Below are 144,179 nucleotides of genomic sequence, written 5' to 3' on the forward strand. Positions count from 1 at the left end.
TGAATGAGGCTTGTGTGTATTTTATTTTTAGGATTTTTCTCATCTAGTAACTCTGCTTTACCTCTTCATTTGCTTTAGGCTGGTTACAGAGCTTGTCACCCGATGATGAAGTTCAGGAAGTGTAGTGTTAACATCAAGAGAAGCCTGCCTGACTTGCATGCTGATGTTAATGAAGCTGTGAATTGTGTCATATTAGCCTCATTTGCTTCCCATATGCTTACTCTCATTTTCCCCTCAGAAGCTGCAACTCCACTTTTCATCTTCATTTGTATGCTCAAAATGCAGCCGGCTTAATTACCAATTATAACCTTACTCATTTAAAAGCTAAATCAACTGGAAACAACACTAAGAAGTGTCTCCCTTGAGGAGAACTAAAGACTTTGTGTTAATTTTCTTCACATATTTTGATTAGTATAAACCACTGTGTAACTTACAAGTTAATCTCCCCGAATGATGTTAATTTTAAATCGGGATGACACGTACATAATTATGGGATGACAGTCAGAGCAACCTGCCTTCTCTTCCTCCTTCAACTCTGACCTGTCACACTGAAATATTTCTCCCTGGGAAACTGTTAATGAAGCACAATAGAACATGGCTCTGCCAGCAGCTTTTTATTTATGTCCACCTTTTCTTGCTTTATTTCTTAACTGCCTGACCTGTGCTATTTTCTCAGGTTTGGAAGTCCCTTGTGGGTTTCTTCTAGATGCAGTTTCTTCCATCTCCATGGAAATGAGAAGTCCATAAACTTCCAGGTAGGTTTCACGGGACCCTGTTAAGCAATATGAGGCATAATAGCTGTTGGGCTTGATATACGAGTGATCACCACAAAACATCCCTCAAATCAATACTGTAAAACTCTCTGACACTCTTTAGCTCCTGAGTGAATTTACAGTTCCTAGTGACATTCTCCGTTACTGCAATAAAGGCCAGAGTAACTATATGAAAAGAAAACTAGATTTGGAGAGCTGCCATGATTATTTATGGAATATTTGCATGTTACAATTTATCAACTCTTTATTTGGAACATGCCACCCTGTCTTTATGGAAGATGCAAGATGTTTTCCAGATGTTCTGTTTTACAGATCAAGAAGTCTAAGGTGCTGAAAGTATACTTTGTATATACTTGAAAATATAATTGAAAGTTATTTTTTCTAAAAACAACCCAGTGTGACTAACAACAGAAAATACAAGAAATCTATGGAAGTGAGTGAAATGCACACACAGTGTTGAACTTGTTGCATTTACATTGCCCGTAGCTCAAGTGTGAGAAGAACGTAACACTGAATGTGGTTGTTGTGTGCCCCACACATGTGTGGCAGCCCAGTCTCCATACAGACCCACCTGTACCCACCTCTTGCTTTCTTTTGAGAATGAAAGGCTCCAACCCTGCTTTCATCTTGGGGAAAAACTGACAGTATGCACAGCTCCCTTGTCTCATATGGCTCATAAAGGTTGTAGCCTCTGACTTACCAGAGAAGTCCTAGTTACATTTTCCCTTTCATACAGCTAGAAATTACTAAACACAACCTTATAATAAGATGAATATGTTGCTCCACATTTAATGGTCTCCCTGGTTTACCCCTTTTTGATTATTTGATCTATGAGTGTTTCATGGATCGCCTGTGAACGTTCTGATCCTAGTAAAATAGTTTTGCTGTTGTTCCAGGCAGAGTTAGGATTTTGCCTTATATATCTCTCTTCCTATTACTTATACCATTTTTTCTTAAAAAGTATGAAGGTAAGCTTTTGCTCTGTTCAGCTTGCAGTAGGAAGGCCTGAAGGGATATGATTGGTTCTTTTTAATACAGTGAACAGATGAATGCAATGGAAGATATTGAAAAACTGAAAAATAGTGGTTATATGAAAACAAATGTATATAAAATGGCACAGTACATTTTGGCTTGAAACCTAGCAGAATGTTTCTCATAATCAGAAAAATAAGTTACTTAAAGCAATGTGATGAGAAACCTAGACAGTTTTCAGATGGGAGTTTCACAATTTTATGTGAGAGCAGGGTGTTGGATTCAGTGAGTGAAGTTTTCCATTCTTGTCTTATTTCTGTGGTCCTTTGTCCTTAACATCATCATGTCATACACATAAACAAACACAAAAAAAGGAGATGAGCTATGGTGAAGGCAATATGTTTCCCTTTCACCAATTTATCTTTTTCACATTTCAGCCTCCTTTTTTCTCACACCACCTGATCTTTTTATTTAATTATCAATTTTTGGAATATATGTGATTTTTTTTTTTCTTTAAGCTAAAGGGCAGGCTCACAAATCCTAAAGAAGAGCATGAGTGCACTGTACTGGTTGAAAAACTGACAGGCAAGAAAAGAAAGTTTTTAACTTCTGAAGGTACCAAGGTAGGGGTTTTTCTCTGAAGATCTACACAGTGGCTTTAAATACTGGATTTGAGGGAAGTTCTGCTCTAGCAGTTACCAAGGGAGCTTACTTTTGGGAAGTGCTGGTGCTTTTGGTAGCACTGTGGGAGAAATTAATGTACATGCCCCACTTACATTGCTCTGGAGACAATGGTGTGGTTCACCAGCTGTCTTCTGGTTGTCTTCTATTTTTAGCATGGAGGAGATAACACTGTGAGCTGTGGCATGAAGTTCAGTACACAGTGTTTCAGTATGCTTCAAAACAACACATTTCAAGGGTTTTGCAGTAACATTGGCATTGCCCTCACCTGTGCCCAACTCTGCAATATAGGCACGGACCATCTTAGTGCCTACTGATTTCTGTGAGCTTTCTACTTCATGCTACTCAGTGCCTTGTGGAAGGATTAAATTCTGAAACACAGGAGCAGGTATGTCCCTGAGTTTAGCTGCTCTATTTATAGTGTTTTCCTGTAAGCGTAACACTGTAATTATCATTCACGCTGTCTTCCCCCAATTCAGTGTGGCATAAGGCTGGGGATGTTGTAAACATCCTTTTATGAACATGGCTTCTTAGAGAAATAAAAATTAATTGCCTAAACAACATCACATGTAATTAACAAAAAAACTTATGAAAGAACTTTAACATTTACAACATCAGGAAATTCTGAGCTGAATTTTAATATAGCAATACATTATATTTATTTTTATTTTAAAGTGATTAATTTACATCAGATTGCCTGTGAAAATGATGTACAAATTCAGCAAGACAGATTTTCTGCATAATATAGTGAATAAAAATAAGAATACAGGAGTAGTGATTATTGCATTTCAAAATTGGTCATTAACTAACAGTTAACTATCAGCCACTATTAGGGTAAGTTACAGGAACAGATAGACCAGTGCTATCATTTTTTTTTCTGAAGTTGGTGAAGTGCAGACTGTAGTAAATTATTTAGAGGCAAAGAACTGGACAAGAGACAAGAAACCCCAAATCTTATTTTAATTCATGTTTTGTGTACAAGAGACCATAACAATGATATGTCTCATGATACCTATTTGCAAAAGAAAGGCTTGTGGACCCCTGGAAGGAGTCTTGGTCATTATGCATTGTACATTAGTTCTGTATCAGACACAGATGACTGAAGGAAAGCCAGCAGAAAACAGTTAGCTGAGCTCAAAACAGGAAATTTTTTGTGCACGGGCCATGTCCTTGCTCTCTGAGGAGCCTTACAACACCTCAGCAATGTAAAAAAAAAAAAAAAAAAAAAAGTAAAACCGAAAATCGTGTCAGTTTTTTCAAACCATCTTTGCTGCTTAACGAGAATGATATTTTATGGGTTTATACTAAGGTGACATGGAAAACTTAATGGCATACACTTAATCTGTTGTTTGAGATAAAAGCTTAGATTGTGGAGCACAACTTTATAAGCAGGAATAAAGACTGCAGCTAATTTTACTGCAGCTAATTACAGAAAACATGACGCTCTGCCTTTTAAAACAGAGGTTCACTCCATTTTTTCTCTGTAGCGCTGACATAACATTTACATTTCCACAGATAATGAACTAGATCTTGCTAGCAGACCAGCCTCACAGGAGACTCGTTCCCAAAGCTTAAGTATTATTTTTCCTTCCATCTGCTCCACATGGAACTTGAGGTAAACTATTCTTAATGTCTTATGAGGATCACCATTTTCTGAAAGCAAATGCACTTTTCATTTTCTTCTTTAAACAAGAAAGATCTCATTACTACCTGTCATGTATTCTTTGCTGCAGTCACCATTAGAGCTTTTAATTAGTAATTCACTAGTTTTGGAGATGAGGTTTTAGAGCCCATAAAACCACAGGGAGTTAGCTCTCAGTCTAAATGGACCTTCTGAGGATATGGGAAGTCTCAACAATGTTACTCACATCTCAAAGTCCATGAAAAGCGGTGTCTATTAATTTTAAATACTGCTCCTTCCTATAACTATGTTTATTTCCTATTAGTCCTTAAGGACATTCCAGGTAGGAAATGAAACAAATTCCAAGGAAATACGCAGCTTCTTTCTGCCAGGGATCCCTCCCAGACCAGTTCCTTTGCCCTCATCTACCTAAAGTGTTTATACAGCTGCCTTAGTCTCTGTGAAGTATTAGCATAAAAATCCGTATTAAGGGCCAACAGATCTGTTTTCCAATTATGGAAATGGGATCAGTGGGAAATTAATAGCATACAGTTGCAACGCCCTCCTGATTCAAAGGTCTCTTCAAGGGCTGAGCCTCCAGGGACCTTTTTGCCTGTGGCTCTTCCCCAGGAGGCTGATGCTTGGTCATGTCTCCATTTTTAATACCCACCTGGCATAACCAGAGGTGCTGTACTGTGACCTGTGTCAAAGGAAAGAACCCGATGCCTGATGTGGAGCAGCAATCAGTGAGTGCAGTGGGTCAGCAGCAGAAAGGCTAGAAGCAGCTCAGGCGATGGCAGCTCCAGCTGGCAGCCAGTTATACCTTACATGTCTGGGTGTGAAAAAAAGCCAGGCTCGCCACTCAGCCTGGTGGCAGGGGAGTTTATGGATACCAGCGCACTGGGAGAGGAAGGTCAGTTACTGTTTCTGCTGACTCCCTGCACCCAAGACAAGTTTTTCAGCATGATCATCTGCTACACAAGCTTTTATGTACTAGAGTATTTCCCTGTGTTTCAAAACACCTCTAGGCACACCTGAGCCCCTGCAGCCTTTTCTGGGCTGCAGTACTCTGACTACAGCCGTAAAGCAAGCCAGGGACATCTCATGGCTTTTCTTGCTGTCTCTTCCCTGGGCATCCTGCATCTCTATGTACTGCGGGCCCTTTGCCAGACTCAGGCATGACCCATGTGGTCTGGGCTATACCTGAATGTGTGAAAAAATTGCATCACTTGCCTGAGTGGGGCAAGTGAAGGCAGTTTAGTTCCCCAGGGAACCTGCAGGTGAAACCATAGGAGAAGCTGCAAACGCTGTATGTAAGGAAAGGTGAGGAGAAGAGCTGCACTGACTTTTCTTGCTGTTCTACATCTCATTGCAGCGCCTCTGAGACTTTGTTAGACATTGCTTTTTGTTTTGTACTCAGGCTAGTTTCCTACCTGTGCCAGCCTTTTAAATTTTTTTTATTTTTTTTTTTTTCTCCAAATGAAAGTCAATCACAAATGAAAGATATATGCAACTATGGTAAAGAAAACAGGCAATTCACAAAGGAAATGAACTGCTTCCCTTTCTGCACGTTACCTAGGTTTTCTAAAGAAAACAGGTTTCAGTCACTGTACTGCAGCTTGGTATAAACACTGTTGCTAGTAACTAGCCATAGGATTTGTACTGATTTTGCAAGACCTCAGGACGAAGGCTTGTCAGATTTGCTTTGTTTAAACTTGTCTTGACCTTCCTGGAGCTTTGTTTTCATGTGTTTTAGATGTAACAGCAATCTTTTTAATTAATGATCAGGTGGCTATGCCCATGGATTTTGTCTTTGTTTATCTTTGTATGGTTCAGCTGGGATAGAGTTAATTTTCAGAAGAAGTTGGGAGGGGGCACAGCCAGGACAGCTAACCCAAATTAGCCAAGGGGATATTTGACACCGTATGATGTCATGGTCAGTATGTAACTGGGGGAGCTGGCCAGGGGGAGGTGAGATCATGGCTCAGGAACAGGTTGAGCACTGGGTTGCGAGCAATTGCGTTGTGCATCACTCGCTTTATGTGTTCTTTTATTAGTATTATTGTTGCTATTATTATTATTACTTCTCTCCTTGTGTTGTGCTATTAAACTGTCCTTATCTTAACTCACGAAGTTTTACCTTTTGCTTCCAATTCTTCTCGCCACCATTGGTGGGTTGGGGAGGAGTGAGCAAGTGGCCACGTGGTGCTTCGTTGCCAGCTGGGCTTAAACTATGACAGTATGGCATGACTGTAATTTTACGTAGATAGTAGTGACAAGCAGTTATTCTGCACAGAACAATGTTTCTGATTAACACAAAGACACAGTGTAGTGAAACAGTGCTGGTACAACAGCAGAGGCCTTGAGAAGTGGAGCACAGGATGCTGTGCAGAAGTGCACAGGCGTGGGATGGTCAGAGATAGAACACAGACTGACCCTGGGGGCCTCACAGCTGTACACATCTCACCCACAGTCCATTACAGAAATACAAACCTGGAGCTAAACAAAAATGGTTTTAGGGTAACAAAAAGCACAAAGAAAAACATGTCTAAATAATATAAACCACACCATATATAGCAAATTGAAATGCAACAGGAACTGCAGACCAATGAAGAAAAGAGCAAGGTCTGAAAGCATTTGCAAACATGTAAAAATGTTCCTAAGCAGATCCTAAGGAGAGGAAGAAGATGCCATCAACATCAAACTCCTCCTGGCAAAGGAGTCAGGATGCTGATGACTCACTATACCCTTCCACCCAAACTGAAACCACTGACCTTGGGCATCAGAGGGGCAGTGACAGGGTAGCATAACACCAGGGAAAAAAAAAGAAAAAAAAAGGGTAGATATTAAGAGTGTGTGCATAGCATTTTTAACTGTATTACATTATTGTTGGTATTATCATCATCATCACCAAGTAACTTCTGAACCTACTGAGACCAAAATTAAGTCTCAAAGTCTCAAATATACCATGCCCCTAACTAGTGAAACTTGGTGAAAACCAGTGCTCAGAGGAGAGACCCTAATTCTCCCACTGAAGAAAATGCAAGAGAACAGTGTCGTTGTCTTTTTTCTTTGGCAGCAATCAGTGCACTGCTGCAGCACACGTTACCCCTGCCCAGTGCACTGGCACAGGGAACTGGAAAGAAATGGGGAGGCACTGGGGTTGTAATAGCCAGAAGAGATTTTTTAAAGGAAAAGGACATACTTCTGTAGGAAACCTGGCTTAGTGGTTCCATTGCTCACAGAAACACTATTCTCATGATACTTTTGGAGGTTATATTAGATTACATTGTCATTTAACTTAAGGAAAAAATTTCCTCTAATTTCAGTAACATTTCAGTTCAGGCCCTGGTTTTGCAGGAGCTCAAAGATACTTTTCTTTATGACATCAACTATATGAATTTAATGTTATGTAACCCCCTGCTGTTTTTTGCATAAGATCAAGGACCACTGAATAGTCATTGACTTGTACCCTTTGATTTCAGTGACTTCATACTCATGCCATAATAATTTTTTAAGAAGACTAATATTGGGGCGGGGAGGGGGGGGGGGGATTTAGTTAGGAAATCTGAAACTACATTTCAGCAAGTATGCTAAAGGAAAGAGTATCCTTTGAAGTGCAGCTGAATGCCCCAATTACTATGATCTTTGTAATTACTTTCTTCTCTTTTGAAATTGAAGCAGATTAATCACAATTTCCTCTCACTGAAACAGTGGGAAGAGAAAAAAAGCATATTGAGGATAGATTCTCTTCACACAGCCACAGCATGATCCCATAGCCCAAAAGTCTGAGGGCAGGATGTTGCTCTGGCATCGGAAACAGCATTAAAACTGTTTGTAATATTATGCCTGTGGAGAAATGAAAGTCACTTATCAGAGCATTTAGGTCTTAATGCTGGTAAGACACCTTCTGCAGGACTGTAGAAGTAGTCCATAATCTCCTACAAGGACAGGATAATGAGCCCTATGAGTTCAACAGCAGCAGACATAGGCCCAAAGTCCCTCGGCAGAGAGAGATACTAAATTGATTTCTATACTTATATCAAATAGCCTCATTTGATTCCAGTGGGGATAATTTTTCATTCAAGCAAAGATCTTGGGTTGAATGCAAGTGTTCCTTCATAGGCATTCAATGAATGAAAGCACAACAATGGGCTTCATTAGTTTATTACTAATCATCTAGCATAAGTGAATCTGTTTTCACTTGTTCTGATGCAAGGATGTCACCATCACAAAAATGATGCAAATGCAAGCAGATCTTGATCCAAACTATCCGTAGAATTACTTTGTACTGCACAGTATGTTTGCAACATTACAGTGCTTGAGGTTGAACATTGCTCACTTGCTGTTGACATAACTAAATTGCATTTCAGCCATCCCGATACGTTATTTCTGCACTGTGAGTTACCTTCCGGTAAAATACTGCAGCTAATGGTAATTTCTCTGGAGATAAATGCAAGACCTCTGTAAAAAGGATTAACTATTGTATACCTAACAGCAAAAGCAAAGTGCTTTTTCTCCAACATCAGATCTTGTCAGGAGGCATATGTTACACCTTTCAGGAATGGCCAAGGGCTTTGACAAACCTAGGTGCTAAGGGAGAACCTGTCTGTGCCATATTTACTTAAAAAATAATGATAAATCTTTTTTTAGGCCCAGTCCAAATCTCCTAGTGAGACTGCACTATTGCCAAGAATATAGTCCGCAAGGGTTATAAGGAGAAGGAATACATTAGACTGGGAGAGCTTATGTGACTGGGATTTTGGTGTTTTTTCCCCTAGCCATATCAATCCATCAAATAAAGCACAGCTTCTTCTTTGCATTATTATTCCTATTGTTTATTACTCTTATTATTGTTATTATTACTGCTACTACTACTTCAAGCAAGTTAAAAGTTAGAAACATAAAAGTGCAACTGACTTACAATATATAGTAGTGCAACATGTAACCTTGAGGGCACCTGGTCTCTCCCAGAATAATCAAAGTCCTGAGCTGGGACCCTAGGCTTCCTATGTGATTCATGAGAAGAATGAGATACCCAAGATGATACCAATGTGTGCAAAGCAGGAAACAGCCACAGGCAACACTGAAAAACAAGTGGGTCTGCCCTTGTCTTTGCATTAAACAATTTATTCTCTGTTTCTCAAGTCTGATTCTTTCTCTTCAAGCTCTCTCCAAGTCTCTACTTTATGAAGAAGAGACTATTAAATAAAGTGCATATAAGGAGACAGATACAGGAACTTTTATCTAATAGCTCAATATTTAAAATTGTCACCAAGGTAACAAAAAAACTAGAACAATTTTCTTCCTCTGCCTTAAACGTTGTAAATCCCTATCTCTCACTTCTTGCAAAGAGTCTAACAATTGGACCAATTCAGAAAGGAGGACCTTTACTGCTTGTGGGAGATGACCCCAGACCCACAGCCGCTGAAGATGGGCAAATATTTTTTCGCTAGACTGTAGGATGGAGCTGGGAGGAGAGGCCCGATGGTCAGCCTATGGTTGATAGTGATAAAGCCCCAGCAATGTGGAAGAAATACCTCTGTTGCTCCACTTGCCTTATCTACCAGAAAGCGCTCATGGCCTCGCATTCATGTCAAGAGCCTGAGCGGCCACTGGGAGAACCCATAAAGGGGAAGTTAAAACAACCAGAGAATGAAGTAAAACCAACATTAGTGGGTAAGATATCCAAACAAGGTACCAGAAAGGGCCCCAGTATGTACAGGGGAAAAATCTCAAAAATCTCTGGAGGGACAATGGCAGTCTTGCTTCCTTTTTTTTTTTTTTTTGTAGAGTCATGCTTGTTGGGTTGAGAACAGTTGAGGCTAACCCTCCCCCACATATCACAAAACACCACATGTAAAACAGGTATATAGTCAGGAAAACTGAAGGTCCTCCTTGGACCTCTCTCAGCTGGCTTGAGACTCTCCCACTATGCTGGACATCTTCCCTGATGTGTTGTGACATGAACCTGTGGAGAAAAAGAAATGTCGACAGGTGGTTGTATACCTTCCCTATGCGTGCATTAGTTATTATTTATGAGATTGTTTTAACTATTTCGCAAAATAGTTAAAAAAAGCTTGTGTATGGGATTTTGCCTATTTAATAAACTGCCACTGATAAACATCCACCTAGGTCTGACTCCAGTGCAGTGGTTGCAACCGGTGCATGACACTGCCTCTCCTTGAAAAGGCTTTGATTTGCAGGAAATAATAAAAATGTATTTGTCCTAATAGAAGGGGACAGTTTGGTATCAGAACACTTCCCTGTGTGGGAAAAAAGACCTGCAATTTCTATCCTGCAATATTCCATGTGATACCTGTTTGATATAAACTATATAAAACATAATTGAAACTGTGCCAGAAACTGATGTGGTAAGTATTCTGTGAGGTTGCCACTTTACATTTGGCTGTGCAGCTAGGCAAAGGAATGAAAAGTAAGGTCACTGGTTTACTTTTAGACTGGGATGCTTATTTGCACAGCACTGTGAAACCTTAGGCAGCTGCAGGCACAGGTGTGATTTAGGTGCCTTTGGAACTAGGTATCTTGGTGCTTCAAAAGGCTATTGAGCAGAGAAGGACAATTTTTTTTTAGATGCAATATTTTGCTTAGCTGCCAGTATACCTATTGCATCATCTCTTGTTCCAGTTTCTTCAGCATCTTCTCCTGAAGTGTGCAATCCTGGCTCTGCTGAATTGCAAAATTCCCTTGGTTTTAACACGTCTGAGAATATACCTCTGAAGCAGAAAGAATAAAGGACTAGAGAGTAAGAAAGAATGACCATCAATTTGAGGAACAAGAATAACAGCATCAGCGCAGACAGAGTAGGCCATTCCTTTTCTTCTTTCAGATGAACTGAATTATGAAATTTATCTCCGCCTGTAAGTTAGCTCTATGTATACATGGGCTTCATAAGTTCTGCTTAAGCCATCTCAAGTGTTCTGCTGAGTTACAGTCACATTATCAAAATCCAAATAAAAATGGCACATAAATTATTCAAAATAAAACAATATTGAGAAATGCAGCAAACTTGATCAAGACATTTAATTACTTAATAACTTAATTCTTACAGGGAGAGAATGAGTAGGTCAGAATGCTTTACATTGTACAGCAAACATGAGAAGACTGAACAAAGGCATACTGTACAATAAAGGATAGCATTTAGGATATACAAAGGATATAGATATTTCCCCTCCCCTAAAATGAAACATGGTAGTTCAAAATGAGCAAGCTGATTACACACACACACACACACACACAGTTTTTATGTGGAAATCTTTGCCAAAAGATACAGTAAAGTTCAGGCACTTACACAACTTGTTTAAAAACTAGAGAACAAAACAAAAGATTTCTATTCTAAGAGCAATGAAGAGATCCACAAGTTGCATTTAAGGAGATTCAAAGGACAAACAAACCTCAAACTCCTTCTGTGTGTGTGACGTACGGACTCATACACAGGGACCAATGCAGACTAATAGTCACTAAATGCCTGAATGTCAGAAGCAGCCCTTGCTGGAGAGGTTGCTGGTAAATGTCCACTGCAGAGACTCCTCTGAGGCCTCCGGTGCCACGTAGTGCCAGGAACAGGACCAGAGGGACCTTGTATTTCATGTGTTATGGCATCTCCTGTATACTTGGAGGTAAGCACTGACACTGTGATATGAAAGGCCCATGGGGACTTTAGTCTGTTTTGACAAAAGTACCTGCTTTTAAATATATCAGAGTGTGCACTTGAGAACTGGACAATGTTTGGTAGCCTTGGGGGCTCATTAAAAGGGCTCGGTACTTTTCGAGTTAAGATTTTTGTGTTTTCTAGTGACAATGCAGCTTCAAATGCCGCTGTCTAAACTGACAACTATCAGTCCAAGCATAGCAAATATGTGTTCTCTTATCACTTGGCAGTGATTTGGGGACCCAGGCTAAATCATTACCAGTCAGAAAAAAAACAAACAAACAGATTAACATGTCTATTGCTGCTTTTCTAGTGCACAGGCAAACTTCTTAAAGATCACATTATGTATTTGTTTGGGTGTAGGATACTAGAAAAAAGAAATCTATTACTACAAAGTAACTGAACTCAGGGGTGAATAAGGAAGATATTTAGATGTAGAATGTCCAGCAGTGATTGCCAGAGTGAAATTTCTGCGTTGACATCTATAAAATTAATCATGAGCAATGTTCATGTTCCTAAGAAATAAATTGTGTCACTTCAGTGCCTCTATGTCAATTTAGTATAAATAGCAAGGGAAACTGAGATGATGATGCTGCATACCACAGCTTTTTTTTCTGACAGGTTCCCAAAGCCAAATCCTATTGTTGTGTTATTTAACAAAATTGATCCTGAATGCTGGAAGGACAAGAAAATGTTTTGCCATCAAAGGGAGATTTGCAATGAGGCAGAGTGAGGGTCTGGCATTTTACTTGAGTGAAAACAAAGCATACAGCCACTGTATTGTCCTGTAGGCTGGCTTCAAGCACCACTTGTTCAGCCAATCTGCAGTGAGAAGTTAACTACTGAAAAATGGTATTTTGTTTCAGAACCCTTCTGTCAAGCCTGCACTGTCAGCCCAAGCTGAAGGCCAAATCATAGCTTTCTAGTGTGAACAGAGAAGCTTGTGAATAGATGGAAATGTTTTCCATATATGAGTGTGCAGGTGATGAGGAGGTGGTTCAAAGTGTAGCCAAAATATTAAGGGACTAGATTTATATGAACACACTTGGACACATAATATTTTGGAACACATGCTGAGGCCTCAACTGTGCTGACCACACTTCTCAATAGAGATGGAAAGGGCTTTAAAACACAGTATATGAAAGAAAGACCTGCCAGAAAAAGAAAAGTTCCTCCTGTTCAAGTAGATGAATCAATACGGCTTGCGACTTTTCTGAAACTCAGCAATCAAACAGAAGCTCAGATTTTTACAGCAGTACAGTGCAACTTGGTTTCCATAGGTCTTCTTTGTGGGGTGGTCTTACTTCCATTGCAATTCACATAATATCTGTTTGGGTAATATGGAAAAATATATAAACCATAGCCCTTTCTAACTTGTGTACTTATTGATTGAATACATGATTTTATAGCATTCTGAAATATTTATAATGTGGATTTTGGTTCTGAAAAGCCATCAGTGTTTCTTTAAGTATATCATAGGTTACTTTGCCTCAACTCACTGACAAAAATGAGAGGCACCAATGGTAAGAAGCTGAGCTAGACTGAGCCATAGATTGACTGAGCTGTAGCACAATATATCATTTCTGATTTATCAGCCTCAGTAAAGCAAATATTCTTTAATTAATACTACATAAACCCAAAGTAATTAGATGCAAATAAAAATTGTAGTCTAAGCTATTTGAACAATCCCCTGACAGTCTAATTTTCCTTAAAGAGCATATATGTATAACTGAGGATGTTTTATAATCCCGAGTGAATTAAACCTTTTATCTCAGCGTGCCATAATGTCTCAATTTCTTCTTTTATATTAGTATAACAGTATGAATAGGAATTTTTAATGCACATTTATTAAACTTAAACATTGATGGTCACAGGATCTCACAGCCTTTGCAAAGCATTTTGGATTCTTAGACAGTTTCCAATGATCCTTTTTGTGTGACCTGATGAAATGCCTCACAAGAGGCAGGCCTGGGTTCCTGTGCTTCTGTTGACCTTTATTGTCTAGGTGTGATACGGTCTTAGCTGAGTTGGTTGCATCTCTTTTCTTGTTAAAACAACATGGATGAAAAACTCAGAATAACTATTCATGTGGAAGGCTATGACTTCAAGCATTTAAACTGTGACATGCTCAAGAGGAGAAACTGTTGAACCAAGATGGAATGAAACATTTCAACATTTTAAAATTCAATTTTCTCAAAAAAATTCAGTTCAGGAAAAAAGAACAAGCTTTGACTCCTCATGCTGATTTGGGATGAAAAGATTTTTGAATGAAAAGATTTTAAAATTTTCCTCATAGTGTAAACTGGAAATTTTAATATCTCCCTGCAACATCACAAATATGTATCGTAATGGCATTTTAAACTTCTTGCTGTCCTCTTGTGGATGAAATGAACAATTACTTAGTAACAACGTGGGGAAAAACCTAAACAACAGAGAAATAACTGTCTTAGAAGAAGGTAAATTCCAGATACATGAATAAGATTGTTTGTCTTGGGACATGAATGCCGATTCCACTCTTCAAGAAAACTGTTGAAATCAGACAAATCAGATTTAATCTCTCACACTTTTCTGCGTAATGTAGACAAAAGTTGGCTGTGAAGATTAAATTAATAAAGTGAAAAAATGTTTCTTAGAAGAAAGCCAGACAGAAGTGCAAAACATTTTTAAGGAGCACATCGATGCTAGACCAAGCCTGTGATCAACCAGCAAGTTCTAAGATGACAGAAAACATGTGACTTGATCTGAATAGTCCCTAAAACTGCCACCATACAGAGCTGGGCTTCCATACAGGATGTTGAATAATTTTCAGTTTTTCTTTTCTGTCACCATAGTGGAGGACAGATGGGTCGAATAGAAAGTCATCTTGAACCTTAGATCCAGGGGATTCCTGGATTTACAGCTCCTGTCAAATTGCTTTGTCACAAGAAGATGAGGAGAAGTATCACAAAAAGTTATACCTGAAATATACAACCAAGAAAAAAAAAGGGAGACGGTCTACCACAGGCAACTAACCTGCCTGTGAAAAATAACACCTGGTTTCTCTTTCTATCTGTTAACCACTTAAGCCCCCTTTCCTAAGACAACCTCAGTTCTACATTTGTTCTTTCCAGTCCAAAAAATTTTGAGAGGCAGCGTCACTTGTAACGCTGCTGGTATTATGCAAAAAGACAGGACTTTCACACTGTGGCATGATTTGCCAGAATATCTCATGTCATAATTCAAAACAGCACCTATGGAATCTATAAAGTTCTTCATGTAAATTTTTGTCTGAAATAGTACAGTATTTTTTTAAATCAGATTGTGGAGTAGAACCCAAATCCTGAGCGCAAGCCTGTAGGTCTTGTGTTCCCAATCTCTTTGCTCAGAGTCTTATACAGACATGCTGCCATTTGGTTGGGTTGTGCTAAAACACAAATGGAACTACATCAGTTTTCTGTGGCTGAAGACTAGGCCTCAGGCAGTAAGAGTCCTCTTATTAGGAATTATGGGCATGTTCATCAAATACTTGACTTGGATCTGGATATGTATCTGTATCCAAAGCCCCACATGCTCACCTCTCATTCTTTGGGGCTAGGATTTAGCCTGACTTTCATGGAAGGTCCAACCTAACACTCAGTTGTGTGGGTTACTGATTTCCTTTTGTATTGGGCTTCATCAAAACTTCAAATAACTCTGGAGTACCAGGACTGAAGTCTATCGCTTGGATATACAACTTTGATACATATTTTTTGTGTTGTGCCATTAATGTTTTGTACAGGACATGTACAAAATGTACAAATCTAAACATGTAATGTTTAGAGCTGAGGTGCAGTACCTTTTTTGTTTGATTTAGATCCCTTAAAAAATAGTTATTTTCTATACCCTGATCTATGATGCCATTTGCCCCAAAGAACAGCAGTGTCAAAGTGTGGTTGTGGTCCCAGAGCCTGCAAGATGACAGACAATTTGTCTGCAACCGATTCCTCTGTCTCAGTTATGGGGTCCTTCTCTGAAAGAAGGCAGGACCAAGCTGACTCTGAGGGGCTCTGAAACCAATTTTCTGGCTCAGTCACCTGGGCTCAAAGCAGTTGCATAGCGTCTTGGTATTCCCTTTTTCCTTCTGTCTGAGCACGTCGCAAAAATTTGTCTTCCTTTTCTTTCCTTTGCAGCACTGACTTTGTCTCCTTGCCTTCTTTCTCCAGCTATTGCCTTCTTTCTGCCACTTCTCTTGTGGCTTTCACTTTGCACTTGGCTTTTACCAGTTGCTTTTGAAGACAGCTGATCGCTTGGGTGGCAGAATTTTGCTTATTTGCCACTCATATTAGTTGCCCCTTCAGGTCAGCATTTTCAGCTTGAACCTTTTCTGCCCAGTGCATCTGCCCACAGAAGTGAGAGTTTTCTTTCACCAGTCTGGTGTTTTCACCCATCATCTCCATAAGCTGCAGCTCTAACTCCTCACACCTTTGTCTCAATGGTCTCCCACAGATGCCTGCATCTTTCTTTCAGCTGCTGGGTGAGGACAGCTAGCTTAGCACTTTTCTGCCTCCTTGAACCCTTCCGGAGAGCTTCCCTTTCTCAGGAGGTGGTGCTCCATCTCTAGGGCACCATGTTGCCTTCCAGGGCACACTGCAGGCGGGTCTTCTGCTCCAGCAGCCAGCTGCATGTGCTGTCAGGAAGCACCAATTCTTCCCCCGCAGGCTCTGGCACCTGGAGCAGAGCATCTGCCACAGCCTGGCATGTTGTCTGCTGCCCAGCGCTGTGGCTTTTGGGGGTCTCTCCTGTAGTGCCAGCCAAAAAAAACGAGGCTCGATCTGACAGCTGGCCACTGCCAGGGCCCAGGACCTGTTTCCATCAGGGGAGCAGGAGCTCTGCATCTCCTGATGGCCCTGGTGCCCAGGAGGGCCCTGATGGCCGAGTGGCCCAGCTTGTGGGAGCTCAGCCCGCAGCTTCTCCAGCTCCCTCCGGCGCTCCTCCTCCTGCACAGGGCAGCCGGGGGCCTGCGCTGGGCCCCAGCGGGGCGAGAGGCAGCTCCGCACTGCAGGCCCCCAGCCCGCACCATCCTGCCTCATGGCTGAAGGCATGGGGAGTGGGCCGTCAGCCACCAAACGCTGCTGCCAACAGTCATCAATGGTCGTCTTCACTGGGTCTGCAAGGGGCAGCAGTCCCCTGACCCCATGTCAGCTGCTGCCTGCCTTCTCCGTGCAGGAGCAGAGACAGCATCTGTCACAGGTCAGGGGTGGGTGAGTGAAAGCTTATATGTGTGGCCTGGGCCTCCTGCACACAATGAGGGATGGGGCAGTATGGCCTTATATGAGATGCCCTGGCCCCCCTGCAAACAATGGAAAGGGGGGGCAGTATGGCTGTTGTGGTGGGTTGAGCTTGACTGGCTGACAGGTGCCCACCCAGCCGCTCTATTTCTCCCCTCCTCAGCAAGACACAGGGGAAGAAAACAAGATGAAAAAGAAATCATGGGATGAGATAAAGGCAGTTTAGTAAAGCAAAAGCAAAGGCCATATGCAGAAGCAAAGGAAACACAGAGGATTTATTCTCTACTTCCCATCAGCAGGTGATGCTCAGCCACTGCCTGGGAAGCAGGGCCTCAGTATGCATAGCAGTTGCTCTGGAAGACAAACACCTCAGTAACAAATGTGCCCCTGCCTCTTCTTTCCCTTAGCTGGGCAGACATCATATGGCATTGAATATACCTTTGGTCAGCTTATGTCCCCTCCCAACCTCTTGCTCACCCCCCAGACTACTGGCCTTTGAGGGGGTGAGGGGGGGATGTTGGAGAGACAGCCTTGATACTGTGGGAGCTCTGCTCAGCAGCAGCCCAAACACTGGTGTGTCATCGACACCTTTCTAGCTACAAGTACAAAGCACAGCACTATGAGGGCTGCTATGGGGTAAGTGAACTCCATCCCGTCACACCCAAAACAACCTCCACCTCTGTTGTGGTTTGAGCCCAGAAGGCAACTGATTACCAGGCAACCACTCACTCACCCTTTCCCCCTCAGGAATGGGAAGAAAATACAGCAAACGGCTAAGAACAGAGAGGGATGATTTACCCATTATGGTCATGAGCAAAAGACAGACTTGTTAGGGGAAGAAAACATCAGTTTAATTCAAGCACTAACAACAATAATTAACAAATAGAGTAGGACAGTGAGAAGTATTACCACATCTCAAAAAATCCTTCCCCACACCTCTCCCTTTTTCCTGGGCTCAGCTTTCCTCCAGTTTTCTCTACCTCCTCCCCCTAGAGGCACAGGGGGCAGGGAATGGGGGTGTGTGGTCAGTCTCGCCACTCCTTCCTCCTCAGGGGAGGACTCCTCACATTTTCCCCCTGCTTCAGCATGCGGTGGTGTTCCTCTCACAGGAGACAGTCCTGCACAAACTTTCTCTGACATGAATCCTTCCCATGGGCTGCAAAGTCTTTCCAAGTTGCTCCAGTGTGGGTCCCTCCTGTGTGTTGTAGTCCTCCCACTGCCAAACTACAACAGCGGGGACTTCCCTCAGAGTCCCGACCTTCTTCAGGTGCAACCTCCTGCTCCAGTGTGGTGTCCTCCACGGGCTGCAGGGGAGACTCTGCTCTGGCACATCTCTCTCCTTCCTCCTCCTCCTTTCTTTCACTGATCTTGGTGTTTGCGTAGGTGCTTCCATCACAACTCCTCCTCACAAGTCCCCATGCTCCTCCCAGGTTGCCCTTCTTAAATACACTGTCACAGAGGTGTGGTCACCATTGTTAATTGGCTTGGCCTTAGCCAGCGGCGGGTCCAACTTGGAGCTAGGGGAGCTTCAGAAGCTTTGTACAGAGGGCTGCAGCTGTAGCCCCCTCCTCCGCTACCAAAAATCCTCACCACACACACAAACCCAATACAACTCCTTATTCCATACCACTCTGGTCATGCTCAGGTCCCACATAATTTAAGACATTTTTGTATTTTCTCACCATCCCATTGTATTTAATTCTCATTAATGAAATAACTTCCTACCAACACATATAACTTATATAGCATATGTAAAGCATCTTTATACCCAACATAGAGATTCATACGTTATCATTAACTACTATCCCCTGTCCCTTAATAGATAGATATTATTATCCCATTCCATGGGCTTCCTCCAAATGTTTATAAGAAGAAGCTATGCCTTGGGCCCCATATGTCAAGATGGGTGCTCAGGACAGAAGCAGCAGTATATTCAATTGTTGCAGGCCAACACCCAACAAAAAACCCCTTCTGAAACCTCTCAAACCCTCTTCATATGCTGCTAGTATCTCTTCTTCAGTCGGGGTGTAGTGGGATTCTGCTTCTCAGAACCCCCAGCTCCAAATCCCTAGTGGTTTTGCTCAGGTTTCTCCTGATGTTTTCTGCCATCCATGCTCCCTGGCTGCAGTGTGGTGTACGTTTTGCACATCTGGTCCTGTCCAGACATGCCCAAGAGCTACCACATGAGCTATCTCCTGTCTGATCTGCTCAAAGGCTTGTTGTGGCTCAAGGTCCCACTCAAACCAGTTTTTCTTTCAGTTTACTTTAGATAGAGAGGACTCTGAAGCTGACTATAACCTGGAATATGCATTCTCCAGGATCCCACAAGGCCTAGGAAAGCTTGTGTTTCTTGCTTGTTAACCAGTGGAGACAGTTGCTATCTTGTTGATCACATGCATAGGGACATGACTGTTATATTCCCAAGAACTGAATCTCTGGTGCAGGTCTCTAGACCTTGCATCTTTTTATAGTCAAACCAGCTTTCAGAAGAATCTGAATTACTCTTTTTCCCTTCTGAAACACTTCTGCCTTGTTGCCCCACACAATGACATTGTCAAGGTATTGTAGATGTTCAGGGGCATCACCCTGTTCCAGTGCAGTTTAGATTAGTCCACGTCAAATGGTAGGACTGTGGTTTAACTGCTGGGGCAGCTGATTCCAGGTATATTGGGCACCCCTCCATGTAAAAGCAAACTATGGCGTACATTCTGCTACCAAAGGAATTGAAAAAAAATGCATTGGCAATGTCAGTTGTAGCATACCACTTGGCTTCCTTTGACTCCAATTTGTACTGGAGCTCTAACACGTCTGGTAAAGCAGCACTCTGGTGGCATGACTTCCTTCAGGCCACAATAATCTACTGTTAACCTCCACGCTCTGTCAGACTGAATTTGCCATATGGGACTATGAAAGGATGAGTGAGTCTTGCTGATCACTCCTTGGCTCTCCAGTTGATGAATCAGCTCATGGATGGGAGCCAGGGAGCCTTGGTTCATGCAATATTGCTGCTGGTGCACCATCCTTGTAGCAACTGGCACCTGCTATTTAACTTGCAGCAATCCCCCAGTGAAGGGATCTTCCAAGAGGCCAGGCAGAGTAGATGGCTATTTGATTCCTCTGTGTTCACAGCGGCTACACCAAAATCCCACTGGTACTCCTTTGGGTCCTTGAAGTACCCTCTCCTGAGGTGGTCTATGCCAAGGATAGAAGGGGCCTCTGGGCCGGTCACAGTGGAGTGTTTTTGCTACTTGTCCCCTGTTGAGCTCATCTCAGCCTCCAGTACAAACAATTGTTGGCCTCCCCCTGTCTCTTCAGAGATTGAGATGGGTTCTGCACCCCTATACCCTAATGGCACCAGTGTTCACTCTGCACCAGTGTCTACCAAAGCCTTCTACTTCTGTGAGCCTGCTGTGCCTGACCACTGAATCCACACAGACCAGTATACCCAGACATCCCTTTCCTCCTCCTGGCCAAAGGCAGGGACCTCCTATTCCTGTTCCTGGCTGGCATATTCACTGTCTGAGCCTTTCAGTGCCAGGCCAGAATTCCCCTCACTAGAACTGAAGGAGGTGATCTCAGTACTTCTGTCTGGTAGATCACTGATTGCCTTCTTGTGTCTCAACAGCAACTAAGCTGACAGCCTTCTTGGGTGGCTCCTTCTCAACAGCTGTCTTCCCTCTCAGTTTGTGTACAAACACAGAACCTGGACACTTAACAACAGGTATAACTATAACACACTTAATACAAAACTGCCATTGTCTTGTGCCCTATGTTGAGTGCCAAAAAAGACTGTGGTGGGTTGATCTTGGCTGGCCCCCAGGTGCCCACCCAGCTGCTCTTATCACTTCCCCTCCTCAGCAGGACAGGGGAGAGAAAATATAATGAAAGGCTCATGGACTGAGATAAGGACAGGGAGAGATCACTCACCAATTACTGTCATAGGTAAAACAGCATCAACTTGGGGAAATTAATTTAATTTATTGCCAAATCCAAGGTCAGAGTAAGGTAATGAGAAATAAAACCAAATATTAAAACTCCTTCCCCCCATCCCTTCCTTCTTCTCAGGCTCAGCTTTGCTCCCAATTTCTCTACCTCCTCCACTGCCAGTGGCACAGGAGGATGGGGAATGGAGGTTGTGGTAAATTAATAATATTTTGTCCTTACCACTCCTTCCATCCCCTGCTCCAGTGTGGGATCCCACCCACAGGAGACAATCCTCTAAAACTTCTGCAGCGTAGGTCCTTCCCACGGGGTGCAGTCCTTCAGGAACACACTGCTCCAGTGTGGGTCCCCCATGGGGTCACAAGTCCTGTCAGCAAATCTGCTTCAGTGTGAGCTCCTCTCCATGGGCTCACAGGTCCTGCCAGGAGCCTGCTCCAGCACAGGCTCTTCACAGGGTCACAGCCTCCTTTGGGCTCAGCCACCTGCTCTGGTGTGGGGTCCTGCACAGGCTGCAGGTGGAGATCTGCTCCACCGTTACCCTCCACGAGAGCAGGGCACAGCTGCCTCACCATGGGCTGCACCACGGGCTGCAGGGGAATCTCTGATCCTGGAGCACCTCCTCCCCTCCTTCCTCACTGACCTTGGGGTCTACAGAGTTGTTTCTCTCACGTATTCTTACTCCTCTCTCCAGTTGTTGCGCAGCAGTTTTGACCTTCTTAAATATGTTATCACATAGGCGGTACCACCTGAATGGGTCCATCCTGGAGCTGGCTGGCATTGGGTCTGCTGGACATGGGGGAAGCTTCTGACATCTTCTCACAGAGTAAAACCCTGTAGCCCCTCTGCTACCAAAACCTTGCCATGCAAACCCAATACAGGTAGTCTGTTAGTCTGAAATAATTGTTTCAGTCTTCCTATGCCTTTGGGGAGGATTATTTCTTTCTGTTTAGTTATATACTGATTTGGTTTTCTTTAAAAAATATTTGGTGCACATTTAGTTGTATAGATTTCAGTTTAAATATTTTCTGAATATTATAATTCAGCACAACCATAAATTAGTTCCAGTTGATCATGAAAAAAACGAAATCAAAATTAACTCAGTAATTAAATACAGTCACTTGAGCTTAATTAATTAATTGTTTAAATATAATCTGATCAATACTTTAACCAAATCATTGGTACTAACAATAGCAAGGTTTGAGCATTTAATGAATTTTGATCCTTTTAAGCACACACACGATGTGTTTATTCAGTACTGGATCATCATAAGATTGTGCCTTTATTCATAAAAAGATAATATTGAAAGTCAAAAGAAAAAAATAGAACTTAAAATCCACAATAATGACTCCTGAATCTGCAATATTCAAGCAACTGTGTTGACTCTATTAGTCCTCTTCTGTGCTTTGCAAGACATGCTCTGCCCTCTGCTGATTATATGGATAAGAAGACTTATTTCACTCCAGTAAGAGAATATATTTAATTTAAGTAGTTCTCTGGCACTATAGCAACTCTCTTCTGCTAATTTAAGTTAATGTAAAGGGATTCAGTTTACTCAGTCAGCAGAATAATTTCAGAAATACTTTAATATTATATATTAATGACCAATGAAAATTAATACTACTTACTATCTCTTCCTCAGTAGTACTCAGTAGCAATGTGTGCTAAGCAGCACATATTCCCTCTTCTAGCTTTAACAGTTTGCACAGAAGGAATGTGTTTCTTGCAAATTCACACTGTCAGTATCTGTGTGTGACCCTAATTATGCTGACAATTTCACAGTCTTTAATAGCCTTTGTATTGCAACATCCCTGTGAGCTAAGGAAACCCAGTTGTTTCACACACCGAAAAAAAAGATATGGAATGGATTGATTTTGTCAGACACCTGCCTACTAAGAGCGAGGTGGTAAACTAATCCACTAACCCCTGCGCAGCTTTACTTTAAGTCCAGTATGGACTGTTTAAAAAGCTTTGCTTCCAAAAGTGGGATCTTAAACCAACAGTGGCTTCTTGACCAGTTGTCACGTCCCGCTCCGATGAGGGGGACAAGTGACTCAGATTCGCAAATCCCCAATTGGAGCGGACAACAAGTCTCCAAGTTCAAGCATTTATTAACTACCTACAATGCACTAATTGAACACATGATAATTGGCCAAGTACAGAGCAAGTTGTGGTGAGCAATATAATATGCTTTGCATTTCTTAATAGAAAAAGGAAAAGAGGGAGATAGAGGGAATGGGGGAATACAGATCACCGGTCTGGGTTCCTGCGCTGATCCCGCCGGCGAGGGTTCCAGGAGGCGGCCGTCTTCTCCACTGGCATTCGTCTTCTTCGCTTCACTGCTTTCTCCAGACGGTCGGGGGGGCAGGGAGAGGGGGAGAGAGAGAGCGAGCCCTTTCTTCCCCCCTTTGATTTATACCCATTTTCCTTGGGTCCGTCCCCTAGGTCGACCCACATAGCTACGTATCCCATGTACAGGGAGGGGTAAGGTGTTTCATGGGATGATGTCATTAGCATGATCATGACAGCCCTCGTTAGCATATTGAGGGGTGTCAACTTTAATATGCATTTTGTGGATAATGAAGCAAAGTTCATTCACCGGACACATGGCCCTTGAAATTTGCCCAGGTGCCCCAGGGCAGAGCCGTCCTGTCTCCACAGGGCTCTCTCCCCCAGCTACATGGGGCAGCGTTATCAGCTTGGGCCTCCACAGAATGCACCCTGTGACTCATAGTTTTGTCTTGCGAGTGTTTGAGGCATTTCTTCAATCAGTCTCAACTTTTGCTTTCCCAGGTTGTTTGTCTTAGTTTCTCACAGGCCTGGTTTCTCGTCTCTCACACAAGTAAAGAAGAGGATTAAAATCAGGTATGCACTTCAATACTGTTTAATAGCAATGATAAACCAAGCACTGACTAACTCTGGTCTTTCAACTTTATCAATTGGTTCACTTCTTCAAGACATCCCAGCTGTAAAATTCCAGGAGTGCTCTCAAAAAGGTGTGCAGTTCCTGTATCTGGTTCATCAGCAGTACTACAGTGGTTTATTAAGTTTAAAATCAAAGTAATCTTGGAATAAACTGGTTGCTTATCTAGACACCTTTGGCATAGAAATAGCTCAAGAACAGTATTTTGTAGCTGTTTCCAGTGAAACTGTGTTGGCCAGGACAGGGAAAGCTTCCCACACTATTTCAGATAGTGTATTCCTCCAGAAACAGGAAATGCAAACATGTAAGAAGACTGAAAGAAAACAAAAGTAAACATTTTAAAGTTTCCACAAATGTTGTATTTTGATTCTTACCTTAGTTGAAGTAGTTAAAATATTAGAGGTATTGAGGGGTAGAGGTTTCCAGAGTTAAAATCAGATTAAATATTTTGGGATGAGATGTCTGCACTATGATCGGTTTCTAGCCTTATAGGTCAGGTGCCTATGAAAAACCTGGGCGGTTTTGATCCCTTGAACAAAACTTGCATAAAGACACAATATCAGGCTGGATCGATGGGCCAAGGCCAATTATATGAGGTTCAACAAGGCCAAATGCCGGGGGCTGCCCTTGGGCCACAACAACCCCCAGCAGCGCTACAGGCTTGGGGAGGAGTGGCTGGAGAGCTGCCAGTCAGAGAGGGACCTGGGGGTGTTGATTGACAGTGGCTGAACAGGAGCCAGCAGTGTGCCCAGGTGGCCAAGAAGGCCAATGGCATCCTGGCTTGTGTCAGCACTAGCGTGGCCAGCAGGGACAGGGAAGGGATCTGACCCCTGGACTCGGCACTGGTGAGGCCGCCCCTCGATTCCTGTGTTCAGTTTTGGGCCCCTCACTCCAAAAAAGACATTGAATGACTCGAGCGTGTCCAGAGAAGGGCAACGAAGCTGGTGCAGGGTCTGGAGCACAGGTCGTACGGGGAGCGGCTGAGGGACCTGGGGGTGTTTAGTCTGGAGAAGAGGAGGCTGAGGGGAGACCTCATCGCCCTCTACAGCTACCTGAAAGGAGGTTGTATCAAGGTGGGTGTCAGTCCCTTCTACCAAGTATCATAACAAGTGATAGAATGAGGGGAAATGGCTTTAAGTTGCAGCAGAGGAAGTTTAGATTGTATATTAGGAAGAATTTCTTCACTGAAAGGATTGTCAAGGACTGGAACAGGCTGCCCAGCGAAGTGTTTGAGCCACCATCCCTGGAGGGATTTAAAAGACATGAGGGTGTGGCGTGTAGACCTCCCTCCCTCCCTCCCTCCCTCTGCCTTGCCTCTCCTGTCTTTCATGTAAAAGGTGAGAGACGTGATCGTCTGAAGTTCATTGTACTTTGAAGAAGTTCATACTTCTGTAGATTTGTCACATAGGGACATGCTTCAGTGGTGGACTTGGCAGGCGTGTGGTTCACGGTTGGACTCCGTGATTTTAAGGGTCTTTTCCAACGTAAATGATTCTAGGATTCCATCACTTGAAGGATGCTGTTCGGTTAATGTTTAGTTAATCAGAGGTGTGAAAGCAAAAACAATAATAAAAAAGGTTTGTTTTTTATCAGTTACATGAAAAGATCTCGAATGTTTCTGAGATAGGAACACTGCTAAAAACAGTTTTGTGTTTGGTTTTCTTTATTTTTTAATATAAACGATCTCACTCACTGTATGAATGTGTTGTTGTTACGCATATAGCAGAGCCGAGAGCAGTCCCCGAGATGACACTGTGTGCACGGAGCGCTTCCGCACGAAAACCCGCCCTGGCGCGCCGCTGCGGAGCGGGGCGGGGGCGCGGGGCCGGCCCGCCCAGGCGCCGCGGTGAGGGGCGGCGGCGGCGCCCGCCTCGCCCGCAGGAGGGCAGCAGGGCCGCGCCGCCGGCCCCGGCGCCCGCAGCCGCCAGCCGCGGCGGAAGGCGCCTTGCCGCTCCGCGGCCTTTGGGAAAGCGGAGCCGGGCCCCTTTTCTAAATCCTGCTGGGTGATGCAGAGAAATGATTACTTCTTTTGAGACTTATCTACTTATGGCAAACTGCTTAGCAACTTATTTACTTACTTTTAGCCACTTACAGTACTTTTTAATATTGCTAAGAATCCTGCTTGCCCAGACTGTTCTGTGGAATTTTACCAAGGACTACTGTGTTCATCAAAACAAAGCAGTTCACTCTGAAAATCTACCAAGAACTGCAGTGTTCAGCAAAATACCATGTTTTTGTCCTTGGGAACGGATGTGCTCTAACTAGTTGGGTCTTGGTAATGAGTAAAGATAGCTATATACGGATGGTAGAAGTTCCACTGGCTCTCTTAGATAAGATAGAATCAATAAACCAGCCGAAAAACACTCTTGTTATTCAAGAAATTGGCCAATAGAATCTGCCCATGCTCCGGGGCAAAGTACAAGGTGAGAAAGACTACGGGCCTTCCTCCCAAAGACCCCTGAAGACGCCACCAGGAGGCAATGCGCAGGTGCAGAGAGAACATAAACTGCTGACACCAGCCTTTCGAACTAACCCAGCCTTACTCATGCATATGTATGTTTGTGTTATGTAATCCAGTGAATATGGATATCCACACTCTTTGAGTTTTGGTAAAATGTGTGGTGGGTGTGCAAGCTTTGTGGTGAAATCCCCTTGCACCCTGGCACTGGAGTAAACATACCTGCTTTATAACTCTATTCGAGTTGTAGAGTCTGTTTTCAAGTCATGGGCATGTGTGGATGGGCAGGACAGGGAGTGGGTATTCCAGCCCTGGCTCGTGATGGACTCAGAGAATGCGGTCGATTTAGGTTGGTTTGCACTCATAAATCTGGTACGTTTGGGTGTGGGGTTTCTCACACATAAAGCTGGCACATTTCTGCAAAACCTGCTGTCTAGGTGGTTTTAAAAGGATACTTTCTGGGGACACTCTTCCCATGGGTCTAATATTGTTACAATTAAAAAGAATATCAAATTTGAAAGCATACTAAACCTCCGGAACAAGCCGAAGCCATGGTGATACACATGTAAGGTGATGATATGTATATAAGATCACAAGTATCGACCTACTCTGTGATTCTTGCTTTCCTTCAAAATGCCTGGTATAGATGACTGTCAGGAATTGGATTCTTGATCAGACAGGTGTGAGGCCTGGTCCATTGGGGCAAATTCAGCATTCCTGGTCCCAGGCCCATTTTATAAACTGATTTGCTGTAGCTTACAGAAGTGAAACAGTCCATAGGAATCAGCCTGAGACAGTCTGGAGTTTCTAGACCTTGTTATACCTGTGCCAGTTAAAGGAAGGACTTCCTAGAGTATGGGTCATATTCCAGGGTGCTGAGATTGTTTTGCCTGGACAGGAGTGACCAGATGGAGAGTGGCTGTGGGCTTTTCTTTCCTTTGTTTGCATTCATTTATTCCCCTTGGAACTACCAGGTCATCTTTGCTAGACCTTTAGTCATTTCCAGCATTAAAATGCAAGGCTTTGGGATAAAAATCATATTCGAAAAATGACCCACAGTTCATCCCTCCTCCTCCTTTATGTTTACCAGGAAGAAAATCCTGAGCTTTTCCAGCAAATACATTTGACATGCTTTCGTTTATCAAACAGTGTTCTCGGCTGCTCCCCCACTCAGTCTCTGATGCTGGAAATCAGCTACAGATACTCTAGCCCTTTAGGTGAACTTCTCAGTAGCATTAACATATCTAACTAAAAAAAAAATTAGATGCTTCACTTGCACAACGTTACCAAATAGGAATTAATACCCAAATGCCTTTGAGGATCTAGCTTTTAAGGTGTATCTGTGTGAAATTTAAGACTCATGCACAGATCATCAAACTGGTAATGATCAAGCTAATCTTGAAACAGGAAACAGTCTAGCTGAGTTCATTAGACTTATTACTTGCCCTAACAGATGCAATTAAATAGCTTGCAAGCCAGCCTGATACATCTGGCTGGCTTTCTGGGGGGCACGCCCTATGAAAGTACCATTGCAGGGAGATGTCATCTCAGAGACCTTGTATCTGTTCTCCATTGCATTATGTAGATGGATTCTTGATTCCAGGTTTAAAGATCCTGATTTTAACTTTGTTGATTTACAGTTCAATTCCCACTTATGATAAGAACTCCAATCATTACAGTGTTGTTCTCTTTCTTTCATCATGACACAGTATTTCTAGGTAGGTGACTGGAAATCATCTAACGGAATCAGTCAGGTGAGACTTGGCTGAAAGGGAGAAAAGCTGCTTCCTCATCCCATGTCCCTGTTCTCTTCCAGTTTTTGTGCTTCTTACTTTTGTCAGACATCTTCCTACAGTGTGTGAAGAGTGGGTTATAGGGAAGGTAGAGCCAGTGTCATCTCAGAAGTGTGCACTGAAAGGAGAAGAGGCGATGGCCACAAGCTGCAACAGGAGAAATTCTAAAGCATGTAAGGGGTGCAGCAGACAGGAGGAGGTAACAGGTTGTGTACAATAGATATGGGAGGACAAATGATACCTGGTTTGGTCTAAATTTATTGAGTAACGGGCAGGCAATACCCTGACTCACATGAAGCCTCACGGTACACTAAATTTACATGAGTATTTTGAATAAATTTGAATCATGAGAGTGAGTTTATAATGGATCAGAGTTTCACATCATGTCATTGAGGTGTTTTTAATACAAAATAAAGAATTTGTAAGTGGGAGATACTGTATTGTTGCACTACAGCCTGAACATAGCCTTTCTCCTGTCTGCTGCATTATTGACTGCAAACCCACGTAGGGCAGTTTATCATGACTGAAGAATCTACAAAAGTCTTGGTTAGAGAATGATAACACGTTGTAGCAGACACCTGTGATTGTCTATGCTCCTAATTAAAGCAGGAACAGGTAAAGTTTTGTTCTTGTACAAAGAACTTATGTTTTACTAAGTTTCTACATGGGCATTGTGTGTATTATTTGATTATTAAGTGGACAGGCCCCCTGATTCTGAGCTTTCCAAACCACATTTATTCATGTTTATGCATATTAATATTTCATCCTTAAACTGGTCTTCTAAAATTAGTATTTTTGGTGGTTTGTTGAGTAGACAACATGAAAAAGAATGAAAATGGGAGGAAACATACATAAGGAAGAGACATTTCATAGATGGTGCTGGGGCAAAGCTAACATTACAATGAACTGTGATTAGGGGTCTTGTTATGTGACATAGTATTTGAGAGAGACAGGCATAGAAAATAAATGTTATTGAACTGCCATACAGTCTTCAGGTTTTTTCACCCTTTCTTTGTTTTGTTTTGTTTTTTAATACCAAAGCCTGATTTTCTGTACTTGTTGCTTAATTCTTATTCCCTTATGATCAAAAAAGTAGTATCTTAAAAGCCAATTCATGTCTGAGTTAATGCAAGTTTAAAGAACTGCATATAGAGCTATATAAACCTGTTTGTGTTTTATATAAACCTGTTTGTGTTTTATAAAATGGATAGCACTCCTAAAATGAATAGTAGGTGGGTCCTTGAAAATCACTGTCTGTCAATTAACAGTGTAAAGGATACAGGGGAAGGAAAGGCCAAAAAATATTCTGCTAGGCCTGTACTTGTCAGCTTCTGAGGTGCAACTCGGCAGCCAGACAAAAGGAACTGCAAATGAAGCATGAAGCACCTCTCTACCCATCCACCTGCCAGGGGCTGGGTACTGTGCTGAGGTGCTAATTAACTGTGAGTCACCTGCCTGACATGTAGGCACTAGAAAGAGGGAGATGTACTATACAGATGTATTTTTGGTTTCATTCAGCCAGCTTATTATTTTATGGGTTATGAGGTAGCATCATCATTTATAATCTAAGGGAAAAATCCTCTCACATCTGCTAGGCATTTGTCATATGAATGAGAAAAGACAAATCTTTTCTTAGCAATAGCATGAAATTGCTTCTCCAGATTCCCTCTAGCTTTAAAAATAGCTTTGTGCTACAAACACCATCACATCAGACTTGGCATCAGCAAAATTCTTTAAGAAAGGAAGGAAGATTTGGTCAAAAAAGGGTCACTTTTACCCCAAAGCACAGCTTTCTTTGGATTCCTTCTACTTTTAGTTAGTAGAAAATAGGGAGAGGATAATCTTTTTCTATGAGATAAAGGTAAATAAAGAGACCTAAGCCTACTCAGAATTGTAAATAGAAGAGTAGGATATTTTAAAAATGAAAATATTTTTAATATTTAATATTCATCAAGTGAACACTATGTGATACCTTTAATTATGTTCATATTGCTCCTACTAGATTACAGAAAACCGTTGTCCTTCAGAACAGTGCACAGATATTTCAAGAGATTCAGTTGTCAGCTATTTAAATGATTCTTCATAAACATACATCCCCCCAAAAATTGCCACTGTGAGACATGATGAGTAACCTGCTGCATGTTATTTTTTGTTCAGGACCAGTATACCTATATGCAATTCATGTTTTCACTTCAAATTTACTATTGTTTTTGGCAAATATTGTTGAGTACTATATTTTTATTGCAGCAGGATTATTTTTATCATTGCATTGCAATATGATTTTCACAGTGTAATTCAGAGATATGATTTATCAGGAAACATTTTGAGTTTTTTGGTTTAGACCTTCAAATAAGGATCGTAGAACAACCCAGGTTGGAAGGGACCTTGAAAGACCCTCTGGTACAACCTTTCATGAAAAGGGAGCCTAGATGAGATTATCTAGCTCCCTGTCCTCTCATATCTTGAAAACCTCCAGTGATGGGGACTCTTCCACGTCCCTGGGAAGATTGTTCCACGGAATGACTGTTCTCACCGTAAAAATATTTCTTTCTTATATCCAGATGAAACCTCTCCTAGTGCAATTTGTACCTGTTGCCCTTTGTTTTCTCCATGTGGCTCCTTGTGAAGGAGAGCAACCATTTTCTTTGTAGCCATCCTTTAAGTATTGGAATTCTGTGATGAGGACCCTCCGAAACTTCTCTTCTCTGGGGTGAAAAGACTTAACACCTTCAGTCTTTCCTCATGGGGCAGCCCTTTGATCAACTTCATGGCCCTCCTTTGGACCCTCTCCAGTCTGTCCTTGAATTGTGCTTTTGAATTATGCTTTTGAATTGTAGGGACCAGAACTAGACACCATGCTCTAGGTGTGACCTGATAAGCACTGAGTGGGATGATCACGTCTCTATCTCTGCTAGTAATACCCTTGCAGATGCGGCCCAGGATCTGATTTGCCTTCGTTGCTGCAGTAGCACACTGCTGACTTACGTTCAGCTTCCTGTCCACCAGGACCCCCAAGTCCCTTTCAGCAAGGCTGCTCCCCAACGAGACATGTCCTAGCATAATGTGGAGTCCATTCATACCAGTGGAGCTACACTAATTCTCAGAGACAGAGTACCAGCCCCACAGAAATTAATTTTCCTGTCACTTTCATTTTTATAGTAGAGGCACATTGATAAATAGTAATCATTCATCCAACCCTTGCCAACTAATGTTAATTACATTTAAGATTAAGTATCATGAACCATTCCTTTATTTTAATTATAACTTTAATGGAAAAATTGCGCTGCTGATTTTATAGCCTTTATTATTTACTTTAAGTCACTCACTTTGATATACATTACAGCCGTCTGTTTCATTTATTAATTTCCCCATACTCCCTTCTATTATGCTTTTTTTTTTTTTTTTACAGTATTTGGTTATCAATTTTACTCACTGTTAATATAATCAAAGAGAATAAGTATCACAAAAAGACTTTGGGGTTGTGATGCTCACAGTTATATCATCTGACTTGTTCTGACATTCTCAAAAAAATCCATGGCTCTTGGACAATATTTGACTGATCTTTAAAAGGCCTGGGTAGAATAAGCTGCCTTGGATGGGGATGCCCAGATAAGCGAGCCTTTTTCTTTTCCTCAAGCTAGCTGTCTAACTCAGGATAAACAGGCAGGCATGCCCCCTGTTGCAATCCACAGTCCTGAACCCTTGGTTTAGGCAGGTCTCTTTTTCTATCCCCTCAAAATAAAGCAAGAAGGTCCTTTCTTTTAAATATGCCTTGGTAGCTGTCATCCTCTTTTATACAGTATCCTCCTGTGTACAGCACTGACACAGACTGGATTCAATTTTCAACATCATTCCACTTCCCTAGGCCCCTATCCACCTGATGTCTGGTGGCTTGGCTCAGACTCCAGTGCACCTTGGAGATCACATAAATGCCACAGGTTTTGATGGCCTCATTACCTCCAAAGGGCTCAGTGAGAATTTGTTTGAAGTGTAGGTCATGACTGGCATATTGGGGAAAATCTCAGCTGACCAGTTAGAAAAGCTAAAAACTACTGTGTATCACCAGCATGGCACACAAAAATCAAACTATAAACTTGGGATTTGGTTTGATGCCTGCTTAGAAGACAGGTGTCTCTGAACTTCCACAAAGACTACAAATCTCTTTTGCATAGAACTGATCTCGTAACTTCCTGCACTGCTTTTGCTCATTTTCTTCCTTCGGAATGTACTCTGAAATTTTTAATAATTTGATTTAAGTCTTCCTTTGGGAGGGTCAGAAATTTCTTTAAGTTTTGACCTCCTATTGAGATCTTTGTGTTTTGTTTTTATTTTTATTTTTTTAAACTAAAGATTAGAAAAGGCAGAATTAAGATAATTAATCCAAACCTGTGTCAATCTTTACTAATTGTATATACTATGAATTTTAAATTGCAGGCAAATTGACTGCATTGGGTTTCTATGAGAGAGGTTTGCAAGTTATAAATTGTAAGACTCTTGAGAAGTACCGTCCACAATGCTCCAAATATTCTACAAGAATAATGATGATCTTTTATTTACTATTACACTAAAAAGGGCAGTTTCTCAGCCCATTTTAAGTCTTAGTTCAACAATGATGTATATAAATAGCTCTTTAACCTAAAAATATTTAAATCAGAGTGTCTGTCAGAAAAGGAGGTGTTTTCTTGCTGACAAGTAAGAATTATCTAACGGTTTCGTATCAGCACATGTGCCTGGAGATATGCACATTATTTTCATATTCTTTTCAATTATATTGAATAAATAAGAATTATAACGAGGTAGGAATTACTGTCCTGCTCCCATCTGGAAAGCATAAGATGTGATTTAGTTTAAGAAACTCACTGATATTACTTTTATTCTTTACTTCCTTCCTGCCATTTTTGTTATGGTGACTATTACAATACAATATTTTATTGAGCCTGGATTTGAAATTATAGTCGTAGCTTACCAATTCCCTACAATAAAAATTAAGATCTGAGATAATGCTTAGGAACCTATTAAGAGTGTGCCATTTATATGGCACAAAATGAGCAGCAATGTTCTTGGTTTCCAGGTTTTCCATTAATAGTTTCATGGAAGTGCAGTGACAGGTAATGTGATGTCTTTTGGTTTTCAGCTGAAGCACATGCTGAATAAAGCCATTTAGTTGTCTTTATAGCTTTACCTGACCAGTGAAAGAAAAGATCCTTAAAAAGATATCTTAAAGATATTTCCATGCAATACAAATGGTGTGGTGAGCTGGAACACTCTCCTCTGTTGAGCTGCAGGCACAGCCTTGCTAGGACTCTGTTTCAGAGGTGGCAGAGAGCCACAATCTTCACTTTCACACACATGACATTAAAAATGTTGATGGCTGCTAGATGCTTTTCTATAAGCAGATTCTTACATTGCTTGTGTAAATATTTAAGTGAGCACTCCATTCTTTATTTGGATCTCACACTCTTCAATTAGGTTAACAGTGAGGGAGCAAATAACAGTATAAATATTAAAGGTGGGAATGCCAACTTGGTATTTACATAAATTTAAGATGAAACTAAGGGGATTGAACTCAGAGGTGTTATGTTGAAGTCACTGTATAACTTCTTAATGAATGGGGTTGAGGAGGTAAGAGTTATGCTAAAGCAGACCTCTCGACTACATCCAGAACGCTACTCTAGAAACCACTGATATTAATACTTATGCAATATACTGATCGTGCATCCCTAATATTTAAGTCTTGTTCACAGGTATGTGCTCTGAACTTGCAAAGTAGCTGATCAAAAGTAGGTGTAGCAATATGCTTTGCAACAACTAAATTTTTGCTATGCGGCTCCTTCATGCTTTCTTCAGCTACGAGGTCAGGGCCTGGAACTCTCAAACACCACAGGGCAAAATCTTGGTTCTGAACGTATGCTCACAAACCAGCTGAGCAAGAAGCCAGCACTACTTGTAATAGACTGAAATACACAGTAAACTGCATTAACCTCTACATATTGTTAAACAAAGCAGGCCAGAAACCATTGCCCCTTAGGCAAGTGGCATGGCCTGGCTTCATCCACACTTTAGCTCCACATTGTCCTCTGTGGTCCTAAGACAAAAGAATAATAGTGTTATTCAGTTGGAAGTATCTGAAATAATGCCAGGGCTGTGTTGTCACATGATGCTAATAAAATTTATTGCCTGCTCTGGGATAAAACATCAGGGCAAGTAAAAGGTGCAAAGCCAAATGGGATAATGTTGGGGGAGATTGTAGTGGATGGAGGGACCCAAATCAGGCAAACCGTCACTATACTTTGTATTGGAAATAGCCCTTGGAGTGCGTATTTCCTCAAACATACACTCCACTGTCTGGGAGTGTATTAGCTGATGCCAGCAAAAACTGGGCTTGGGAGCACACAAACAGCAAGGAGTCTGGATAATCGCAGGCCAGAGCTTCAACCTTAGCCTGTGCCTTTATTTGCTAGCACAGACATAGCCTCAGGGCCTGATTAGCTCAAAATAAGTCTCTCTGGTGTGTCGCATTTGCTCCATGAAGGAGACCAGATGACTATAAGAAATGCTGTGCTATCACAGAAATGTTAAGTGATGTCTCAGGTGTCTTCAGATCTCCTCCTGTGTATTCAATTGTTCATAAATTTTGCTGTTCTATTGTGTTTTAGTTTACATCATCAAGGAGGCTGCAAAATATGATTTGAGGTATGCATGCAGTAGGTGTTCTCGTGGCTTGAATGTCTGTTGCATTGTGATTGAGAGGGGATTTGTTAATGCAAATGGCTCTTCTAGTCTTGAGTCTCTAGAACGTCACACTGTCTGATCCAGAGCAGTCCCTGAACCCCCATCCTAACTTACTTTTCTTGACATTTGGCTATTGGGCAAATTCATATGTGCATGACAGGAACCGTCGCTTTTATATTCAGTCTGATCTCTGACAAATTTATTAGAAACCTGAAAACTCTGATGCTGCTACTTCTCTTCAAAGATGGGGTGAGGGAGCAATTTGAGAAATCCTTATGAAAGAGATATGTTTGAAACAAAATAATTATGGGTAAAAAAAGATTGGAGAGAACAATCTGGATGATTTTCAGGCTGATGATTACATGAAACTGCTCTGGCTCAGCCATCTCACTTCAGTTTTATTAGAACAGGAGTGACAATAAAAAGTGTGCAGATTGCAAGAACCAATTTTTCTCAATACTTTTGAGAGCAAACAGAAATGTCTGCAATAATTCTCATTGCAGAGACTAAGGGAGAAGAAGCCTAAAAAGGGGTGTTCATAAAGTGTGGAAGAAATGGTCCACTTAGGTGTGCATGCAACCAAATTGTTGTCACAATTTAATTTTCACTCTTTTGAAAGTAATTAGCCTATTAACTCATTGTGGTTATACAGACGAGAGGAGCTAAGACTTTTAAATACATGCCATTCTTAATTCCTTTTTTTTTTTTTTTTATCCTCATCTTTTGATTTTATCTTCAAAGCTTTTAAGAGCTTCTATTCTGAAGTCTTAAGTGGCCTTTCACCGGCTCTACACTGAGAGTGAATTCATTTGCTGTTGACACTAGGGCCAAATATGTACCAAACGTTTTGACGCCAAGAAAAATTACTGCCCACAAGATAAAGTCAAAATGATAAACCCTTCCTCTTCCAACATTCATAGTAAGAGAAGCTTTTACCTGTAAGAAAACATAGTATCTTGCTATCTAAGAACCATTCAATATTTTTAGCAAGTTTGCCTCTGCAATGATTTGAGGCAATCCGCCTACAGAACTTATGAACTCCATGTGAAAGTATGAACTCTGTATATAACTCGACCAAACTGCCAACTGCATTTTCGATACACAGCCTTTTACTTTCTCTGTTGTCTTACCATCTCACATCAACTGAAATCCCAAAGGGGCATTAAATAGACAAACTTGGTAATTCGGGTGCAAGCATCCTTAATAATAAGATAGCCTATCTGGAAAAGAACCAGTTGTCTGCAAGACAAATCTGTCACTGAGAGAGACCTGTGACTCCCTGGGGAGGTGTGCGAGGCTGCCTGACTGAGGGACTGGAGGCTATTACAGCCTGAGCACTCAGCCACTTCTCAGCTTTACCCTGGGGAAAGGGTATGCCAAAAACTCCAAAAAGGAGGATGGGCTAGGGCAGCCTTAATTTTCTGAGCATGATCTTTCATTTACATGTACTTTAACACAGCTCATGACATACGGAAGTGTTTGGAACTTGCAGAAGCTGGACCTGGGAGGCACTGCCTGGTGTTCAACACCTCTGCAAGCAATGAGTAGATGGAAGAAATGCTTGATCATGAACAACACTGTGTGTTTATACTCTGACAGTAATGCTGAAAAGGATAAATCCTATTTGCTATAATCGGTGACTCTGACTCTGCTCTTGTACCTCTGCTAATTTTTTAATTTTATTGGAAAAGTAAAAATAGATTTAGTCAGACAACTGTAGAGATTATAGACAAGATAGTCTTGTTCTTCATCATTTCATGAAAATAATCTCTCCAAGCAGCTATCACAATGCCTAACTCACTAGGATTCAATTTTATTTCATAACAGTGTTTCTCAGTTATAATTGTGATAGTTTAGGCCCTGCCGGGACCAGAGACCATGTTGCCGTTGTCCCTCCCCACTCCTGGGTTGAGTAAGGCTGGAAGTGAGGCACAAACCCTGGGGTTGAAATAAGGAAAAATTTAATACAACAGTGTAACAAATAATAAACTGAACAACAACAATAGCAATAACAACAACGATAAACATTAATAACAGTAAACAAGACAAAAGATATACAGAGAAATACCGCAAGGGACACATCCAGCCCACTGCGTGTGCTTCCTGCGTGTGCTTCCTGCGACAAAAGCCCACAGGAAACTGTTCTCGCGCTTGGGCGCCCGGACCTGACGTCAGCATAGTATTGAATAACCCGGCTGGAGCTCCCTCCACACTGCTGGGGAAACTTAACCCTGTCCTAGCTGAACCAGAACATAATGAAAGTGGTTTATTTCTGTTAGTTTTCTTGTTCTAAGAGACTGAGAGCTGCAGTTTTCAAACAAGACCAACTAGGCTGGGTCTCTGAAAGTTTCTGACTTTTGAAAGGATTTAGTCGCTGAATGCAATTGAACATAAGGCCACTAAAACCAAAAGTAGTATAATATGGATTTCAGGCACACTAGAAACACACTGGAAACATACTGTTGTACCGTTCAAATAATGGGAATTTTCTACTTGGTTCAGTAAGAATTTTGCCATGAACCCTCTACAGTGGTTATGGTTTTTTGCATTTCTTTTATAAGTGAAAATGTTTGTATTTGTGTTTGCATGTTTAATAAATTAAATGTGAAGTCTTGAGTCTCATGTTCAACTCTCATGTTCCTTTATCAACATATCCTTTCGATAAGAGGCCCTTGTTTTTGTATGTCCCTCAAGTGCTTGCTTGCTCTGTGTTTTACTTGATGTCCATCCATATTAATTTAAGACCAAAAAAAAAAGGGGGAATTACTGCTACATAGATTAATCAAGTTTTATTGTCTGTAGAATTTGTTCCTTGTCTCTTGGGTATAATGGAATTATATGTACCTTTTTGCTGATGCCTGCTATTACTATACACATCTAATATATCTACCAAATTTTTTATATTTATGTATAAGAAAATTCTATGGTCTGATGTTATAAGACAGTGAAACTGAGATCAAAACTGTGAAATATGGCAAAAGAAAACAAACCAGTTTTAAGCTAATTTGGCTATCGTAATATATTTCAGCTCCATTTATAGGATCATATGGCATACAACATTCAGCTGAATGGGACTACCATCAGAGGAAATAAGAGGCCGTGTATCAGATCACTTTCAGTATAAAGTATGATATATAGTTCCTCTGGGCCACAGATTCATCTTCCTTGTACTAGTGCCATTCATATAAGTGGGCAAATATATAGCATGCACATCAGATGAAGTCACAAGGGACAATGGCCAAGCTAGGTCTCACCAGATAAACTATTTTTCTCTTGTAACTTCAAATACAGCAAAATAAACAGCAAAGACTAGTTGGGGCTTTCAGATGGGATTCATCAAACTTACTTTAGCTTGTTCAAAAGTTAAACATCTGGTTGAAGATAGTTTTTCAGCCTATTCAGGGCTAAAATGAATCATTGTCAGGAGGTACATGCACCTCCAGCAGGTGATTCATCCTTTGCCAAGGTAAGTATGTGATACAGATGTGATGAAGTGCTGCTGAGAGGTCCTGGACTTTCCACAGGCTCTCAAGGGAACCTAGACAACTAGTGTGCTCTCATTTTAAGTGCACCTTTAGATGTCTAAAGTTAGTGAGATGAATCCCTGCCAAACTGATTTAACAAAAGCACAGTAATGACATTAAATCACAGAGACTACTTCTTTGCGTATGAAAATGTGAAGTTCACCAAAGTTTGTCTTTTGTAAGGACACTGGGCTCTGCAGGAAGCTCGTAAGCATCGCCAGTCTCAGGGTTTCCAGGATCAAACCATGATGAGCCAGAAATAAACACAGACTCAAGAATCAAAATGAGTAATCTATGCAATGTTCATAATTCAGAGTGGGGTTAATGTTATGAAATCTTCCTGATCATTGAAATGAGAAGAAAAATATCTGTCTGTGTATTCCAGCCCCATTCATTCACCACTCACAATCCTTTAAAGCACTTTTATTCTGCTATTCAATGTTCAACTGCTAAGCAGAATGTAAAGGTATATTCCTGTGCTCAAAATGTGCTGAAAATTATGTTAGGGGTATGATGGTTCATCACAGTCAGGAAACATGGAATTAAGGCTGAAACCACATGCCTGACCTACTCTTTTCTGGTCAGGTACTGAGAATCTCTTGAGGATGATTTGCTGATTGACCACAATGGCTGTAAAGAGAGGCGTAACAGAGACAAGGTAAGAGAGAGAAATAGTGAAAATGAACAACCAGTACTGTATGTAGTCTTCATGGACCTTCAGATATCTGTTTTCTGTCCCACACCTTTACAATTATTTTAGCATGCTGCAAGTTTTAGTACCTTTCTTTTAAATAAATAAATAAAAATAATCCCTCTACCTTTCCAGAGAATAGAGAATTCCTGAGCCCAGACTACATGGAAGCTCAGATAATATTGAACAAATATTATTTATGCAACAAACCAAGATTTACTAAACCTGTAAAGTTGGAAAGACCTGCTGTGTTCTCCTGTGGTATCAAGCGTGATTTGGGAGAGGTTAGATTTGTACAGCATTCTGCTGTCAAAGATGTACTCCAGCAGCATGATACAGAACGTGAAGGTTTTGTCACTGAAAAGAATCAAACCCTCTGTTTATTCATCAGTACAGAGAGGATTGTGATTGAATTTCTGTGAAAGACATTAGTTGCTGACTTGTGATACTTGGGTGAAAGAGCCAGTTGACATTTTTTGAAACAATACTTGCATTTTGGAAAAGGTGTTTTTGTCAAGATCTGTTAATCATCCTTTGGAAATTTTTTTTTTTGTCTTTTGAGGGGAAACCCCTCTAGCTCTTTGACTTACCATATTTTCTCTGAGTATTTTAATTTAATTTGGAATTGTTTTACAAAATTTAAGAAATGGTTTATTATTAGCATCTGTAACAGTGCTATCATACCAGCTTGAATGGCTGCTGACACATTCCTTCTTCACTGTGTGGTGTAGTCATTCTTTTCACTCCAGTCTCTGGATTTCACGTCATCAGTTCTTACATGGACAGGTTCCTTCACTTCTACACTGGTTGGGACGAAGTGACCTATTCTTCTAGTGAGTGAATCTTCTCCTGAGCAGCTGACACCAGTTTACAGCCCCCCTTGTGTTGGCAGCAAACATAATCTAAGATGCATCATCCTATAGTCCACACCAGAGCAAGCTTCTTTGAAGCTGCAGTATCTTATGACCTTAATAGTTTAATCATATATTTGAAGCTCAAGTGTATCTGGAGTTGCTAAATTGGAAAGAACCAACTACTCCAATGTTTGTGGAAAGACAACAGGGCATGAGTGTGAGGCAAACCTAAGCAAATCAGCGTGTAGATTCACCTGCATGTTGACAGACCAAGCCACACTTAGATCATTTGCTAACACCTGGAGAAGGAGATTTAAGTGCCTGCACCCCCATCCTCAGGCCTTTTCTTCTGTGTGGTCTTCAGTGATCTTACTGCATTTCATCCCTGACTGCTGTGGCTGGAGCGGAGAAGAGAGAAGCATCCAGCCGGTTCCCTGCTGAGTGGTACTCACCTTCATCCCCCTCCGCATCAGTTTGTTGCACCCCTGGCATACCTTAATAACATAGCTACTTACAATTCAAACCATAAAATAATTCAAAACACAAAAATGTGCTGAATGCTTGCTTTTTAAGTGTAAAATCCTCTCATTCTTGTGTATGTTTTTAAACCAAAGATCATGGGGAGAAATGTCCTTGACAAACCCACCTTGCATTTCCCTGTAAAGATTACTTACCATTATGATCTATTTACAACCTATCTATCTATCCAACCTATCCTATCTATTTACACATGCTGGTTCTTGTCAACTGACAGTTGTCTGAAGAGGTTTTATGTGCTCTTATTTGAAATAACAGTGACATCATGAAACAACCCTGGTCTGACCAACTGACTGCTACAGGATGCAGGTTCACAGCCCTAGCTGTTTCCATTTGACCTCGCCCCAACACTGATCTGTATTTTACTAACCACAGTAGCTGTTGGCAGAAAATCCTGTTACCCAAGTGCTCTGGGAGAAGTGCAGCCTGTGGCTTCCCATCCTCCTTCACTCCCTGGGTGATGCACACATGGCCTTGGTCAGGTATACAGACACTGCAACTGCACCCTGTCTGCAGTGGATTTTCTCTTAAACACCTCAATCTTTCTAAAAATGACAAAAATGCTAAGGTTGGTCAACTCTTGGAAATCATTACTATTTTAACTGTTGTCTAATTGTACATTAAGTGAGGTGAAATGGTGTCTATTGATGTATATTATTGCTCACTGGTTATTGATGTATGTTAATTTTCTCATCTTTGTTGGTCTACCCAGAAGTCTTTTAGACAGCAAGAGTGGGAAATGTTAAGGAAAAAAGCACCCAGAAAGACACAGCCACTGTTTATGTAAATAAAGAAGTAATGTGAAGGTTGCTTTCATAGCATACTTGTATTTCACTGGAGTTCAGAAGACTTATCTGTTTATTCAAACATTCACCATCTATGGGTACCCTTTCAAGTTTTTGTATTTTATTTCCAGTCTAATCTTAAGAGTTGGGTCATAAAAATTACATAAAATGTAGAAATGACAAAGTTGATTAATGTCAAAGTACATTTATAAGAGGATGTACTTCCATGAGAGGAACAAGACACCCATTATTTTGTGGTTTTCTCCAGTTTATTTGATTTGGATATCTGATATCAATAAATTCATTTTTGCTACTTTTTTTTTTTTTTTCCCCCCCTACAAGTGAACCAGCAATGCTACAATAATCTTTTCTCAAGTAAATATATCAAGGCTTCTCAAGATATACTGAAAGTGGGATTTCAGAGACTGGAACAATATAAGATACATACCATGAAACCATTGTTGAAGGATTTTTCCCAAGTCTAATTACAATTAATTTTATTCTTACAGCAGAGATTCTGAAGTCATGTGACTAGAAAGAGTTTTCTATTTTCTTTTTTTCTTTTTCTAATGTAACCTTCTAACCTTAGTGATCATTGAAGACAGCTTGACTGAAGTGAACCTCAAAAATTTAAGTAACAGTAGATAAATAAAGACATTCCACAGTGAACCTTTCAAAAAAATAATGTTTTTTTAAAAGCTAATCTTATGTTTTTGTGACTGGTTTCTGATTTTTGATTGCCAAGGATGAGCAAGAAGGGAAGTTAACCGAAGGCCAACTATAACATCATCTATCAAAACTAATCTCCTAGACCTGGCACATTCTGGATTTGGGCCAGGACACAAAAACAAAAAATGCTTTACTGGCAGTGATAGATGACCTCAGCTGTCAGTGGACAAAGGGCAGACATTTCCTCTCATCATTCTTGATTTCTTGAAACATTTCTTCCTGATGGCCATTAGATAATGCCATTTCACCTGAAAGAAGTGGCAGGGCCTCTCACTACACCACAAAATGGATGAAAAGCTATTGAAAATGTAACATTTAAGAAGCAGTGAAAGGAAACTTAAGTCCACACTAAGCTTTTACTAGCTGAGTCTCAGAAAGAGCTTTTTTTTTTTTTCAGTGTTTGACTAAGATCTGTCAATGGATGAACTTCAGTCTATGAATGATTGAGGTGATGATGGCTTGGTCAAGAGAAGGACTCAGAAGGGTTTTAAACAATGCTGAAATTTCCTTTTGATGAAATCTACTCTATTTTCACAGTTGGTGCTAAGGTCTCTATCTATGAGAAGTGCTTTCTCTAGTCTTTAATGGTTTCAGAATTTCAGTCCCATTCTGAAAGAGTTTATCTAGACTTTTTTTTTTTTTTTTTTTTTTTTCTTCCTGGTCTAGAGCTACAAAAGTTATATACACAAGAAGTCTTCTATACTGCATGAAACTATGACCAGTCTGGGATGTTTTAGTGTTTCTTTTCAACACCTTCTGTTGCTTCCTGCAAATGCAACATGCAAAACCTGCCAAAATTCAAGGATCAGTCTGTGATTTGACAGGTTCCTGTCACAAGAGCATGTCCTATAAAAAGAGTAAGAATCCACTGTTGCAGGCTGCAAAAGTCTTCTGGAGGGCCAGCTCAGGCCTGTGGACTGAACAACTTCAGGACCATAAGCACCCTCATTATCTTCAGCAATGGGCAGTTCCTTGACTTCTGTTTTATGCAGCTTCCTTCCTTTGAGAATAAGAGACACTGACAAAGATGTGACAAGAAACAATTCCATCATTGAATTCCCTAATGAAAATGCATGCAGACATAAGGAAGAGTGTTGTGTTTTTGATAGTTCACCAATTTTTAATTTCCCAGCAGATATTTAACCAAGCTTCTAGATAGACATTCACTTCTATCACATTGTCCTATTCCTTCCTTTTAAAATAGGTGCTAGCAAGATGAGGAACAGATTTTTTTCATCCAAGAGTTAAAATAACTGCAGAGTATTTGAAATGAAGTACAAAATGTTGGCTGAACTAGAAAAGCTATTAATTTATTTGGCACACTGGCTAAATGAACCCTTGATGAAGCCTATGAACTGACATCTGAGGTGAATTTGGCTCGTTTCTTTTTAGGAAAGCATTTTTTTGTGCAAAATAATGGGTGCCTTCAAATCCGACGAGGAGTTAATAGCAGATACTTAAGGTCTTGGCAGTGGATTGATATTGTTTTCATACTAAGAGGTTTTGTGAAATGGTTGAACTCATTCAGGAGGGCATTTCCCAGCTCTGAGCAACAATTGCAATCCATGAACCTATATAGAATAAAAATGATCATTACTGTATTAAGGATGTGTTAAAGTACAGGGCCAATTAAAAATGCTTGAATAGGGGCAGTATGGTATTTAGAGGGTGAATATTTATATATTTAAATTGGGGTGGGTTTAATATTCATTTGTGTAACTGTAACCTCAGAGCTTTGCCATTTATATTAAAAAATGTAAAGATTTTTTTTTTTTTTTGTGATGTAAGCAACTGTTTAAATAGATCTCATTTAGGAGAGGCACATGATTCATGAAATCAAAATGCCAAATTTTGTAACTTCTGAATCATAGTTGGAAAAAGGAAAATTGCCTGAAATTAGTTGCAAATATAAATTCTTTTATTAGACCTCATTGCCAAGGTTTGCTATCCAAGGATATTTGCCTTGGGTGTACCTTCGTTGTTGAAGTCCAGTTTAGTACGAGCTCTTTGCTATACCCTGCCAATTACAACTTGAACTATGGGAAACAGTCTTCAAATATTTCTTAAAATCACTACAAAATTTCAATTCAGGAAAAATTTCCATTTGGTTTAAAACAGGAATTGATGTTTCTTACAATATTGAAGTTTATTTTTCTTTCTTTAAAAAAAAAATAAAATCTTAACTGTACTGCATCAGTGCAATCTGAGAAGTTGCCCTATTAATTTTCTGGAGATGTTTTAATGACAATGCAAAGATGAACTTAGGGTGGTGTGAAAAAATATTAGTTAATTCAGTAACATATTCTGAACATAAGAATATCATATATGGAAAACTGCGCTTTGATACAAAGACCATGTTCTTAAGTAATGACAATTGTTAACTTCTACATTTTTGTAAAGAATTTTAAAAAATCTTCTTTGAAAAATCTTGCTTTCTGCAGTAATTTCTAAGAAAAAGATAATTTCTAGATAATTATGCTTCGTTATAATTCCTTATAATATACAAAGTATTTAGAAGTTTCAAGTTCCGGAAACTTTTGTAAGGAGTGACTGAATTCACTGCCTAGCTTTATAACTCTGCATCAGAAACAGAACTGAAATGATAGAATAATTAATTGCTTTATTATTCGTAGTATCACATAATGCACTTGAGAAAGCAATTGCCATTCAGAAGGATTCTTGATCAGTCCTAGTACATTTTTGTAGTTCTCTCCAATGTATTGAAAGGAAATATTTAATAGGAAAAATTACAGTGTAAGAATTTTTTTGAGAATTGAAATGAGAAACATTGTAATTTTATCAGAGCTATAACAAGAAGTAAGGGTGCCCCACAGCCAGTAGGATGGGTAAGGCAAGATGTGTGATCAGGACTGAAGTGTATTTAATCTCTGTTGCTGATCACTGCACAGCTTTAGCCTGTTTTCATCAAACTAATTGATGGCAAATGGAGCAGATGCATGATGAGATTATATCCCCAATTTATGGCACAGTTATAAGAAAATATGTCTTTTTTTTTTTTTTTTTTTTTTTTCCATTACATGTATTGGAAATTTAGAAAATGCACTGGACTGGAATTGAAGCAATCTCTCCTGCTTGTCTAATGCACTGCAGATTTTTTTCTTACTATTTTTCTAAGCATTTAATTTATCATAATCCATTTCAGAAAAAAATTAAAATCGTTATATATTTTATAACTAAATCTTTGGCATTGACACTTCTTATGTTTGATTCTAGGCTATGATTATACATTTAGTATGTCTGAGTTACTAAAACTACAACAGAAACAACAGTTCCAGAATATTACACGCACCGGTAAAGGCAAGTTATGCAAAGAAGAACCATATAGAGCTGTTATTCACTATATTTAATCTTTCATTATAATACTAATTTTTACACATCCTTGTTTTGACATCTGACAATACCTTTTACATTTTTGTACGTCTCATGAAAACAAATTATTTTCAGGCAACATCCCTTCAGCTTTTCTGAGCCAAGAAAAATAAAAGCATTTGTAGCGTGTCCATGGAAACCAGCTCCTAACAAAACACTTAAAGAGAGCAAAATTTTACTTCTGTTCTGGATTTGTGAACAACTATAGCCTGAAGTACAGTTTCTTCTGCATGGCATCCCAGGGGAGATGGCAAATGTTACAACAGGACTGCCTGATGTGAACACTTGTGAAGGATCAGGACTGCCTGCTTGCAGAGGGAGGTACCTGAGGGGGAACAGACAAAACAATCCCAGCAAAATAAGCTCCCATCAAGAATGATTTAGCCTGAGGAAGAAGGAGACATGACCAAGGATAAGAAACTGGCCAGAAAGTGAGGTTTTTGGGTAGTGATGAGTGAGAAAGGGGAATAGGATCAGTTCTGCTGGGAGCTTGGCTACAGCAAGAGGATTCAGGGGGAGCACTGCATGAGGAACTAAGAGAACCAAGTGGGAAAAGCAAGAATATGCTGAGACATAGTTGGGAAAGGAGCATAGGCTGAACTAGCTGAGCTGAACCTGCCTGAGATTAGGGTTTGAACCATGATCTGGCAGTGAGCAAAATGAGTATTAAGGATTGCAAAGGAAGGCCAAATATCTTTGAAACACATAATTAGCGAAGGACAGAATTAGGAGAGTGGTGAACTGGAAAGAAAAATGAAGAAAGTGATCAAGTCCAGGCAGGCAGGAACATGGAAAAGTAGTTCTGTTCACTGCAGATACACGTTTACCAGAAAACTAAATATGTGTTCCTCTTTCATATGACAAAATTGTGGCTATGCATATATCCTTCACTTTCTAGTTCTTGTAACCCAACTGCATTTTAGCACTTTCTACAGCTGATAACGGGTGGAAATACATAATTCCCATTTCTCAGCAGCTTTCTGATACTGGGCAGGATCAGTAAAACCTATTGCTGAAATGCATGTTTACTCACAGGATAGAGTAACCAGTGTACTGGTGTCTCTTACTCTACTATGTAAGAGGCATAAATCTGTGCATGAAAAGGTTCCAGTGCTGCTTAATACCTGGACATTGAAGTGATGCTCAACAGTAGAATTTGGTTTTAATTTACCATTAATAACAGGCTGTCACTCACACACAGGCACATACGGTACACTGTAGAAAAATTATCATCTAGGAATTCAGCTCTGCAAAAGTAAGTAAACTTCAGCATTGAGATTGCCCGTGACTGAATCTAAGCGGCATGATCTGTGTTTGAACTACAGGACTAATTGATTTTTTTTTTTTCCATGAGACTCTTGCCTCTTTCTGTGTTACTGAGATGGTACCTCACTGAGAACAGTGCTGAACAATGCAGAAGCTAATCATTGAAATGGACTTTGTTTTTCTACACCTCCTGAAGTGTGGAGGGACAAACAATAACCAAAGAAACTGAATCAGACTGCAGTATGTTACTTTTCAGGTGTACAGAAAAGCCCCTAGAAGGTGACTATACTGAGGCAAAAGTATTTGGCATATCTCTATTCAGGATCACTAAAATGACTAGAACTATTAATCTAAAGTATCCTCCATAGCTTATTGATTGAGGTGTATTAATAGGCACTTGCCTGAAAGACAGACATAATCCCGATTGAAAATATAGGATATTGCAGTTTTAATAAGGTTACGTTCCCTAATGATTTCACATTTTCCCCCTTCTTCATGGAACCTGTCAGCTCCTGGTCTCAAAGCCCTTATCCTTTCACACATTGTTATCTTTATAAAGGGGATAAAACAATATATGAAATCCACTTAAGTAAAGGTCTCCCTTCATTCAGCATTACTGCTGAGATCCTTATACTGGCAGCAGTTTACCAAAGCACAGGCAAAAATCAATTTTAATTAGTATTTTTGGCTTTAATGAAAAGTGATTACAGAACTGGCATTTTAGTTAATACTGTTGAGATTTATGGTGGGGTGATGCTAATTAATTTTCTGTTGAATTGCTGTGGGCAATGAATAACTGCAATAAAATGGCAGATTTGCTGATACTAGGACTATATCAGCACTTCAGAACTTCTTAACAAAAGGGAGCTTAATGGGTTGCAGGTATAATTTACATTACTTCTCATAAACTGCACATTATAACTTCTTTGTAAAAGTGTTATGAAGAGCCAGCTTTTTGTATTTTATAATAAGAGCAATGTCTTTCCCACAATTTAGTGTCACCATATGCAAGCCTTCCGTAGAATGTGATAATATTTTAAGAACCTCTAGGTAGGGAAGATTTTATTGGGTCAGAAAATTAATCTTCACTTAAATCCATTTCTGTATATGTAATTGTTATTCCATCATTAATTTTACTGTTTTTCTTACGGAAAGATACAATTGAACAAGGCATTTGCATTTAGACTTCAAGCAGTGAGTGTCAGGAGGACTGTATTTTATTGTGTGCGTGAACAGTGCCTAGCTCTGTAGGGATCTGATTCCAGTTCAGGACTCCAGGTGCTATCCTTGAGCATACTGGCTTTGGGAATGTTGGGCTTCCACTAATTTTCTTTAAACCACAGTAGAACCGGCACAGCCTTACTGGCTTCAGAGCAGTCATTATTTATGAAACATATAGCAACCGCATTTGATTTAGAAGAAAGCACTTCATACACCCTGCATCAGATTACTCCTGCGCTGTGTTGTGATTTGTGGAGCTCATGTGAAAACACAGAAATCCTGTTTTATCCCTAGAGCTACAGTGTGGGAGGCAATGCTGGAGGACTAGCGAATATTTACTGAGCATTTGTATTACTGACCTCCAGAAGAGGTTGACCCACCATAGGTGGTTTGACATTGTGAGCAACGGAAGATGCATCTCCTCATAAGTGCAGGACAACATAATTGCTCACAAGGAGTGACATCTACTCCAGGATTTATGGAGATACTATGACAGCAGCATCTGCTCCTGATGAATGAAGTATTGCCAAAAAATATTAAGAAAGTGATGAGTAACAGTTCCTCAAAGAGTAAAAGCAACAGAAAAATCAAGGGTTCTGTTTTTGGTGTTTTTTTTTTTTTCTTTTCGTTTTTTTTTCTTCTTGTTTTTCTTAAGTAAATGGTCAAAAGCAGAGGCAAATTCCTCTTTGTCCTGGTTTCAGCTGGGACAGAGTTAATTTTATTCCTAGTAGCTGGTGCAGTGCTGTGTTTTGGATTTAGTGTGAGAGTAATGCTGATAACACACCGATGCTTTAGTTGTTGCTAAGTAGCGCTTATCCTAAGTCAAGGATTTTTCAGTTTCCCATGCTCTGCCAGCGAGCAGGTGCACAAGAAGCTGGGAGGGAGCATGGCCAGGGCAGCTGACCTGAACTTGCCAAAGGGATATTCCATACCATAGGACATCATGCTCAATATATAAACTGGGGAGTGTTGGCTGGGAGAGGCTAATCGCTGCTCAGGGACTGGCTGGGCATCAGTGGGTCGTGAGCCATTGCATTGTGCATCACTTGTCTTTTTTGAGGTTTATTTCTATCTCTTTTTGTTATCTTCCTTTTCATTACTATTACTACTATTATTATATTATATTTTATTTTATTTTATTTTATTTCAATTATTAAACTGTTCTTAACCCGAAGTTTTACTTTTTTTCTTTCCAATTCTCCTGCCCATCCCACTGAGGTGGAGGGAGGAGTGAGTGAGCAGCTGTGTTGTGCTTAGTTGCCAGTTGGAGTTAAACCACAACACTTTTAGGTTCGTACTAGCTTTAAGCTTTTTTGGTAGGTATGAGGAATGGAAACTTGCATAATTTCAAACAAAAATTAAAATTCTGCTTTGAGCTTTTCAGGTCTAGTGTTTGAGACCTTAAACAAACATACTGAAAAAGAAAAAATTCAGAGGGAAATCATGAGCATTGCCACCTCTTAGAATTAACATCCCATCTCCAAAGGTAGGTCCAGCTGCAGATGCCTATCCCAGACACCATTTAACCCTTCTAACACATTTGAAAGAATATGATGAAATTACTTCATATACTGCCTATGAAAAATTGTTTCAGACAGAAACACTGAACGCTTTTCATGTTTAATATAATTAGCAAAAATAGTTGCACCTTGTCCAGGGTAAGTAGTTATTTGGTAATGGTAGTTAAAGTTTTAATTAAAATAATTAAAATAATATGTGATACAATTACGATAGTTTGGACATAATTATAAGGATATCTTAAACACATTTTCTCATGCTTTGTTTTAAGTCTCATAAAATATATGCCAGAGGCAAAAATTTCTACTAAAGCTATAAGTGCTATAGGTATTGAAATATGTGTGATCATAAATTCTTGGAGAGCATAGGATCCTAAAAGTTGAAATCAAGCAGAGTTAGAAAGGTACCTAAACATATTGGAAAATCTTTCTGCAAGTCCTAGATTTGAAGCAGAAGCATATGAGATACATCTTACATGCACAGTCTTTTACAATGATGACTGGTTTTATTCTGGTTTAATAAGGAAATGACATTTATGTGATTACTCTATGTATGCAGGCATATGTGTGCCTATTGCTACTCTCCTTTTAAATATCTTTAGAATCTCCTGTCCAATTTTGATCAAATCTGACAGAGGAGAAGAAATTAAGTTACTAAGTTCCTATGAGTGGCTGAATAGAGACAAGAGATGCTACTTGTCTACAATCAGTAACCCTACAGAGGAAAAGGCGCAAGCATGAGCTCACCCTTCAACAGGCATCAGAGAGTCACAGCAGAGACACTTTGAGATAAAAACCTATCAGGCATTGTTAGTTTTAATGCTCACAGGCTGACTTGGTTCTCCCTGCCCAAATCCATGAAAACTGACTGTAGGCTGTTTTCTGCTTTGTTTAAATAATATCCATTTGCAAGACAAATGACACATTAGGCGCTACATTAGTCTCCATGACTGCCACTATAATCTTGAGGGCCAGATATGTTGATAGCCCTGGATGGATGCACAAATAGAGAACGGTTGTGTGTGCCATTCTTCCAGTATTTGGCTTGCTATAAAGAGGCAGCAAAACAGCTCTTACACTAGCTGGTTGTGCAAAGCTGCTCACTGCAGGAAGAGGCTGGGTTTCAGCTTCGCAGCCATACTGCCTTGTATTCAAGACTGCATGTTATTGAGCTGGTCTGAAATTAAATAGCTTTAGCTTTTGTCTAAACAATGGCACCAAGACGTTTGTATTTAGTAGTAGAGAACTCTGCAGTAGCACATAATACAAACAATCTAAAGGTTGTGATGGTACTTGCGATATAGGGATGATCAGTCATCTTTTTTTGCAGGAAAATAGTTTCACTAACATATTAGTGGGTTTTCGTAAGAGGTATAGACTCTAGAAAGGGTGTAAAAACTAGAGTATTCCTTAGTGACTGAGTAATAAGCAACTCAGAGTATTCAAATTGTCACAGAAGGTCTTTACTAAGCCCACAGTAACATTGTCACCTAAAGCTGAATGTTAAATTTGATTACACTAACATTCACTACACCACTAACAAGCTTCCCAAGTACTTAAGCTACATTAGGATGCTAGGAGATAATACAAAGCTGCTGTGCCTAATGATTTAGACTGACATCCATTATCTCATCTAGAGCTCCAGACATGTGGCACTCAGGAAACTATTTAGTTTACCTCAAATGTTAGTCTCTGGTGGGTATTGGTCCTTTAGGAAACACACAGAAATAGTCAGGATGTATTGTGGTCATCAGGCGGCACAAGGATGTTATCAAAAAATGAAAGGCGTTTGACATTTTTGGGTTGCTTCTCCACTTTACCAGCGAACAGTTTAGTGTGCCTACCTTATCCCAAAAACTTGGACTCCATGGAGCAGCTCTCCATCCAACCAAAAGTAGCTCAATCACAAGGATGCAATTCACAGCAGGCTCAAAACAACCCTCCACACCCCTGTGAAAGAGGCTGGATAAGAAAATAAATGCTGAGTGCTTATCTCACATGAAGCTGCTGAGGTTGCCAACTGTTTTACAGCACACCTCACCTGAAGGGACTTTAAACTTCACTCCCAATAGATGTTGCTTTTAAGAATGGCGTTGTGTTTGGCCCCATACAAGAAGTGGTTCCCACTGCAACAAGCTCACGATTTGAAAAAGGCAACTCTGACCACCCATGCCTCACCGTGCTTTTATAATTGCTCTTTAGCCAGCCTCCTCCTGTGTCGGCATTTTCCTGGCTCTGAAAAACAACATTAAGTTCCAATATATTTTCAGCATGAGAAAATGCCACCCCGCTTGCCAGTTTTGCTCCCCTCCAGCTGGCCACGTTTCTCCATGCCTGTCACAGTCTACTGTTATAAAGGAACTGCCAGATTTGAAGAGCAGGGAAAACCATTTGGCATTAGCTCCCACCTCAGCTCCCCTGTTGTCTCATGAGCCGGTCTGTGAGAGTGCCCTTTTGCTCCCCTCCACTGTGCAGCACGTAAAAGACCATGAGACTTAGAAGACAGAGATAGAAAAGAGCCTTAGCAATGAAACTCCATTAAGCATGTGTTTAAATTGAAGCCAATAAGAATTGGAGGATTTAGGCACCTTGTTACAGGCTTTTGTGAGCTAGAGCCTTGGCCTGGTGAGTTCCTTCTCACTTTTTCGTAGTTCTACAGCCCTTAATTTAGTACTTGTGGTGGTTTAGGCCCTGCCAGGACCTGAGACCATGTTGCCATTGTCTCTCCCCCACCCTCAGACCTGACAGGGCAGGGAGTGAGATACAGACCCCGGGGTTGGGATAAGGGAAAATTTAATACAACAGTGTAACAAATAATAAACCAAAAAACAACAATAGTAATAACAACAATAAACAGTAATAACAATGAACAGGACAAGAGATATATAGAGATATACCACAAGGATACAGCAGAGAGGGGGAGTGACGACGAACAAAAGCTGAGACTGCTCTTCCCGTGCTTGAGCACCCAGACCTAATGTCAGTGTGGTATTGAATAACTCGGCTGGAGCTCCCTCCCCATTGATGGGGAAACTTAACCCTATCCTAGCTGAACCAGGACAGTACCCTTCCTGAAGTCCATTAATTAGCAGTTTCCTAGAAATTAAATAATGGCTCTGGAGTTGAACCCTGGAGTTGTACAAGGAGGAAAAGCCCTTCACTATCTACTTTGCATCCAGCACAATGGTTTCTCATATACACTCCTTTGTTTATAGCCCTTCAGTGATTCTCTTCATGTCTAAACCAATTAAAATAATTCTGAGAACAGGATTTCCTGACACACCGATTAAATGCTTCTCTTCAGCCTAAAAAGCCACAGTCTTTGCCTTCCCTACTAATTTCATAACTCTGGTGAAGAAAGCAATAAAGATTTTCTGGCAAGATTATATGCAATCCTAATATATGGGGATGATCTGAGGCAATGTAAATGTTTTGCATGGATAACATGTAGCCAGTGTAAAACACACTGGAGTGTCTTAGGAGAGGAAACAATCATTAAAGAGACAAAGTTAAACTTAATTGGCCTAGTGTCCTACCTCTAGGGTGGAAATGTTCACTTTTAGTAATAGCGTATGGTTGTTTTCATTATGTGCCATCTGCACTCACAGATCACACAGAATCACAGAATCGTCTAGGTTGGAAAAGACCTTGAAGATCATCCAGTCCAACCATCAACCCAACATTAACAGTTCCCAACTACACGATATCCCTCAGTGCTTTGTCAACCCAACTCTTTAAACACCTCCAGGGATGGGGACTCCACCACCTCCCTGGGCATCCCATTCCAACACCTAACAACCCCTTCTGGAAAGAAATGCTTCCTAATATCCAGTATAAACCTTCCCTGGTGCAACTTGAGGCCATTCCCTCTTGTCCTATTGCGTGTTACTTCATTAAGGAGGCTCATGCCCAGCTCTCTGCAACCTCCTTTCAGGGAGCTGTAGAGGGCAATGAGGGTTCCCCACGGCCTCTTCTTCTCCAGACTAAACACCCCCAGTTCCCTCAGCCGCTCCTCGTACGACCTGTGCTCCAGACCCTGCACCAGCTCCGTTTCCCTTCTCTGGACATGCTCGAGTCATTCAATGTCCTTTTTGTAGTGAGGGGCCCAAAACTGAACGCAGGAATCGAGGTGCGGCCTCACCAGTGCCGAGTCCAGGGGTCAGATCCCTTCCCTGTCCCTGCTGGCCACGCTATTGCTGACACAAGCCAGGATGCCATTGGCCTTCTTGGCCACCTGGGCACACTGCTGGCTCCTCTTCAGCCGGCTGTCAATCAACACCCCCAGGTCCCTCTCTGACTGGCAGCTCTGCAGCCACTCCTCCCCAAGCCTGTAGCGCTGCTGGGGGTTGTTGTGGCCCAAGGGCAGCCCCCGGCATTTGCCCTTAGTGAAACTCCTCCAGGTGGCCTCAGCCCATGGCTCCAGCCTGTCCAGGTCTCTCTGCAGAGCCTCCCTACCCTCGAGCAGATCAACACTCCCACCCAACTGGATGTCATCTGCAAACTGACTGAGGGTGCACTCTATCCCCTTGTCTAGATCATCAATAAAGATGTTAAACAGGAGTGGCCCCAAAACCGAGCCCTGGGGGACACCACTCGTGACCGGCAACCAACTGGATTTAACTCCGTTCACCACAACTCCTTGGGCCCGGCCATCCAGACAGTTTTTTACCCAACTGTCCTGGATCAGCTAGGATAGGGTTAAGTTTCCCCAGCAGAGAGAGAGGGGGAAGGGTTCTCCAGCCGGATTATTCATACCATGCTGACGTCAGGTCCCAGGTCCGAGCACGGGAACATTTTCCTTTGTGGTTTTGGTCGTGGTGAGCTCACGGCAGGCTTGTTCCGTAACCATTTGCGGTATTTCTCTGTATATATTTTGTCTTGCTTGCTGTTATTGCTGTCTATTGTTGTTATCATTGCTACTGTTGTTCAGATTGTTTATCACACTGTTGTATTAAATTTCTTCTTATTTTAACCCAGGGTTTGTGCCTCACTTCCAGCCTGACCAGCTGAGCGTCGGGGAGGGGCAACGGCAACGTGCTCTCCGGTCCCGGCAGGGCTTAAACCAGCACAGCCTTTTTGGCGCACTAACGTGGGGCACGAATTGGGTTGAAATAAGAATTAAAAAAGGGACAGACCCTGGCCAGAGTGTGTTAGAGCAATCTGTTGGGTGTAATTTTTCTGTTTGTATTTGTACTGTGTAATAAGAAAATGTTTGCAATGCTGGCCCACTTGTTTGCGTGGTGGGGCTGGATAATTCCTTATATCCACTGTGTGTTCCCAGTGCTGGTGTTTGTTATCAGTGGAAAATGTATAAAGGGGATTGTTTTGTTATACGGGCTACAGACTGCTTATAATGCCTTTGTATCGCTGTTGGTGGGGGCGGACTGGTACCTGTTTGCTGCCTGGGTTTTTGTTAGGGGTCTCACCCCCTCTATGGGTGAGCCAGGGGAAGAGATCCTCCCAGTTTTGGAGAGTTTCGATTATTCTTGTAGCATGCAGGCCAGTGTGATTGTGGCACAATGTCTTCAGAATGTCTGCCTGATTTTGGTTTTGGCCATGCGGCACTTCTCTAACAATAGCAGTGCCCGGAAACCTGCCCCGAGGTCAGATAATAGTGAGTGGCAAGGGGTGTGGGAAAAGATGGGCAAAGGCCTGAGTCGGTGGGCACCTCCAATGCTTTGGAGTTTCACTCCCGAACAAATGCAGAGCCCCGATAAGCTGATGGAGTGCTTGGAAAGGGTGTGTTACCAAGCTGGCAAAACCCAGGAGACACAAATCGCCGCAATGTGTTGGGGACTTGCCCATGCCTACCGTGTCCTCTTTAACACCACCCATTGCCCTCAAGGGGGAGAAAAGGCTGCAGGATCTGAGACTGAAGTTACTGGTACAGTATCTGGGCCGGGGCAACAGGCAGAACCAGTTTCAGTCATCTCCACCAGCACAGCGACTGAGCCAGAGAGCCAGCCAGTGCTGGTGTCAGCCGCCCCGATACAGAAAACAAAATATACCAGAAAGTCAGTTTGCAAGGTGGGGGATGGGGATGATGCAGGCCCATCACGGGAACAGGAGGAAGGGCCAGTGGTGATTGTCTGATCTCTATCCCCAGCTGAGCTGCGAGATATGCGGAGAGATTTCGGCCGCCTGGGAGGCGAGCAGATTTGCACCTGGCTGCTCCGATGCTGGGACAATGGAGCCAGTGCTTTTGGAATGGAGGGGAGAGAGGCCAAGCAGCTGGGATCTTTGGCCAAGGATGCTGGCATTGATAGGGAAATAGGGAAACAGACTCAAACCCTCAGCCTTTGGAAGCGACTCCTGCTCAGTGTAAGGGAGAGGCACCCCTACAAGGATGATATCCTATGTCAGCTAAGCAAATGGACCAACATTGGGAAAGGCATCCAGAACCTCAGGGAACTGGCTGTGTTTGAGATGATCTATGGTGATCTGAATAATGAGCAGTCACCCATGGACCCAGATCAGGACCCTTGCACACAACTGATGTGGCGAAAGTTCCCGAAGAGTGCACCAGAAGCACACTCGAAAGCATTGGCAATAGTGTCCTGGTGGACAGACACCCACACTCTAACGGTGGATGGAGTGGTTGGCAAGCTCCAGCAATATGAGGGAAATCTCCCTTCATTTCAACGTTCCCTGGTTTCAGCTGTGGAGGAACTGTCTCAGAGGGTCCAGAAAGTGGAAGAGGACATGTCCTACATTCCACCTGCACAGGCTGATGTCTCAGCCATTAGAAGTAAACTTTTCCCCACCCAAGAGAAAGGCAGCAGAAGGCACACACCACGAGGCACCCCGTGGTTTTTCCTCCGCGACCATGGAGAAAACATGAGGAGGTGGGATGGACAGCCCACTGCCGCCCTAGCTGCACGAGTAGAGCAGCTGAAAGGGAAGACCATCACAAAAGGGGAGTCCTCCAAGAAAAGCGCAGCTCCAGTGTCCAGTCAGAAATCCCCCAGGCAGAATAGAATGGTGAATGTTATATCTGACCCTCTTGAGGGGACCAGTGAATCATTCTTACAGGAAGTGAGTGATGACGAGCAGGATTAGAGGGGCCCTGCCTCCAGCCAGGTGGAGGAAAGGGATAATCAGATTTACTGGACAGTGTGGATCCGATGGCCTGGCACGTCAGACCCACAAGAGTATAAGGCTTTGGTGGACACTGGCGCACAGTGCACCCTGATGCCATCGAGCTACAGTGGGGTTGAATCCATCTGCATCTCCGGAGTGACAGGGGGATCCCAACAGCTGACCCTACTGGAAGCTGAAGTGAGCCTGACTGGGAAGGACTGGCATCAGCACCCCATTGTGACTGGCCCAGATGCCCCGTGCATCCTGGGCATAGACTATCTCAGGAGAGGGGACTTCCAAGACCCAAAAGGGTACCGGTGGGCTTTTGGTGTAGCTGCCCTGGAGGAGGTTGAACAGTTGTCCACCTTACCCGGCCTCTCAGAGGATCCCTCAGTGGTGGGGCGGCTTAAGGTTGAGGAGCAGCGAGTGCCGATTGCTACCAGGACGGTGCACCGGCGGCAGTACCGCACCAACCGAGATTCCCTGGTCCCCATCCATCAGCTGATCCGTCAACTAGAAAGCCAGAAGGTGATCAGCAAAACTCACTCACCCTTCAACAGCCCTGTATGGCCAGTGAGAAAGCCTAATGGCGAATGGAGGCTAACTGTGGACTACCGTGGCCTGAATGAAGTTACGCCAGCAATGAGTGCTGCAGTGCCGGACATGCTCGAGCTCCAGTATGAACTGGAGTCGAAGGCAGCCAAGTGGTAAGCCACGATTGACATTGCTAACGCGTTCTTCTCCATTCCGATAGCGCCAGAGTGCAGGCCACAGTTTACGTTCACTTGGAGAGGCATCCAGTACGCCTGGAATCGATTGCCCCAGGGGTGGAACCACAGCTCCACCATTTGCCATGGACTGGTCCATACTGCACTGGAGAAAGGTGGGGCCCCAGAACACCTGCAGTACATTGATGACATCATTGTATGGGGGAACACAGCCGAGGAGGTCTTTGAGAAAGGGAAGAAGATAATTGAAATCCTCCTGGAGGCCGGCTTTGCCATTAAGCAAAAGAAAGTCAAGGGGCCTGCAAGGGAAATTCAATTCCTAGAAGTAAAATGGCAAGATGGGCGTCACCACATCCCAATGGAGGTGATAAACAAGATAACAGCCATGGCCCCACCAACCTCTAAAAAGGAGACTCAGTCTTTCCTGGGCGCTGTGGGGTTTTGGAGGATGCCCATCCTGAACTACAGCCTGATTGTGAGCCCTCTCTACCACGTAACCCGTAAGAAGAACGATTTTGAATGGGGCCCTGTGCAACAACAATCCTTTGAACAAATTCAGCGGGAGATTGCCCAGGCAGTAGCCCTCAGGCCAGTCCGGGAAGGGCAGGAGGTTAAGAACACGCTCTACACCGCAGCCGGGGAGAATGGCCCTACCTGGAGCCTCTGGCAGAGAGCACCTGGGGAAACCCGAGGCCGACCTCTAGGCTTTTGGAGCCGGGGATACAAAGGCTCTGCAGCTAATTGTACACCAACTGAGAAGGAGATACTGGCAGCGTACGAAGGAGTTCGGGCTGCCTCAGAAGTGGTCGGCACTGAAACACAGCTCCTCCTGGCACCCCGACTGCCGGTGCTGGGGTGGATGTTCAAAGGAAAGGCCTCCTCCATGCATCATGCAACTGATGCCATGTGGAGTAAATGGGCTGCGTTGATAACACAAGGGGTTGGAATAGGGAACCCCAGCCGCCCAGGGATACTAGAGGTGATCACGAACTGGCCAGAGAGCAAAGATTCCAGGATGTCACCAGAACAGGAGGTGACACGTGCTAAGGAGGCCCCACCATATAACGAGCTGCTGGATGAGGAGAAGCGATATGCCCTGTTCACTCACTGATGGGTCTTGTCGTATTGTGGGAAAACATCGACGGTGGAAGGCTGCTGTGTGGAGTCCCACACGACGGGTCACTGAAGCTGCTGAGGGACAGGGTGAATCCAGCCAGTTTGCAGAGTTGAAAGCTATCCAGCTTGCTTTGGATATTGCTGAGCGGGAAAAGTGGCCAAGGCTCTACCTCTACACCGACTTGTGGGCAGTGGCGAATACCCTGTGGAAATGGCTGCAGCAATAGAAGCAGAACAACTGGCAACGTAAGGGTAAAACCGTCTGGGCTGCTGAAGTATGGCAGGACATTGCAGCCCGTGTGGAAAACCTCGTTGTGAAGGTGCGCCATGTGGATGCCCATGTACCCAAGAGTCGGGCCACTGATGAACATCGACACAACCAGCAGGCAGACCAAGCTGCTAAGATCAGAGTGGCTCAGGTGGACTTGGACTGGCAGCGCAAAGGTGAACTGTTCATAGCCCGGTGGGCCCATGAGACCTCGGGCCACCAAGGTAGGGATGCAACATACAGGTGGGCTCGAGATCGAGGGGTGGACCTTACTATTGACACCATTGCAGAGATCATCCACGGATGTGAGACGTGTGCTGCAATCAAACATGCCAAGTGGGTGAAACCCCAGCGAAATGGAGAGCGATGGCTGAAATACAGATATGGAGAGGCCTGGCAGATCGACTACATCACTGCCACAGACCCACCACAGGAAGCGCCACGTGCTCACAATGGTGGAAGTAACCACTGGGTGGCTGGAAACTTACCCAGCGCCCCACGCCACCGCCCGAAACACCATCCTGGGCCTTGAGACCCAAGTCCTATGGCGACACGGCACCCCAGAGAGAATTGAGTCAGACAATGGGACCCACTTCCGAAACAACCTCATAAGTGCCTGGGCAGAAGAACACGGCATCGAGTGGGTCTACCATATCCCCTACCACGCACCAGCCTCTGGGAAGATCGAGCGCTACAATGGACTGTTAAAAACCACACTGAAAGCACTGGGAGGTGGGACCTTCAAAGACTGGGACATGCACCTAGCAAAGGCCACCTGGCTAGTCAACACAAGAGGATCTGCCAGTCGAGCTGGCCCGGCTCCGTCAAAACCTCCACGTGCTGTAGATGGGGATAAAGTCCCTGTGGTGCGCATGAGGAATATATTGGGAAAAACGATCTGGTGTAGTCCTGCGCCAGGCAAACGTAAAGGCAAACCCATCCACGGGATTGCTTTTGCCCAAGGACTTGGGTGTACCTGGTGGGTGATGCAGGACAATGGAGAGGTCCGATGTGTACCACAGGGGGACTTGATTCTGGGTGAGAACATGCCGTGAATTGTGCTGTGCCTTTGTTAATTGTTATTTTGTTATTGCTAACTGTTAAATGGCAGCTGGACATGACGCAGATGGTATTGAATAAAGGGGTGGATTATGTCCTGGTTCAGCTAGGATAGGGTTAAGTTTCCCCAGCAGAGAGAGAGGGGGAAGGGATCTCCAGCCGGGTTGTTCATACCATGCTGACGTCAGGTCCGAGCGCAGGAACTTTTTCCTTTGTGGCTTTGGTGTGGTGAGCTCACGGCGGGCTTGTTCTGTAGCCATTTGCGGTATTTCTCTGTATATCTTTTGTCTTGATTACTGTTATTGCGTTTGTTGCTGTTATCATTGCTACTGTTGTTGTTCAGAATGTTTATCACACTGTTGTATTAAACGTCTTCTTATTTTAACCCGGAGTTTGTGCCTCACTGCCAGCCTGACCGGCTGAGGGTGGGGGAGGGGCAACGGCAACGTGGTCTCCGGCCCCGGCAGGGCCTAAACCAACACACCAGCAAAGCTTTTGATTTTGATGAGCACATGGAAGATAAAGAAGTTGAAACTAATCCCCCATCCATACTTTCTCTCTTGCTAGCCTTTCTCAGAGAGATGATCAGCAGTGCCCATGACTCTTGCAAGTGTAGAAACTGCTGTTCAGAGTGGCAACATCACCACTTGCAAAGGGTAAAAGCCACAACCAGTTTACTAGGTACAGGGGAAAAGAAAATATACCCTCTCTTGAGAAAGTAGACAGGAATCAAAGACCATTAATGAATCACATAAAAATATCACTGCACTCCAGAAATCTCTTTTGCACCACTCCTTGGCCCACAGCAGATGGCCAGAAACTGCATGCTTGAAGCAGTGGCCAGGCTGATGCTACTCCCAAATGTGGACAGCTTCTTTGTCTGGCACCATGAAACTGATCTCAGGTGCCAGCAGCATGTAGAAACACATAGCTTGGTGCAGTCTAACCCGTCAGAGTATTTGGCCTCCATGATGGACTTATGCAATATGCATTGAGCTCCATGCTGCTGCTGAATGTACATGCTGCCAACAAAGCTACTTCACTATTCATTTCTGAGGCTAAATTTATGCAAACGTTTTATGTATTTCTTACAATCCCTCCCCATATACCACAGTTCTGTCCCCCAAATTCCAGTTCAGTGACCTCTGGTTGCATCAGTTCTATATTTTTATTGATCTACTAAGCCCATCAGGTCATGGACGTGATTTCCATTAAAAATCAAACCACAACCAGCATGTTCCAACATGCTGTGTGCAAGCTGGGTAAAGTATGTAATAGTGCAGACACTTTCTAGGTTTGTACATTCATGGGTCTTCAGGTCTTTATCTGACTCTGTAGCATCTGGAAGCAAAGGTTATTTACATCAACGACTTAACCTAGTTTTAAATATATCACTAAGTTATGGTAAGACAACAGTAGATCAATAACTGGTATCAAATAATTTGAAAACTTAGAAAAATGAGAGTAAATTAAGCATATAGATTATCTAATGAAAAACATGCAGTTCTTAATTTTTAGTTTGTGCCTTGATATTTCAGCAAGACTGGGGCAGATAGCACATGAATTTATGTGAAAAATATTTAATAAGGGACTTAATGAGTTCTGATTTTACCTGTGGTATTTGCAGACCTGCTATCTGTAATTTTTGGAAGACACTGGAACAGTTAAGAAGTAATAGATACACCTACATGGCAGGATTTAGTGAGTCATGATAAAACTTGAATTAACCCCAAATTGGTTTTCTCAGGTGCAGAAAGAAGTTCAGCACTTGTCCTGGTCTAGCTACCCTTGCTGAGAGCATTGCACTGCTTCAAAATCCCCAACACCTTCACATGGCATCATGCAATATTATATGCTTATAACCAGAAAACAAATTTTTATGAAGTGATTCTCTGACTACTATTTCTCTGTTGAAGTCCATGAGTACTACCAGAACTCAGCACCTACTGTGGATTAGGTCATGAAGGAAGAAATGTTGACTTCTTTGGCCAGATTTTTAGTATTACTGTAACACAGCTGTTCTGTGTGTTGAAATGCAAAATAAGAGTGGACTGCATAGGTCCTACATGCAGGTCTGAAATTGCTCATGCTCCTCTCAGCTGGGAAGATCATTTGGGGTAATATGTTTCTGAGTCATCCAAAGCAAAGCAGTTGTTTATAACGCTTCCAAATTTTGTATTTGCATTTTAATACTGTAGCAAATTTGACTCAGATTTGATCTACACAAAAAACCTAATGAGAGCTCCTTTAAATTTTTATTTATTAATTTAAAAGGGGTGAAAACCAAATTCTTAGCTCTGAAAATCTTCGAGGTTTGTTGCATTTCCAATGGAGATTTAAATTTTGCAGCAGGATACCAAATTAAATGAGAAAGTAGCCAGCTAGTGACCTGCTTTGTTTCATCTATTTAACTTTTTATCAACCTCAGAAAGAAAGTTAAATTATTTCATATATATATATATATATATATAACAGTGGTGAAGATGGCAGAATCCCTTGTATTTCCATGACTTATGAAAGTAAGTTATTTAAAATTAATATAATTTTTTAAAGTGCATTCCTTCCCTCAGCAAAGAATAGATGGACGTTGTTCAATTTTTGGTAGTAAAACTGGCTTCATAGAGGAAATTAGGTTTTTCACTGCAAATAACCTTTTCTGCTCACAACAGTGCTATGAAACTGCCTAAATACAATTATTCATGGATTTTTGGCAGCAGAAAATTTTCTGGACATAAGAGTGAGGGGAATTTATGATTTTAATCTCAAGCCCAACATTTTAAACTGATACCAGAAAGCACTGACTGTTAAGCAGTATCAGGCAAATGTTAGATAGTGAATATCAAATTAGCTCACTGACACAGCACAGATCCTAGTGGACCAGTGTCACATCACAAAACAATGCAGCACTCTGACTTCTCAGCATCAAAGCTAAAAATCTAATGGGCCTATCCATCACCCATGGATACGTGTGGACTGGCACTCTGATGCTGTGCTGCTTCGCTCCTGCCCAGCACAGAAACATGGCTCCCAGGTGCTGCCTGCCTCTAGACTGCTGCTTTTCCCAAGCAAGTCCACAAAGCTGGCCATTTCCCGCTGCATAACTGCTGCTTTATGCACACTTTAAACCTGAAGATCTGTAGCTTCCTTGTGGGAGATTTTTCTGGCCCTTCCCAAGAAAATCTTTCAAGTCTTCTCTATTTGTTGGTCCCATGTGGTCTGTATTCCTGCTTTATCATCTACTGACCCTCTGAAGCTATGAGATAAATGGATCTGGCAGATACTTTTCCGCAGAGCTTTTCTTTCCTCACTCCCTTCCCCTTCCCTCTCCTGTCTTCCATGTAAAGAGTGAGAGACTGGATCTGCTGATGTTCATTGTACTTTGAAGTTCATTGAACTTTGAAGTTTATACTCATGGAAATCAACATGGGCAAGGTGTTTTACTGGTGTAAGCTGCCCATCTACTGTTATTATCTCTTTCTGACAAATATGCCTTTTAATTATTATTACAAAATCCCTACACAATGGGAACACGACCTACATAAAATTGGACAAGCTTAAAATACAAGTTTAGCTTCAAGGATACCATCACTATCATGTCAACACCATCATTAAAGCCTTTGGTAAAGCCATCATTTAAGTTGCAAATGTAGTCTATTGGTAAAACTAAATTTTCCTTGTACTTTCTTTGTCATGATTTAAAAATTATTCTGCATGGACCAAGATTGTTTGAGTCTTTTTCTAAGCCTCTCACTAAAATGTGGAGGAAAAGTATCCAGTACTAGCTAAACAGTACATATTATACAGTAAATGAGCATGCTTGACAAACGGAAAGGGCCATCTGTGATAAGGACAAGATAAGTTTCAGTCAGAAGATGACTGAGTGGGAGTAAATCTTTCTTCAACATCTGTTTGGCTTGTTTGGATTAATCCTCTCCAATTATTCTGTACTGTCTCTCCAGGGAGGATGGATGGGTGGAGAAGTGTGTTCCAAAATCAAAGTGATTGATCTCATGCATGCAGGAGTTTGAAAGGTCAGCTCAGTGAAAGGGAGACTCATGAGAATATGACTAACTGAGCTAGATTTTGTGTATACTGATTTTGGAGGAAAAACTACATGCTGGGTCCTTCGTCTTTCCTTTGTGGCAGTAGGTGACACAGTCACGGTAGGTGATAAAGTGATGGAATATTCCCTCCCATATTCTCATCACTATCTCTAGGGCAGTTGCCTTGGATGGGCACGTGGCAGCCAAACAGATCTCACAGCAGTTGGCTGCCCACCAGTGTTTTGAATAGGTGATTTTCTGTACATTCACACACTGTCCTAGAGGTTATTGCTATTACTTCACATCTTTATTACGCTAGTTCTTAAAGGGTCTGCGTTGCTACATCTCAACAACGTAAACAAGAGAATTTACAAATACAAAGGACATTCTCTGCTTGTGTTTATTGATGGTATTCTCTTTCTCCCAGTAAATCCACCTAACCGTGCACTCTGAAAATCTCACAGAGTAGCCAGCTTAATGAACCTCTAATTTAAATTAACTGATAAATGAATAAAAATTATGTTGTTCACCTATAGTTTCTTAAGGAATACAGAAGAAGTAATCCATCTTCTATAGTACAAACATATTTTTATATAAAGACCTAGTCCAAAATCTTGTAATTTAATCAGATGTGTACTTCCACCTGTGTCATAAGCTTCTCTCAACAGAGTACTTCAGCAGTAAGTGAAGTGCCTTGTGGGATCTCCAAACCATCAACTTTCCTAGCACACCCTTAAAATGGAAGACTGCTTGTATGCATCACCTCCAGGGTCACATATTTGGAAATATGCACAAGCCAAGAAGGTAAAGAAGCCATTTGTGAACTCTGTCTCCCTTGAGTGTTCTGTGGAGAGCCTCTCACTACCTATGGCAAATGCCTACCACTGATGTGAATGTGAATCAATGTATCTAAAATGCCAGACCTCTCTGCATACAAGAGCTTGGACCCCCAGACAACTGTTCAGTAAAATCCAGGATAACACTGCAATAATTAATGAGCCAAAACCTCTTTTAGTCTCCAAGTTCTTTGCTTTGAACTCTCAGCAAAATGCTGAGGGTCTGATTTTGCATGTATAAATCTGACAAGATTTGTAACAAGTTCTTGATGACTTTGTATTTACAGATTCAGCCACTTGATTTATGTTTTTGAAAACTGTCTAAATCCTTGGAGTGGTAATGAATTGTGATGAGAAATTATTTCTTTAAAATGCAGGAAATAACTATGTTTAAATGTATGAATGCCTGCAGGGTAAATTTTTTTGCTTGGTTTCTGAGGTTTAGAGATTTTTTTCCTGAAAAAAAGTCACAGTCAGTACAAGAGACTAGAAGTTTTATGGCCATAACAAAATCTTAAACTCTGGCAGCAATTCCATTTATTGAGCAAAACATAAAGAAGTGTTCAATTGTCTATTGCCATAGTTCTCAGAGAACTAGGAAACAGCAGTAATAGATAATCTTTTGGGCTGCAGTTTAAAGTAGCCTATGCAATTTAGTTTTTATTTTGCTTGTTTGTTTTTCCTCTTTTTTTCTTTAAAGTGTAGAAAGTGGTGCATTACCTAAACAGATGTAAAGCCTGTGTACAAGTGAGTTTTATCAGCTGGTGGGGTTATTGATATTTCACTATTGCAGGTCTTAGAACCTGCAACATGTTTTATCATTCTCTTCCAGTAAATCAAGCCAAGGTATTTCTGGAAACATTACTTTGTGGAGCAGAGGAGGAAAGTACCTCTCTGTTTTCACCTTTCTATTTTCCATCCTGATCTTCTGACAGGTGAGGTTTGCTCTCGGAGGAGCCCATCAGTGCTAACTCAGGTGAACAGATGGCTGCAGATCTATGTGAAATGTTCCTTTATTTCCAGTTCTTGCTGGCTGAAAAAGTGAGGAAGCAGTGACAGTTAAGATGACCATGCCAAGTGATTTGGAGCTTACGCATATACAGCTAAGCCTGATTGCCAACAAACCCATATAAAATAAGTTCAGCTAGAGAATGAACAGTTCTGTTATATAGTGCTGTGACAGCTATGCAGAATTATGCTTGAAGAAAAAAGGACTTACTGGGCGTTAAATGGCACAATGGACGAGATGAACTGTACTTACCTAATTGTATCCCCTGCACATTTGGAGATAAATCCCACAGATTGCAGTTGAAAGCTGCTTTTCAGAATTTAGCATTTTCATGTTGGGAACAAGATTAAATCAATGTGTAATTGCATTACTCTTTTCTTATTTTACAGTTTTGCAACAACTTTATTGGGGGCTGGATAAAATCTAAGTCAATACCTTCTATGATAAAGCAAAGAGATCACTCAGATGAAGATATATATTTGAAAATAATATATGAGCAAAGAGCATAAGGAATGTATTAATATACACTACTGATACTCTATCCTATCTCTATTGCCTGTCCTCTTAATCGATAGCACCGTATTTTTATTGATTTTATAGCAGAGGTAATCGGTTCTGTAATAAATATCAACAGTATCAGCTCTTGCTGCCAAACATTGCCAGCAAAAAGCTGAGTAGCAACCCAGTTGGACCTCTCGGCATCAAACCAGCCAAAGCTGCCTGGGAAAGGTCAGAAGAGCACCAAATACCACCCCAAGCTGCACAGAATCTGACACGAAGAACAGCACAGGATTGTGATTCAGGGCTGAAAAGGTACTGTAGGTGAAGGAGAATGTGAATATGTGGAAAACGTATAGTCTAGAGCAAAACCAGCAAAGAGAATGTGTGCAGGAGGAGTTCACTCTGCAGAGCAGAATGAGTATTTGATGCTGGTAAGCATGTATGCACATGTGTGTGTGTATGTGTGTTCATGATTCTGTGTAAGGACAGAGGAAGGGAACAAAAGCCAATACAGGCTATGGATTATAGAGGAAGGACAGGTTTTAGCGTTTTATGTGCTTTTTTAAAATAAAACATGTATTTCCAGCTGCAGCAGTTGTAATCATTTGGTCCTTCTTTGTGCCTATACAAGTCACTGTCTCCTACCAGAAACGCTGATCCAAGAGAGTGATATAACGTAGAAATAACACAACTGGGATGAAGAGGGAGGGGAAGCTTAGGTGCACTTAATGCCTCTCAACTTTCATCTCTCTTCAGCTGAATACAACATCAGTAGGATGCAACAGTGGCCAAATGCTAGTCAGTGATGCAGTGATTGCAAAGCTAAATAGATCATACAAGCAAATACCAGTATATTTATGAGAACTATCTTACACATGGATTTTACAGTGACTTAATTATTGCTCCAGCTTTAGGGACAAGTCACTCAAAAGGGAACATTGCTGTTGTGGAATGAAGTCGTTTCTGTAACAGGCTATCATCTGTCCTTTTAATGCTGTCTGAGAAACTCATCTTTAGTCCACATTTGAGTAGGAAAACAGCTGTGGCAGCAGTGTCGTTTATATTGGCAAGCAGTTACTTCTTAATGTTGATGAGGGTAGAGGTTAAAATCGAAACATCTATTCAAATTCCAGCCATCTATTACAAGGCAGAATTTATTGCTCCTATATACTGTGAAATTTGGGTTGGCAGAAATCACACAAAAAAATCAAACACTACTATAAAGAAGTGCCAGCTCTCCTATAAGGAGAGAAGTATCGTTTGTGGAAGACAGATCTACCAGAAGGCATAGTAAAATTGGTGGAAAAGTTACTTAAGCTGCCAGTTATAAAACAGCTACCTTCTGTCTGGAACTGCCTATGCCAGAAATGGCATACCAGGAAAGACATCCCTAGAAAAGGAAACTTTTTTAGAAAGGACCAAAAAAATTGCAGAGGAAGTGCTCATGAGGAAAGGACTGCTTCAGTTGTGCTTCTCATATGCCTCTGCTGTAAAAAAAAAAAAAAGAAAAAAAATTCATAATTGCCCAGTCAGAGCAGAGAGAGGCCTACCTTTAGGAAGAAGGGGGAGTAGCACCCTGCATTCACAGGGTACCAGTGGGTTATGTGCTGATGGCACCCATGGAGGGGGAACAGTCCAGAATCTGCTCCATGGTTTTATCTTCCCCAGAAGTGGATCTGCACCTGAAAAAGCCTTAAAAGAACAAAAAGCCTCAGGTTAGGAACAGGCTAACAGAGCCATTTCAACACCCATTCTCACAGCGTCCTACCTGCAAACACTATTGTTTTCTTTAATTCATTATACACCTTGTTTTCCACAGGATCCCTGCATCAATCTTCTTCTCTGGGCAATGTGTGCTCCTAAATGCAAGTCAGGCAGGAACACTGAAAATAAAAAGATCCTTCTCATCACTAATTTTATTTTCTGATCTGAACGTCATAATTTTTTTCTTCTTTTTTGTTTTAAAAAAAATATCTGGTGAGTATTAGAGTGTTTCACTGCCATTAATAAACTTTAGTTCTACTCATATGAGATAAGAGACTCCTTTTTTTCCAGATAAGACAATTGAGACTGAGAAGGAAATTGATTATCTATTAATTTTTGTGCCCGGTCTGAGACACACAACCTGACTTTTCAAGGAACTTAGCATTATTAAGCCCTTAGTGTATATGTCCATACAGTATCATGAGGTAGGACCTCTCAGAAGGTTAATTGGTCCACGGTTAAAAATGAAGCTACACACTGTTGTCATAATGGCATTGTACATTAATATTTAAGGTATGCATCCCACTTATTTCAGTGCACATCGATATTTAAAGTATGTACCCAACAAACTCCAGTTGCAACAGTGAGTGCTCAGCACTTCTGCAAAGCTAATATCCAAATTGCAAGCCAACCAACTGGAAAATGAGAAGAACTCAACTGGTGAATGCTTGTAAAATGCACCTTTGAGTGACGTACCTAACATCATGCAGAAACACTTGTGGTGGATATTGTCCTTTTCCTTCCTCAAGTCTGCTCTGTTTGTGATATACTTTTCAACAGATGCAGAAAGAAAGTCTGGCACTTTGTAGACATAACTGCATATCACTTCTTTACTCAGAGGAGATCCATCCTGCACAATTTAAAGGGCAAACTGTCTATGGAAAATGGTTCTGATTGAGTAATTTAAGACTGCAGTGAAACATATGGACAATGAGTGAATAAAAGTCGCACACACAAACTTAATTTTAACATTCTCACACTTGATTCTCCAGCTGTTTTCAAACATTGGCAGAGGTAATTTGGTTTTCCTACTTCCTTTAAGCCCTTCACCCCTCATCCCCCTGAGACATTCAATAAGGGAAGATTATGCTGACACCCAACCATGTCTTCCTATAAGCTTACATATCATCAGCAACAAGCCACCTCTAATGACACCCTTACCTCCTAGTGCCACACCAGCAAAACACTTTGCTGGTGGGGACTCTGCTAGGTGTTGGATCATGGATGAGGACATCTTGACTGTCACAGTAGTCATTGCTATCTCCTTTTAATACCTGTTCATTCTGCATATCAACTAATTGGGAAAAGGTTGGTGCCAAGAGCTCAATTTGTTTACATCCTGTGTGGAATATCTAATGACGTTGGAAGTCCTGCCCTTTTGAGGACAGCAAACAGCAGACAGTGGTGGCTTGTTATGATGCAAAAGATTTTACTGTGAAATTTCTTCCTCAGCATCCAGAGTAAGGCACAAACTAGTTCATAGTTGGGAGAAGCTTTTTGCTCCAAGCATCTCACAGACGTATTTACCACATGACCAGTAATTTCAGAGGAAAACAGTGAGAACAAAACCTGGGGTATGCTAAAAAAAATACACACATAGAACTCTGATTTTGTGAATAATAGTAGAATAGGTCCCATACAATGAATTGCTAGAGATCCTAGCCTCAGATTTCGCATTATGTAAAGAGATGTACCTCTGTTGAAATAAATATGGCTTGTTAGAAGAAGAGAGATGAATACTAGAATTTCAGCAGAGCTGAAAGTCACATCACAGAAGCTCACCTAATGTAGAAGAGAATTAAGCAACACCTGTAGATTAATTTAATCAGATGCAGGAGGTAATAACACTTTGAGATCTTTGGCTTGAAAATCAGGGTAAGCATTGGTAAGTTTTCTGAAAGGAATCTCATTTTTTACTGGAGTTCAGTGGTAGCATTAAGTAGCTTAAGAAGACACACTGTTATTTCATATTTATCAGATTCTGTGGCTTTGGTTAATCCGAGGGAGATGTATTCAAGAAAACCGCTGTAAACTTCATTACATGATGAAGCAAGTAGTATTTGATCTGTGAAGAAACTAGTGAAGCCCTAAGAAGGCTCTACTGACCACTAAACACAAAATCTTTAAATGAAGACTTTTGTTTTTGAGTTTTAGTTTTGAGGCTTTTGTTGTTAAAGAAAGATATGACAACAAGCTGTGATAGGGAAAACAAGACCAAGGTTAATTAGCAGTATTCAGAAGGTTTCATGGTAGTGTAAAAAAATCCCTCAAAATCTAATCAGGTTTTTCTTTTTCATAAATCACAGCTGATCTCACTCTGTGAAAATGTTACAAATCTTGCACATGGAGAAGTATCATGGCCAGAGGATTTCCAGATGTTTTTCTGGTCTTCATCAGTTAATTCCAAAATACAGAAACGACTTGTTTACTAGGTTGCAAAACCGTTTTTATCTGTACTGTGCACATCTTTAGCAATGACCAACACAAAACCAGCAGACATTAAACAAAATTGTACTCAAGAAATTGCAATAGGACCAAGAGATCACAGCTTTCTGGGGATCTTCAGCATTTATTTTCCGAGCAGATGACTGTCAGGTGACTTCTGGCCCCTGGACTATCTTCATCAAGCCAAAAAGCATGGGCACTGCTGATGTCCACAGATTTGAGCTCTGTGGAGCTCACACAGCTCTACAGTTTTATATATTACTTCTTGCTATTAGTGGAGTGATTCCCATCAAATTTATTGGTCACTGGCTCAAGCCCCAGGGGCTGATAACTCTAGCCTCAGGAAGATTTCTCTTGGGCTTGCTTTTCTCTTCACTGACACTGTAACTGTGACTGTAACTGTAGTTGGTTTCTGGAGGAGTGCAAGGAGTTGCCACATGTAAAGATCTAAGAGAGCTGTTTAATGTAGACCTGAAAAAGCCTGCTGAGGGGTGGACGACAGCATCTATGTCAAGCCAGAGAGCACTACTGAAATGTGGCTAATTTGTGTGTTGTTAGAACTAGAAGATTTTTTGTGAAAAAGAACTGTATTACAGTATTTTCCCAATACAGTACAGTGTATTAGAAAAAGGGAATGGGATTGCAACCAGGAAGCAAATTCCAAACCAATCTGTTCTAATGCTGTGGGATCTTTAATGGACAGGGTAATTAGTACTTTAAGCTGATATTCAGTCAAAAGATATATTTTTGGCTCAGTGGCCCCTAGAAAGAGGAACTGGAACTCAGAATAATCAGTGCTTTCCACTAAATCACTACTTCTTGTGGCACTTCAGGAGGTCATAGGTGAGCCAGAATTTTCCCTGCTCTGTATTTGAGATCTGGTAGTACGTTTTGGAAGGGTTGAAGACTACCAACAGGTTGAACTATTTCTACTGTAGTGTTTTTTCCAAATGGTCAAAGCAGAAACTTTGGACATAAAAGTCTAGATAAAAGGAAATGATGAATCATGCACAAAAGATAAGGAAAAATAAGTCATTGTTGCATTGACTTTAAAAAGCGAAGAAGGTAGAGATTTGCCTGCACTAGGAATCAGATTACCAAGGTAGTAAAATGAGGAATTAGGAACAGAATAGATAACAGTTGAAGAGGTTATTGAAAGATTACAGAGTCTAGAAACTGATATAATAAAACAATGCGTACACAACCTATATTTCAGACCTCTAAAGCAAACTAGGAAAATGTGCAAGAAACCTTTTGTGAATGAACAGAATATTGAATTATTTGACAAAATAAAATTCTGAAAAATTATGAATCTGACTGAAAAAACCTTTGCATTCCAGGAATAAAAGTTCTAAATATAATCTTTAGACCATGAATGAGAGAATTTTGGTTACTTCAGGAGGCATACTCACAATGCTCAATAGACATAGGCAAACATTAATTGTTCATATATGGACACATGCACATGTACACATATAACTGTGTGCTATTATTTATAGCCTTCAAGAAAATTGCTTTCTATGAAGCCTTAATTAAAAAAAATCATTCTCTCAGATTTATTATGAGCCCTGATACACACAACATTTTTCTTAAAGCCCAGGTTCTAGAGTAAAAATATTGCATGAAGTAACAGCAGAAATAGAAAAAAAAAAAAACCAAACAAACCCCAAAGTTTTTAACCCTCTTGGCTATAAGCAAAAAGTTGAAAGCATGAAAGAAATGCAGAGTAAATGCTCAGAATGACAAAATGATCCTCTTTAAATAAAAATCTCATCAGTTCTAATATGATTATTTTTGCAGGGCTTGCCCTACTTTTCTTTTTTTTTTTTTTTTAAAAAAAAAGACTTTTAAGATTAGTTAGAGTGCAATCTATTCACCCCTAGAGCCATTTTGATGACATAAAATGCAAACAAGATTAAAGTGCTTTTGTGTGTGTGACCCTCTGAGGGCTTGACAGAGTGGCAACTGTTTTGTTCCTGCTCTAGACACGACCTGGCTTACAAGTACTTTTTTCTCCTAAAGAGGAGGGAACACAAAATGATGATGGTCTAGCCAAAGCAGGTTGAGTAGTCTTTCTGCCTAGAAGGCTTTTGAAAACATCAGTGTCTACAGGCAGATTTGTTCTATTGCTACACTGGCAGGAACCACAGACAATCTATATCCACCTTTAGTACATTCTCTCTAGATACTGACTAAAATATAGACATTAAAGTAAAATCTTTGTATTTTAGCCTTTTAGTATATGGAATTTATTTGCCTTTTAAATGTTCTGCCTGACGGAGTTGAGTAAAAATGAATTATTTGGCTGTCTGATGAATCTAAAATTCTTGAAAAAAATGGTTTTATTGAATATTTTTTCTATTTCTAAAATTTCAGCATGTAAAAGGATTTTGAATATAATAAGCCTGAATACTTCTTTAGAAAACACTAAAATTAATAACTTTTCAGAGATCCCCCTTCCCGTCCTGTGAACAGTTTGACAAATGGACCCAAACTTCAGAAAAAAATTGTCACCAGGTTTGTCTTTTTAATTCAGAAATATTCCTTCAGATTTTTCATCCTGCTGTAGTGTCTATTGAAAAAAAAGTCTATTCTTGATCATTAGATTGTGTGCAATGTTTCCCTAACATGAAATGTATATGTGAAGTTCACCCTTATTTACAGGGCACACAAAGTTCATGAATTATGATAGAATATGTCTTGTGGAAATGGTGCACAGTTCATGTTTTTCTGTGCAATGCAAAAAAACCCTACCAGGATTGGAAAATTTCCAAACACTACTAACAATAATAATAAAGTCTTAACTATAAAATGTAGAAGAAAGACATGAATAATTAAAGACTTTAAGAAAGAAGAGGGGGAAATCTTAAAATCAATTGTAATGTAAAGGAATCCTGCAAATATGAAATTCAATTAACTCCATGGAGCTGGGAATTGGGCTTATTTCATTTGATACACTATTAAGGTGACATGCACACTACTTACAGAAAGCCCTGTTACTTTCCTTCCTACTGCACTGGGGAGGGGGCAAGGAGTGGGTGCAGAGAGCTCTTAAATAGAGTGTCTTAATGGATCAAGGTCTAATTGCTAAGACCCTGGGCTAAAACATCATTTTTGAAGCTGACACGTCCAGATGCTGAATAAGCAAAGCTTTCTAGCAGGCCCACACAGACCACTGCAGTGCATAGCCTGGAAAAGGATATTTAAAATCTCTGCAACGTTTCTGTGAGACACTCTTCTGAGAATATATAGATCATGGATCTTGAACCCTCTCCCCAAAGTCTCTTCATTACAGGCTGTACCAGTAACACACATGTTAGATGTTGGAAATTGTCAGATTACCCTCCCTGCCTCTGTGGTGAATCACTGCCTAAGTTATAGGCATGTACTTTCTGTCCAGTGGTGTATTTAATTCTTAACCTCTTTTCCTTAGCTCAGGAAATTATTTTAGCCTTGTTATTCAAGAAAACAGTTTAGTGCTTCCTTTGATGCATCATTTTTAATAAGAGTCTGCATATCAATTGCATGTTAAAAGGAGAGCTAGGCTTCAAAATGTACTTAAGGTTAGTTATGTTTGCCACCCTGACTGGAGCTCATCGAATAGAAAGGATATGCTTTGATCTGTTGGAGCAGATGTAGAGCTGTGGTGTCATATCACTTCTGGAGCTGACCTAGTAAACCACCATGACAAAGTTGTGTGGGTTTATGGGCTTACATCCCAACTTGTCATAAAATTACCTGTTCTACAGGGACAAGAGCACTGAAACTGTGTCAGACACAATTCACTTGAGTGTGGTAAAATCCCAATTACGGCCCATTCCCCAAGCATGGTTAATGTTATTTTCCATAGCCTCCTTCTCCCGCTCTCTGCTCTCCCCTCCTCCTTGCCTTCTCATCTCAGCCCTGGACTTGCAGAGATAGTGCCAAGATGAGAGAGAGACACTCACCTGAATTATACAGGAGACAATGCATACGTATGTGCATACGTATGTATATGCATATGCTTTTTCAGATACGGGCTTGAAAATCCCCAGTTCTGAAGGGAGGAAGGTCTGGCTGACAACTGTGTTCCCACATCTAATACTCTAAAAATCTCACTGTACCTAATCTGGTCAAAAGAGGGCTTTAGGGGATAGGACTGTTCACCATACATAGGTTAGGGACTAAAGGCAAAGCATGGAAGATCAAGGACAACGGCAGAACCAAGAGAAGGATGGAGATGAGCCGTTTCTCTGGTAGTGTATGGAGGAGGTAAAGCAAGCCCTGGGTGGCAGGAGGGGAGAAAAAGGGCTAAGAGATTTTGAAATGGCTTGATCCTTTACTGGGAGAAGCTGTACAGCTTAGCAGCCACAGTATGAGGGGGTGTCTTAAAACCTTTTTTAAAGGAAGAAGCACCACCACCTCCCCATGACTGTCATATACATTTTAGTACAATAAATACACTGGAAAGCAGCCCTGGACAAGGTAGCTATAGTATAGCAGTTCCACCTCTCAGAACACATTATGATGCTTGTTTTAATTACTGATTAATTTTATTAGACTTTACAGCCTTATCAAAATGGAAACTGTAAAGAATGAAGCCAGATGTTACTGTTTCTCCAGTGAATTCTTACTGTAATTAATTTCTTCATCAATAATTAATTTTCAGTAACATTTCTTTGGCATCATGACACTACTAATGAAACAATATGCAAATATTATTGCTGGCAAGTTATTCTGTACTGTCTAAATATTAAGACAGATTTTTTTATTTGAAAACACTACAGCACTAAACACTATATGGATGCTGTAATGATAAACTTAAAAGATAGACAAGAAACAGATCTGCTTTCTCCATATTCATGTTAAAACCTCACAGTAAATCTTAAAAAGTAAAGCAAAGCTCCTGTGTATGTAATACACGTATTTTGCAAAGTGATTTAATTTGGAATAAATCCTGCACCACTGTAGAGCACTACTGAATCCTTGTTCCTGAAAAGAGAATCAGTAAGGGCAAAGGAAGGAACTGGCACAGTTCCTCTGAAACACACATCAGGCAAGAATGACGAGCAAGGGCTTCAAGCCACTGGCAGGGGTATCACAAGTAATAATTTCTTATGCTCATCTTAGAAAAAAACCACAACACTTCAACATCCCACCAACCACCTAGGGTATTTTCAAAGTACGCTGGGTTTACCCAGAGTGTCTTAACTGCTCTTTTCATGCTCATTTTCTTTTCTCTTTTGCTAGATAAAAGAAAAAAAAACCAAACCTCTTCCAGGAAGAAGGTAAGACTCCTGCCAGCACTGACACTTATCTCTTTTGAATTTTGACAAACTCAACGTAAGTGGGCCCCATATATTACAAAGTTATCTGACATCATTCCTTCAAAGACCTATTAAGGTGATCTAGCTCAAAGTAATTATACATTTTAGGAATATGCTGAATCTAACTTTGCCAACCATCACAATTAAATAGAGAAATGTAACAGACTCTTAAATAAGGCATTAAACCCAATTCCCAGTAAGAGCCATCCAGAAATTCTTTTCTTCTTTCAATCTTAATAAGCGAGACAAAAGTCTGTATCTGTTTTTCCTGTTGATGGTCATCATTATGTGCTTTGCAAAAATCCCATCTTTTTCTACACAGGGAAACTATCTCTCAGAATGGTTACTTTAATAACAGAGACTCATGTTATAGAAAAGGCTGAGAGTCACTGCCCTAGGTTTGGATTCAGAAGACCAGGAATAGAGAAATTAAAATGAGAAACCTCCATCTGTAATAAGTAACTGTGGGTTTTGTGAATACCAGATGCTATGGTCTATAAAATATTGTGCCTTCATTGATGTAATAACTCATTTGGGTACCTGAGCTGCAAGGTCCTATTCCTTGCTCTCACACTGGTGTGCCAGATGAGCTTAAAGAGATAACTTCATCCTTAAAGAGGTTGTATGTCACTATGATGTACCCTTATTTTTACATCTGTGTCATAGGAAAACTACGACTGCTGTCTTTGTAAAACATTTTGATATCTAATGATACAGAAAGAGGTGACTTATCTAGGTTCACCAGTTTTAAGGTTGTTTTGTACCCTCAAGATGCTATGGACTGAAAACTCAAGTGTGGACCACAGGAATAATAGAGAAAGTTTCTGGTCATTTTGGGTAAGATTGGAGAAATGCAGTCCACAGCAGCTGCTTTCTATAACAGAATTAAAGACTAAAGCACAGTGTGTTTATCTTGTTCCTATTACTATCAATATGGCAGCATATGGAAAGAATACTTGTATTTTTATCTACAGATAAAGCCTTGACCATTTGCTCCAGACTTTCATTGGAGGCAGTATACATGAGGGACTTCATATCCAGTGCTGTTTTTTCTTAAGAAGCATTAAGGGGAAGGTGATGAGGAGCAGAGAGGTTTCTGATGGGCCACTGGGGAAAGGAGTTACTGAGTGAAAATGTCAAGGTAGAAATTCTTGGCACAGTAATCAAGACAGACTCTCAGGACTTTTTAAAATATGCCTTTAAATCTACTTATGGTCTGGCTGAAACCAGATTTACAGTCTATTTTTGCAGCTGCCAGTCTCCACTTAGGAAAGCTTTAGCATTGGATACGGATAGTATACTTCAAAAGGTAGACAGAAACCTTTGAAGTGCACATAGGCTGATGTGGAGGGTTACTTGAAAGTATAGGTTTCCTCTGACAATAAGGGTATTTAGAAATGTTAAGATCCCAGAATTGTTCAGGATTTCATCTGTCTAGGTGGACAAAGCCTTAGATCTTACAACCAAATATATTTATGTAATTAAAAAGCCCATTTTCTGTAGTTGCCTTGTTCGTGTATGTGCATAGGTGAGGAGCAGAAGTCACCTATTTATATTGTGATATTTTTTTCATTTAAGAATTTGTTAACAATATCTTTGAACCTATGGGAATACACTTGGAAAATATCTTTAAAGGGCCAACTCCTGAATCAGCATAAATCAGTATCAGTAGTGGCTAATAAAGTACATCTTTTAACTTTCAAATTTTAAAAATGTGCAAAATCTGGCATTCCAGTACCTTGTTTTGAATAGCTTTTTAGAATGTTTATAGTATTTATCAAAGTCTGCATATTGAAAAAAATAATACCTAAAGTTTTCAGTGGATTACTTTGGAAAATGTGTTATCTGTCTGAAAAGGGGGAAAATATCCTATACAGACTGTTCATTGACCAAAAAAATACTTCCATTATACATAGAGAGGTGTTTTTTTCAGTTAATTCAAATAGCTATCACAAAAATAAATTCAGGCACAAGCAAATCCCCTTGCTATAACCATTACAGGTAAAATTTTATTCCAGGGGAGTTTACCTAGAGATGTGTGGATGGTTAGAAGGTAGCTAAATTAATACATACGAGCACTGTTGAGATTGTGTAACAATTGTGTACTGTTGACTATTGCCTTTCTACTAAAAATGAGAATTTGAAATAAAAAGTGAATAGCTACAGTTTAGCTAGAACTACAAAGCAAGCATTTTAAAAACCACATCTTCACTTTGCCTTTTTGCTATGCTCTAGCAGCATGCTTACAAGTTTGTAAAAGAAAGTGGAAAAAAGAGGGTTTTCTTTAAATAAATAAATAAATAAATAATACTGAAACCTAACAGATTTTTTCTGGAGGATGGCTGGCAGTTGATTATGTCAACATGCACAAAATAAATGCAAGAAAAAAAGAACTCTAGAGAATGAATTATCCACATATACCTCAACTGTTGCTTTTGTTTGGAGTACCACTGGTGGACTGCCTGGCCATGGAAGCAATGAGTTGAGGGTTATCAATGAGGTTCAGAGGTATTATTTGAAGTCTGCTTAAAACTCCCACATCTCAGATTAATGCCTTAGGTGCTGGGCTGTAGCATATTCTGGAGTCTTTCTTTCCATTTATCCTAGGCCTGCATAAGGTTTATTGCAAAAAAAGGTTTTTACGCACTTTAGCTACAATAGTGTATTTTATCAGGTGATTTATTAAGAAACTACTTATGTAAACAGAACTGCCTGTTTAAATTTTGTTTTGGTGTAAGACTGCTGTTAATTGTTGTACCGACCTATATCTACGTTCTAACACCTTTTAATTTGAAAATGCCACTTTCGCTATTAACTGGTAGTTCATAGTAAAAAGTAATTGGGTATGTGTGTCTATAGTACTATAGTACTAGAAAAGAAGCTTCTTATTTTTACCCCAAAGTGTGGCATTGAAAAAGAAAAACACAATTTTGTGTTTTGTGTAATGAATTTTAAAATAATCTCAAATATTGTTAAGGAAGCACTACAAGTACCCTTCTACTGGCTTTATTCCCTGGCATAAGAAATGATAGATCTGCAGGTTAAGTATATATGTAGAAAATATACCTGTGGATTCTATATTATTTGTTAGATCTATGATAAATAAACTTTGAATAGCACTGGCCTGTGTGGAGCCTGTACTATGGTTTTGGACACACCATACTGCCTCTCTGAGAGCCAGCAAGCCTTCAGGATGCCCTCCTGTACCACACTGATGTCCTGGCTTAGGTAACTGCAAGCTGAAGAGGTTTCTGTAACCAGGGTCCACCGTACTTTGATAAATACCACCACTAGCTCTGCACTCTTCCCAATTAACACCGCTGAATGTACTCTGTTTCCAAGGTCCTGTCTTCTCTAACCTCTCGACAGATTATTGGAGATGTTAAAATGTGTATAAATCTTGCTTTAAGTAAGGATCTAAAAGAAACTTTTTCGTTTCTTGTCTTGTATGTTGACCATCTACAGTTCAATGATACACAAATTTTAAATTAACTAATGTAGCTCATCTGATTTTAGAAAATAAGCAAACATACAACTTATTTTTATACTACCAACCACTTTTTGCTTGCAATATAACAAGATAAGAGAAAAAATGTGTAAGAAGGTGTACATGTGTGGAGCTAGATCCACCAGACCAGGAGGACAGTTTTGCATCAATTCATGGGGTCAAAGCTGACCTAAAAACTAGAGTAGCTGGAAGCTGCTCGGTTTCTGCCCAAATTCAGGAATCTTCAAGCAGTTGCTGCAGTAGTTTATGAGCCTCCTTCCCTTGCTATCAGCAGAGGGGATGGTGGCCAGGGCCACTTTACTCCTGGCTGGTCTCCAGCTGCTAGAGCAGCTGGCCTCTTGAGGCTGCTGGCAATCAGTGAAAATCAAATCAGCCCTGTGCTGTGAACTGGTGCTGGAGTGAACTGATGCTGGGAAGCTTGCAGGATTAGGAAAGTACAGAGTTGGTATACTGCTCCTTCTTGGCCAGAAATGTGGATCAGCGTTTTCAGATAGCTACTTTCTGTCTCAAGAAGTGTTTCAGTCTGCTCTAGTGATTTAGAAATTCAATTTAGAAACAAACATTGGTCTTATTATAATGAAACTGTAGAGGGTAAAAATTTGTAAGAGAAATCAGATCAAAGTTCTAGGTAACGATTCCAGTAAAATTATTTTAAATCAAAATTTAATCTAAGGATATATGAAGACAACAATGTTTACATGGGAAGGTGAAACACATTCTGAACAAGTTTTGTAGAGGGAGGCAAACATCAATGAATCTGTGCATACATATGTCTCCTTGTTCTAGCGCTGGTCAGTTTAGTTTCTCTTTTACATGGACAATAATAGAGTAGATATGCGGTCCTAGTGTCAGACCACATATACAGGACCTTGTCTCATAAAGCCAGGTCTGCTTTGACTTTCACTTACCTGGAGAGCCTGTCAGAGATCCAGCACAGTAGCAGAGCTGATCACAACGTGGTTAATGGGCAGAAGCACCAGACCTGCCTCCCTGTATCCCAGGGCCAGCACTTGACAGATGGGAGAGTACTTGATTCCCTTTTCCTAGTGTGTGGCTTTGTTTCCCTGCCACTCTTAAAGGATAGGGAAAGAGAAAGTGTTTTGTAGCAGTCTTCTAACTTCGTCCATTCCTCTTTTACAGATCCCCTCTGCTCACTCCACTCTGTGGCATATTTTGTCAGTTCCCTGCTCTATCTATGTAAATCTAAGTCCGCATTTCCAGAGAAAATGCTGCTTAATAATTTCAAAGAGTTATTATTTCTGGCTTCATCAGTGCACAGTACAGCAGAGTAAAGAATAAAGAACAAGCAAAGAATGACCTGACCCCCATATTGTATTGAAGACTATAAAGTGATACTTGTCCAAGAAAATGCAGTTTCTCTGTCAAGTATGCTGATGCCAGGAATATGTATGAATATTAAAATCCCCAGAAAGACAAGGCACTTTCTAAGGAGCAGTTTTCCATACCAGGTTTCAGGTGGTGAGAATCTGGTGCTTTGCCTCATTAATGAGCTGGAAGTACAAATTCACTGTCAATTGATTTGGTGGGTCAGCAGCAAATGTAACTAGAGCAGCATGAGTTTCACTGCAACACCACAATTTGTTTTACTTCCTTCCATCTTTTGAGCTTCCTGTGTATTGCTTTCCTGGTCCTCCCTGTTATAAAGTTTATCTTAAACATCCCTAATTCTTCCTCTCCAGTTGAAGGTTTGCCAGTTGAGGTAAGCAGTTATTCCACACATGGTGCTGTATTTTTTAGGATTGATTGGTGTGACAAAGTATTGTAATTTAAAACAATTATTTCTTTTTAACTGGTGAAGTTCAAATTGATTTGCAGTTATTTCCCACCTGCTTGCATTCCTCTAGACACAAGCTGTCTCTGTGAGATTTGATTAGATTCCTATGGAAAGGAAAAAAATAAAGGCGCCAGAACCAAGATACCATGCACAGTAGTAGTAGCATATGCCGCTGGATCCAAACGGGGAATTCTTGTTAATATAATAAGAAAGCAGTCCTCTGCAGCTTTCCTAGGCAGAACAAATGCCTGGAGATGATGACTTCTGCTGAGTGCCTCAGTCATCATCATAGAGGGTTACTGTGGTATCTATGGTTGTGCACAGGCTCTACTTTCTCAATTGTATCCTGAGTTTGAAAAAAAGGGCTTGATTCTGTCATCTATAAGCTCCCATTATACACTTGATAGCTCAGTGACCTTCCAGAAGGTTTCCCCAGTTTCTTCGCTATCCGCCAATAACTAATAAATTCCCAAACCTATTCATCTGCCATCCTCCAATATTTCCCATGCTTTCATAGCAGCCAGTGCCACCTTTTCTGGTCTGAGCCACAAGACTCTCATTCTAACCTTTTGCTGCTGATTTAGGCCTCTTTGCAAGCATTGATGGTAGCCTTGTCACTTGTGTCATGCTTTATATCAAGTACAACTGCCATGATTTACCTCATTGCCATGAAGCAAATACCATTGTCACAGACTTCAACATTGTTTTTCCCTGTAAGAAACTGTTGCTCCTGTTAACATGCTTATAACTACTGGAATTAAAACCTTTGGAGATGAAACTGGGCCTTGGTAGCTCTGCAAAAGTGGGGAAATGCTCCCCCTTTCAGGACTTAGACATAGGCCAAAGTCATGTATTCAGATGGGAATCCTAATCAGTTGCTTGCACAATGCAATAACTTTAATACCTTTCTGCCTCTAAGCATCACATCTACCTTATCAAGAGATGCATCACATTGAGAGTATTCCAACAGTTAAATTAGAGACAAGAAAAAGAGAGAGAAAGAACCCTCAACCTCATGTTACCTCTGCCTCCCACAGGAAATTCAATACAAACATTACATTTGGACAGGCTTGCATTGACTGCGGATTGATTGTTAAATTCACTACTGGTATTTCTACCTAAATAAATGCAGAGGAGACTCTGGGCCTCTATTTTGAATGCCCACCCAACTGTGCACACATATTGGATCTGCAGTAGTAATCTAGTTTCCTCTGGTTATTTCGTAGTTTTTGTAGACCCCAACTGCCTCTTAGAGAGATTTGCTGCTGCTATTTTTTTTTTTTTTTAACAAACCATCTGTCTCATTTTGTATTCTAGAGCATTATTCCCCATTTCTTGTCATGTTTCCAGTAAAGAAGTTCGCTGGACTGCTTATGCTCTAGATAGTTAGCATATTGCTGTTCTGTTGCTGGTGCAGCAGAAAAAAGAAAGGGTAACCCTTTTTACATTCCCTTTCTCCGGGCAGGAAGCCCTTCAGTCCACTCAGCAGGGAAGGATCTCGGCACCTTCACAGCTCCCCCAACAAATTCACTTACACTGAAGTAATTTTAAATTCGGGGTGACACCTCCTGTAAAGCGTTAGGATCAGACTGGCAATAGTACAGGTAGACAAAGGGGGCTGGAGACTTTTTTTCTCCAGAGATAGTATAGTTCTTACTGTTGTCATGCCCAGTTAGTTGGGCCACATCAAAAACAACATATTTGCTGCAGATCTCTTAGGCACCAGTTGATCACAGAACACCAGGCATAATAGGGATACCACAAAAGTACTTTCTAAAGTCTGAAGCACAGCTGAAGAGAATTTAGACAGCACTCTATGCTGCACCTTCAAGACACAGGTGTCATCAAAACTGAAGGTAGGCGGAAAATTTTATTTCTGTATGTACCTGGTCCTGACACTCATATGTTTACATGTCTCCAGCTAAAGCAGACCAGGAAGGTACTTATAATACAAAACCTGTGGATTCTCCATTCTATACCAAAAAATTGAAACTTACAAGATTTGAGAGAAGTGAAAACATAGAAGAACTGATATAGGGCTAAACAGTAGATTTTCCTGAGTCCTTAACAAAAATCAGGGAAGATTTAAAGTCTGGTGATAATCCTCATTTGTCTTCACATACTTAGGGTGTTGCTGTTTCCCTGAACAATTTGTACAGACTCCTCTATAGCCATTGGAGAGAAGTATGATCTTCTGGAACATGATTAATCTATTTTAGAAATCCACTTTAAGGTAAGTTGAAGTACTCCCTAGAAGTACCTATTTTCTGTAATTGATTACACAGTCTAAATGACTAACACTGTGGTAGATATCTTTCTGTAGAGTTCTCATTTGACCAGACAAGACCCCCACAAAGAAACTACTGGAAGATTCAGAAAGAATCACTTAGGAAGCCATTAAAATTTGGCAAGAAAAGGAAGGCAGACTGCTGCTAATGGGAGTGATTACTGCTCTAATTCTAGTGGTCTAACAGTGCACGCATCAGGATTATCACATCTGTGATATGGAGCTACCTGTGAGACAGAGCTCCATCACCAGGTCACCACCCCACCCCTGGCACTGGCCCTGATTTTTGAACTCCAACCTCACATCCTTGCTGAGGAGATTCTGAGCCAACCTGACCTACCCAGAGCCTCATGAAACTTTGGAAGACCAAAATAAACAGAACACAAGACAACTACAAATAATGTAGGTGTGTGGCAGCAAGGCTGAAAACAACCCCCACAGAGGACTGTAGAAAACCATATACACAGCATATGCCAAGCCTGCATGCATCATATGGAGAAAAAAAAAAAAAAAAAGGTAAAACAAGAACTATACTTCAATGCTTTGCATGTGTTTATAAACAGAGTGTAGGATGCACAGACAACAACAGAGGGATTCTTCACGGGAGCAATAGAAAGTGTTTCTGCAGGGCATGATATGAATATTAGTATAGAAGCAAGTGAAACATTCACTAATGTATGCTGAGCATAAATATAAAGCCTGTCTATGGTGCCAAAAATGGCACTGTAAGTAGAAGATAAAATTTTTAGATAATTTATTGTTATTGCAGGGTGACAAGATAAGATTGTACTGTAGTTTCTCTGCAATATAGTCAGAGGCAAAAGACCTAGAAAGACATAAAATTTGTAGCATTATTAGAGAAACTAAACCTTACCAGGTTCAAGTGTGTCTGCCTGTTCTTTCTGTTAAGAAGATGCACTTCTGTAAGGGCAGTTCATATTTTTCAGAAGGTAGGTCAATTTTCAAACGACTGAATAGCAAAGGAACTATAGTCCTACCACAGATTCATACTTTTATGTTTTTATAAAATTTCCCCTGCTGCTTTTTGTTTCTTCTAAGAAAGATAACATAAAAAAGGGAACACTTCCTAATGCTGGGATTGTGCCATATAACCTCCAAAACCAAATAACCTTGCAACCTGTTTTATCCTATACTTCTACAATACTTACAGGAGAAAAATTACTGGAGAGTTAGCTGATGCCATTTATGCTGCTTAAACTTATTGCCAAGGCTCTGATTGATTGGTTACCTTAAGAAACCAGAGCACAAGTTGAGCTATTTTTTTTAACCTTTTTGGAAAGCACCATTTGCTGACACACCAAGCTGTGTGTGCAGCTGATACGCTGGAGGGAAGGGATGACATCCAGAGGGACCTTGACAGGCTCGAGATGTGGGCATGTGCAAACCTCATGAAGCCCAAGTGCAAGATCCTGCACGTGGGTCAGGGCAATCCCAAGCACAAATACAGGTTGGGTGATGAGTGGATTGACAGCAACCCTGCAGAGAAGGACTTGGGGGTATTAGTGAATGGAAAACTCACTATGAGCCAGCAATGTGCACTCGCAGCCTAGAAAGCCAACCGTGTCCTGGGCTGTATCAAGAGAAGTGTAGCCAGCAGGTTGAGAGAGGGGATTCTCCCCCTCTGCTCTGCTCTTGTGAGTACTGTATTCAACTCTGGGGCCCCCAACATAAGGAGGACATAGACCCGCTTGAGCAGGTCCAGAGGAGGCCATGAAGATGATCGGGGGCTGGAGCACCTCCCTTATGAGGACAGGCTGAGAGAGTTGGGGTTGTTCAGTCTGGTGAAGGGTCTGGGGAGACCTTATAGTGGTCTTAAAGGGGGCTATAGGAAAGATGGGGAGGGACTCTGTATCAGGGAGTGTAGTGACAGGTTGAGGGGTAACAGTTTCAAACTGAAAGAGGGTAGATTTAGATTAGACATAAGGAAGAAATTCTTTCCTGTGAGGGTGGTGAGACACTGGCACAGGTTGCCCAGAGCAGCTGTGGCTGCCCCCTCCCTGGCAGTGTTCAAGGCCAGGTTGGACGGGGCTTTGAGCAACCCGGTCTAGTGGAAGGTGTCCCTGCCCATTGCAGGGGGGGTGGAACGAGATGATCTTTAAGGTCCCTTTCAACCTAAACTGTTGAAAAGGTGAGATGCTGAGATGTCAGTTCTAAAACTGTCAGACCCACAACTGAATAAACACATTTATATACTGTGTATCAGAAATTAAATGCCACAGGAGAGAAATGAAGTCAGCAAGTTATTTGTCTGTGATGTAGTTAACCATGGTACCTTAAAAGCATTGGTGTGTAAAACTGTTCAGTGTTCATGGGTTATAAGTCTTAATAGAGAGCTTGGGGTTTTAACACTGCTGAGGTACTGTAGCAGAAAACACAGAATTAAAGTGGCTGTAAACAATTCAAGGGGCAGTTTGGAGTCAATGTCTTAACAAAATAGAGAAAACATTGCAGATAGGTGGCTTGTATATTAGTGGGTGTGAGCAAAAACAAAATGCCACTTGCCCAAAGAAAGAAGGTGGTTTTGGCCTTCATCCATTTATATGAAAAATGTATCACTTTATCTATGAGAGGTCAGCCTTAGCTGAAACTTTCCATAAACTGATTAGTTCCATGGTCAAAAGGCACCTGGCAGACTTATCATATACTGAAAATACAGAGATAATTTTTTCTTCAGCTACAAATGGATGCAAATTGAATGTTAAACTGGAATAGTCACTGGGGATCTGCAGAGTGAAACAATAGATAAGAGAAACTAAAATAAAAGTGCCTGACAGGATTTTTCATTTCTGAGAGCCAACAGTACTCCATGATGGGTAACAAAGATTGCAAAAGAACGGTTGTGTTATAATAGGTTGCTTCATGGTTGCAAGACATTAATTTCTAGGCTGGACACACTAGATATGAGCTGGCAACATCTCTTGCAAAGTCAAGAAAGAAGAGTCAAAAGCATATCTGAATCAATGTGGGCAAGAGCTGGGACAGCCAGAGGCAATGAACTGGTCACCATGGCTCATGATCTGCTCCAGGAACTAGCAGATCCATTGAACACAAACCCCATAGACTGTATGAACACCACAGGGGAGCTTACTGATAGTGCGTATTACACGGAAAGGTGTTACATCAAAGCGTGACTAACTTTGGGCTTGGAAAAATGGGGCAAGGACTAAGCTTCTCCTGCAGGAAAGTGGGCAACAAACAGTAAGGCCACAATTTTTTGCTGAGTACTGGACTTTGGGCACAAAGCTGAGCTCAGATAGATCCATATCGTCGTAGCCTGGGACAGCTTGGGATAGTGTAAATCCAGTCACTTTTGCTTGCAGCTGCAGGCTACTGAGTGACTGCCTATGGACCTGCTCACACACGTTCACAGGTCTTTTTTTGACATGAATAAATTATAATTAAAGTAACAACACTAAAATGCATTTAGGAAAGAGTAAAAGGTAGAGGTAAACCCCACTTGTAATAGTAAATGATATTTATTTCCATAGGTATATTATTTTCTTTCAAGTTAAATGTGGCCATGGGGAAATGATTACTGATATACAGATACATGTTTTATTAAAGTGTTAATAGTTTAAATTTGCCAGCTTTTTATCAAATTTATAACCACGCAGATACAGTTTGTATTTTATTTACAGAAACATATCGATTTTGCTGGTTCCTAAAAGGCACTTGGAAGACACGGTAATGGAACGGGGAGCTGCTTTTCCTTGCAGATCAATTAGTGTGAATTTCATGGACTGTATAAAATGGACACATTTACAAAGCTCAGCATATTCTTATGGCTTCTCATGCAGCAGCAGCAGCAGCAGCAGCCCCCAAGCCACTTAGCACTAGCGACATACTTGCTGGAAATGCTAGCAAAGAAGTGAACCATCAAGCACAGTTTTTTGGCAGCCTCTTACACAGTCTAACTGAATTAATTCTGCTGATTATACCACCTGCAGTATTTATTTGATGAAATACAAGCGACGAAAGCTGCTGCATGTATCACTCTTCTGAATGCCGCGCTCATCAAAACGGATGCCCAGGTTTAGCAATTGGCATAGGTCAGCCAGCACTGCAGAGGTGGGGATTCATTTGTTCAATTGTTCTTCCTCATTTTCTCCAGCCTTATGTATATCTTATGCATAAACTGGCTAAATTATTCTTGTGAAATACTATCTGAGAAGTTTATGTCTTTTTTTTTTTTTTTTTTTTTTTGTTTACCAGATTGTTTGACCAGATTGGTTCACGCAAATGAATTACGTCTTTGGTTTGTTCAGTGAATGTTAATTTCAATGATCTTTCTGATGACTTTGTGTTACCATTTTATGACTGATCATTAAATTTGCATGGTAACATTTTGGATGCTTGGCTAGATGACAGCCTTTGGTAACTTTGTGACCAAAATTATTAAAAAATGATGTTTTACAATTGAATTATTCAGCTTCAGAGCAGCTGAACATTTTAAACATTGATCACAGCAAAACTTTTGTCAATGCCATTAGATTTTTTACCGAATAGGATATTTTCAGAAGTTTTAAATTTTCTCAGATTTTTGAATGCAATTAACAATACAAGACATTTTTTCTCTTTGATTTTTTAAAAAAATAAATAAAAGGAAGAAATCCCCAATTCTCAAAATTCCAATTCATGAGTGAAACCATGCTGCTTCATGCAGATTGTGGTTCGTTTGCCTGCTGACTCTCTTCTCTTCTCTGAAGTGATCACCTCAAACTGCATCTCCCTTCAAGCACTATGAACAGGACTTGAGTGTCAGCTCAGCAAATAGGAAGACTGCAATATTTGATAAGAAATAAGAGATAGACAGGGAGTCCAGCGCAAAAAGGAAAATGACAAAGACTGAAAACAAACGCAAACTGTTAAAAAATAATTTTCTAAAATAAATTCAGTATTTAGATTTTAACATTTCCTAAAACATCAACATTTTTATAATATTCTATATTATTTGAGCACCCCTGACAGTGATATTAGTTGCATATTTTGCTTTCACAGTCCTGTGACTAGTATTTGGCAAACGAGGTTGTTTAATTCTAATAGTATTTATTGATTATACCTCAGACATGAGAACAAAATAAGAGGTGTTATTCTGCTTGGATACTTATACATTTCCTGAAACACAGGCTAAGAGACATATGCTGTGCTGCCACACCTGCATATTTTCTATGTATTCTTTCAGATTAACAGTCTTCAGGTGTTTACAGCTTGGACATTTAAACCACATCCATGTTCTTCTCAGGGTAACACAGACTTTCACATGCTGCCTGTCTACTGCTTCAGTTTATATTGTAAAAACACAGTTATGTACATGCCCACTGCAGTCTGATGGACACTTGTATCTATTCTTGTATCTATGAGTAAACATGAACTCAAATGTTCACCCTGCAGGTGCTCATGGGATAGCTCAAAAACCTACACAAGTGTGAATCTTTGTTCAATCACTTGGCATGTGATTTGAATTTGGATCCTAGCATAGTATAAAACAAACAATTTAAACGTAGATATTGCTCCAGTCTTTGGCCCGGTGTTTGCTTCTAATTATGTCAGCCACTGAATACCTCTTCTCCAAGGTGTGAGAAGTCTTTGACAGAAATTTTGGATGAAGTTGATTTGCCAGAGAGCACCAAGCCATTATGTTACCCTATGCAATCCCTGTGAGGTTCACATCATATTTAAATAATATTTATGACATAGAGATTAAATACTTACTAGTGATTTCCCAGTTTTAATTTATCTTTTATGAGAAAAAACACAGTAAAATTATTTGATAATCTATTTTCCTTACATTTTTATGTTTACGAAAGACAATCATAGATTGCTTGTATGTCAGTGATGCTGAATTCAGGGTTATTTTAAAACATTTTAAAATTGCTGTTATTATATGTAGGCCTATTTGGTTTCGATTTCATCAGGTCAAGAGGATGAGTGCTTTTGAAGAGAAGATGGCCTTAAAACGCCCATGTTTGTCCCAGTTTTATTTACTTACAAGTGGCTTTTGAAATTGCATGATACACACAGAATTGTTGCTATCTTACTTCAAACAAATTTCATAGAAGTAAAAAATAATTACTTGTCATTCTGAGGTATGAAAAAGCTCTGACATATGTCTTTTTAAGACCTATTTACCACAGGATATATCCACCAAAATTCTGGTGAGCCTAACTATGATTTTTGAGACTGTGAATTTGGCAAATAATATTTAAAATAAAAATTTTATTTTACCTTATTTAACTGAAGTTGTTCTCCTTTCCTTCCTCCTCTTCTTCATCTCAATTATATAATCTTCACAGTTCATTTTTTCAAAACTTTCTCAAGACACAACATATATAAACTATGCATTTGAGTAATGGTGTGATGGAGATTATTAAATTAGCAAATTAAGAGGGTTGAGTTAATTATTTTTCCTTAGAATTTACCACACCTTAACATTCCTAAAGCCAAGAGAGTGATTATACTTACTTTTTGTGAAATCCATGATATTGGTCTTTCCCCTTGCTTTGTCTGATCAGTGCAGCATGCCTGCTAATTTTGTCACAGAAATAGCTAGCAAATAAATATTTCTCTTCCGAAATTCTCTTGATCAATTTGGTATTTAGACCAAAAATAGTTTTTAATGTGAAGATATACTCAGAAGATTTTTTTCTGAGACAACCTAAACAATTATTGGCTTCCTTTTTTGCTACTTGACTGGTAAGGCAAATGCTTCAGTATTAAGTAGGAATGATCTTTGTGTCTGGTGTCCCTTTAAAAGTCTTAGTGAAATTGATGAGTATCTATTTTAATTTCATTGATTTATAAATCAACATCTTAAAAGGACTGGTGATTCGTTTAGTTTTTTAAATCAGCTCTGATACTTTAGAAGGCACCAAATGTGTCTGATCAAAGACATTTTTATGAAGGGTTGCATTAAAAACTCCGTAAGGTTAGTTTCCTTTATGTTCTTGTATTTCTTCAGAGTGAGCAATATTATGGGTTTTTACACTGATTTTTTTTCGAGACAGGAAAAGAAAACTTTTTAAAAGCCCTTGTTCTTTTTGTCTTATGGACTTAAAACCAAGATAGCAGGCATGTAACAAAAAGCCAAAGTAAAATGCTGGAAGTGCAACAGGGCAACATACTATACACAATAACAACTTTATATATTTATTATATCAGAGGACAATCAATGGGTTTCATATACTAATTTTATTCCTGCCCAAAGCAATAGCTTCCTTGATAATAAATTAGCACAAACTCACTAAAGTTAAAAAGTATTAGGCTCCGGTTTTTCTCCTATTCTACTCTCTTTCATTATTTGAGTTTGTACAGCATGAGATTAGCAGCAGAATTCCTAAGAAAACAAATGCTTATGCTTTCTCTATCTACCTAAAGTTTCACGATGCTGCATTTTTTAGGAGATTATTTCAGATTAGTGGGATAAATTTTATTCAAATTTATATTCTAATGAAAATACTTAGTTTCCACACATGGGGGAAATACCTAATCTTAAAATTGGTTCTTTTGATGGCAGTGGAGCAGAGAGATGGAGGTAAAACTTCTGCTTCCGTAGTGTTAAAGAAAACTTCTCAGATGTTTAGATGTTCCTTGTCCTGGCCCTGGCTGTATGATTGTCAAGTTCCTCAGAAGTCGTTCTGCTTTGGAAGAACGTTTAAAATGGAGATAATTGACATAGTAAAAGCTATGTGATGCCTTGCACCTGATTTTTTTCTTTTAAATTCTATTCAAATTTGAATTCTATTCAAATCCAAAACATGTGGGTGAAATAATTATAGCTAAAAAAGAAAGTAGTTCAGTGTGAAAAGCAAATCTGAATAATTATTTGCTCTTGAAATTCAGAATAGGGATGCATCACACTACTTATTGACTTCCTCTACTGTATTTCTTCTTACAATGATTGTACAGTTACCTAATTTTGTAGGTAGATCATTAATGGAATGTTCTTAATTTATAACCCCTCATCTCCTCTCCCATTTTGCACCACAAGGTTGTTTAGGAGAATGCTAACATTAAGATTGTTTTGAGGTGCTGAATTAACCCATGCAGAGCAGTTTATGGATCCCATTATTCAACTTTGGATAGCACAGCACAGCTGTCAATCTTAGGTTGGCAGCTTAATCTGCTGGTTTAAGATCAACTGCTTCTTAATCTGCAGAAAAAAAACCCTCAAGAATTTTTCTTATCTCATTCCATTTATATTGTATTGTTCAGTCTTAGCCTACTTGACACAGTTCAGGCTAAGTCCTGCTCAGCGACTACAGAATAGTCCCTACTGATAGAAATTTTTGCTTGGTGAAATGTTTTCTTTGCTTTTTATGTATTTGGGAAAAACAATTTCATCCCTTCTTTGTACGTACTGCTCTCCCCTCAGTGCTTTCATTTGGTTAGAAAGTGTTGGGACATAAACATGTATAGCTTTATCCCTACCTAGCCATTCCCACACTGCAGCTGACAACATTTGTAGATGTATCTTGCTGAAAGCCACAGAAGTCAACCAGTGTGTTTCCTGATGATCCAGGAAGCAAAGCAGAATATGCACACTTTTCGCTGCCTGCTGTGCCTGATGAATTACTTTATCCCAGGAGAGACCATGTACATACTCCTTTGGTTTTGTGGCCTTGCTTTCAATCCTTTGTGTGCTCCAACTTGTGACTTGAAGCAGGCACTGGCTAGAAAATAGAACTCTTTCTCTTCTATGCATCTATCTATAATTCTATCCAAAAGAAAAAATTTGAAAAATTCAAAATACTCTGTCATTCTGTTTTCCACCCAAAACACCTGTGGCCTCAAACTGAACTTCAAATTACTTCCAGAGTCTAAAGAAGAATATATCATGGATTTTATTTTTATCTAGAGAAATGAAACCTGTGTCAATTCATCCCCACTCCTAAACAGAGAAGGAAACATGAGCATGGGAAGGTGGAAAGAGACATCTGAAGAGAAACTCTCTCCCCCAAAGGGCTCTGGCACTGCAAACCCTCAGTGGCATTGGAGCAAAACTGCACCTGGATTTTCACTGTCAGACCCTGAACTCGAAGACCTAGACCCAGATTTTCAAATGCAATATTTCTGAAAGTGCTAGAAAGGACTTGGATTTCTACAAAGTGCTGAGTGCCATTCCTCTGAAAATCAATTGCCTCTACAGTGTTTCAAGCCAGGCATATAAAACATAAGAACTCCAAATCACTAGTTGGTCTTAAAAAGTCTTGGCTCTGAAGCCTGCCAAGTCAGCACCTTCTTTGCCTACTTGTAAAAGCAGCCAAAGAAAGGAAATAGATGAGCCATCAGCTCTGAGCATAATTTCTACTGATTCAGTTCTTAGTTCATGAGCTAGCTGGAAGCAAAAAAGGGAAGCATATGAAGTGAATGTTTTAGTTCTCATAAAACTATTTCCAAATGCCTTTAAAACAATAAATAAAGCATTTGTTGGAGGTGTAGTTACTCCTTCTGTACAGTCATAAGGCAGAGGAATTCATTAAAATTTAATTACTAAACACATAAACCCAGTATATTAATTAAGTGGTTTCCAGTTGCAGTAAATGATGCATCAGCAATTTTTTTTGATATCTTATTTCACTGATGACAGCCCGTAATGGGTTTCAGGATCAGTGCAGGCTCCAAACTCTGGGAACAACGGGTTGGGAAAAGCAGCCAAGAAATCTTTTGACATTAAAAAGTAAAGCTCTGTCACTAATTATGTTAAAAGTCAAGTTTGCAATTGCAAGTAGATAATCTGGACAGCAAAGTGAATGTGGTAAAAACTATAACCCAGGGCACTGGGGACTGAGACTCTACCATAAACCAGGAATACAATCCCAGTCTTCCCTGGACTAAAGTAGGTGCTCCAAATTGAAATAGTGTCTAGCTGAGAGGGGTTTGCTGGAGGACTAACTTGCTCAAGCTCACAATGAACAAGGAAGTGATAGAAGCTAGATACAAAAAACTTGCTGCTTTGCGTGTTAGAGTGTACCAGCCTCACTGCATAGGCTAAGATTCCTTGGCAGCTTTACTTAGGCCTGCCAGAGGATGGTGGATTTCTCCAGTTATAATGTACCTCACAAAAAGGACATGTCTCTCACTCTAACCTGTGGTGCAAACACTTTTTAAAGTGTCCATATACATACCTGTCAGAGAATTTTTACTTCGGCAAGGAATCTTACTTTTGGGTTTTTTTGACATACTTTTTTCTTTTTTTTTAAGCTGCAGCCAAAGCAAAGCCTTAAAAGATATTCCTCAACAAATTCAGTAGCTGACATTGAACCCAGAAATAAAGTGGAAGACTTGTCCAACTGCTTTCCACAAGGATTTGGAGTTATGCTACTGGGGAATTCCAGCCTGAGAGTGACCAACTTTTTCTCACTTTTCCAAAAGTAGAGTCCAGCTGCCTTATGCAGGCATATGGGTCTGCTAGACAATACATCCCTGTTCAGACACTTGTGGATGAAATCCACAGCAGCAGGATGACTGAGTAAGGAGATAATTAATTAAATCAAAAAGTAATATTTGGATGGAGAAGTATTTGAAGTCCCAATTCCATTTTAGGAACATGTGACTTGGAGCTCCTGGGTCATAAATACATCTACAGCTGGTGACAGCACTTACAGTAACTACTTTTTACAAAATATCTTAGTCATTGGCATATTTGTTCCTTTGCCAGAGATAATTCAAACCTACAGATTTCAGGAGAGTAATCTGGACAATACCAAGCTCTATCGTGTCACTCTGTCAGTTGTCACTGTTTATTGATCTGCCATATATTTTTTCAGTTAGCTTTTTGTCATTGCACAGTCAAAGAGCCGATTCCAAATTTTCTGGAAACAGAAGGAAATAAAAGGAATCATAACTGCAGCTCCATGGTTCAAACTGCTCCTAGGAGGTGGCATGCACATGAGTTCTGTCCATCACTACTGTGATTGGGCGAGATGTTTTTACCAAAACAATCAGATTTTGAATATTACCCAGGGATGTCTGTAAGACTACAGTAAAATGTAAATTCTGTAATTCTCCTTGTTCCTTTAACAGTTTATCTAACAATGGTCCCAGTAAGTTTTTCTTCTTTCTGCTGAGTGATGGCTTTTAAAATAATTCAGACTGTGGAAATCTAGATTTACTGACCTAATAGCTTTCTCTCTCTCTGCTTTCTGTAATCTGACATGTGCCAGAAACCCTCGATTAAATATAAAAGCTGAGCCATTGTTGAAACAATAAAACAGGTTTTACGTGTGTAGGAAGATCAGTTTGTTTCAATGGTAAACAGAAATTTTATTTTTAACTCACAGTCTTGATTTCATAAAGCATAATTTTGGAAAGAAAGGGCAACATTTTCTGAGATTTCTAAAAAACATCCAAAAGTTTCAAAGCTTATTCTCTCCCTAAAAGAACAAATGACTCCACATTGGTAACTTGCATCTAATGGGGTAAAAAAGAATAAATCTATGAAGTAGACCAGTTCTGTCCTCTCAATATGGATAAAATACATAAGAAAAGGTTTGTAATCAGCTTTCTCAGGATGGGGAAATATAAATACTAAGTCAATGACTTGCAGAAACGTATGAAAGCAGGAGCATGATACAATCCAAACTCAAGTGCACCTGATAATCACTTTGCCAGGACAGACTGGGGTCTGCCACAATATATCCCGTGGGCGATCAACTGCTCTGTATGGCAACAGCCAGTCTGTGCTTGTCAGCTTGCACTTGGCTCAGTGCCTGTGCCCAGCATCACGCCCTGGGGCATGTGGCTGCGTATGGGGTTTTAGAACAGGTGTCACAAAGCTGAACATTGGTCACATTCCCAATTTACTTCCAGTCATGCAACACCTGCAACAATAGGTGAGGAAGCTGTGGCTGTCCTGAGCAAAGAACCTGAGTACTTGTGCACTGCTGTGGTTTATCTGTCACTGCAAAAAGTCCACAAGGCAACAGGCTTTAAAGTAGCCAGTGCCACTGCCACAGCGACTTTGGAGCTCTCACCCTACACTCGGCATGGCTTTCTGAAGAGCTATAGCAGCCTGTTCAGTGTATCACATCAGACAGAGTTTTACCTAGCTTTCAACATGTAGTTGAAACTTTTGCTGAATAAGAGACTGGCCAGGATATGCTGTTATACTAACCTCCTGCTTTCCCCTACACCTTACAGGAAGATGAGAAATACGCATGTGTTCCTGAAAAAAAAACATCATCAAGTAGTGGATATGAATCTAACCTTTTTATACAAACTTGTGGTAATTTAGCCGTAAATGTCTTAAAGGGTTCAACCTGATGGTAGAAATGAAAGTACGACAGCTGGGGCAATTGATACACCTGCTGCCATGGGAATACTTGATGATCAGCCACACTTTTCTGCATATTTTTCTGTCATATGATGGGGGAACAATAAGGCAGAGATTCTGCTAACATCACAACTCATTAGAAACAGACTACAATTAACGTGGGAGTCCTCATCCTCTGAGGGGAAACGGCTCTGAAAGGAAATTTGGGAATAAGCCAAAGATATGTTAAGGTAATGTATCATGTGAGATGAAAGTGGATGTCTTTCCAGTACATTCATTACCCTATTCTGTCTTATTCAGAAAAGGTAAAGAGACCTGTCCATCTCTAATCAATACCATACCTCTCACTGGCTTGAATTATATTTACAATTTCTGTATGGAGCCCACACTATCTTCACACTGTCCTAAACACCATCCCCTATATCAACAAGCAACAGGTCAATTGAAAGAACAGGGGATGTGATAAACCTCTTTGTCTAGCGTGCCTGGCAGGGCTCCAAGTGAATCATACGCTAAATATGATACTGCTTTGTTCTCAGGAGTCTGTGACCACAAAGCTCCTCGAGGGAGGAAGAATATTATCAGCTTAACAAGGGATGCTTATCTGATGAGACTGCTAGAATTTTTAGGTCACATTTTCAAGTGCTTTTCCTTTCAAATGAAGCACACAATATTAAAACACATATCAAAGAGCTGACTTGTTTCCATCCCTCACTTTAAGCAATATGCAAATCCTGCTTCTTTTTTCCTGTGTTTATAACCTGGTCCATACCTGGTTCTTACTTGCTTTTATTGACTTGCTTTGTCTTCTCATTGGGACTCAATGGAGGAATCATATTGAACTGACCACTAACCCCCTCTGAGGGGTTGTTAGTGGTATGAAGTGAAATGGTTTTCCAGAAGAGAGAGCTTCTTAAAGAAAAGGTACAGGATATGACCATCACTGCTGGGCAAAATGAGCTAGAATCAGGGACAGTTGTCTTAATGCTGTAAAAACAGGGCATCAGCTGCTTTCAGTCCTTCTTTCACTGACAAAGGTATGCCAAGTTGTTCACAGAGAAATAGAGATGTGATTTCTCCAACAGGGTATTGATTGACACTGCTTAACTGGTGTGGATTTGTAGAGCAGAAGGGGAAGTTACATCTTGCAGAGGTGTACATTGGTAGATGCTTCATTCTCTATTCTTCCTGTTCCAAGAAGCACAGCAGCTCCCATGCTTTCTGCGGTGGGCTCAGGGGAACTATCAATGAAAACCCAGTGCCTTGGAATTTATTGTAACTGCATTCAATTTCTTTCCTCTCTTGGGAAACCTATGTCACTGGCACAGGCGAGTGTCCTTCAGGAGGACCCTCAAAGTGTCTTAACTCCTCCTGCAGGCAATATTTTCCACCCAGTTATCTACTTCCCTCCTTCTTCAGAACTGGAAATCATTGGCAGTATATGCAGCTTTGGCCAGTCTGATAGTTTCTGAGAAGTCACTCACTAAATATTCCCCTGTACCCACAGTATTATTTCACGTAATATACAACACAGCACAGTTCAATGGTGGCTTACCCTCAGCATGACTCTGTGGTGGGCATTTTTGTGGCATGAAACTACAGCTTTATTTCTAGCCTGTGCAAGGAGTTAGGGCTTTGTGGCTAGCAGAGGAGAAGATAAATGTGATCTGTCAAAACAGTAGTGAAAAAAACTGTTGACAACTTACAGGAGTCTTCGTATATGATTGGTCCGAATTAGTAAATAAATTGACTTAAAACAATTTAGATAACAATATCCACCTGCTCCCATGAATATGATCTATGTCATTATGGCAGGTCAGGCTGAAGGTTATGTTAAGCTTCACCATAACCAAAATACATTGTCTTCATTACATTGAAGTTATAAATACACTGCTGTTTTTAATAAGTTTCCATGAATCACCAGAACACCACACTGTACACAGAATGACCTCTTATCTTCCTTTCTCAGAGACTGGACCTAATATTAACTTCATTTGTTTCAAATTAATTGCCTGGGTTGTATCAATTCCAGCATTTCCCATGTTTGTTATCCATAGTAAGATTCAAACTTTGGCACCAACTAAAATAGAAGTTGGAATCTGAAATATGAAACGTCCTAATCTAGCACTGATTAATAACATCTCCATACGTATAGCCTAGAAAATGACAGTCATGTTTTTGCTCTTTGCTTTGAAAGAGCTGAGCCTAGTGCATAACTGCAGGTCACAGGAGGTTTCCAAAAGCACTGCCTCAGGTAAAGGAATGCAAAACCAGCAAGGACCAAAGAGCTTGAGTACAGCTAGGATATAGCACACCTTTGAAATTAATATGGGATTGCCAGCCCCTAAGGTTAATTTTATATTGAAGATGTGATTATAACTTTTCAACAAGACCAAAAGTCTTGCCGAGTCTAAGATTCTGGATTTACAATTTAATGGGTCTGAATAAAGGTCTGTGTTGCTCAGTGTCCTATTAGAGAACATTAACCTTAAGTATATGCCCAGAGAAGACAAAAGCCCAGATATGTATGATACAATCCTAATATTTCTAGAGCATCTTTAGCCAGCTCAGGAAATCCCGGTATTTCTATGTACTTTTCACAGTTTCTATGTGTTTTTATCGGATTTCTTTTCTGTGATTTGCCCATCTTCCTCCTGAACCCATCTACAGTTTTAAAAAACATTCTTCTATGACAAAGGCATCCACAACCATACCACTCGCTGCACAAAATTTATCTCCTTTCATTTTGAACCACATTCCTTTTAGCTTCATACTGAAACTAAAAATGGCTTAATAGCAACGCTCCTATACCCGATGAGGCTTTCTAAATATGGCTTGGTCCATTTATAATCTTAAATTTTGTTCTTCCAATGTTATAAGGATTGTCAATGCTACGGGTTTATTTAAAATATATTTTAAAAGTATCTCCCTCACTAGATATTTTTCACAGTCTCAGTTCCTATATTTCTTAGACTTTAAGTGGAAACACCTGAAAGGACAGAGCTTTGATCCTTAGAGTCTCAAACATTAAACATAGTTCATGTCATTGCAACCACAAGAATGATACTTCAGTCACCTGTGTGACTCATACTGTTTTTTCTAAAGACATGAATGATTTGAATATACTGTTGGCTGAGCTTTAAACAGATCAGCTTGTGGGGTATGCATGTATACAGGAGAAAAATTATCTGTTGGATATGACTGAAAGGGAAGGAGTGAAACTGTACCAATTTACATATGATGAATACCTGATTTATGCACAGTACTTGGATCAAAACCTGCTTTGATTTTCAGCCCAGACAGGAAATTGATTTGCATCAGTTTAACATAAGTTGGAATTTGACTGCGTTTGTTTTCTGCTGGAAATTTTCAACACTTATTCACCACGATGCTGCACTAGGTATACTTACTAATGATGTTGCAAAATGTTTATTAATGCTACAAATACAAAAGCTAATGTTTTACTCTCATTTTACAGTCATGTAGGAGATTCCATAATGTGAAGTACACTTCTGAATCTAGCCCTTTCAGCTAATGGTTTTTTTTTTTTTTTTTTTTTACTTGTACTGCATTATTCCTTTAATAAAAACCAGAATTTTAGCAAAGGCAATATGCTGTGAGAATGTTTTCAAATTCTAATTTGGTAGCAGATGTTAAAATGGATACTTTAAAAATCCATAAAATGGTATTAAACAGAACCTTCTTTCTATTTACATTTCTAAGATGATGCAACATTTGTTTTCATAGCTGAAACTGTAACCATTAGTATTCTGGACTTAGAATCCTATAGTCTGAATTCACTGTCCAGTAGTGATCAGTAAACCCTATGTTGTCTTGTTTGAGGCAATGATGGCTTTTTAAACCCATAGGTGTATGTTCAGTGTAGACCTTTTTTTGTTAAAATGTCTAGATTCAGGTGAATAACTATTAGGATAACAGATCCTCATCTTGGATTCTGCATTATGGATGTAGTAGGGCTACAACTCTCTCTCTTAGTTGTAAACTAAAAGAAAACTAAGAAATTCGGCCTCATCAGTTTTCCATGACACCATCTCTGCTTTTCTCCATTTAATTAGTCTCTACAAAGTAACTAAAAATGACCATTGGAAATTAACAGGCACAGTACTGCCAGATGCAAATCATAAGACAGATGTTATGTTAGTTGTAAAAAAAGGGGGAAAAAAAGATGATTTTGTGCCTATTTGCTGAGCACATAGGGAGGTGGTGTGGGTCATGTTTTCAAGCTTTCCTTTGCAAGTCATATTCACTAGAAACTTAACAAAAGAAGTCTAATCAGATGAGTTAGATTCTTTAAGCTCTTGACCTTCCAGCAAATGATCAATGTTATAAAGCTAAAGATAAAACAATGAAGTCAACCACATTGCCAATATTAAGCATTATAACTCAGCAGACAATCAAAGCAGCACTCTCCACATAAGAAGACTATAACCTGCTCTCTCTACAGCAGTATATTTGAGTCTGGGAACTCTAGCATATATCTATGTTCCTTAAGTTCCTTTAATTAGAAAAGCAATCTTCTGGCTTTAGATGGGACCTTTCCTAGGATACCGTCACTTCCTTTCTGCAAAGACTGATTTTCATTCATATCTATTTGACCTCACTACTGGCCCAGATATTAGATGATGCTTTGGGGAAAGATCATTCTGGTCCTCAGAACTGCCTTACATGAGACCTGGGATGAGATGAATATTGGCAGTCCTATGTTCCTAAAACGCAGTGATGGGACTAGGACTCTGAGCCAGAGCCTTGGCCACTTCTTTATAACGATCACTACATAACTGCCTAAAATTTGTATTCATATTTTCTGGGATTCCACAGTCTTTCTTTGTACTCTCTCCTTTTCTGTATTTCCCCTTTGGTCTCTCTGCCTGCCTCACTCTGCACTGTAGTAGCTTCTCTCCCCAAAACATTACTCACTCTTCACAGAGCAGGAACAATCATGAGCTTCCACTGAGAAGTATCATCTCAGGCAGTGCACAAGGAAGGGACTAGGGGAAAGAGGCAGAGTTACCCCTGTTCCAAATCAGTCTCATTCATATAACACACAGCAAGCAAAGCAACAACACAGGCTCTGTCCAGCACAGATGTGTAGCTCTGCAGTTCCAAATTATATTCCTTGCCTGCCCTCTCTGCCGAGACCTCTGCACAAAGAGTTGTTCTTTCAAATACAGATTCATCAATATTTATCATCTAGGCTACTGCCAAAGCAAACCTTGAAAAAAGTTTAGCCAGATGCTCCAATTGCCTTATGTTAGCAATGAGCTCAAACACACAGCTGTTCAAAAACTAAAAGGTATTTTCAGTGAGGCTATGATTTAGGCAGCACTATCTTAAGGGATTTCTAAGCTCATGAGAAACATGATTTGTGTACAAAATACAAGGGATTTGCATAGATAACACATAAATCTATTGGGAAGTAACGATAACTTCAGCACGTACAGCCAATAATGCAATGCTGTAAAAACTGGGTACTGGGGATCACAGTATAAGCATTTTGACTGGGGAGGACTGACTTTGTGGAGAGAGGGAGAAAGTATAAATCAGTCAGCAGTTATTCTGTGATCTGATTGAAGACATGCATGTACCAAAAAGTGATAATGTTTCTTTTCTTCATTTTCAACTAGCAAGGTTTTATTTCAATCTCATTCAACATTGTGTGGTAATTAAGTTGAAGTACAGACTAGCAGAAACAGATTATTTGTTTGGAAGATGCCTTCACAAAATCAATATGAAACCATTTGGGAAAATGGAGTAATTTAGAGAAATATCCTCTATCCTCATTTCAGTTTCGTCTATTTACTGAAAACACAGTGTGGAAAGAATTGGAAAGGTAAAGGATGCAAAAAACATTTAAGAACATGCCAGACAAAAGATTGTGCAGTTATTATCAATAATTTTTTTGCCTGGGTTCAATAACTTCCTTCCCTTATACCAAGAAAGACTTCCAAGCGGTTTAAACAAAAATACTTCAGAATCCTGTCATAAATCCTTTGATGAGTTAAAGTTTATTCTTTAAACTTAGATAATATTCCTCCAACTTTAATTCTCTATTGGGGAACATCTGACTTCAAGTCTGATATCTAGTTGATCCTAGAAGTTTTCAGAACAGTGACTTATATAAAAAAGACCTTTGTAAGAGCCACACACTTACAAATAAAAATTAGCATTGAGTAAAGCTTCAGTTAGTCTATGTAAATATGCTCTTTCACTAGGCATGTTGCTTGACATTAGACTGAGGTCCAACCTCATATTCTGTAGGGCACATGAGGATAAAGGCACAGCTTTACTATCATAAACAACAAATTTGTGTTTTGGCAAGCCTGTCACCAGGAAAAATTTGGCTCAGAAGACATGGACACACAGTTGAACTTGTGTGAAGTCAGCCTGATCAGACAAAACATGGAGCTTTCAGTTGGCTTTACAACAGCTGCAGGAGAACTGGCACTTGGTCTGCTATAATAGAGCCTGCTAACCTATCAGTTAACTTACTAGATTTTTAAGAATAAAAATCAACAGAATGAGCTCAAATTAAGTCAAGTGCTTTACAGCATGTGGTCACAGTGTTTTGATCCTGGCTGGAAGCCCTCAGATAGGATCTACTGCATGTAAAGCTATGGCTTAATTCTGGTATTTTGCAGTAACCTGTCTTCAGCTGTGAAGTCATCTTAGATAAGTCCCCATTTTGACAGGTCTACCCTTTGCCTCTTATCTCTCTGTCTTCTCTGGTGGTGCACCCAGACAACAGCATTGAGCAGCCATCGTGTAAATGCAACTAGTGAACTGACCTGACCAGTGATTGAAAAGTAACATGTCCTACTAAGTCAGTTATTTTTCACAGAGATCTATCTGTGAGCCAGTTCACTCTGTAGACCTTAACAGCTATAGTGAGACAACCCACACCACAGAAGGGCAGTTAGAGCAAACGGTCAAAGAGAGCATTTCTCGCTTTGTACACAGAAGCCTTTTAATCCTTTGACAGCCGGTCCCCATTTGCTAGCACAACACAGCAAAAAAAGCAGCCACAGTCATAAAGCAAGCTTCCAGCATGAGGTTTCTGTGACTACTGAAGAGCTCTTCTCTTCATAGTCTTAAAAGTCACCTACCTGATTGTACTGTTGTCTAGTTTTTGGTATTTCGAGGAATTCTTCAACCTATCATGTGTTTGGCTTTATGGGAAGATTATCCCATTAAAGGTTTAGTTGGGATGACAGGAATCCGCCAGGGATGATGTCAAGGCTCAGAAACTCCCTAGTACACAAGCATGCATCTTACCTTTTTCCTTTTAGCAGCATAATCATATTGATCTGTTTTTTAACTACATACCTCCTATGTATTGGCATACGTTCCCTAAGCGAGATGCTGGAGCTGTGACTTTCTTTTAGCCGGTTGCTACCACCCCTGTGTCAGGGGGTACCACCGACTGCAAAGTTGGCTGGAGGAACCATGCTAGGAGGTTTCAGATTTTTTTTTAATTTTATTTTATTTTTATTTTTTTCTGGACAGCTTAAACTAGGCAAGTGGAGCATGTAGTGGTGAAAGAGCATAGGGAAAGAGTTAATGTTCATTCACACATTTTGCATGAACTCACATAAATGACTGCATCAGGAAAGGAAACAGCTTTTTTCTTTTAGGTTCAGAAACCTAGAGTTTGAAAGTTTCAGACTACTCTGATTCACACTACCTCTGCTCAACTGAGCGTGGAGATTCGAAAGCAAGCATCTATGGGAAAGACAAATCCCCTTGGTTCTCTCCTTCAGCTACATACACTTTGTGTGGCATTTCAGCTCTCAGGACAACCTGGCCCTAAGCACTGATCTGAAGACAGAAGTTTTCCTTCATTGCTTCTAAAACTGCATGCATCAGATGTACAGTGAAGCAACGGTAATGAGCTGTACATTGGTTCAGGTCCTCATCCCATATGGGCAGTAAATGAAACAATTATTTCAGTCCCTTCAGTAAGAGAGAAATGATGTGAGGAGTAACTTTATGTACTCTTCAAGAGTTGTTTGAGCTGTGACTTACTATCTTGCTATTCTATCTTGCAACTTGCAAATAAACCAAATCCTTCCTAAGCAATTAATATTGCAGTGTACTCTGTGTATTCTCCTTAACTTATTCTGTACTGTCTGTGGATCAAGTGCTTAAAATGGTATGTTCAACATGGTGGAATCTCAGAGTGAACCTGAACCTCTCTGCTCTGAAATAGTGTTTTTACTTTCCTATTTGTTGTGGTTGTGGTGGATCTTGTGAAACTTCATTTCATCTGAACAGTGTTTTGCTTTAGTTCTATTAATATTAAATTGACATCCTGAGTTTCTTCCATTGTCAATTCACTCTGGTTCTTTATCTGACAATGCATAGTCAATATGATTTTGAAAATTTCATTTGATCTAGTTTTAGTATTTTTGAAGAAGTAATGCAGCTGATCAGAAATTGTTCAGCTGCTGAACATAGTTAACTGCATGACAGTTAAAAGGACCTGCCATGGGATTTAAGCTTATGTTCTCAGCTTACATGTACCTGACTTTTCCATCAGATAGTCCTTTGATTATTCTAGTAATTGAAATACATGCTATTGTCCTAAAGCAAAACAAACAACACCTTTCCCCAAGGTTAAGAACTGAAGTTGTCTTTGTCCTTTGGCAAAAAATATCTAGCAGTATCAAATGGATTCAGCAACAGCATATGAATTTAGAGAAAACTAAACTGCAGAGTAATTTTGACAAGGTAAAGACAGTGGAATCAAATCCAGGATGGTTTTGACCTGATATATCATTTACATATTCTTTAGTTCTTTCAAAGCTCCAGTCAGTAGCAGCCAAGATCAGTGGAGTAGATACTCAATAGAGCCCAGGATATAGAGACTTATGCTGCATTTGATGCTTGGTTTTTCTGCCATTCTGTGAGGTGACCACAGGCTACTCTCTTATCTTTCTGTGACTCAGCTTCTCCCTCCATCATCTCCATTTTGAAAAGATCACATCCTTTTTATTTTAAGATTTATGGATATTCTACATGCATGTACCTTGAATGTTGACCTTCATTTCTGCTTGATTGCTTTTAATTTATTGTGCCACTGAAGTACAACCACTTTATGGTTAAAACAGAGTGCCTTTTTATTTCCCCATAAAGAACAGGATCATGAATAATACCTAGGTTTCTCAGTGGAGTCCAGTGGGTTTTCTATAAAATAAGACCCAAGAGTAATGTAAGGGTACTTTTAAAATTAATTCAGAATGATTCTTCTTGTATATTAAAACAGGAGTTGCTACCACATAAAAATACTACCAACAGAAAATTAATCTATTAGATATTCAGAGATTAGCGAAACCTAAGTCACTAGTGTTCAAAAATTACAAGTGAAACTCAAAATAAATGAAGAGATATGGTTTAAAAGTCACAGATATTTTGATTATTATTTTTGATTATGATTTTGATTATGATTATGATTGCTTCAACTTTAAGAAAAACTCCACTCCCGTTATCTAGTAAGCCACTCTGAGTTACATAATGCAGCTGACCGGATGTAGCTTGTGGATGAGGAAGGTGTGCTTAAAAAAAGAAGAAAGGTAGGATCTTGCTTGGGGGAAGAGGTAATGGATTTGCACGTGGTTTAGATGGTATAAAGTGAGTGATAAAGTCTAGATGAGTACAGATAACTGCCAGAGTAAGTAGTAAAATTATAGGAGTTCTAGCCATCTTTACCTTACATAGATGCTGTGCAAAGCAATAAACTATCAACAAAGTAACCCACATCATAGAACTTTTATGAAAAACTGCAGATGAAGACTCTTTTACTTGTGCTGAAAAATTAGTTAAACACAAAATGTCATCGTGTATTGGGCTACTCAAAGAGAAACTAAATGAGCAGCGTTCCTTCAGTTTTCATTGCTAAAGTAAAATGGGTCATCATCACAGAATCACCAAATCACAGAATAGTCTAGGTTGGAAGGGACCTTGAAGATCATCCAGTCCAACCATTAACCTAACACTGACAGTTCCCAACTACACCATATCCCTCAGCGCTATGTCAATGTGACTCTTAAACACCTCCAGGGATGGGGACTCCACCACCTCCCTGGGCAGCCCATTCCAACACCTAACAACCCCTTCTGGAAAGAAATGCTTCCTAATATCCAGTATAAACCTTCCCTGGCACAACTTGAGGTCACTACCTCTTGTCCTATTGCTTACTACTTGGTTAAAGAGGCTCATCCCCAGCTCTCTGCACCCTCCTTTCAGGTAGCTGTAGAGGGCGATGAGGTCTCCCCTCAGCCTCCTCTTCTCCAGACTAAACACCCCCAGGTCCCTCAGCCGCTCCCTGTACGACCTGTGCTCCAGACCCTGCACCAGCTTCGTTGCCCTTCTCTGGACACGCTCGAGTCATTCAATGTCCTTTTTGTAGTGAGGGGCCCAAAACTGAACACAGGAATCCAGGTGCGGCATCACCAGTGCTGAGTCCAGGGGTCAGATCCCTTCCCTGTCCCTGCTGGCCACGCTAGTGCTGACACAAGCCAGGATGCCATTGGCCTTCTTGGCCACCTGGGCACACTGCTGGCTTCTGTTCAGCTGGCTGTCAATCAACACCCCCAGGTCCTTCTCTGACTGGCAGCTGTCCAGCCACTCCTCCCCAAGCCTGTAGCGCTGCTGGGGGTTGTTGTGGCCCAAGGGCAGCCCCCGGCATTTGCCCTTAGTGAAACTCCTCCAGTTGGGCTCAGCCCATGGCTCCAGCCTGTCCAGGTCTCTCTGCAGAGCCTCCCTACCCTCGAGCAGATCAACACTCCCACCCAACTGGGTGTCATCTGCAAACTGACTGAGGGTGCACTTGATCCCCTCATCCAGATCATCAATAAAGATGTTAAACAGGAGTGGCCCCAAAACCCAGCCCTGGGGGACACCACTCATGACCGGCCACCAACTGGATTTAACTCCGTTCACCACAACTCCTTGGGCCCGGCCATCCAGACAGTTTTTTACCCAGCAAAGCGTGTGTCCATCCAAACCTCGAGCAGCTAGTTTCACCAGGAGAATGCTGTGGGAAACGGTGTCAAAGGCCTTGCTAAAGTCAAGGTAAATTACATCCACAGCCTCTCCCTCATCCAATAAGCAGGTCGCTCTGTCATAGAAGGAGATCAGGTTTGTCAAGCCGGACCTGCCTTTCATAAACCCATGCTGACTGGGCCTGATGATCTTGCATTCTGCTTTCAAAGAGAAACATAGCAGTAAACACATCTGAAAAATAAAGAATAAAAAATAAACCCTAAAGAATAAAAATAAAGCCTTAGAGTGCTTAAAAAATATATTCTGATTAACACATGGGTTAAATGTAAAAATATTTATTTTAATTGTAAACAAAATTGATGTATCAAAATAGATAAAGCCTGAAAATTAATACCAAGAAATAGCTTGAGCAAGTTGTTCACAAGACTCCAGAATATCTAAATGGATCTGTCATATTTAATGTAGAATTGACCAATGTGTAGTCTGAATCATTTGTAATAATCATGCCTTTGCTCTAAAATGTTAAGCTTGGCCAGTGCTTAATTAGTTCACACTATAGCTATACTAATTTGCCTGTGGCTTCCTTAGATATAAGGCAAAGACTCCATCATACTCTAGTGAGACTAAAAATCTAATCCTTTGTTTCCAAGCTTGGGTATCTATTATCAAGCACAAAGCTAAGTGATCTTATAAGATATGAACACTACAATTCTTCTAAAGATGAATTTAAATCTGTAATTAAAATCCAGCTTTTCTGAGATGAATACCTGAGAAAGAGGACACGGGACTTTACGCTTCTAAAGATTTATAGGGACTGAGGAAAGAAGAAGAGTTAAGAGAACCCATTAATTGGTACCAATGGGACAGGGATAGTCATCTAGTGCAGACTGATGCTATCCAAAGACACATGCTTCCCTAAGCACATCGCCACATTGCTGTAGTCTTGGACTGACTTAGCAGCTATGGCTCAGTACTCCACTGATTCAGCTATAGTACTTCTGGCTCTGCTGCAAGATGGAAATGCTCCCACCTCCTTTCATTTTAATTTCTGTTAAATTGCCAGCCCCTTTTTTGGTCTAGGAAATTGTTATCCTCATCTCTGTCAAAAGACAGTGAAACCAGGACTTGTGGGAATCAGCAGTAACATTTATGAAAAGCAGGATACAGAAATTTGTATAATTGAAATGTGATAAGATTCCCTGAAATTATAAGTAAATGCTGTAAAAGCAAGCAATATACAGACCTATTGGTATTTACCATATTTATGCTAAAGCTAATATAACTCATTCAGTCAGGGAGTAAAGAATTTGTTCTCTTTTTAAAAAAATATATTTTCTGCTTAAATCATTAGCATTGCATAGAACATACTATTCTAATCAGCTTTGGTAGAATGCAAATAAAATATGCAGTTTCCTATTCTCTTTCTTATATTCCACCAAAGTGAATTTGCTTATTCACTCTGGTGGAATACCAGGTGTCCAATTGTGTAAAAATGTTTTTAGACATAAGGTGAAAGAAAAGTTCAATTTCCCATTACTATTTTTCCCATCAGTTTTTACAGTATCATATTTTCCTTTATGCTGTTCTTTCCCATAGTGTGCTTATGCAAAAGCCCATCTGCAACGCATAACTAATGACATGCAAGGTATTTCATCAGATTGCACCTTAGTTATGATACCCCTGCTTAGTAAACCGAAATGCCCTATTTTCTCAGTTGCTTTACTGATACTGATTACTTCCTTACTAGGTACAATTTATGGAAAATACAATCTCCTGTACCCTCTTACAGGAGCTACCAATCCCGTGACATCAGCACCGAAAGATTACTAGGTACCATACAGTAAAAGGTACAGTAATCAGTGACTATAATCCCTTCAGACTATTAGATAGCCATTTCTTGTCACAAGCTCATGTGGCCCCTGGTTGTGAGTCCTGCCAGTTCCTCTGTATGAATCTTCTGTTTCTCCCCCCTGTCCCTCTCTAAACAACTCAGCTTCCCCTCTATATACAGCATTGTTACCAGGTTAGCGAGGCTTTAAGATATTTTTCTTTTTTTTTTTTTTTTCCTAGTTTTTACTTTGCAGTAAAACTGTGCAGATGAAAAGCGCTCCCAAAGCACAGTCAAAATAAGCTGTTGTTTTCTGCCTCTAGTTTTTGCTGTGTTCCAACCACACCATAGGAAGGAAGGAGATAGATTTTAAATGAGGAAATTCAACCTGTTTCTTTGAGCTAGAGATGCTTAAGACTGTTGGGATTCTAGAGGGCTTTCTGAGAGAGAATGGCCATGTGAGCAATCCTGCGTGAGAACAAGACTGATAAGAGCCTCAGCCTGAGCAAGAATGCAATAAGGATGTGACCCTGAATGAGGGGGGAGAAACTCGACGAGACAAACACCCCCCGGAAGGGGTTGGGACGGAAGAGGAAGTTCCCCAAGGCAGGAAGCCTGGCCAGGCTGATGTGGCACTTTTTATCCAATCATAAGAAGGTTTAAAGCGCGGGCTAAGTTAACTGCCCAATCTTGAGGACTTGTACTGCATGTTACTCACATGTGCGGGAGAACATTATAAAAGGGCTTTCTTAGTTGTAATAAACGGGCATTGCTTGATCACATTGGTCGTGTGCGTGCTCAGCTCTCCCGCAAAGACTTTAATTAACATCTTAATTCACTTTGCAGTTTATCAGCCTGAAAATAATGGCTTGGGTCTTCAAGTTGAGCTCGTTATATTTGCAGAAATCAAATAAGGGATGTGAATCTCATAAAGAGTCACAAGAGTGCCACTTTGCACTACTGTACTCTCTCCCTGTTCTACAGGTATGCTAGGTATAGCACAAGACTCAAACCTTACCACAAACTTCAATTTAATATACAAAGGAAGGATATGTAAGATATCTGCCATTATCAAAGGTTTTACGAATACAGTAATATGAGTTCTATTCAGTGAATGTATCTCATATTCCTAGGAAGAGAACCTTGATCTTTTATGCCACATGGAGCAACAAATCCTCAGACCACTTTATTTTGACCCAGACACCTGTGAAAACGTCTTTTAGAGTGAATGCATGGGTTGAAGAACAGTGGAGAAACAGAGCCACTGCCTGTGACCCTGCAGATACTGCCTGTATCTATACAACTGGAAAAGCGTTTGCATAGCTACATAGCTAGTGTGGAAGGAGACCTGGCTACTCAGGTTTCCATTAGAGGGGAATGCTTAATGTATAGGCATGGAGAGGGCAAACACAGGTTTCCCAGGGTGCACGATCCAAGAACTAGGGTGTCTGGCTTCACCACATACCTGCCCTGCAGAATCCATGAGCCATCAACCTTCTGTCTTCCAACACAGTTAGAACCTTCCTTTCACTAACAGGGAATTAAAAACCCAACAAACTAAACTATACTGTCACCACTTTTTCTCCCATACTTTCTGTTTGTTACTAGGTATCTCGGTGGCTAAATACTTCCTTTCCATTTCTCTAAAATTTCTTAGACAGAAATGCCAATAGAAATCTGTGTTTATTTTTAAAGAAGCTTTACTGATCTCTGCTCAGGCAGTTCTAAGAAACTATTTAGGAGTCAACTCGGAATGGTGCAGCATTCTGGAAAATGGCATCACAATGGCTCTTTTGACCTGCCCTTTACTGCTTACCACCCAGCCAACATAAGAGAAACAAGGGAGAGTGTACAGTCCCAAGGTTTGTTACCCAAGCCATATCTGCAGAGCAAAGACAACTTCCGTCTTCTGTTGTTTGGCATGTGGCATTTTGCTAAGTATATTTCAACATGACAAGTATATCAAGAGACTGCAAACCCACATCATCATCATCTTGCTCTGTGAATTCAACTACCTTACTCTTAGTAGGGGTGAATGAATGACATTTCCAGAATTTTTCCTCATAGAAAGAAGACAAAAAGACAGATTGGAAGTCTAAGGACATTACAAGCAAGCTGCAAGCTGAGGAGTGTGTATAAAAATGAGTCAAGTTACTAGACACTTTGGGCAGCATCATTCCCATGGACTATGAGGCATTAAATGATATAAAAACATGATCAGGAAAGAGTTCTGCTCTTACATTATGAGTTATTACAATTCACTCATTAGAAAGGCTCTTTAATACTAAACAAATGTTCAAATTCACAAGTTTATTATTATTATTATTACTGATATATTATTACTGTATTGCAATACCATCTATCTGGCTCAGCTTACTTATCCCTATATAATTAGCAAAGTGACCTGACTTCTACTTCATACAGACCAAACACCATAGAACTTTGACAATCAATTTCTGAATTGCAAAATTGCACAGCAAGTGTCTATACTGAAATGGTGATGATTTGCAAGGCTTTGTAAATCACACAGCTAAAAAAAACCCAAACAACAAAAGCCAAAAAAAAACCCCAAAAAACCTAACAATTCATCATTTTTACCATCAACTTAAGATGAAGAACTCAGATTTGACCCACAGCATGTCTTCCTATAACTAACTAAAATTTTCAAGCAAGTGATAAATGCATTCAATACAAGAGAATGCATTGTTTCCTGTTCTAACAACTTTATGGTGTCAGAGCTTGCCTTTCAGGTGAGAGGTCAAAGAAGTAGGCTGATTATATAAAAAAAATTTAGTTAACAAAAAGCATTTGTCTGTAACTGAGGTCATTCCTTATTTGAGAGCAGCAAACAATCTGTTACAGAGGTCAACAGTTGAAAGAAACTGGCTGAACAACTAAAAGCACTTAAAAGTCTTTTGAGGCCAGTTAGAGTTCATTACATTTTTGTTTGATGTTGCTTACTCTGGCATACTGAGCTATCCAGAATACTCCAGTAGCTTGAGAGTATGCCTTAGCAACCTGAAAATATCAGTTCTTGTCTGGTAGTACTGCATATGGCAGTGCTTCAGAAATGGTACCTTCGGATCAGCAAATACCTACTCACTGTCTTTGAGTACTGCTCATCTTAAACAGTTCCAGATGAAGCAACTACATTGGAGAGGATGGAGGTTACGATGCCAAATCCAGCTAACACTTTAATTTATAATATATTCTTGCAACCTGCTCTTGACAGTGACATGACCCCCTATGGATTTCTGCAGTGTTTCGGTACATGAAAAGAACACAACCCCTGGGAGGAATGTTCTGCTGTCCTTGTGGAAATCCATTTCAGAGTCAAAATCACCCTTTTCCAACAGGGTTCACGTTATACCAGACAGGATTCTACCCGCACTCCATCCCACTGAGCAGGTGCTACCCTGTTGCGCTGCTTCAGCACATCTTCCCAGGCTCAGACCTTGGCTAGAACAAAAAATTTGTAAATGATCACATCTGAGGCACATGTGCAGAAGGAAACCTTAATTCCTGCATTTGAGAAACTGCATTTTTTGCAGTCTTCACATTTTATCAGTATTAATATATTATTGCTGGTCTCCTGTCATATTTTTTTTCAGTCAACATCATGACTTGTTTGTTAGGTAGGCTCAGTTTATAATTTTGGAAGCCTGGTGCTGAAAAGACCTACTGTGGCATTAGGGTTATTTTAATACCAGTTGTGGAAAAAAGGTATGTCTTTAAGATATTCTTATGTTAGGTCATATTTTGCTCATATTTTATTTCCATGCATAAAAGAGTAAATACTCACCTGATTGAGCAAAGAGCAGACCAGCACCACAGAGAGGTGGGAATAGATGAGTGGGGCCAGAATGTGCCAGTGAATTTCAGATAGTGTGAAGCAAATGATCAATTCGGCGCAACAGAGCAGAATGAAGGAAGGGAGCAAAACAGCCACCGTGTTACCTCAGGAAACAGGTGGCTCTTTAGAAAGAATGTAAAAAGACATAAATGATCTTCATGAAGGAAGGAATATAGAAAGCAGGTGTAACTGCAGCAAAAAATACAGAACTGTAATTGTAAGTAGAGCAAAATCTGGTAAAGACTATGAACTGGGAGATAAGAAACTTGATTTTTGCACAAGAGACTAACAGCTAATAACAGGTCTGTTAACAGCAAAGTTACGAATAGAAAAGGTTTAGCAGAAGAGAAGTTTGTCAACGAGTTTAGTTGTAACATGGGGCATCAAAGTTCAGTGATTTGCATTATTACTTCTTGTGGAAGTTTTCATTTTGTATGTATAAATGTTCAGAAAAATCTACCAATCAGATCTCAAACAGAAGAACATTTTAACACAGTGCCCATATCAACATATATGGAATAGGAAATAATGTCTAACACCTATTAGTTTGTCTAAGAAATCAAAAATCATTGCTACTTATGAAGGATCTGTAGCTTTTATCTTGGGACAACATAGAATTAAAAAGGCGACTCCTTTTGTCAAGTAAGCATCATGTATCAAATCACAAAAATAATGCTGAAGTGAAAAAAAATTGGTTTAATTTCAATGAAAACTGTATTAAGGAAAGAAAACTTGCAAATTCTTGCCAGGGAAAGAATTACCATCACAATATTTCTGAAATAACATTGTAAACAAAGCATGTATAAAAAATACAAGCCAGGAACTTTAGCTCTTGGAAGCAATGTTGATTTACACCACCTGAGAATCTGGCACCGACAGAAAGAGGACAATCAGGCTCTTTCTTCCAAATACTGAATTGTTCTTACTACAGTACCATTATATTATAATATGACTAGGAAATGCTGCAAATGGATCTAATTATTATTATAATCCTAACATTATAATCTTGAAGTCCTTGTCAAATGTTATTTCCAAGACATAGAGAGATGTCCTACAGGCAGGAGAATTAAAATAAATAGATTAAATAATTTCCTACTGGCGAGATATCCTAAAAAGCTAATAGGTTTAGATTCCAGATTGGATTCTGCAGCAAAGATATTTGATTTGCTTGTCAGAATTTAAAGATCTTACTGTGCTCCATCAATCATTATGTGTAAGACAGGTTAATAAGAAAAATCAAACTCAATAATTACAATCCAGACAAAATTTTGGCAATGTGTATTAACTAGGGGTCAAGTAGGATTGTGCCTTTAGTCTAATGTTTTCAGTGGTCTGGGATGTATTTCTGGTTAGTACTCATCCATATGCTTTACTGTTTCAGATACACAATAATAATTCTCTAATAAATGTGGTGAAGATTCCTGTTTATGAAATATATTGACCTTTAATACAAATGTATGTGTTGTAAATATTTTATGATGTATATATGTTAAAAGAAAAGTTATTGTGGTTTTATCTTTAAATCGGTTCGAGGCTTTGTAATCTCAGACTATGTGATGGCTATGTTGGTGTTTTGACGATGTTGCTACTGCACCTAGTGGAAAAGTACCAGACAGACCCTTGTATCAGGCAGACCCTTGTTTTGATGGAGAAGTACCAGAAGGACCCTCATTTTAGCGGGAAGAGGAGTGGAAAAACACCAGAGAATCCCCCCTCAACAACACCAAAGAATCTGAGCAGATTTGAGAAAACTCCACTACCCTTGCGTGGACTAAACACACCCATCTTATGAATATGTATTAGGAAAAGACTATAAAGGGGGTGGGTTTGTTTACACGGTGTGCATCTGTGGCAGAGAGGAGAGTCCCCGGCGTACCCCACGCGGTTTTGCTTATTCTTATGTAAATAAAATTATAAAACTATATTTGGCTTTTGGCTTCTAAATTTATAACAATTCCGTTTAAGAAAAATGGTGGCTTGCAGATCCAGTGGACACTGAAATCCTCCAAAATTTGGATGACTGGATCTTATTTGTGATTACTTGAGTGACAAGTTTTGAAACCAAGACAGACAAAGTGAGTGAATCAAGGTCACACTGATAGGATTCTTCCAATGCCATCAGCTTGCTTTCACCTGATTTTAGAAAACCATTCTGCTAATTCTTCATTAAATGTCTATTCCCTCTGTAAGCAAAGGTTCAGAATTGCTTCAGCTGTGAAGGGATCTTATGCTTTGAAATTTATCACACTGGAAATAAGATCAGTCATTTAATTTGACCTTTGTGACATTTGAATAGTTTTCATATGACTTCCAGATGACAACAGTGCCTTTTTGGAAGTAACTCTTGCCTGATTAAAGGAATCAAGTTATTAAAATAGTGCAAGTGCATAAATATTATCAATCAGGTCAGTGGTGTTCCAGTATGAGCCAATGTCCCTTATCTTACATTATGTTGATAGTACTGCCATCTGTTACACTTAAAAGCCTTCAAACTGAAAGAGAAGGAATATTCTATTAGCAAATAATTTCTGCTAGGGTACCATCTACACTTCTGCTTGCGGGGCCTGACAAAAACCCCTGTGATATCCTTTATCTTACAGATGTCTCTCTAGAGCCCTGTGTGGCTAAAGAGACAATGGTTCCTGTGAAATCTGCTTGCTTCCCTGCCAGGTCATCTCTCACTCTGAGGGGAAAGAAAAGGAAAACATCCTATTCTCTCTGTGCTGTTGGGAAAGCAACATGGTGAGAGAATGAATGGAGACTGGTAGGGGGAGCTGAGTCTGATCATGTCAACTGTGAAGTCAAACACAACCACCATAGATTCTGTCAGAGTGGGGATATTGTGTTTTCTTTTCAACATGCTTCTGTGCATGCTAGGCATTTTTCCAGCTTCATAGAACTACAGAAACTACCCTCTTCATTGCACAAAACCCCTCTTGCCCAGAGGCAGATGATTCTTCAGACATGAACCATCTCACACCTGTAGTCCTGAAGACAGTTCTTGAATTTGTAAATGACAAGATACAATTCCAGACCTCAGGCTCCTCCTGAGCAACCAGCAATCTGAGAGCAAGATCCTTTCAAGATCTGTAGCTGGCTCAGTTCCTCTCCATAACTCCTAGCTAGTGTTATGGTCGCTGATATTGTTAGGAATGCAAAATGTTGTGGATGGTGTTTGCTGTTAGTGACGGCAAGGATCTGAATCTTAAGCCTTATAGTGCCAAGGTTTAATTCCCCAGTCTGCCACAGACCTCTACAAACCACTAAGTCACTGTTTCTGTGCCTTAGGTACTAAGTTTCTCAAGCATTTTTGCAAGGATACATGCCCTGCAGTCAGTGAAAAAGTCAGGTATTTGTGATGCTGAAGAGAAATGTCTTGCTGCAGTTCAAAGACAACAAGAGGAGTCAGCAAATTGTCTGAAGAGTCCTTAATGCATAAATTAACTGAGGGACAAGGTTACTTTAACTGTTCTTCATTGTACAAGGGGAAAAATTAATCACTTGTGCACTTTCTGAAATACAGGTGTAATTTTTTTAACAAAATAATGATTAGTTATACTAATTAGCATAAGGTAAATTAGGTGTATTGTCTGTGGTAAATACTCTTACACTCAAAATACTGATATAGGCGTATGCCATTTATTGCTTGTCCTATTAGCATTTCCCGGTCAAATACTCCAAACTATCCAATGCAAAAAAGCCTCATTAATAATACAGTCAAAGTTGTTACATGTACAAAGCCACCTTTCTAGTATTTACCCCTTGTCTATGGTGGTGGCCTCAATCCCATGTCCCATTCCACTTCATTACACAGCTTCTTTCCTCAGCCTGCTCCTTTCCCCTTCTTCCTAGGCGAGGGTTGAAAGCTGCCCCTGCAGCCCCCCAGTACCCCCAGAGTTTGTCCATCAGGGACTGCCTGGGGCTGTCAGCCCCTTCCCTGGGGGCACTCACTGAGCTGGAGCTCAGACAGGCTGGGCAATGGGCACTTGCCCACGGGGCACCTGGTAAACCCAGCTCAGCCCCGCTCAGGTCAAGGGCAGCCCAGACACCCTCAGGACCTGCCACAGCCTGATGCCTGCCCCCAGCAGTGGCAAGTATAACTAAGCGTACTGGGTTGTAATGTAATAATGTTAATTTAAATAAATGAAGGGAACCTACACTGAATATGACTATTCTGTACTTAATTTCACACTGAGGAAAACTGACAAAACTGATGGGAAATATTTTTTTTAATAATATAGAGTCTGTTGAAATAATTGACTTCCTCCTAATTCCTTCTTTGAGAAAATGAACATTACGCATATTCTCATAATGTATTTCATAAATGATGAGTGATTCATGAAAGACCTGCCTGTGATGAAGAATTAAAAACATGCAACCACAGATTTAAATCTTAATTGAATGCTTTGTGTTTCCTAGTAATTTGATAATAAATCTTTCATCTTTTAGTGGTATAGGCTAATGTTAACAGAAAAATAATTTGGTTTTCAGTAAAGAGGTCAGCTACTCCTCTGCTTCATTTCACCATATCTTGTGTTACACAAAATAGGTAGCAAACATTTCTCACTTTTCTGTAGGTGTCCAGCAATGTTATCTAATGCCAATACTCAGATCTGGTAAAGGACATTACTTATGCCTGAAAGGAGACCACCAAATAATCCTTCTAGTAGTGGAGATTCACCTAGTTATACAATTATTTGGTCTGAGAAATATGAAAAACCTTTCTGTATTGTAAATTTAGGCCTTATTTTACCAGATCAAGTCATTCCTATTCACTGGGCCATGAGGCACCTGTTAAAGACAGCTCAGCCCACGGCAAGCTCAAGGCCTGTGGCCTTCTGGTAACAATGGCAATATCTACAAATTGCACTCATCCTTCAGTGTTGACATCAGTGGGGGTGCAGGCTGAGAGGTACTGCCTTCCCTGAGGCAAGCGAATGGAGCACCACTGAAGCTAATGGGTACCAGGAGAGGGTCTATGGACAGTGCCCATTGCTGCACTGAGGCGTGGCCAAGGGATTATTACCAAAATGATCTTACATGCATAAAGAAAAATATTTCTGTTCTTATCAGAGAATGTGCATGGCTGCTGGTAAAAAATGTAGCTATACTTTGTCTTAAATGTGCTTGCCGCTCAGATTCCTAGTATTTTTTCTAACAAAACAAAAAGACCACCGATACAAACATGCCTACATTTCAAGGGAAATAGTAGCAAGTCTTTGTTCTTTGAATTAAAACTCCTCCTTTTGTTTAAATCTTTGAGCTGCTTTGCTTAGTCTATGACAATTCAATAATTATTTGCATATCATTGATTTTCTTCTAAAGCTAAAGTCACTAGACATTTGGCTCACAGCCAGTTTTGCCAAACCTAGATGGATATAAATCATTGCATAAATTTTAATGGTAGCTAGATTCTGACTCTGAGATTTTCTTCAGTTGTTGGATTGTCAAAATAAAATGCTGAACAAACACTCGTGTCTTGTATCATTACATTTATTGTTGAAAATTACTGGTCGATATTTGCTTGCACATTAACTAATAGCACTATTTCACTGCCCAAACAATATTATAGTTAATAGCAATTGTGATGTCTCACACCACAATAAAAATTGGCTTCAAAAAATCGATAGATTCCCTCTTTTGTATCAGGGAAGACAGATGCGCAATAAATCATGTATTTTGAAGTGATTCTTTAGTCTGACAACATGGTATCCAGAATTACTTTGAATGATAGGTATGATTCACTGTAGAGTCAAATTCTAATACGAAATACATCTTTGAGTACCTTTGTTGCTTCTGTTTAGGGACAAGACACTGCCATAGTGTCTCAATGAATCTTCTGAGCCAAAGTGTATAATACAAGTTTGGAATTCACACCACTAGTTTTGCCTGGTTGATGCCATTTGTGGATTGTTCAAGTTACTGCAATGTAATTTGACTCATGATGATCATGAATGTGAATCTAATTCTGTGGTTTGAGACAAATAGAATATACATACAGAATAATAGAAAACTGATTTATCTAAATTAACATCCTTAAGTTTCAAATATAAGCATTTAAGTTTCTTTCAGAAGGAGGACCCTCACCAAGAAAAAGACATCCACCAACACATTTCACCAAGCAGATACAGCATGCAGGCTATGACAGTAAACTTAGAGAAACACATCAAAATGGAGTGGCTTTTTGGCAGCTGTTCAGACCGAAAAATATTGCTGCTTTTAAGGGAAGAGTTCTCTCAGTTTTATCACAATGATCCAAATACAGTTTTTACAATACTTTAAGCCCATTTTTTTTCAGAGCAGATATATTAAGGATACAATTTCAGTGATCTTTTAGCATGACAAATTATCTTCAGTCATAGGCATAGCAGAATAATATCTTACCTTTTGTTATCTGAACAAATAATGGCTTGCTGTAAGACCAAAGCATTGGTTATATTGTGCAAAGGTTTAATACGTCACAAATTCGGCATGGATAATTGCTAAGTATTCTTGACTCGTAATCCGCTCAGCACCTCCTCACCAAGGACACTGTCCTTCCTGCTTACATATGTATTTGTCTGCATTGGAGCTTTGCTTCAAACTCACTTTCTTCCAGAAACATCTTTCTCTGTACCAGAACTTTGTGCTGGAGTTTTGTACCAACAAATAATACCTGCAGGATAAATCCAGACCTGAAATATTATAGTCTCTGATTTGCTGCATTGGTTTTTTTTTTTTTTTAAAACATGCAACTTGCATGTCATTTTTTTTCCTACATGTCCCTAAAGCTTTTGAGCATTGCATTCTTTTTGTTTTTACGTAGCAAAAGCAACGTACAGAAAGATTCAAAGTTACAGCCATACAAAATCAAGGTCTCAAAATAATTTAAGAGACATTATTCTACTTACACAGTATCATTAAAATGGCACGTATAATAAACATTTTTAAAAAATCTAACACTATTAAAGTTGACCATGTAGGCTAAAATACTAGAAAGGTTTTATTTTAGATGTTGAGATGTTATTGGTGGAAAAAAGCATCACGGTAGACTGCAGATGAGCAGAGGGAATCAAACGGAAGATAAAATATGAGAATTGGGAGAAAGGAGAAATCAGGTGTAAAGTAGTCTGTGCAAGTGTTTTAGATGAGTTGGCAATTTGTTTGCAGAGAGAGGAAGAAAAGAAAAATGGACACATGGATATAGAGATGACACAAGGGAAGAAACGGGAAGTATGTAGGAGAATGAAGTGCTACAATACTGGGAAAGAGTAAAGAATCTGAAAAATTAAAATGAACAGACAGGACAAGTCCCTCTTCTCCCTGGTGGGATTTCCTAACAACCACAACACTGTTTGCCTGAAGACCAGTCTCAGCCTTGAGGCAATTACTGATGCCGGTTCAGTATGTGCAGCCAATGAAGGCAATGGATTATGGTTAATGTAAGGATGGTAATCAAATAGATTCTCATCACTGTGGTGAAGCAGCTTTTAGGGAAGGCTTGTATCTATTTGCCACATCAGTTTCTAATTGTCTCACTCCTATCATTTAGCCAACATTTCAAACATTTTCTTATCTTTATTTCTTAAATATCATTGTCAGACTCACTAATTGGATGCTTTGAATAGGCTTTTACCTACAAATCAATTTATCACACATCTACATTTTTCATCACAACTGATGAAAACAAGCAGAATTTTTAATCTTCACTCTTTTCATGGCATTTCTTTTGCACTGGTGTCAATAACTTCATCAGCTGGAATTACAGAGCAGTGTGGTTGATGATTTCTTACCAATTTTCATAACAAAAATTACTGAATTGTCAGATGCTTTATTTTGCTATTTCATCCTATCAAAACTTTAAATAAAAGTGGGAAATGATTCTCCAGTGCAGGAAAACAAGAGGGTATCCCTATTATTTCTTACTAAACAGACCCTGAAATAAAGGTAACTTCCCTGATGATGTTCTCCAGACTTTTCACTTTATCCCCAGGGTCCATAACCTGGAACTCCTAGGAAACAGCTGTGCTATCAAAGCATTCCTGTGCAGAGGTCTCAAACACATCAAAAATACCAAACTGGAACTGAATGTTCAGGAAAATTATTCTGAGCAAGTAGACCTCAAGTGAAAGTTAAAAGTGCATTTTATTAATAGAAATTGAGGAGTATTCTTATTTTAATGACCAGAAAATTTGCTGAGAAGCCAGTTGCAAATTGGGAAGAACTAGTGGGTAGCAGCAAGTCCCTAAGAGGGCACTGCATATTACTTCTAGTAGCAACTGGACATAAGTGGAATAAAAATGAATAAAAATAAAAAATAAAGAACCTATTCTGATTATTAAGGATATTATTTTCATTTTACTTAATTTTTACCACAGACTTCTGATGATGATGAGTGACAGAAAGTCCTTTTACTCTGATGCGTAGGAAACAGAAAATAAGAAAATGTATGTTTTTCTGGGTTAAGGAATCTGGCTTCAGAGCCAAACATTTTTTTGTTTTGGTTTGTTTTTTTTTTTTTTTTCTTTCTCTTAATCTGTGATGTCCAAAACACTCAGTAATCAGAAAAAAGAACTGGAATTGAATCAACTTTTTGAGAATGCCTCTGATAGTGTATGTGCCACATGTCTTTCTATCCTTATGTTATTTTTGTCATGTTCTAGGGAAATATGTAATTTGCAATTAATAACACCATATCAAGATCACAGAAAATAAGAATTTAATGGAATTCACCAGTTAACAGACATTAGTTTCCTGTAACTGAGCATCTCAAAACCCATCCTTAAGATTACAGGATAATTCAGTTCGGAAAAGACCTCTGAAGGTCTGTCATCCAACCTCCAGCTCAAAGCAGGGTCAGCTACAAGGTCATACAGGCTGCTCAGGGCTTTGTCCAGGCTGGTCTTGAAAACCTCCAGGGATGGATTCCATGAAGTGTCTCTGAGCAACCTGCCCCATTGTCTACCTGTCCTCACAGGGAAAATGTTTCTCCTTATACCCAGCATGAACCTCTCTTGTTTCAGCTCACGCCCCTTGCCTCTCATTCTCCTGCCATGCGCCGCTGTAAAGATCCTGTATCTGCCTCCTCAGTGACCCCTCCGTAGCTATGGGCAGGCAGCTGTTAGGTCCCCCCACAGCTATCTTTTCATGTTTTCAGACTGAAGAAGCCCTGGCCCATCAGCCTCTCTTCACAAAGCAAGTGCTCAAGCCCTTGACCATGTAGATTTGATCTGTCAAGTAGAAGCAGTGGTGGACAATCCTTTCCTTTGATCTACCAGCTGTGCTCCTGTTCATACAGCCCAGGATGCTGCTGGCCATCTCTGATGCCAGGGCAGGCTGCTGGCTCATGCTCAGCTTGCTGCGGGCCAGAGTCCCAGGGCTTTTCCAGCAGAGCTGCTCCCCAGCCTGGCAGACACCAGCCTATATTGTTACCAGTGGTTCTTCCTTCCACGAGGCAGGACTTCTCATTTGTCCTTGACAATTTTCACAAGGTTTCTTTTGGACCATTACTCAAGTCTGTCTAGATGTCTTTAGATGACAGTCCTGCCCTCAAGAGTATTGAATGCTCATCCAAATTTGATGTCAGCTGCAAACTTAAGCATGCACTCCATCACCTCCTCCAAGTCACTGACATATCAAACAGGACAGACTCCAGGATAATCCCCATCGGTATGCCACTTGTTACTGGCCTACAGTTAGAGTAGGATTTATTACATCACTCTCTGAATCTAACTACCCAGTCAATTTTTTCTGACCATCGGGACCATAATACTGTAATTTGAACACAAAAACATTGTGGAGGACAGAGTCAAAACTTTGATAAAGTCAAGGTAAATGACATCTACTACTCCTCCTTAATCCACAGACCTAGATACTTCATTTTAGAAGGTACACAGACTAGTTAGGTATGATTTATGCTTGACAAATCTGTGATGACTGTTCTCCATCACCACCCTTTGCTTTATATGCCCAAAACCATGCTCCAAAGTAGATTGCTCCACCGGACTGAAGTGCAGCTGGCCAGACTGAAGTTCCCTGTGTTGATTACCTGGCCATTTTTTGAAATGAGTGTGACATTTGGCATTGGAATGGGCTGCCCAGGGAGGTGGTGGAGTCCCCATCCCTGGAGGTGTTTAAGAGTCAGGTTGACATAGCGCTGAGGGATATGGTGTAGTTGGGAACTGTCAGTGCTAGGTTAATGGTTGGACCAGATGATCTTCAAGGTCCTTTCCAACATAGTTGATTCTGTGATTCTGTGATTTACCTTTCTCCATTTATCAGAGGTGTCACTGTGATTTCCATGCCCATCCAAATGTGATAGTGGCTTTGCAAGGACATCAACCAGTTCTCTCAGCACGGATGATCCTGTGGATTTGTCAAGTTATCCCTGACTCTTCTTGAACCTGCCTCTAAGCACAGGGGTCTGGGAGACACTGTAATGTAGGGGTAGTAACATTTCATGTTGCCCTTCATGTCTCTCATAGGTCTTGTCTCTAGCTGAACTTTGTTTTTCCTGGCACCATTCCTTCATGCCTGGACAACTTTTCAAAATTCTTCCTTCATAGCCCATCCCTGCTTGCATCCTCAATATATGGCTTGTTTGCACCAGGGCTCTGGCATGAGTTCCCTGCCTTGCTCAATAGTTTGTAGCTGAGTTGCACATCTGCAGACCAGAACTCTTTCACTCTTGCAGAACAATAATTTTATTGCAAAAAAGAATCCCTGTATTTCAATGGGACACATGCAACAATTCATCCTTCAATGCTCCTGAATTTTGTGTGTCTTCCTCTTGTAGCATAGCTAGCCATCTAAAAAGGTGCCTGCAGAATCACTGAGCTGTGAGCAGCCAAGAGTATAGTTTAACTACACAAGCTATGAGAACCTTGTTAACCTTTTATACATAATAGAATTTGTGGGGAAAAAAAAAAAAAAAGTGATAGAATGTACTTCATAATAATACAGTGTTTTTAAGCAGGGTTTCTATGAGTAAGCACCCCGAATTCCAAGCATTCCTACTAAACAACACGTGCACATAAACACTAGAATAAATGGAAAAGAAGAGAAATAAAGCCTCCCTATGCGTACTGTTCCCTGATAGGAGGAACAATATGAGCAATTTAACACTAAATTAGCTACTAGGAGAACCTAGTAGTTAATTCCTTAGACAGCAAACGAGAGGAGGGATGTGGCAATTATTCAATAGAATCATATTTAAATAGATCTGAAAAGCATTACTAATGTATAAACTATTTTTTTCATTTTTGTGTAAAGAAATTTTATATAAGAAATCAGATTTCTCATCTGACTGAGATACATTATAGAGCCTTACAGAAAGCTAAGACAGAATAAAGGCAGTTTTATACAACTAAGCACAAGAACAAGCACAGTACAGGCTGGCAACATTCAGAGCACTCTGACAGACACTACTCCTTCAGAATTAGCCACTAAGTCAGAAAGTTTCTCCTTTATTGTTCAAAAGGCACAACGACCCAGATATTTCCACTCCGTGCTCAACACTTCAGATTATGCATTTCTGTCTAGAATAAAGTTAGAAATATTGAATATTATAGAAAAGAAACATTATAGAACATTTACACTTTTGTTCAGTGTAAAAGTTCTCTTTTTATGACATGTTAAATTTGATACTTCTAGACCCTTCCAGACACATTAATCTGCGTTATTTATCATGGTAGGGAAGACAAATTCAGAGAGATGGAAAGAAATCCTAACAGCAAATTCGTGCTAAGTCCACTGTTATCATACAAAGATAACAGTTTTTCCTAAGGAGGCTGTCTACAGTGAGATAGGTTTAATCTAAAATTTAATATCAGCTTTTATGACTCAAAGATAAAACTGAAATAAAACATGAGCATAAATGAAAGAAATTATACAAAAATTACTATAATTATGAACATCAAAGTTACTTATCAAAACTCCATCTTCTTTATGCTAATTATTTTCCCAACAGATTATTCTGAATAGGATGAAGCTATCTCAGTTATGAAAGAAAACTAGTGTTTTCCCGTTCCCTGATAATTAGTCATTCATATTCAGATAGCCTTCATTCACTGCTGCACAGGTGCCTCAACCTTTGCCACACAACGTTGAGCTGTATTTAAAGAAATACTCTTTGAATACTTCTAAAGGAATAATAAAAAAATGTATTAACAGCTTAATCACCCTGCATCTCTCCAAACAAGAGATCTGTCATGTGAAATTCATCTTTTTTGTCAGAAACATGCACAAAACAGTTCTGACAGACTAAAATATGACAACGTTGTATCAGCAAGCCTGCTTCAGCAGCCCTGCTAATTTAACACCCTATTCAGCAGATATTCAATTTCCGTGGCTGCTGGCCATGAAGTTTCAGTGAACTTCTATGGGTTGGCACCTGCAAAGCTTAATTCCAATTCAATAAACATAAATTCCTGCCTTCCTCATTGAGATATGTTAACTGCTGACTTTGGCTATGACTCTCCAGCAAGAGCATGTCCTATTCACATATCTACATATAGAAGTCAGCATTGTATGTCCATCAGACTTGTGAACTTACGTTTGGATAGACCACAACTAATGACATACGAGAGGGAGGAAAGTCCATGAAGAATGATGGAAATACAGATGTGCTCAGAGATGTCAAAAGGAAAAAGGTTCCCTAATCAATGTATTCCCACATGTCTGGACTCTGATAAAGTTATTTACTTACAGCTATTGTAAGTACTAGAAACAGTTTTACAATTAAAAAACCCAACAAAACATACACTCCCTCTGACAATGTCTTCTGAGCTACTACATGACCTAATCGGTAAAGCAATTCAACTGCATAACCTATTCATTGTCCCATGAGCCAGTATCTTCTAATGGAGAGCTACTGCTAGGATGCTACACTGCATCAACCATAATTCACCTTACTCTCCCACTGACACTGTGTGGGAAAACAATGGAAGATTGGTGAAGAGGATTGTAAACACGCTCAAGAGACTTGCAGGTAGTGTGGCAAAAACCATATATATGATACTAATTCTTGTTCAGCTCTGTGTGCTTGATGGGTAGAATGTCTGCGCTTAGACAACATAGGCCTTTGAGAGACTCAGAGGCACCCTATTGAACATCCTTGAGATTCCTGCCCTGTTTTGGGAAAGATCAAAGCACAGTGGAAAAGTATGCCTGTGAAAATCCTGGATATATAGAGGCAAAAGCAGCAGGTCCGAGACCTTTTCTTTCTGGCTAGCAAGAATCAAGCTCTGTAGTGCCTGTGTCCCTACTTGCATGTCTCTGCCCAGGTGCTGCTGTGGAGATCTCCTGGGTTGTGACGTAAGAAGAATAAATTTGCACTTTGCATTTCATCTGTGGTTTTGTGGTTGTTCCTGTGTCCTGCCTGTGCCAGCTTACACACACTGATTTGTGCATCATGCCTGATTTAGGCTAGAGTTTACGTAAGATCCAATAAGGGAGGAATGCTTCTAAATGACAGGATGTCTGGTTTTGCCATCTCTGCCACGAAACAACTCAAAATCTCAAATCTGAGTGATTTTAATCAGAAATAGATAAACAGCACAATGCAACATTCCCATGGAAAACTGTCACGAGATATCTGATTTATAAGATTAAAAAAATTATTATTTTCAGTATTTAAGATGATTCAGGAATAAAATGGAATTAAATAACCAATGATATAGCAGTCGGTTATTTCAATAAGATTCTTAAATGAGCATCATCCATGAATAGAGACAGCAATTGTCAATTGTCATCAGACAATTGATAACTGCCATCACTAATTTCAGTAAAAAGAAAGATAGACAAGATTAGCTGCAAATACATAACGTGAATGAGCAGATCAGGCCAATTTACAAGGCTATGGGAGGAGTTACATGAGATTATCACCAGATCACGTTGACTAATCTACAGTGATGTTCCCAGTACAATGTTCCTGGTTCTTTGCAGTTCTGAAGGCCATTTAAAAAATATAAAAATAATGGATCAGACAATAAAATAAATATAATTGGTTGTTTGCTGGAATGGCTAGAAGGAATTTCTACTGTTTATTTAATCCAGATTCTTGAATTCTGTTAGGTCTGTTCAACAGTGTGTTCATAGTACAGATTTTATGGTAGTAGAGATAATTAAATTATTTTTAAAACAAACTGATTTGAAAGTTAGAAATCACCTAGCTGAAGCAGGAAATTTGATATGGTCTAATTAACTATGTAGAAATAAAAATAGACACATGGCACTGATCAATTTACGTAGCCAAACTTTCACAAAGACCTTAATGAAACATTGCTGCAAGCATCTGTATTTCAGATGACCCAGAAGAGCACACTCAACTAACAAAAATCCCACAACTTAAAGCCAGGATAACAAAGGACTGCATAAATTACTGCCTTTGCTAGTAAATATTAAAATGGATGAGAGATTTATGTGCTGTTACTAAATCTAGTTCTAGATCTGGTTTGATCTCCTTAAAGAAAGGATACTATTTTTGAATATACTTATTTTTATTATCTCTCTAAACATAAGGACCATTTGTATTTTATTCCAATAGACAATCATTACATACAGAAGATTTACACTTCCTTCTTGACTATCCCCCCCAGTGTCACATGTCTGGCTGCTGAAAGATGAACGACCAACAGAATGGAAGTGGAAGCACAGAGAGTTGTACACCAGGAATGTTGAACCACAATAGTTCTCTAGAAGATGTCTATCAATCCATTTTGGCCAAGATATATTGGCTTGCCAATAGCTGTTCATCCATCTGAAACCTTTTATTGACTGATTCTGTGGTGGATTGACCCTGGCTGGATGCCAGGTGCCCACCAAATCTGCTCTATCACTCCCCCTCCTCAGCAGGACAGGGGACAGAAAATGTAATGAAAGACTCATGGGTTAAGGTCAGGGAGAGAAAAGTCACCAATTACCGTCACAGGCAAAATGGACTCAACTCGATGAAATCAGTTTAATTTGTTACCAGCCAAATCAGAGTAGGGTAAGGAGAAAACCTCCCAAATCTTAAAACACCTTCTACCCACCTCTTCCTTCATCTGGGATTCAACTTCACTCTCAATTTTCTCTACATTCTCTCTGCCAGCAGTGCAGGGGGACAGGGAACTTGGTTACTATCAATTCATCACACGTTGTCTCTGATGCTCCTTCCTCCTCAGGGAAGGACTCCTCACACTCTTCTGCTCCGGCATGATGTTCCTCCCACTGAAGACAGTCCTCCATAAACTTCTCCCACGTTGAGTCCTTCCCACAGGCTGCAGTTCTTCATGAACTGCTCCAATGTAGGTCCCTGCCATGGGGTGCAGCCCTTCAGGAACAGATCGCTCCAGTGTGGGTCCCACATGGAGTCACCAGTCCCACCAGAAAACCTGCTCCAGTGTGTCCTTCTCTCTCCATTGGTCCACAGGCCCTGCCAGGATCCTGCTCCAGCAATAAAATACATGCAATAAAATATACCACTGTTTGCACTTCAGTGAAAAATTCACAACCAGGCCTTCAGTCTTTTAAAGTACTGGAAAATGAACAGCATGCTGAAGCTCCATTCTAACTATTTTTCCTCACTAATTTGGCCTCATTTCACAAGTGTAGACTGCTTGTGCCAAGATTTTACACACTGATTTTTCTTTCTCTCTCCACTGTGCCAATAAAATGTTTTTCATTTGAAGTCTTATATTTATTACTTTCAGTGTCACTTAAAGGAATAAATCTATCATGGAGTAAAGTACAAGTCAATAAAGTAACATATATACATCAAGTAAACTTTTTACCAGCTAAGGTACTACAGTACAGATAATAGAATTCTTTGAAATATACTGTAAGGTAATATTCTTAACTGTAACTGTAAATTCTGCAGTGAACCAATAAAAGTGTGCTTTTATGCTCTACTAAATGTCAGTTTTAAAATATCCTAAGATGCCTCAGCCTGTTTGAACCTCATCCTTATAGAATTGCTCCTCTGGATTAAATGGGAAATAAATTTTATCTATTTTTCCTTCAAAAATAAATAAAAAAATCTATATAGTTACTAGAACTTCCACAGAAGATCTGTAATGAAGACCTTTAGCTTCTAATAGCCTCATACTTAACTGAAACTGTATGGTTACATAAAATAATTATCTGGAAGGTAGCTGTAGAAGTAAAATAGGTACCCATGGCCTCTCATGCAGTGCACCCTCTCCTATTTATCAAGATGGCCCACTATAAGCCAGAATGAGCTGCATTCAGGCCAGAACTTTACCTTAACAGAGTGATCGTTTGACTACCTAATGCAGTTGTCAGGAAGGTTTAACTGTATTTTTTTCAAAAGTTTTGATGGGAAATTAAAAAACCCAGACAGCAAATGAATCCATTTGGTGAACTTAACTCTCAGTGTGTGGGCTGAGCGGTTGGCTAGACAACCTTCAGGCTGGCTTCTGTCAAAAATTTTTACAGAACCATCAAGTCGTCCAAAGGAACACAATACCATCTGTACTGGGCATTACAAGGGCATTAAAAAATAGGCAGATGAATAGGTATACATATATACTTCTGAAGTATTATTATGATCAGGCAGATTCACCTCAATTCGTTGCCACTGGCAGACAGGCACTTTTTGTTCATTTTTTATATAGAAACTCTTAGTGTTTTCTTTAAAATAGTACATAATGAATGGTATGCAAGACTTGGGTATTGCAAAGAGCTTCCCTCAAACAGGACATATGCCCATGCCACACCACACTGATTTCAGGCTTCTGGCTACCCTGTGAATCAGTAACTTTCAGATCAAATTTGTTCAGTTCACATGCAAAATGGTGTTTTGTTTGGATTTTATTACTAACAGTTCTGCCAGAGCATCCTTAAATCTGAAAGCCAAGCTAATTTTTTTTTTTTTTTTCAGCTCACACATTTTCCAGTAGAAATGAGGTCTCTGATGGCCTAATTTCACCCCTGCTTCAATTGATACTAGTCTTGTCCCTGATAAGGGCTTCAAACTGTGCAATTCTACAGAAGGTGTGAGAGTTGAGGAGAATACATATAAAGCCAAATATATTATGGCAATGGATTTCCACAGCTGCAACTGTGTCAAAATGAAAAAAACCCCACACCCTTCAATATTCTGGAAATAGCACATGAGAAAGTAAGAACTGACAACGAGATATAAACGTCCTCCTTTTGGGTTGCTACAAAGATCAAAAAAGAAAAAAGAAACCACACACCTTGCAACACTTGCTCTCTTTGGGTGTGCAACAGGAACACTCAGATAAAGCAAAATCAGAAGTCTTTTTCCCCAATCACTTCTCTGACAAATTCTTAGTAATACTTTGTGTAGTTTGACAATGATCTGTGCAACCTCATCAGTGTTTTTTCTAGAACATTTAACACAGCTTCTCTTTCAGTACATAAAGTACTTTATGCTGTTACCATTTCTAGTCCTTCTGAACCCTTGTTTTTTTCATACTGAGTTTATTTGTGCAAATGGCATGCTGCACAAGGTCTGTAAGTAGAGTACACAATTCTTTAATTGTGAAGTGACTACAGATACTGAGCAGCTCAGTGAATACTGAGAAGCTAACTTATGAACATTGTAAATATTGAGATTTTTCAATATCGAAGACAATAGAAAACCAGAACTGTTTTTCCTGCCTTATCTATCAGCTGAAGAGGTTGCCAAGACTTCCAAGTGCCTGATGATGTTCCAGTGACACAGGTCAGAAGACTAATTACCAGCCAACCCAAATGACAAAAGAAAACAGACATTTTTCACATTCAGGAGAAAGGAGGCTGATTAATTTGCAGATGAGATTTATCAAAAGAGACTATTCTGCTCTAATGTTCTGAGTCTTCAACTACAGCAGTGAAGCACAATGCACTAGCAAGGACAATATACACAAATTGCTAACGATAAAAAGGAAGCAAAAAGATCCTCAGAGTCTCTATGCAAGCAGGTGCTCATCAGCTCTTTGCTGGAATGATTTGTTCCCAGCATTATTATTTGTGCTGCTCAGTCACCCAGAAGCTCCGATCATTATTGTTACCACTTTTGCTAGGGTGATCCAGAAGGAAATCATGACTGTCTCAGAAAGCAGACTACTATAAAAAGAAAACATAGATAACTGGTATCAGTGCCACTAAGCTTGCTTTACTGATGGGGACCTCAAGTACTACTAGATACATTCCAGGATGTTGGAAAAGCTAGAAATGAAGCTCAGATCAAAGCTCAGCCTTGGTGACAAAACTGCCCTTTCTCATCAGCTTTTCACTTAACTATCGTTAGAACAAGCCTGACAGCTGAAACCTGGATGTCAGCATCTGGTCTTGCAAATGCTAACGTACTGTTATTATACCCTGGGGGACTGGATACCCAGTGGGCTGGTTACAGATTTCAAATTATTTGATGCCTTATGAACTTGCTTTATAAACTTTACATCAGAATAGGGGAGGTTTAGGTATTACTAAGGTTAGGCTTTGATTAGTGATCAGAACAGAATATAATTTACACAGTGCTACTGACTTATGATTGCATCCATTGCCTCAGAACTTCCACCCAATGACACCAGGTTCACAGATCAACAGCAGCCCAGATGACTTAGAGAAATAGCCTTCCTTAGCAGGTATAAGATGTTCAAACTTTGAAATAGGCACACAGATATTTTCCAAAATATTTGACACCGATCTTGACAACTGTTCCTGGGTTCTGGCCTTAAATGCAAGTAATGACACTCAGTTTTGTGAGTGGCACTGTGTGAGTGAACTCAAGAGAAGTATATATGCAGAGAAAAGCAAGTGAGGAGAGTGAAGGGTAATAGAGGGAAACTGTGACATAAGGGGATAATCAAAACAGGAACTAGTTAGGGTCAAGTTTTCCATAATTATGGTGGCCTGAAATGAAATATACCCTTTGGACATTATCTCTAGGCAAATTTAAAACAAGAAATAGAAGATAAAATCAAATCTCCCTGCTGAGCACAACATGGATGTATAACAGACCTTCAGGACCTCAGCAGTGTGCTGCAGTTCCAAGGCAGGCTTGGAAGGGAAACTTGAAGGATAGTCTGACCCAGTATTAGCAACAGGGCATTCTGCCCTGCAGGCTGGGATGCTTTTAAAGTGCTGGAGCAGAGATTTCTGAGAAGGCTGAAGAGAGACAGGCTGAAGAGAGCACATTCCTAATCCTCATTTCAACTCCCAAATTCCAGACTGTGTTCTCTTAGAAACAAAGCTAAGACTAAATGTTTTGCAGAAAAACGTTAGATACACTATCAATCCCAAGGTAATTTTAGTTTCCTATAGGATCTGTCCCTTCCCACACTCCTGTAACTGTCATCTTTGTGTTTAATCTTTGTCATGATGTTGACTGCTGAATTTGGCCACTGGCTAGAGAAGAGGCTCAGAAATGATCATCCACTCCTGGGAGGAAAAGTTCACTTGTTTTGATTTTCTTAGTAGGTGACTCCACTGCAGTGTCCAATTTCAGGTTAAATACTTCACTTTCGTTTTGAACTAGAAGTAAGGTAATCTTGATCAGATCTGAAATGAAAACAAACCTCTGTGTTGTTATTGTAATTACTGGTCTTGAATCTTCTCATTCACGTTTCATTTGAGGACTTACAGGTTGAAAAATTAAACTATTCCTCCAGAGGGAAAATCCTGCTTTCTGATCAAGTCTATTTCAAACTGTCAAAACTAAATCCACAGCATGCAGAGAAGTCTGCGTTGCAGAAAAGCACTTTCCCTAACTCAAGTACTTTTTATGACCATTTAGTTCACCTCTGTTCTATACCCCTATTTCACAAAGATGACGTGAGTAATGATTATTATATTAAGTCTGGTACCATGAATGCTACAGCAGACTTGCAGCATAATTCTCTTCCTCCTTAGGGAACTGATATTTTTATTCACAGCACAAGAAAACCTAGTTTGTGGATGGAATATTTTTTCCCCATTTCTGTTTCTTTATTTGGTGTTTTGATGCAATAAATTGATTAGATAGACTAGCCAGTAGTTTCATAATCCTGTTCTGAGCCTACCAGAATTAATTACTGTTCACATAATACTATTCAGGAAGTATGTTTTTAAAAGCAGAATACCCATTACAGTATAATTTTCAAGGATGCCATCCACGTGGTATAATTCCCAACAGTTCTGGGGATGGATGCTTGCATATTGCAAAAGGGCAAGACAGTTAAGCAGGTGAGGAGTTATTCAGTAATGCCTGTTGGTGCGATGTGTGGTGTTGTGTGAGGTTGTCTCAGCATAGTTCTTCTCTCCCGTTAGATCAGATTTCACCTGTCCTGGCTGCAAGTATCAGTGTTATGCCAGTGAGTGCAGATGAGGTTAAATAGCTACAGAATGGATCTGAGTCCAGTGAAATGAGTAACAGAATTGCAACTGGCTTCATGACAGTTTGTGTCTGACCTTCAACATAATCCTTTACACAAGACTTGAGACAGTTTTGGTCCAATTCTGTTGCCTCAAATAATCCAAAATTCATCATAAAAGCACATGAGCATGTATCTAGCTGGAGATCTCTTTAGCGCTTGTTTGCTGTTTAGTAAGCAGTTGTCAGCATCCACAACTGAAGTAACTTGATAGACACACTTACAGGTTGCAAAACTGGGGTTTTCTGTTCATCTTGTCCAGCTCACTTTTAATTCTGTGCTTTTATCTGGTCTGTCCCTCAAGAAAGGGAGGAGGAAAGAAGTGGAAAACTCAGATCTTGTTAATGCACAAACAGCTTTTGTAAAGAATGTATTAGCACACCCAAAATTTCTTTATGATGGCTAAACTTATTGCCTAGATCAATGCTTATGGTTTTTCTCTCACTAAAATCTCTCTAAGCCCTAAAAGTTAGCCAAGTGCTTTCTATTACAACAGCCTCACTGAGCTTCTCAAGTTTATCAGTCAATCGAAATGGTGAATCTAAGGTACTTAAGTAGTACAAAAATTCTGAACGTGGCATTCAGGGCATTCCTAAGGATGATTTTCTAGGATGATCCTTCAACAGATGGACTTAATGACTTCAGAGAACTATTTTAGTCACTTACAGAGGTAAAAACATATCTAGAGCTTAAGCTAGAAGCTTGGGAAACCCTTTTCTAGATTTTACAAGATTATAACAATTGATTATTTTGCTATTTCTTATACAGACAAGTGATCATACTCATCCTTATACAGACGTCATTGTCCATGCATTTTTTTTTTTCCACTGAACAAACATTTGAAGATAATATCAGGGTGACATTTGGAGAAGGATATACACAGTCTTCTTTTTGGTTACAAATACAGACAAATAAAGCCTTGAAGTAAATCAACATTTATATTCCTTAGCCATTTTTGTTTTGCGCCTTGTATTTGTAGTGATACACTTGAAAGCACACCTACTGCACACCTGAAGAACTATATAGCTATTAACAACTGAAACACATTAATAGCACTGGAAGGGGTAGGACACAAAAATCACTATTAAAGAAGTGGTTGCTACAGTAATGGTGTATAGCTAAATGTGACAAGATCTTCAGAGGCTATTAAGCTGATGCTGTATCATATTGAACAAAGTTAGCTAGTGATGACTCATGTCCTTTCTATCACAACTTAATAAATGGATACAGAAACTGTATTGATTTTCATGGATAAGAAAGTAGATCTGAAAACTGAAAACTCGATGAAATATGAATTATGGGATATGGACCATGTATGATGATCTCATAACAGGGTGAAAAGTCCATCCCTTGAAGAAAGTATGCTAAATTGAAAAGTTTATTTTGACACAGTATCACAACAGGTTTGGGTTTTTTGTTGTTGTTATTAAATATGGTTTGTGTTTCTCTTTGTGCCATTAGGATTCTCTAAAACCTTGACTCTAACTGTAGAAAGCTCTAATGTGGAATGCATAGTTTGTCATAAAGTGGAAAGTATTAATGTGAATGTAGTAATGCGAAAAGGGCAACTTCAGTCAACACCACAGAATGAAGAAATATGAAAGAAAAACTAATTTTTTGTTTTTAAATGAAAACTTGATGATCAGCTTCTAGATTCATTGCAATTAGAATCATCAGGTAAAAATTGATTTTATGAAAAGAGATTTTCTACATAATAGTTTCCTCTGAATTTGCTTTGTGGGGGATTTCAACCAATATGTGTCCATGGATTTATGTTTCTAACAAAGACTTCTTTCTGTAACATCAGTTTTCTTTTATATAAAGCAGAAGTGAAACCTCTCAAACTTGTAACTCCAATTTTCAACCAAGAATTATGAACTTTTGCAGAGTTATTTGGCCAGCTTCTACAAGACCCTCTTGGTTATTTGTCCATATACCAGCAACCTGGTTTGAGAGGTCAATGAGGAGCTTTTCCAGCTTTTGAAAGCAGAGTATGCTCTCCTTAGGCTTCTCATTGCTCATTCCTCACTGGTTTAGTTCTCTTCATACCCCCAGAAGATGGCAGTGTAGGACTCTTTAGGAAATAGTAGTAGGGCAACATTTTTGTCTAATTCCCCTCAGCGATGCTTATTATTATTACTATTTTTTAAAAATAAAATTTGTGCCTCACATTCACTACAGAGGAATCTATCCCTATCCAGAGGCCTCTTCCATTCTCCGGGACCTTAGATATTTCAGTTACCTAAACATGCAATGTGCATTCACATTGGCGGAGCAACAGCAAAGATATTCATGCAAGATGACTTTTAGTGTTTCACATCTCCCAGATACTCAACCCAAATAAAAGTAGACCACATAATTCAGTTCTGGTTTCCCTGCAAGTTTACCATTAATTTTATGCAGATCATGTCTCAGGACAATCCCAGATATGGCTCCATGATGTCATGGCAGCCTGGGAAAGTATCTTGAATGTTTGGGAACAGTTCAGTGACACCATGTCAGTCGAGATCAATAAACCCCCTGAAGAGATAGAGTTTGTATCATTTGTAGAAAGAGAATGACCCAAGTCTTGGGTCATTCAAGTCAGCAGTGACTCTCATGAGCCTTAAGATAAGCAGGGCAAGATCTGCAACACACATGAGATCAGAATAGGATGCTTTGAGGTTTTTCTGGATCAGCAAAACTATCATTAAGATGTTCGCATACTAAAAACTGTCATAATACAGCTCCTGTAACAGAGAGCAGAACCACTCATTTCTAGCTTCTGTACTTTCAGGATGGAGACAATCTTGATGTGAATGGACAACTGGGGAAGAACACTTAAGGAGAGACAAGGAAAACAAAATTTAAATTAAAATTTTATTTCCACTCAGATATTCCTACAGCACTATTTATAAATATTTGCAAGTTCTCAAAGATACCTGGCTATTATTTTATTTTCCTTAACATGCTTAGGAAAATGTCTGAAATATAATACCTTAGTATACACGTAATTTAACTCATACCTTTTACTGATGCTTTTAGCACTTAGACAAAAACAATTCTTTCCTAATATAATTCAGCACCACAACATATCTACAGCCAGTTCTGCCAACTAAGACCACTACTTTGAAGACAGTTCCCATACAGCCTCTTGGCTCCAGTCCCTTAGCCCATCTTACTAAGATACCGTCTCAGGTTTTCCACATTAGGCAGCTGGAACAGCCACAAACACTAAGATATTTTGCATTTAATGATTTAATCAATCTTGCCCCTTGCTGAGAGAGAAACATGAGCCTTGTATATGCGAAATTATTTTCTTCTTTCCTCTGTAGCAAAATGACCTTATATTGTCAAGGCTTTTCTAAAGGAAGATTTTGTTATTAGGATTCTCTCTCTACGGAGAGCAAAGAGGACCATGTGTAGTGAACTGCATGCAACAAATGTTGGTGGAATAGAAACTGGGACAATGAAGTGGGATAAAATGGAGATGAAGCAGTATCCAAAGGAAAAGATTCAACTAGTGAGAGATTATGATGTACTGAAGTCGACTTATCTTCATGAGTTGCAAATTTCATCCTAAATTGAAGAATAATAAATTTAAACAAGTTATGTGAAAGAAAGAAAAATCAAGATATGCCTGGATAAAAGCAGATGGTTCTGCTGGTAGTGGGATTGCTCAACTTCAGTGCAAGACAGAACAGACTGGTCTCATGTATAAATCTAGGAAGGAGGAAAAGAAGACTATACAAAATAAGGAGTGAAAAATAGCTTGATATTAATATTTTTTGGGAAATAATAGGAGGCAGGAATAAGAATGTAGTAGTTATGCTTTTACAAGTTCAAAGACACTTTCCTGTCACTCTCCCCAAACACGCACAGCCTTGATCTTTAAATAATTTGATTGGTTATATGTGTGTTAAGGTTTTAGTTTCCTAAAAACAACTCATGCCAAACAAAAACTCCAAACACTTAAAAAAGGCACAGCTACCTACCATTAACCACTTGTCCAAAGTTAAGCTAGGAAGATATGGCAATCTAACATTCCTGATTGTATCAGATATGATCTAAACCACTTTAAATTCCAGCAAAAAGATGGATACATGCGCCAAATTAAATGTTCATTTTTTTCAGTTTTATGACTGAAGTAGCTTATATAGAACACAGAAATTATTAGGCTTTTTCATTGTTTTGAGACAGATAAACTCATGCTTACAGCACTTGATTATTTTTTAGCTATTATCACTCGGACAGTGGGGAATATTGTATTCTAATATACATACTCATGTAGAATATATACTAAAACATTAGCATATATTAGTATATTATTACATATATATGTTTATATAATATATATTCTCTAATTCTTGATACAATTTGGGTGTCTCTGAAAGTAAGTGCTAAAAAAAAATATAATTTCAAGCTTTTTCTCCTACTGAAGCAATCATAATTAAACAGGTCCAAAAGAACTGAGATCTTGACCATAATGTGTTCTTTCAAAGACGAATAAAAAGGTTTTCTGTTGCTGCTTTTAACTATAATTTCAGCTCTCATGAGCAGTTCTGCTACTCTGATTCTTGCAAACTGCAAACCTATATGAAGCTAACAGACACCAAAGACTGATTCTATAGTAACTTTTAGCATTTTTTGTTCTATTTTAATGCAATTGGGTATTTAATGTTATTTCATTGAGCTATGAAAAGAAACTAGCTTTTGTTGTTGGTTAAGTAATATATTTACCTCATAATATATTTACCTCACCAAAGTGCTTGTTAGCAGGATTTTGGTAAAGAAGAGAATCCAAACAAGTTCAGAGACTAATTAAAGTGGCCTTCATTTTGGAACATGTTCTGTAAAGGTTAAGAGCAATCCTTAATTATCTCACCTGTGGACTTGCCATATGGTGGAAGCTTTGCAAGTAATACTAACTCTGCAGTTTCACTACAGGTATTCCCTCGTATCTGAATTGTTCTATGGCCTATCTACAAAACCGAATGTAAGAGTTTACACCACATACAGGTGAATGGCCAGGTGACTTCAAAAGGAACAATAAACATTCAAATCAACTTTCTGCAGTGAGTTTCCTTCAAGAGGACATGAAGCATTTTCCATCCCATCTCCTTGTAGATACAGCCTGTCATTTGACATTCAATTCTAGTGAGCTGAAGGCATTCCAAGTTTGGAAACTCATGAAGAGTCATGAAGGTCAGCTTATGCAATATAGTGTTTGACAAGAATCATTTTAACAAGCGGAGTTATTCCACAAATTTAAAGTTAGAGTATGTATGGCATAAGCTTATTACATAGAGCTTTCATTATAGCAAGTGTAACCAGCATTCCTGGCATGCTGGTATTTGTTTTTGCTTAGGTTTACCTAAGACAAGACTCCCCAGGTGTTTATTTTTGAAGTAGTATCCTGGGTACTATATCTTCTTGCAACAAAAATAACCGTTGCCAAATGTTCTCTAGAAACAGAAGCATCTCCTCTTTCCTTCTATGAAGCTAAACACTTTTTTTCAGGCTTTTATTAGTCAAACTTCTCATATAGGAATTCTTATTTCTTAAATTTCTACGGGTTTTTTTTTTGTGCTGCAGAAGTCAGCAGTTCTTTTTCCTTCCTCCTTGAACAAAACCTTCCACCCTTGAAACAACTGAAGCTTTAATTCAGTGATGGAGTCTCATGAGATTATTCAGTCTTCTCTGTAAAGACGAAGTAAAATATACTGATTAGACTTTCTAGAGAGGATGATTTTGTACTTCATGCATGTTATCCATTAAACTAGCTGCTGCAGGGTATTTTGTGCAGGGATTGACTTCCCCCCTCCCCAGGTGGTTCACTTCAGGAAGTTTCAGGGAGAAGGGGATGAAAAGAAAGGAGTTAAAAAGAACAATTTAGGATCAGTAGCATGTTCAGATGGTATCAGTTGCCAAAGCTCAGTTTTGGACTGAAGCACAAGACCCAATCCTTCAGCATCCTTGGCATCCCTAATATTGATTAGACCTCATTGGGAATGCAAGAACAGTAGTTATAACTGGCATGCCTGTTTCTGCAAGGTAGGGAGGATCTCAAATAACTTAACTCATGAAAAGAGATACCAGTATGTGCCTAGAAGAAAATTAATTCTGTTTCCTGCTGAATCAGCCACCTTATCACTGCAGAGCTGAATTAGCAACAATTGACATCTGCAACTGAATTAATCCCAGCTCTCCAGGAATTAGAATCATGAAACAGCAAGGAGTCACTCACACCCTGTTACTGTCATCTGAATTACTGAAACTTATGAGACCATGGTAGGTCTCCTTTTTGAAGGAAGATCTATGATGAAGCTACCCCTTAACAGAGAAGCAATCCCCTAAGGTGTAGGTAGCCTTAATAGACCTTGCATCTAGAAAACACCACCATTTGTTCAAGAGAACTAATCCACGGAGATCACTGATCTAGTGCTACATGCTAGGTTAGATGAGCAACATGACATTTGGTTTAGCTTCTTTGGGACCTTCAGCATCATAGCGCATTTAATTCCAGTCAGAAAACTAGATTATGGTAATGAGCCATCCTGTTCTAGTCTTTCAAATGAAATGCTAAAAGGCCAGTAAGCAAGGCAGGGAATGCCATAGGTAGAGCAATGTAGGATACAAATGAAAGGCAAATACTGATCATTTTCCTTAACTGGAACACTAAAGTTAGGTGTGCTTTATGTAACAAGCTTATGCTTTTGAAGGTTTTGCCATATTTGCAGCTAGCTACTAGCCGAACTCCACGTTTTTCTCCACTCCATCCTGTTCCTTTTTCTCAAGCTGTATTTATACAAGCCACCAATCCTGATGACAGAAATCTTTTACTTTTAAACTGTATCGATACACAAAAAGTGCAAATGTACACAAGTCCGAAACACTGGCTGCTCAGGCAGAAAGGCTGAGATCCAGCTTCCCTGCGGTCCAGTTGTCAGCAGCTGAACCAGACAGACAGTAGGCCAGAAATCTGGAATTTTACAGGAACACCACCACTCACCACTCCTTCTGCTTCCAGCAAGGGGCAGCTTTTGGGATCCTCTGATTTGCAGGACTTCTGGCTGGAACAAAGCCAGACCTGTGCAGGAAACATGTTTGTGTGTGGGAATGAAAGAGAAGACACAGGTAGAAAGGGCAGCAGCACCTAACTGTTAATTCTCAGTATTGAAGCCTGAGAATTAGGATGATTCCTTCCCATAGTGAGGAATTAAAGATCTAAGCCACTGGATGAGTGCCTGCACATGAGGATGTCATCAGCTGGGAGTCAATGTAAAAATTTCAAGCTATGAGCCTTTGCAAGGCCAACAAGGAAATGCAGGTCAGAGATTCCGGGATTTCTTACTTCAGTCTCTGTCCCAAGGAGATAGTTCTTGCCAGCCTGGAAGTTCAAGCAAGGTTGGGAAGCACCGACTACAGAGCTCTAGTGTAAGCCAACCTTCTCGTGTCAGGCCTCTTCTAAGGAAATTTGGAGTGGCCCTTAAAGAAGGATAACAATTTTCTCCCAGGAACCGTATTTCTATTTTGAGGTTTTCTAAGTAGTATTATTATTGCTGCCAAGAATGGATCAGAAGGGCAGTGAGAAAAACTTGAAATGTCAGCTGCTGACATCCAAGTACAACAGCCTCTGGAGCAACACAAGACACTCTTGCTCCTGTGTATTTTTGATGTCCCTTTCCCTTTGCTCTTGCGTTTCTGCTTCAGTTGGTCATGACTCCATTAACTTACAGTCCACACAGTTCAGTCAGCAGAAGTGCAAGTAATCTTCTCTGCACACACACTCATGTCTTGCACGGTGAGTGTATCCAGCCTGACATAAAGCATAGTTTGTCTTGCTTTGACACAACATGCAAGATATCCCCTTTCCCCTCTGTATCACAGGAAAACCCATCGGGTATGCTGGCTAAGAGATGTGATATGACCTATCCAGGACAGGAGAAATAGACTCAAACAGCAACTTATATGTAGTAGACTTCAAGTAATGCCAGCGTCAACATCACCTCTTTCTTATTCTGCCTGGAAGAAACAGAAGCAGGTGTACTACAAACTTCATAACACAAAGCTGTAAGTTTGGTGAGAGTTATTGATAACAAACTGCATGATTTGATCAGAACACATAAGGAAACAGAACAAGTTTGTGAAACAAAGGTAGGTTTGGGCTTTTTTTTGGTTTTCAAATGCTGGTTTGTATTAGAGCTACTTAGGTCATTAAAAAGTAGAGACATTGACAAAAGCAAACACTGAGTGACAGACAAGACTCCTTGTTCTACTTAAGAAACACTAAGTCCTTTCCAGAGAAGAAGAGAGAGAAGACATCCCTATCACTCACAGCTGCCTGAGCACTCTCACCTCTTTGGCTGACATGTAGATCCCATGTTTTAGGAGGCAGCAGAACCTGAAAAGGAAAATAGACTTATTGGTGAATTGAGATGAAAAAGAAAGGTGTGGCAGGGAACAAAGCAGGTGCTGCATGTGGCTGCATCACTGCTGTTAGGAGGAGATCAGCACTACAGAGTTGCTTTCACAACACTACAGGGTGTACGGAACATGATTCAGACTTACCAGGAGGAGCAAGAATGAGCTGCAGGCCTTGGTGTCAGCAGAGTTAGGGAAGCCTAGTGCTGAAAGAAGAGAGTTGAGACAGGGTAACATTGCAGGATACTTGCAGTAACACTTATAGAATTATCAGATTAGGATAACAGGGTAAGGGATATAAGAACAGAGTAAGTATTGGTAGAGCTGAGAAAAACTGACAAATGCATTTCAAGAAAGTTCTTAGAAAGGCAATATCACCACATCCTCTAAAATAATAACGTGATGCTCACTATGTCTCCGGCAGCCTAGATGAACCCCTTCTGTTGGTAGGTACAAATACTGCCAATGGTAAGAAGCAAGGCACAACCCACAGTTCAGGTTCCACAGGGAAGAAGGATCCTGAGACTGCCAGGCAACCTCTGCTGCTGAGTAGACCTAATAATCATCAATCTTAATTGGTTACCACATCTTTGAATCACATTTTCTTTCCAAATGCCTGAAAGCAGCTGAGAAGGAAAGTGTGGGTGTGTTGGCCTAGTAGTTTAAGAAACAGATAAAGTTTTTTTGAGAAAGTAACACTTTGACTAAAGAAGTACAAGATAAAATCTGTATTCCCTCTCACATGGATACTGATCCACAAAAACACTTGATCAACCCTCCTAGCAAACCTGTTCTGCTCAACTATCACAGTAGTAGTTAAGAGTAAGCAGTAAAAACAAGGTCTGAAAACTTAATGGGTGAATCTCATGACATGCCTGAACAAATTTGCTGTCCAGAAAGTCTATAAAAATTTTCAGAATGCAAAGACTTTGATAAAATATGCAAGCACAAAGTCACAGCAAAAAGGAAATGTGCAGTGCATTTTTCCTGTGGGGTACAGTGGCAAAGCTTACATAAATACTGCTGGTACGTCTAATACATAGAGACCCTCACATCCAAATTAAGTCCTATCATCAATCTGCTACACAGGGAAAACAGGGTAGCACAGTGAAAGAATAATATTAATACCTCTCACATTTGCTACATGGTGTTTAATAACACCAGTAACCTGGATTTAAGTTCTCATTCAGGCAAACTGAGTAAAGATATACAGATGCTTGTGCTCACCCACAGATATAACTTAATCTCCTCCAGTAGATGCCACCTGGACTTTGAAGCTGGGTATACCTCTTAAGAGAATATTGCTGCGCACTTGCTACTTCCCCTGAGAGGACTGAGAAAGAAGTGGCTAGAAATTCAACTCAGCTGTGAATTTTGGTGAATGACTATTTTTACCCAGAAAGATACATTTCCTACCAAGAGTTGTTTTCAATTACCTCCCTGCCTTGAATGTGTTTTCATAATAAAGCTTTAAAGTTGTCAAAATGCTCATCTTGGCAGTCAAAACATGACTTACTATCTCCATTTGGGACAGAACTGCTGCTCACTTAGTATTTTGCATCTGGTTTCAGAATCAGGCTTAATTAACATGCACAGAGTTTCATTCTACTGATTAATCTGATCCAAAACCAAGGAATATTAATAAATTGGGTCTGAACCATGAAGATTTTGCTGATGAACTAGCTTTAATAGGATTTTAAGAAGGGGGGAAAGCCTGTTATTTTAGTAGATACAAGTTATCATGGTTTAAGAATGCTTAAAAAATCTGTGAACTTATAATTTTTGTGCTAATAATAAAAAAATGTCCTGTGGCCTTTAAGAAACCCTGTTTATCTAAAACGTTTTGCTTTTTTTTTTTTTTTTTAAAGCTACTTCTGCTATATGTTACATCTAAATGGATTATAATCAAAGGAAATTAAATTACTTTGGTTTTCCTTGGCAGAACTTGGTTTAACTGTCAGTCAAACTGCATTGCACATACAGTCACAACAGCATTTTACACTTGCAATGCAGCACCATGCAGAAGGACCTGAGTTAGTGCTGAATTAGCTGGCTTTGGAGCTCGGCGGATGAAGGTGGGAACAATGCCATTCTAACTGAGCCATCATAATTCAAATCAGAGCGCCTTGCTGGCCCCAGCTACACAGACCTCTAATTTGCAGGTAGTTTGGGAATTTCTAAGCATCACCATTATTGTGCAGCCTAGGCATACATTTTTAGACACTTGAATAACAAATGATGGCACATTTCCTTTTTTCTCTCCTGCTTCTCTTCTTATGACTTGCATTAAGCTTATGGGTGGATGGTACCTCAGATGCTGCTAAAGGGGAGTGAAGGAAGCTTGAAATTTCTCTAATCCCTTCCCTCCTCTAGTAAGAACTTCTCAAATGTTTTTAGCATCTGTACTGAATTCTTTTCCGTAACTACAGAACAAAAAAAAAAAAAACACATTAAAAATATAATGCTATTATAGTCCCAAGAAAATTGGCAGGAGAAGCTAAGTAGCTTAAACCATTTTTGGAAGCCGATGAGATATCAAATTGATAGAGCTCTGGCAAAGTTATTTAATAAATTACCCAAGTGCAAGCCATTGCACATGGTAAATGTACAAAATTCTTTTCTCCTGATACTTAGTTGTATGCCAGGGCAACTTCAGAGACTCCATCATCTAGGTTTCTGGGCAAATGACAGAAGAATATGAGATACGTGTGGGAAAACTAAAAAGAAAGTTAAAATAATCATCTCCAAGAAATGAACTGAGTAAACAGCTGTAACTAAGATTTTAAACAGCACTTCATGAAAGTGAAGTATAAAGCACTATCATTCTGGTGAACGGTAAAATAGAGGAGCTCTTAAGTCACCCCAAAGGGCAACTATTCCAACTTGTTTTCCTTTCTCGGCTTGTTTGAAAATTGATTAGTGATACCATCTTTTAAGATTGGTAAGTATCTTTTAAGATTAGTAACCATCTTTTAAGATTGGCCCAGTCTGGTCTTTAAAGTATTTAAAAAGCAGTAAGGAGAAACACAGAAGTATTTAATATTTATTCACAAATTCAGAGGCTACATACCATTAAGTTATCCAATGATTTAGCTACTTTCCGGGAAAAAAAAAAACCCTGCTCAAATTTACCCATTTTCTTCTGTGATTTGGCAAATAATTTGACTTAGACTAAAAGTTACCTTAGAAAAGTACCTAGCCGTGATTGAAGATAGTGGTGTTTTGAAAGATTTATGTTCAGCTAAACTATTCTCTTTCTAATTTTGTATTCTTCAGATTAGGAAATAAAACCTTACAATGTGGCAAAATAATGATGCCAGAGAAAAAAGTCCACCTTTCAGAGTTATTTCACGGATGTACAAGTCATTAG

General features: G+C 39.9%; 2 long non-coding RNA genes across 5 annotated transcripts; one reads left to right on the forward strand and one right to left on the reverse strand.

Moving 5' to 3' along the window:
- Window positions 1–2,693: 2,693 nt before the first annotated feature.
- Window positions 2,694–83,509, forward strand: LOC141958983 (uncharacterized). Of its 4 annotated transcripts, XR_012633379.1 has the most exons (6): window positions 2,694–2,814; window positions 3,942–4,041; window positions 38,920–38,992; window positions 75,403–75,440; window positions 82,910–83,015; window positions 83,092–83,509. It is a non-coding gene; the product is annotated as an uncharacterized LOC141958983 (long non-coding RNA). The 4 variants fall into 4 exon arrangements; XR_012633377.1 differs by lacking the exons at window positions 75,403–75,440; window positions 82,910–83,015; window positions 83,092–83,509 and adding an exon at window positions 64,287–64,422; XR_012633380.1 differs by lacking the exons at window positions 38,920–38,992; window positions 75,403–75,440; window positions 82,910–83,015; window positions 83,092–83,509 and adding exons at window positions 10,696–10,871; window positions 36,270–37,439.
- LOC141958991 (uncharacterized) lies at window positions 65,383–118,507 on the reverse strand. Its single transcript, XR_012633382.1, has 3 exons — window positions 118,449–118,507; window positions 67,515–67,656; window positions 65,383–65,487 (listed from the first exon to the last, which is right to left on the reverse strand). It is a non-coding gene; the product is annotated as an uncharacterized LOC141958991 (long non-coding RNA).
- Between the last annotated feature and the right edge of the window lie 25,672 nt (window positions 118,508–144,179).

The sequence above is a fragment of the Athene noctua genome, chromosome 1, assembly GCF_965140245.1.
Source record: "Athene noctua chromosome 1, bAthNoc1.hap1.1, whole genome shotgun sequence".
Taxonomy (NCBI): Eukaryota; Metazoa; Chordata; class Aves; order Strigiformes; family Strigidae; genus Athene; species Athene noctua.